The sequence below is a fragment of the Onthophagus taurus genome, chromosome 8 (assembly GCF_036711975.1).
Source record: "Onthophagus taurus isolate NC chromosome 8, IU_Otau_3.0, whole genome shotgun sequence".
Lineage (NCBI taxonomy): Eukaryota > Metazoa > Arthropoda > Insecta > Coleoptera > Scarabaeidae > Onthophagus > Onthophagus taurus.
The window spans coordinates 2,370,984-2,475,513 of record NC_091973.1 but is presented as its reverse complement, the minus strand read 5'-3'; the positions used below and the strand labels follow the sequence as shown (position 1 = coordinate 2,475,513).

The 104,530-nt window shown below is 34.6% G+C and overlaps 16 protein-coding genes and 1 pseudogene across 22 annotated transcripts; 6 read left to right on the top strand and 11 right to left on the bottom strand.

The window, feature by feature from the left end:
- The first annotated feature begins 1,406 nt into the window (after positions 1-1,406).
- Positions 1,407-2,848, top strand: LOC111425170 (RNA binding protein fox-1 homolog 2-like). The gene is made up of 4 exons (XM_023058976.2): positions 1,407-1,561; positions 1,613-1,735; positions 2,331-2,426; positions 2,479-2,848. Exons 1-4 carry the CDS (start codon positions 1,422-1,424, stop codon positions 2,825-2,827), a joined length of 708 nt encoding a protein of 235 aa, XP_022914744.2. The 5' UTR covers positions 1,407-1,421; the 3' UTR covers positions 2,828-2,848.
- A 242-nt stretch (positions 2,849-3,090) lies between these two features.
- On the bottom strand, positions 3,091-22,397 carry LOC111425169 (semaphorin-1A-like). Its single transcript, XM_023058975.2, has 5 exons — positions 22,121-22,397; positions 7,957-8,456; positions 5,191-5,383; positions 4,907-5,137; positions 3,091-4,847 (listed from the first exon to the last, which is right to left on the bottom strand). The coding sequence occupies exons 2-5, from the start codon at positions 8,404-8,406 to the stop codon at positions 3,586-3,588; spliced, it is 2,136 nt and encodes a 711-aa protein (XP_022914743.2). The 5' UTR covers positions 8,407-8,456; positions 22,121-22,397; the 3' UTR covers positions 3,091-3,585.
- Positions 22,398-25,869: 3,472 nt separating this feature from the next.
- Positions 25,870-30,937, top strand: LOC111425254 (major facilitator superfamily domain-containing protein 12-like). The gene is made up of 6 exons (XM_023059174.2): positions 25,870-26,266; positions 27,305-27,388; positions 27,471-27,781; positions 28,116-28,575; positions 28,623-28,773; positions 28,822-30,937. The coding sequence occupies exons 1-6, from the start codon at positions 26,080-26,082 to the stop codon at positions 28,937-28,939; spliced, it is 1,311 nt and encodes a 436-aa protein (XP_022914942.1). The 5' UTR covers positions 25,870-26,079; the 3' UTR covers positions 28,940-30,937.
- Positions 29,019-31,246, bottom strand: LOC111425252 (Inosine-5'-monophosphate dehydrogenase ras). Its single transcript, XM_023059173.2, has 6 exons — positions 31,108-31,246; positions 30,939-31,044; positions 30,832-30,880; positions 30,667-30,768; positions 29,495-30,555; positions 29,019-29,442 (listed from the first exon to the last, which is right to left on the bottom strand). The coding sequence occupies exons 2-6, from the start codon at positions 31,037-31,039 to the stop codon at positions 29,193-29,195; spliced, it is 1,563 nt and encodes a 520-aa protein (XP_022914941.1). The 5' UTR covers positions 31,040-31,044; positions 31,108-31,246; the 3' UTR covers positions 29,019-29,192.
- Positions 31,247-32,296: 1,050 nt separating this feature from the next.
- Positions 32,297-36,490, bottom strand: LOC111425634 (carboxylesterase 1C). The gene is made up of 2 exons (XM_023059781.2): positions 35,671-36,490; positions 32,297-33,872 (listed from the first exon to the last, which is right to left on the bottom strand). The coding sequence occupies exons 1-2, from the start codon at positions 36,044-36,046 to the stop codon at positions 32,443-32,445; spliced, it is 1,806 nt and encodes a 601-aa protein (XP_022915549.2). The 5' UTR covers positions 36,047-36,490; the 3' UTR covers positions 32,297-32,442.
- An 813-nt stretch (positions 36,491-37,303) lies between these two features.
- LOC111425551 (uncharacterized) lies at positions 37,304-43,014 on the bottom strand. The gene is made up of 3 exons (XM_023059650.2): positions 42,439-43,014; positions 42,065-42,379; positions 37,304-38,432 (listed from the first exon to the last, which is right to left on the bottom strand). Exons 1-3 carry the CDS (start codon positions 42,947-42,949, stop codon positions 38,365-38,367), a joined length of 894 nt encoding a protein of 297 aa, XP_022915418.1. The 5' UTR covers positions 42,950-43,014; the 3' UTR covers positions 37,304-38,364.
- A 2,455-nt stretch (positions 43,015-45,469) lies between these two features.
- Positions 45,470-46,537, top strand: LOC111425607 (PC-esterase domain-containing protein 1A-like). Its single transcript, XM_023059736.2, has 2 exons — positions 45,470-45,505; positions 45,568-46,537. Exon 2 carries the CDS (start codon positions 45,584-45,586, stop codon positions 46,460-46,462), a length of 879 nt encoding a protein of 292 aa, XP_022915504.2. The 5' UTR covers positions 45,470-45,505; positions 45,568-45,583; the 3' UTR covers positions 46,463-46,537.
- Positions 46,538-46,549: 12 nt separating this feature from the next.
- Positions 46,550-55,236, bottom strand: LOC111425668 (Cullin-associated and neddylation-dissociated 1). The gene is made up of 8 exons (XM_023059855.2): positions 54,661-55,236; positions 54,431-54,600; positions 51,520-51,733; positions 49,656-51,468; positions 47,979-48,279; positions 47,040-47,929; positions 46,844-46,990; positions 46,550-46,782 (listed from the first exon to the last, which is right to left on the bottom strand). The coding sequence occupies exons 1-8, from the start codon at positions 54,700-54,702 to the stop codon at positions 46,652-46,654; spliced, it is 3,708 nt and encodes a 1,235-aa protein (XP_022915623.1). The 5' UTR covers positions 54,703-55,236; the 3' UTR covers positions 46,550-46,651.
- A 5,482-nt stretch (positions 55,237-60,718) lies between these two features.
- Positions 60,719-65,358, bottom strand: LOC111425226 (pyruvate dehydrogenase phosphatase regulatory subunit, mitochondrial-like). 3 transcript variants are annotated; one of them, XM_023059130.2, is made up of 8 exons: positions 65,005-65,358; positions 64,140-64,943; positions 63,923-64,090; positions 63,697-63,869; positions 63,498-63,646; positions 63,285-63,439; positions 63,086-63,225; positions 60,719-61,856 (listed from the first exon to the last, which is right to left on the bottom strand). In XM_023059130.2, the coding sequence occupies exons 2-8, from the start codon at positions 64,924-64,926 to the stop codon at positions 60,810-60,812; spliced, it is 2,619 nt and encodes an 872-aa protein (XP_022914898.2). In that variant the 5' UTR covers positions 64,927-64,943; positions 65,005-65,358; the 3' UTR covers positions 60,719-60,809. The 3 variants fall into 3 exon arrangements, with proteins under 3 accessions (XP_022914898.2, XP_022914897.2, XP_071054655.1); XM_023059129.2 differs by having other exon boundaries at positions 64,140-64,978; positions 65,032-65,358; XM_071198554.1 differs by having other exon boundaries at positions 65,032-65,358.
- Positions 65,359-65,848: 490 nt separating this feature from the next.
- LOC111425227 (Heat shock factor) lies at positions 65,849-70,795 on the top strand. Of its 2 annotated transcripts, none has more exons than XM_023059132.2 (6): positions 65,849-66,083; positions 66,139-66,247; positions 69,018-69,142; positions 69,203-69,900; positions 70,134-70,236; positions 70,292-70,795. In XM_023059132.2, the coding sequence occupies exons 1-6, from the start codon at positions 65,961-65,963 to the stop codon at positions 70,499-70,501; spliced, it is 1,368 nt and encodes a 455-aa protein (XP_022914900.1). In that variant the 5' UTR covers positions 65,849-65,960; the 3' UTR covers positions 70,502-70,795. The 2 variants fall into 2 exon arrangements, with proteins under 2 accessions (XP_022914900.1, XP_022914899.1); XM_023059131.2 differs by having other exon boundaries at positions 70,107-70,236.
- Positions 70,796-72,387: 1,592 nt separating this feature from the next.
- On the bottom strand, positions 72,388-77,453 carry LOC111425196 (serine-arginine protein 55-like). 2 transcript variants are annotated; one of them, XM_023059048.2, is made up of 9 exons: positions 77,354-77,453; positions 77,143-77,276; positions 76,879-77,051; positions 74,750-74,819; positions 73,625-73,698; positions 73,379-73,567; positions 73,228-73,329; positions 72,975-73,043; positions 72,388-72,921 (listed from the first exon to the last, which is right to left on the bottom strand). In XM_023059048.2, exons 2-9 carry the CDS (start codon positions 77,263-77,265, stop codon positions 72,846-72,848), a joined length of 876 nt encoding a protein of 291 aa, XP_022914816.1. In that variant the 5' UTR covers positions 77,266-77,276; positions 77,354-77,453; the 3' UTR covers positions 72,388-72,845. The 2 variants fall into 2 exon arrangements, with proteins under 2 accessions (XP_022914816.1, XP_071055204.1); XM_071199103.1 differs by lacking the exons at positions 72,388-72,921; positions 72,975-73,043; positions 73,228-73,329; positions 73,379-73,567; positions 73,625-73,698 and adding an exon at positions 74,301-74,671.
- Positions 77,454-77,797: 344 nt separating this feature from the next.
- LOC111425198 (intraflagellar transport protein Oseg4) lies at positions 77,798-83,837 on the bottom strand. The gene is made up of 7 exons (XM_023059052.2): positions 83,696-83,837; positions 83,526-83,637; positions 80,974-81,410; positions 80,615-80,920; positions 80,343-80,561; positions 78,110-80,289; positions 77,798-78,052 (listed from the first exon to the last, which is right to left on the bottom strand). The coding sequence occupies exons 1-7, from the start codon at positions 83,717-83,719 to the stop codon at positions 77,866-77,868; spliced, it is 3,465 nt and encodes a 1,154-aa protein (XP_022914820.1). The 5' UTR covers positions 83,720-83,837; the 3' UTR covers positions 77,798-77,865.
- Positions 83,838-85,575: 1,738 nt separating this feature from the next.
- LOC111425199 (uncharacterized) lies at positions 85,576-90,115 on the top strand. Of its 2 annotated transcripts, none has more exons than XM_023059053.2 (7): positions 85,576-85,765; positions 86,694-86,944; positions 87,000-88,305; positions 88,365-88,537; positions 88,591-88,782; positions 88,840-89,103; positions 89,161-90,115. In XM_023059053.2, the coding sequence occupies exons 1-7, from the start codon at positions 85,693-85,695 to the stop codon at positions 89,542-89,544; spliced, it is 2,643 nt and encodes an 880-aa protein (XP_022914821.2). In that variant the 5' UTR covers positions 85,576-85,692; the 3' UTR covers positions 89,545-90,115. The 2 variants fall into 2 exon arrangements, with proteins under 2 accessions (XP_022914821.2, XP_071054477.1); XM_071198376.1 differs by having other exon boundaries at positions 87,000-88,311.
- A 3,037-nt stretch (positions 90,116-93,152) lies between these two features.
- LOC139430967 (COX assembly mitochondrial protein 2 homolog) lies at positions 93,153-94,262 on the bottom strand. The gene is made up of 2 exons (XM_071198508.1): positions 93,953-94,262; positions 93,153-93,902 (listed from the first exon to the last, which is right to left on the bottom strand). The coding sequence occupies exons 1-2, from the start codon at positions 94,031-94,033 to the stop codon at positions 93,744-93,746; spliced, it is 240 nt and encodes a 79-aa protein (XP_071054609.1). The 5' UTR covers positions 94,034-94,262; the 3' UTR covers positions 93,153-93,743.
- LOC139431014 (protein Abitram pseudogene) lies at positions 93,193-93,741 on the bottom strand (annotated as a pseudogene).
- Positions 94,263-94,310: 48 nt separating the features above from the next.
- On the top strand, positions 94,311-97,688 carry LOC111425377 (uncharacterized). Of its 2 annotated transcripts, none has more exons than XM_023059357.2 (4): positions 94,311-94,468; positions 94,535-94,629; positions 96,711-97,305; positions 97,363-97,688. In XM_023059357.2, exons 3-4 carry the CDS (start codon positions 96,814-96,816, stop codon positions 97,471-97,473), a joined length of 603 nt encoding a protein of 200 aa, XP_022915125.1. In that variant the 5' UTR covers positions 94,311-94,468; positions 94,535-94,629; positions 96,711-96,813; the 3' UTR covers positions 97,474-97,688. The 2 variants fall into 2 exon arrangements, with proteins under 2 accessions (XP_022915125.1, XP_022915124.1); XM_023059356.2 differs by having other exon boundaries at positions 96,711-97,311.
- Positions 97,689-97,728: 40 nt separating this feature from the next.
- On the bottom strand, positions 97,729-104,245 carry LOC111425374 (elongator complex protein 1). Its single transcript, XM_023059352.2, has 4 exons — positions 104,087-104,245; positions 103,425-103,996; positions 97,963-101,091; positions 97,729-97,909 (listed from the first exon to the last, which is right to left on the bottom strand). The coding sequence occupies exons 2-4, from the start codon at positions 103,960-103,962 to the stop codon at positions 97,851-97,853; spliced, it is 3,726 nt and encodes a 1,241-aa protein (XP_022915120.2). The 5' UTR covers positions 103,963-103,996; positions 104,087-104,245; the 3' UTR covers positions 97,729-97,850.
- Positions 104,246-104,530: the final 285 nt, after the last annotated feature.

The following is a 104,530-nucleotide window of genomic DNA, read 5'->3' as shown; positions in this document are numbered from 1 at the left end:
TTTCCTTCGAAATCCACCAATTTCTTACAGTAGTTAGTTGCCCAACCAAAAAACTTGTAACATTTCCCATTTTTATTATAATTTAAACAATATCAATCTCGGATCAACAAAATTTTAGTCAGAAATGACAGCTAACAACTTTCAAAATTTCCAACTACCGTTTTTAGGTTAGTTTTGTACCAACCTCACGCTTTACTTTTTAAAAACTTTAATTTTAATTAATTTTTAGTAAATTCGTAATTAATTAATCAATAATTGATTTAATACAATAATTAAATTCATAAATAAGTTTGAATTAAATTAATTAATCAAAACTAATAATTCAAAATTAGGTTGGTACCACTTCTATGTTTACACACAAGACGTTACAGCAGCCATCTTGGTTTGTTTGAAAATCGCGTGGTTTAAAATGGGTAAAATAAAACGGTTTTAAAAAGTGATTTAATTAAATTTATTGATTTCAGACGAATTTGAGAATAAATCTGCGGGGAATTATAGTCGCCAAGAACAGAAAGGTTTCACCTCACCGAATATGGGAGATAATTACGCCGGTGTCTTCATTACCAACGCCCGCTCAGTAAGCACTTTATGCATTCGAAACATGATGAGTTCTTACGGAACTGTTATGCGTATCATGGAGGCTCGTTTGGAATTCGACGTTTTTAATTATTTAGTGATATATGAGACTGCCGAGGAAGCTGAAAATGCTATGGTTGGTGTCACAATAAATCGACCTGCCTTTGCGTTGAACTTTGAATTCGAACTTATGCCACATTCGAAATTAATCGATCATCATAATATTTTTAATTATCCTAATATATGTGGCCTCAAAGTAACTGATTACTATTAAGAATTACTTGTAATAATTTTTTGTGTTATGCAACCCAAATGTCAAAATCATTAATCCATAATTCTTTTCTAATTGTAAGTTAATATACACAACAAAATCCATTTTTTTGAAATAGTTTTATAATAAAATTTGATGATTAATCTTTTTGTTAAAAAATTTATTCAACGGAATAATAAGAAATTCGAATCATCTGAAGTTATCTGTGGATGTCGAGTGACACATGCGCAGTTGATGCCGTAACGTACCAACTTAGCTAAGTCATTTTAAATTTGTTTAGGAAATTATTAAGATTCCGAAAAAGAATTGGTAATAATACATGTTTATAGTTTATCGTGGATCGATTTTCTTAAAAAATATCTTAATTCGATTGCTTTATCGAACTCGAGCGTCTTAATCGTCCTCGGAAGTTCTAGTGTTACCGGTTAAATATCATGTTTGTTTATCAAATTTCGCGTGTTCTTGCAGCAGTATCGATAGAACGGTTAGAATCATCAACACTTCCAAGAAAGTAAGCGAAACATTACTTGTTCTTAAAACCTTATTTCTTTCTTTTTCATCTTAGGGCATAAGTATGTCTCAACGACAAGGTGAGGGGCGAAATAACCCACAAAATTTTATGTTTAATGCTTCGAGGTTCGTTCCAAACCATGGAATACGTTATCAAGCACCAAGCGTTTTAATGAGAAATTTGGCCAACATACCTGCACCTACGTAATTATTAATCATTTATTTAGGTTTATTTCTGTAATTAATTTTTTTAAGGCATTCTGGGCAAGTTCAAAGAGCGACCCCACAACAGGGTCCTTCAAGATTGTCACCATTGAGAGAATTTGTTGAACCAGACTCAACTACTAACATTATTCCACAAAGACCAGGAGTTTCTAGGTAATTATTATAAAGTTGAATGACAAAAAGCTTTGGAAAAACTTTTTTATTAATTCTTTTGATGATGTTACCTTGATGGCTATGTTAACAAGCAAAACTTGTAAGTTTTGAAACAGTTTCAAGAAGAAAAATAAATCTTTTTTGGCATATAGTTGATGTTATGGACAGAGACATGCCACACAAGCCATGAAATACTTGAGAAATTTAAATGAGCAATTTTCCAGACTCTGCATTACCGTCATTGAGCAGGTCTTCATTAGCTTTTAAGTTTCTCACCACATTGCACTTTCTATTTGACAGTATATCACTCAGTGCTTTCTTCTGGAAGTAATAGAGATCTTCCAACATATCCGATTTCTCGACATAGTATGGAGTATTTGTTGCTGGTTTCATTTTTCATCTTGTTTTTTCTTAAAATTTAGTATTTGTGTCTTTTTGGGGTGTTAAGTTTATCTCCCATCATCACCTCTCCATCCTCCTTCTCCAAAACACATCATCACATCGTCTTTACATGTCAGGCACTATAGACAGAGCAGGTTTTCGCATGATGCATGATTCTAAAAGTTTTTCTATATCTAATTCTTCTAATTTTCAGTTACAATTATACTCGTCGTAATGATTCCTCTGATGAACAAGAAGTACATTCAACAACTTCGGAGTTGACTGAGAGAAACTCTTCGATATTAAACGGGTAAATAAATAAATTTAAAAAAAATTTTAATATATTTCCTTTTATTTGATAGTCCGTCAGGTTCATCGATTCCAGTAATCACCTCGAATGGAAATACTAGAGATAATTTTCGAAGGTCTTATAATAGAGCAAGCAAAATCAGGAGAAGGAATACTTATAATCGAAAAAATCGTGGGGTACTCTTCCTTAAAAATTTGTGTTTTAATATTGACGAAGGAGATCTTAGAAGAATTTTTGGTGGTTATGGAAGAATTTTGAACATTGCTGTTCATCGCAATACAAATGGTAACTCTTTGGGGTCGGGGGAAGTTGTCTTTATGGATATAAGAGATGCTTCTCGAGCTCAACATGCTCTTTCTGGGTACAGAGGCATGATGATTAATATTGTTCCTGGTTTGTAAGATTTGTTGTTTAAGTAATAAAAGGATTATTAAAAGAAAAGCATTTTTTGTGTGTATTTTATTTATTGCTAAAATAGTAATACGTAGAATCGTGTCAGTGGAATGTATCATTTATATCGCGATAAATATTTTTCATTCTCGCGTTGTACATATCTGTTTTGACTGTTATGCTTTAATTTTCATTTAAAAAATATAGGCGTTTATAAGGCATACGAAATTTCTGAATATCACAGTCATAAACAGATAGATAAGTTGTAGGAAAATATAATTCTATTACTTATATTTATTGCGTAAAGACAATTACATTGAATATATATTATTTATAATTAGCGTGGTTCTAGATATAAATTCCATTTTGTACTATACAATCGAAAGAGAGGAGGGTTCTCAGTTCGCAAACCTTACAGTACTTAATATAGATGCCTCTAGGATTATCACAATTATCTTTTAAAAGAGTCACGTAAATAAAACTTTACGCTTCCTCGTTGCCATGTTTTGGGTTTTGTTGAGCGACTTTTATACAAAAAAAAAGATTAAAATTACTAAGCTAGAATTTAGACTTAAAAATTATATTGGGAAAATTTTTGAAATTTTATTTACAGGATGAGTATTCTTTAAAGTTTCTTTTTTAGTTTTTAATTAAAATCGATTATATTTTTTTTCACATCACACACACCAACGTGGCTTTAATTAATTGTCACGCGATTTAATTCGTTTTTAGTTCATCAGCAGGTACACTTTTTATTTTATTCACAAATTTATATGTAAGTTTTTTTTATTTTCTGTAACGTCCCCGTATCATGATCCAAAATATTCAAATCTTTACTTATATCGAGATTGTCCTTTTTAGGCTGCGGATTATTTTGCGAAACATTTAAATTAACCGATTTCGTAGCTCTCGGTGTTGATCGATCCAAATGATTGTGTTGTTCTATGAAAGGAGTCGGATTTGGATATTGAGGACCATGTTGACACTTTTTTGACATGCAATAACCAGAAATAAAACCGATAATTAAACAAGCCAAACTTGCTATTATTCCAATATTTTGCCATTTTTTAGCACAATCCATTTGGGCTTGTTGTATGGCACAACCAGCTCTAATTTCGTTGCTTTCATCATCACCACAATCTTTGATGCTTTCGTCGTTATTTACATCGTTGTTTATATTGAGGTGATCTTCGTCGTTAATTGTGTTTTTATAAATTTCTTTGTTGGGGAAGAATGGTTTTCTATTTCCTGGCATATTACATTTTTGGGGATTTCCAAACTTAATGTCTTGGATTAAAGAAGTTCTTTTTGATATCGTTTCATCAAGGGTTTCACATGCGAAGTTGTAATCATCCCATGCGCAGTGTGGGTCTTGTAAAGATACGCATTCGTTGCAACTCTTCATGTTTTCGCAATGATTCAACGTAGCCAATCGGACTTCTTCGATACCAACAACAACAACTTTACCGTAACCAGGAACGATTTTTAATTGTTTAACAGGCGCTTTTTTGGCTAAAATCACGCTTTCGGATATCACCACGGTTTTTGTGGTGTTTCCTGAAGCTATGTTGACCACTTTTAATACTTTCCCATCGTCTGTACCGACATATAAAACGTCCAATTTTCCATCATTCACGGTTGGAACTTGGGGATCAACCGCTATCGATGTAAAACGATATTCTTGACTTACCCGGATTAAGAGAGGTTTGCCAAAAAACGCAGGAACGGCGGTTTCCATTAATGAATGTGATTTTACAAAGTTTACGATGCTTTCCGAAAGCAATCGGCTATCTTGAACGCATCGACCCGGTTTTCCTTCGGGGATTTTATCCTCGGGGATGGGTAACCAATTGGAATTCATCGTCTCTTGGTGTTTGAAACTCCCATCGAAAGCCGCAAGAATGTCGTTTACGCTGTATGCACATATCGCTGATCCTCCAATAGCGTTTGTTGGGGTTGTTAAGGTCCCGTAAATGATTTTGTTTGTCCCATTATACCCATAATTACCTTCGATAATATCACTTGTAGATTCTGCAAAAGAAAAATTAAAAAATTAGCTTTTTAAGAAGATTTTATTTTTGGGAACTTACGAATCTCATCAAAATAGAAGGGATATTCTCCAGGAACTGAACAATTTAATCTAGCCTTCAAAAACGACGTCCATTTCTCACGAAATTGCCGCGGCCCACCTTTATCATCCTTACAAACCCTCGCCACGCGCGAATATATTACTTTTCCACAATTTATGTACTCAACCGCCGTTTCTCGGTAAAAGAAGAATATGTAATCGCCGTAAGGTAATGAGCTGACAAAGTTTGGAGCTACAAAAAATTTAATTAAACACATTTACTTTTGATTTATTAATTTATCTTACCATTTAATTGTTTCAAATCTGATAATTCAGTTCGTTGAGGTTCGCGATAAATAAGAGGATCTCCTCCGGAAAAATCAGCCACGGTAGCCGAATATAATTGGCCGTTACTAAAAACGGCGGTGCTGTTATGTTCCGGATCGTAAGGACATTTTGCTGTTCCTTGAACTTCATTCTCCACGTTATATTGCCCATTCTTGAAATAAATAAGAAAGTAATTTAGAAATTTTGATCAAAAATGATACAATAATAAGGTTATAATATGCCAGAATTTCAAAGTACTAGCAGATATTTTGTAAATAAATGTGCAGAATCTGCTAAAATCAGCCACTTAATAACTCCTGAATTTTTTTGACATTAATGCTAATTAATAATAATTAAAGTACAGTAAAAGTAAAGTAGTGTATACTTATGGCGGCCGACATCTTCGAAGTCGGTCGAGATTATTTCTATTAATATAAGAAATACTCTCGGCCGACTTCGAAGACGTCGGCCGCATAAGTATTGTTCGTGATAAAGCATGATCCTCGCCTATATGCAAGCCAACCCAACCCAAGTATTACGAATAATACCTGGGGCGGCCGACGTCTTCGAAGTCGGCCGAGATTGTTTCTGCTGATATAAGAAATAATCTCGGCCGACTTCGAAGACGTCGTCCGCTATATGTATTGTTCGTGATACTTGGGTTGAGTTGCAGGCGAAGATCATGCTCCAGCACGAACAATACTTATGGCGGACATCTTCTAAGTCGGCCGAGATGGCCGAATAATATTTGTGCCATAAATAATTTCTTATTTCTATGATCTCGGCCGACTTCGAAGACGTCGGCCGCCATAAGTATTGTTCGTGATCCTCGCCTATATGCAACCCAACCCAACCCAAGTATCACGAATAATACCTGGGGCGGCCGACATCTTCGAAGTCGGTCGAGATTATTTCTATTAATATAAGAAATACTCTCGGCCGACTTCGAAGACGTCGGCCGCATAAGTATTGTTCGTGATAAAGCATGATCCTCGCCTATATGCAAGCCAACCCAACCCAACCCAAGTATTACGAATAATACCTGGGGCGGCCGACGTCTTCGAAGTTGGCCGAGATTGTTTCTGCTGATATAAGAAATAATCTCGGCCGACTTCGAAGACGTCGGCCGCTATATGTATTGTTCGTAATACTTGGGTTGGGTTGCAGGCGAAGATCATGCTCTAGCACGAACAATACTTATGGCGGACATCTTCTAAGTCGGCCGAGATGGCCGAATAATATTTGTGCCATAAATAATTTCTTATTTCTATGATCTCGGCCGACTTCGAAGACGTCGGCCGCCATAAGTATTGTTCGTGATCCTCGCCTATATGCAACCCAACCCAACCCAAGTATCACGAATAATACCTGGGGCGGCCGACATCTTCGAAGTCGGTCGAGATTATTTCTATTAATATAAGAAATACTCTCGGCCGACTTCGAAGACGTCGGCCGCATAAGTATTGTTCGTGATAAAGCATGATCCTCGCCTATATGCAAGCCAACCCAACCCAACCCAAGTATTACGAATAATACCTGGGGCGGCCGACGTCTTCGAAGTCGGCCGAGATTGTTTCTGCTGATATAAGAAATAATCTCGGCCGACTTCGAAGACGTCGGCCGCTATATGTATTGTTCGTGATACTTGGGTTGGGTTGCAGGCGAAGATCATGCTCCAGCACGAACAATACTTATGGCGGACATCTTCTAAGTCGGCCGAGATGGCCGAATAATATTTGTGCCAGAAATAATTTCTTATTTCAATGATCTCGGCCGACTTCGAAGACGTCGGCCACCATAAGTATTGTTCGTTATCCTCGCCTATATGCAACCCAACCCAAGTATCACGAATAATACCTGGGGTGGCCGACGTCTTCGAAGTCGGCCGAGATTATTTCTATTACTATATGAAATACTCTCGGCCGACTTCGAAGACGTCGGCCGCATAAGTATTGTTCGTGATAAAGCATGATCCTCGCCTATATGCAAGCCAACCCAACCCAAGTATTACGAATAATACCTGGGGCGGCCGACGTCTTCGAAGTCGGCCGAGATTGTTTCTGCTGATATAAGAAATAATCTCGGCCGACGATGTATTGTTCGTAATACTTGGGTTGGGTTGCAGGCGAAGATCATGCTCCAGCACGAACAATACTTTTGGCGGCCGACTTCGAAAATGTCGCCCCAGGTATTATTCGTGATACTTGGGTTGGGTTGCATATAGGCGGAGAGCATGCTCTAGGGCAGAATTTCGTAACCAGAGACCAAGATTATTTCTGATATCAAGAACAATATTTGGGGCGGCCATGGGATGCCATAAATAATGTCTTATTTCAATAATCTCGGCAGATTACGGTCGCCCTAAGTATTGTTCGTGATACTTGGGGCGGCCGACGTCTTCGAAGTCGGCCGAGATTATTTCTGTTAATATAAGAAATAATGAGCATGATCTTCTCCTATATACAACCCAACCCAAATATCCGGCGCAATATCCATTGGGTTGGGTTGGATTGCATATAGGTGAAGAGCATGCTCTAGGGCAGGATTTCGCAACCAAAGACTAAGATTATTTCTTATACCAAGAACAATATTTGGCGCGGCCATGGGGTGCCATAAAAAATGTCTTATTTCAATAATCTCGGCAGACTTCGGTCGCCCCAAATATTATTCGTGATACTTAGGACTTTTAGCGATTTTATTGTACATACATAATTTCCGAAAAATCTGTTAAAAAAATTTTCTTACTTGTACATTATAATATCGGCACATAGGTTTGTACGAATTAGTTCCACAAACGAAAATTTGATTTTGCGATGTAACTGCTAAAATGCGAATATAATTTTGGCAGTCTTCTACGCGTTTTCCTTTGAGGAGACATAACTCGACGTGTGGTTCTGTTGAGCTCCATTCCAGTTTGTTCTCTTTCCGTTCGGAAAAATCGGTGACGCTGAGATTGTAAACTGAGTTTCGGCCGCCGAGGAGGATGGACGTTTCGTCTTGGTGAAGAACGATGAAATGTTCTGGGATGTTGGACTTGGAGTCGAACTTAATTGTGGTGGTTTTGCTTATGGCGTTGATTATTTTCGTGGAACTGTCTGGTAACCAGGCGTGACATAGTACGGCTGTTAATGCCAGTAGGAGAAGGAAGTGACGGCATAGGTAGTCGTGGGTTTTTATGAGCCATGATGGCGACATGGCTACCGTTTATTGTTACTGATAAATTTTGTTGAGTTCCATCTTGTTATCTGCAAGAAAATAAAAAGAGATATTAGCGTTTTGAAAGAGATGGAGGTAGGCTTTGAAATTAAAATGATAAAGTGTGTAGTGAAAGTTTATAGTAATAAAATATCCAGTTATATAAATCGCGGCTATCATAAATGCATATCGGTGATTATTTTCAAGGCGATCCTCTATTCTTTTGTTCCCGGGTTAGCTCGGTTAGCTTGGAAGCAATTCGAGCCGCGGCCACTTCCCACACCGACCCTAATTGCGAAAATAATTGAATTACATGTGAGAAAAATCGCACAAAGACTGGCGACTTCTCCATCAAGGAAAGAAGTAGATAGGTTCAAGAAGGTTCTTGAACCTATCGCCATCAAAGACAACAAACTGGCCTCGAGCCTCCGGGGGCCCCCAACAATCATATGACATGCAAATAGCATCTATCTCGATACCATTATACCGCAGATTCGTTTACAGTTATCTCTTCTAATGCTAACGCTCTTTCGTCGCTCCTTTTACGCTTAACTTCTTCAGAGGATACGTTTTTGCCGCAGGAGGAAGTCGATCGTTTCCTTTAGAACCAAACCAATAATACCTTTTTTTATCGCGTCCTCTTGTAAATAACTATATTAAATAATGAGAGGATGTTGTCAGGCTTTTATATCAACGGATATTCATCAACAAAAAAACTAAAACCTTTTTTACTTCTTCTAACAGCACAAGCAAAAGAAAAATCTCTTATGTAACTATCTAATAAACGGATTATTTAATTATCTAGAGAGATTTTTATGGCGATAATTATTATCGTTGAATAAATGTGGGACAAATTTGGGTTGAGCGACCAATTATAAGAAAGTTTTAGCAAATAGATACTAAATTTAGAAATTGAAAACCGGCAGTAATGAAGTGGTCGTTAGAAAAGTGATGACGCAGATAATTATAAGCAATTATAAGCAGTAAGCTAATAGCCTTGGTGAATAATGTACCGGTAAACATCGATACTGTCATGTTTCTGGGAATAGCTAAAATGTTTTAAAAGTTGATTTCCAAATAGAAATTTAATGGGAAGCGTTAATATTTATTTTTCGTTTTACGAGCCGCGATAAATATCGCAAATTGAGTATCTAAATCGTTGACATTTTAAGATCGCCAAGTAAAAGTAATTAATATTATCCGGACCGGTGGTAGTAAGTACAGGGCAAACGGGCTGATTGCATCTTTCTTAGCCTCAACGGAGACAAAAGTGAACACCTACGAGGCGAAAGAAGCGAATAAAGCGACGAAACCCGTTCCAAGAAGTCAACAAGTAGAAGAGCCCGAGCAAAACCATCGGCCTCGGGTCATAGTAACCGTCCGTACGGCCGGTGCGTCGTCTTGCCTTCTTAAAATTACCGTCACATCATCATCGCGCTCGCTTCTTGGTACTCTCTTCACGGTCTCACCTGGACACGTGTTCGTACCGCCATCTTAGAACTAGTCAACGACACCGAATGACGACGCCAAACCGTAAATAATAGACAACCGTATAGACCAGTTATGGCCGACTATAGGTTCACTTTCGAACTGAACCTTGAGCCAACGAACCGTGGACACAACACATGTGATATATCGTTCCGAGGTCTCGTACCAATTCCTATGTACGTTCGCAATTGCAAAATCAATCAGAATTTCAAACTGCCAACGCTCTTGTTCACTTTTTTACTATTACACACAATCGCCACTAACTAACTCTCTTTGACTAACCGACACCATTATTTTACTATCCACATCAATATCAATACATAAAAAAGGAAGCAACCCAACCTAACTCCAATCAATTACTTCCAATTACTATACTGCGTAAGTTAATATCTTACTTTTTATTTCGATATTATTTAGATATTTTATTTAATTACTAACTCTAATGTCAAAATTTTTCTAAAAATCCAAGATATCTCAATTTTTATAAAATCAAAATAGCCGAAATCACTAACAACTAGAACTAACACTAAACCTACAACTAGAATCATTCGGGTTTAGCCGTCTTAAGAGACGTGCGGCTAAACCCGAATGATTCTAGTTCTAGGTCTAGTGTTGGTTCTAGTTTTAGATCAATAAAAATATTTTATAATCTAGCACTGAATAACAACTAAAACTAGAACTAACACTAGACCTAGAACTAGAAATATTCTGGTTTAGCCGTGCGTCTAAAGACGGGTTAACCTGGTTAACAACCTGGTTAAGTTAATATCTTACTTTTTTTTTCGTCGCATTACGAAGTATATTAAGAAATTGTATTGATATTTAGATATTTTATTTAATTACTAACTCTAAAGTCAAAATTCTTCTAAAAATCCAAGATATCTTAATTTTTATAAAATCAAAATGGCCGAAATCACTAACAACTAGAACTAACACTAAACCTAGAACTAGAAATATTCTGGTTTAGCCGTGCGTCTAAAGACGGGTTAACCTGGTTAACAACCTGGTTAAGTTAATATCTTACTTTTTATTTCGTCGCATTACGAAGTATATTAAGAAATTGTATTGACATTTAGATATTTTATTTAATTACTAACTCTAATGTCAAAATTTTTCTAAAAATCCAAGATATCTTAATTTTTATAAAATCAAAATGGCCGAAATCACTAACAACTAGAACTAACACTAAACCTAGAACTAGAATCATTCGGGTTTAGCCGTCTTAAGAGACGTGCGGCTAAACCCGAATGATTCTAGTTCTAGGTCTAGTGTTGGTTCTAGTTTTAGATCAATAAAAATATTTTATAATCTAGCACTGAATAACAACTAAAACTAGAACTAACACTAGACCTAGAACTAGAAATATTCTGGTTTAGCCGTGCGTCTAAAGACGGGTTAACCTGGTTAACAACCTGGTTAAGTTAATATCTTACTTTTTTTTTCGTCGCATTACGAAGTATATTAAGAAATTGTATTGATATTTAGATATTTTATTTAATTACTAACTCTAAAGTCAAAATTCTTCTAAAAATCCAAGATATCTTAATTTTTATAAAATCAAAATGGCCGAAATCACTAACAACTAGAACTAACACTAAACCTAGAACTAGAAATATTCTGGTTTAGCCGTGCGTCTAAAGACGGGTTAACCTGGTTAACAACCTGGTTAAGTTAATATCTTACTTTTTATTTCGTCGCATTACGAAGTATATTAAGAAATTGTATTGACATTTAGATATTTTATTTAATTACTAACTCTAATGTCAAAATTTTTCTAAAAATCCAAGATATCTTAATTTTTATAAAATCAAAATGGCCGAAATCACTAACAACTAGAACTAACACTAAACCTAGAACTAGAATCATTCGGGTTTAGCCGTCTTAAGAGACGTGCGGCTAAACCCGAATGATTCTAGTTCTAGGTCTAGTGTTGGTTCTAGTTTTAGATCAATAAAAATATTTTATAATCTAGCACTGAATAACAACTAAAACTAGAACTAACACTAGACCTAGAACTAGAAATATTCTGGTTTAGCCGTGCGTCTAAAGACGGGTTAACCTGGTTAACAACCTGGTTAAGTTAATATCTTACTTTTTTTTTCGTCGCATTACGAAGTATATTAAGAAATTGTATTGATATTTAGATATTTTATTTAATTACTAACTCTAAAGTCAAAATTCTTCTAAAAATCCAAGATATCTTAATTTTTATAAAATCAAAATGGCCGAAATCACTAACAACTAGAACTAACACTAAACCTAGAACTAGAAATATTCTGGTTTAGCCGTGCGTCTAAAGACGGGTTAACCTGGTTAACAACCTGGTTAAGTTAATATCTTACTTTTTATTTCGTCGCATTACGAAGTATATTAAGAAATTGTATTGACATTTAGATATTTTATTTAATTACTAACTCTAATGTCAAAATTTTTCTAAAAATCCAAGATATCTTAATTTTTATAAAATCAAAATGGCCGAAATCACTAACAACTAGAACTAACACTAAACCTAGAACTAGAATCATTCGGGTTTAGCCGTCTTAAGAGACGTGCGGCTAAACCCGAATGATTCTAGTTCTAGGTCTAGTGTTGGTTCTAGTTTTAGATCAATAAAAATATTTTATAATCTAGCACTGAATAACAACTAAAACTAGAACTAACACTAGACCTAGAACTAGAAATATTCTGGTTTAGCCGTGCGTCTAAAGACGGGTTAACCTGGTTAACAACCTGGTTAAGTTAATATCTTACTTTTTTTTTCGTCGCATTACGAAGTATATTAAGAAATTGTATTGATATTTAGATATTTTATTTAATTACTAACTCTAATGTCAAAATTTTTCAAAAAATCCAAGATATCTTAATTTTTATAAAATCAAAATGGCCGAAATCACTAACAACTAGAACTAACACTAAACCTAGAACTAGAATCATTCGGGTTTAGCCGTCTTAAGAGACGTGCGGCTAAACCCGAATGATTCTAGTTCTAGGTCTAGTGTTGGTTCTAGTTTTAGATTAATAAAAATATTTTATAATCTAGCACTGAATAACAACTAAAACTAGAACTAGAAATATTCTGGTTTAGCCGTGCGTCTAAAGACGGATTAACCTGGTTAACAACCTGGTTAAGTTAATATCTTACTTTTTATTTCCTCGCATTACGAAGTATATTAAGAAATTGTATTGATATTTAGATATTTTATTTAATTACTAACTCTAATGTCAAAATTTTTCAAAAAATCCAAGATATCTTAATTTTTATAAAATCAAAATGGCCGAAATCACTAACAACTAGAACTAACACTAAACCTAGAACTAGAATCATTCGGGTTTAGCCGTCTTAAGAGACGTGCGTCTAAAGACGCACGGCTAAACCAGAATATTTCTAGTTCTAGGTCTAGTGTTAGTTCTAGTTTTGCACTACCACTATCACTAGAATTAACACAAGACCTAGAAGTAGAATCATTCGGGTTTAGCCGTCTTTAGAGACGTGCGGCTAAACCCAAATGTTTCTAGTTCTAGGTCTAGTGTTAGTTCTACAACTAGAACTAACACTGGACCTAAAACTAGAATTTTGGTCAGAAATGAACTCTGATACATATAAAAGAAATAATACAATAATAAGGCTAGAATATGCCAAAATAGCAAAGTACAAGCAGATATTTCGTAAATAAAATGGGTGTGCAGAATCTGCTATGATGACCAGGTATAAAAAAGGAGTCTCTTTCATGATAATTAGTCACTTAATAACTCCTGAATTTTTTTGATATTAATGCTAGGAAAAAGATGAAGGCAATTTATTAAAAGTAGTGTGTAATTAAAGTACAGTAAAAGTAAAGTAGTGTAGGTTTAGTGTTGGTTCTAGTCCTAGTGTTAGTTGTTATTCAGCCAAAGTATTGTTCGTGAAACTTGGGGGATTATTAAAATAAAAAATTATTTATGGCACCCCAAATATTGTTCATGATATAAAAAATAATCTCCCCCAAGTATCACAAACAATACTAGACCTAGAACTAAAAACATTCGAGTTTTTCATTCGAGCTAAAAATCATGGTTATTTTAATTTAAAGTTAAATATAAAGATTAATAATTTTATGACGATATCCAATATATTTAGATATGAACTCGTATTTTTTAATGTAAAAATCTCCCTATAATTTGTATGCAGAGCCGTAAGTGTTTTGCATTATAAGCGTTGCATATGTTTCGTATTAGGATTCAAGAGGAGAGATACCGAAATCGCAAAAGCATGGTTAGAAAAGCAAATTTAATTACAATTACCAAGCAGAATGAGTAGTGAGGACGACGCCGTAACATCTGCACGTGCACGGAGTAAGGTTTCATTATGCTTCGATCATCAGACAGCTTGTACACGAGCCGCCATGACAATATCATTGTTATTAGCTTCGGATCTGGTTTTACTTCGTAAGCAGTAACTCGTCGGTTGTTAGTTTTTTGCAGCAATCAAAGCCAATCTCCATTTAGCTCGGATTTTCTTCATGGCTTTAATAAATTTAAGAGTTCAAAATATAAAAATATTAATAGATATTTCTATGAACTCATTTATTTTATTTTATCGCGCATGAAAAATACCCAACGGAAATCCCAAACCTACGCTTCGCCCAATTAAATTGCATCGCATTCATTTCCTTTCGAAAATTTGTTGATTACAAATAAAACAATTATTCATTATTATAAATAAGCAAGCACGTGCGTGGTTTTTGTAAAATTTGTTTAAAACAAATTGTTTAAAAAAGGATCGCGTTCTTATTTAAATAAATTTTTGTGCACTTCCTGTTTGGATAGTGACAATTGTGTGGTCGCAATACAAATTGGCAAAGCGGAGAGAAAAATAAAACAAGTTACGTAATCTGTTTCGCGTTAGAAAAGACGAAATGAGGATACAAACATAACCGGTGGAGGATGGAGAAGTGGGTCAATATTTGGCACAAGTAGGGGTCTTCATATTGAGCACTCCTAGCAGCTGTTGGTTTAAAACATAAGGGTGGTGTCCAAAAAAAAAGCCCTATGGTCATCGGTTGGGGTGTGTTGATGGGTTGTGGGAGTACTGTTACGTGCGCGTAACGCAAATTTTGTGCTTGGACGGCTACCTACAACTTAATATTCTCGACAAGTCGGGTTCGGTTAGCGCCAAAGCGGCAACATCGCATAACGGTAACCACTTACAAGACCTAAACGTACATGTAGGCATTACACACAATTGCTGAGAGAGTGTTGGTTTCACTCTACTGACTTAAAATCGAAATCTTTTATAGGAGTTTCTTTATAGTAAAGGTTTTCGTTCAACAGTAGATTCCTTTATATTTAAAAAGAGTGTTAAGGCCGACAGTTTTCGTTATAGTCGTTATAGTCGTTATAGTCCATCCCCTTCTCTACTATTTCTCCTTTAAAATAAAGCAGGTAGACGAAAACGGACCCAAAAACCACTAAAACCTCCAAACAACCAACTCAAAATGTATTGTATCTTTAAAAAAATAAATCCTGTATTTTTTTAATTAATCATTTCTTACCGGATGTATGTAAAAATACTTACAATGTTGTTGCACACACTTCTGGTATAGATAATTTGCAATCGTTTGCGATAACTTTCATTTTTAACGCGAATATTGACTAGATAACGTTAAAAGTCATGTTAGTTTAACCGTTATTTCCATGTACATATGTAAATGTTATTTATTCGAAATCGCTGAAGCAATATTTTTAATATCATAATTTCGTTGTTATAATTTCATAAAATCTTTGGATGCTATTTATAAAACTAATTTAAAATTAATTATATAATATTAATTTGTTAACAAAACTACTTTGAAATAATATACAATAACATATATTTTAAATATAAAAAAAGTGATTTCTTATTTCTTATATAGTCTCAGTATTGTTCGTGATACTTGGGTTGTTTTGCATATAGGTGAAAATCATACTCTATCACGAACAATATTTATAGCGGCCGAGATTATTTCCTATATCAATAAAAATAATCTCGGCCGACTTCGAAGACGTCGGCCGTTCTAAATATTATTCGCGATACTTGGGGTGGGTTGAGTTCGGTTAGTTTGGGTTGCATATAGGCGAAGATCATGCTCGTCGGCCGAGATTATTTCTGTTAATGTAGGAAATAATCTCGGCCGACTTCGAAGATGTCGGCCGCCATAAGTATTGTTCGTGCTAGAGCATGATCTTCGCCTGCAACCCAACGTACGTATCAAGAACAATACTTAGGGCGGCCGACGTCTTCGAAGTCGGCCGAGATTAAGTATTGCCGCCGTAAGTATTGTTCGTGCTAGAGTATAATCTTCGCCTGCAACCCAACCTAAGTATCTAGAACAATACTTAGGGCGGCCGACGTCTTCGAAGTCGGCCGAGATTATTTCTGTTAATGTAGGAAATAATCTCGGCCGACTTCGAAGACGTCGGCCGCCGTAAATATTGTTCGTGCTAGAGTATAATCTTCGCCTGCAACCCAACCTAAGTATCTAGAATAATACTTAGGGCGGCCGACGTCTTCGAAGTCGGCCGAGATTATTTCTATTAATAGAAGAAATAATCTCGGCCGATTTCGAAGACGTCGGCCGCCGTAAATATTGTTCGTGCTAGAGTATAATCTTCGCCTGCAACCCAACCTAAGTATTGTTCGTGCTAGAGCATGATCTTCGAATGCAAACCAACGTAAGTATCAAGAACAATACTTAGGGCGGCCGACGTCTTCGAAGTCGGCCGAGATTATTTCTATTAATAAAAGAAATAATCTCGGCCGACTTCGAAGACGTCGGCCGCCGTAAATATTGTTCGTGCTAGAGCATGATCTTCGCCTGCAACCCAACCTAAGTATCAAGAACAATACTTAGGGCGGCCGACATCTTCGAAATCGGCCGACATTATTTCTGGTGATATAGGAAATAATCTCGGCCGACTTCGAAGACGTCGGCCGCCGTAAGTATTGTTCGTGCTAGAGTATAATCTTCGCCAGCAACCCAACCTAAGTATCTAGAACAATACTTAGGGCGGCCGACGTCTTCGAAGTCGGCCGAGATTATTTCCTATATCACCAGAAATAATCTCGGCCGATTTCGAAGGTGTCGGCCGCCCTAAGTATTGTTCTTGATACTTAGGTTGGGTTGCAGGCGAAGATCATGCATAAGTATTGTTCGTGCTAGAGCATGATCTTCGCCTGCAACCCAACGTAAGTATCAAGAACAATACTTAGGGCGGCCGACGTCTTCGAAGTCGGCCGAGATTATTTCTATTAATAAAAGAAATAATCTCGGCCGACTTCGAAGACGTCGGCCGCCGTAAGTATTGTTCGTGCTAGAGTATAATCTTCGCCTGCAACCCAACCTAAGTATCTAGAACAATACTTAGGGCGGCCGACGTCTTCGAAGTCGGCCGAGATTATTTCTGTTAATGTAGGAAATAATCTCGGCCGACTTCGAAGACGTCGGCCGCCGTAAATATTGTTCGTGCTAGAGCATGATCTTCGCCTGCAACCCAACCTAAGTATCAAGAACAATACTTAGGGCGGCCGACATCTTCGAAATCGGCCGAGATTATTTTTGGTGATATAGGAAGTAATCTCGACCGACTTCGAAAACGTCGGTCGCCGTAAGTATTGTTCGTGCTAGAGTATAATCTTCGTCTGCAACCCAACCTAAGTATCTAGAACAATACTTATGGCGGCCGACGTCTTCGAAGTCGGCCGAGATTATTTCCTACATTAACAGAAATAATCTCGGCCGACTTCGAAGACGTCGGCCGCCCTAAGTATTATTCTTGATACTTACGTTGAGTTGCAGGCGAAGATAATGCATACGTATTGTTCGTGATAGAGCAGGATCTTCGCCTGCAACCCAACCCAAGTATCAAGAACAATACTTAGGGCGGCCGACTTCGAAGACGGCCGAGATTATTTCTGATATAAGAAATAATAGTACAAATAATATACTCATGTTCGTGATACTTGGGTGGAGTTGGGTTGAGTTGGGTTGGGTTGCAAATAGGCTATAAAATGGGAAGTTGTGGAGAAATATGTAAGAGGGGTGATTCAGGCGAAGCAGTCTAAGGAGATAATGCAGGAATGAAATAACATGAACTACAACGAAGGTAGAAAAGGTACATAGGTGATGCACTGCTATAATGAGGGAAGAAAAAGAGATTTCGACTTTCGACTAAATGCAAAGGTGCGACACTTTGAATATAGTATATAACGCATTTTTGAATAGATGTCGTTTTTAGCAATAAACTTAAAAGTTATTTTTTCAAAAACCAGAACTTCAACATCCTCAGACTTCTCTCTTGGGTACTTATTAGTCAACTGATTCAACTTCATATTAAGTTAAAATTTTTAAAATTAAAGATAAATAGTGATTATAATTGAACAAACATTTTGAAGTTGGTGTATTCTGTGTAAAATGTAAGTGTTGATTCGTTTTCTAGTTGTTAGAATTCTAACGGAAGTTGAGTTACGCGGAGATATTCCAGAAATGCGTTTTTCGAAGAAATTGTCTACTGATCGAGGTTAAAACTTCCAGAAACGCCAAACTAAGCGGTTATAGTTAGTTTACACAAGTTATTTTTATAACCCAGTAAATACCCCGAAGTTTGTTTATAAAATCGGGATCTCTCTGGACATTATCAAGTAAATCAATAAACATGAAATAACGTAAGAGTGCGGAAATTTGTTCTATTGTTGGTAAAAGTTATGATGTTATGATTAAACTGTTGTATTAGAAAGCAACACAAAGGAAATACCGAAGTAGATCTACTTTTGAGAAGTTAACTACTGTAACAATTAAGATTGCGTTTAGATAACGTTACAACTCACCGAGCATGACACAACTTTTAAAGAAATTTACTCGAACGATAATCTTTTGCGATTCTCAACTTACTTTTCTGCAAATAATAATTGTTTAATATTTTTGGTTATTCCAATCGCTTCAACGTTACGAAAGCAAAACGGTATGTTGAAAATGTATTTCTCTAAGTAAGCGACTTGGTTGGCCAATTTTTTTTTCACTCGAACCAAGGACAACGCTGTCGCAAAGTTGTCTGCCTTTCTGTGCAATAATAAAAGGCGTATAAACCGAGTGGTGACTAAAAAGGTCTTATTTGTTTTAAATAATAATAAACCAACTTTCAGATAAACCAACCGTAATGATGAAAATACATCGCGAAGTCAAAATAAAACATTTAACGGACCTCGAGAGCATCTGGAAGACGATAACATGAAATGGACGCTAAAATAGCATCTGTGTGCATTCGAGGGGCATAGAATTATATCTATGAACAATTGACTCAGGATTTAATAAGCCAAATATTTTGAAATCGTTCATTTCCTGTGCGCCTATAACGAATTTTAAAAGCCTTCAAGAGGTTTCAAGAGAACCTCTCTTTTAAAAACTTATAAATACGTTTATTCCTTTCTTAATGTTAGTTGTCGGTAAATTGTAAATCGTATACAAGTAGGTAAGAGACCCGAAGGTATTTTTTTCGTTGTTGTCGGGGCATGTTATGAAACCCAAGAGAAAATGACTGGTCTCCCAGAACCTCTACCGCAAAGAGAAAGTATGTAATCGGTAAAACTTACGGATACATATTCCAAGCATATTTTTTAAATCAAAATTTTTATTTTAAAAAGAAGAAATGAGATAAAATATTAACAAATACACAATTTCAAATAGACCTTATTGTCTATGTGTACAAGGTTCATTTTGTTACCCAAGCTCGTTAACATTGTCTGGGAACAAACACTTTTTCCCAGTTCTCATGGACAACTCCTTCACATGAGCTAATTCGAGTCGTATAGAATCCCCTCTCCTCTTTCATGAAGCGTGATTCCCTGTAGGAAATCTGCGGTTTTATAACAGTTAAGAACCCTTCATGCTTAACCCAAGCTCATCGTGAAGAAAAGAAAAATAATTTATATTATATAATAATAAAATAATCTTATTTAGGCAAAATTTTTAAAACACTCAAATTAAATTGTATGAATTAAGAAGTTTCCGTTCTGGTTGAGAGGATCAGCTGACGTCACACCTGACACACGAACCATTGTCATGACGATTCATGCCTTCCTGCTCCACTTCGCTGTTGAGAACGCGAAGTACTGCTTGACCGGAGAGAGACGTTTGCGTTATATTTAACAGGAAGCCGACACTCTGGCTATATTTAAAATTTATTGTAAAAACAAACCGTCCGGCTTTTCGATATTTTACCCTTGGAAACAGCTCAACGCCAAAACACTTTTCTCGAATAAAAAATTACTCCTTCCATTAATATCGTGCTGATGTTTATCTTTCCTAACAAAAAATCAAATATACTATTTAAATAATAAGTATATAATAATATATATAATAATATTATACTATATGGAACACACAGGACATCTCCTATAATCAGATTAAGGCTATTAATCTGTAATACATTTATTTAATAGAACAATAGGTACTGGAAGAACACATAATGAGAGACTAAAGCATCCTTATGGAACAATTAGGGACTGTTATTACTGCTTACAGAATATTGCTTACTCCTAGATAAAGCCTAAGAATAGATACTAGTTACTGCTTGCAGAAAACTACTTACTGCTTGTAGGACACTATATACCGCCATTGCAAGACTAGATCTGCTTATAGCACATTGCCCACTGCTTGCAGAAGACTAAAACTGCTTCCAAAAGACTATTTATTGCTTGTAAGAAGCTATATACTGCTAATGCAAGGCTAGATCTAGTTATAGAATGCTTGCAGAAAACAAAATACTGCTTGCAGAAAAGTACTTAATGCTTCCAAAAGATCCCAATATTAATAATTTCCATATAATATCAATAAAGTTGTAAATATTTGAGTAATTAAAATGAACTTAATGTGTGATTGAAAAAAAAAAAAGAAAGTGATTTGAATTGTTATCTGGATTTTAAAAGGCAACAACGTACACGCCCATGATCGAGTTTTGAAAAGGCAAACAACACTTGTTCCAAAGTATTGGTGCGGCTACGATCATTTTTAGTTGCCCACGCAAGGCTCTCCCACGTCTTTAAGTTTTGCGACATTTACCGTACGAAGCGGCTTCATTCAATAACGAATCGTGATGAAGATTCACCGAGCCTCCGGGACGTTACGAAAGAGCTCGATGGCTTATTTATTTTTTTCCCTGATAGAGCCAACGGCGGCGACGACGACGTCGGGTAAAGCTACATTCACCTCAAACAAGGACGCAATAAACATTTATGCACTCACAAGATTTTAATGTTAATGTTCAAATCAACTCCGTAGTAAGAAATACGAGAATTATAAGTTTTTTTTAAAGTTTATTTGCGCCTGTGCTCAAAAATAAATCTATACAGTCGCTCGAGAATCCCGTGGTATTTTAGACGTTGTCACCATGAAGGGAAAATAGAATCAAAACGTCTCATGCGGAGATTGTGATTTTAAACTTTATAAATAACCCCCAACACAAGAGGTCTTTGTGAATATCAAAATATACACGTCAAGCAAAAAATCGGCAATTATGATTGTTTGGGTTAAACAAACTAAAAAGTTTTTAAACAAACGATGCGCACCCAAAATATCTCTCCTAGACAGAACGGCCTAATTTTTCGAAATCTTGGCTTTGTGCCCCATTCGGGTCTACAACCATGAATTAACACTATTTATATCTTTATACATTTACTAGACGAACTGTATCCGCATCTTTCCAACACGTTAAACACCCCATCCTTTTACCAAGGGGAAATGAAACACCACGTAAACAATTAAACACCCGTTAGGATGTTATCCAATATCTATTATATAAAAACCTCGTTGAATCCTTATAATATATCCACATGACCCTTTATTTTAATTACTAATTAAGGGTGTGTTCAATTAATCTTAGATTAAATTACATTTCTATAATATAATCTTATATATATATATATATATACATGCTCCGTTAGAAACGCTTGGAGGGAAAAGATTAGAAAAGAAGTTTTCTTGGAAGTTCTAAATTAGTTTCAACTTTTATATTAGAAATTAGAAACATAAAAAAACCAAATAATATATATTATATAATGCTTAACTTAGTAATTAGTAACTTAAAAAAAATGATTTAGTAAAATGAAGTTATAAATTTAAACGTTTATTTAGTTAGTAAATAAAAGTGAATGAAATTATAAATAATCTAATAATATATAGCGTAGGGGAAGCATACAATTGAATTTTTTACTTACCGCCGGTTTCTTTTATGGCCTCACATGTACAGTTCAACAAGTAGACTCGTTTGACTGTGGGCTCTTAGATTGAAAGTGTTGAAAAAGTTTGGTTTTGTGAAAGGATCCGTTCTCGTAACGCTTCCGGGGAATCACCACTAAATCTATATCGTCAATAAACAGTTTGCGAAAGTCGCGAAAATCGATCCCGATGTTAAATCGAAAACAGAATAAAAAGAAGCTTAATAAAAACATACGTTCCGCACTCACGAGACGCTATTTCTGTTCGAACTGTTTACACTTTACGAAAACTAGTGGCTAGCGACGCGTTCGGGTACGTTCGAATGTATTCGACTAAATTCGTTGTACGGACGTGGTTGCCTCGTCAAGTCTCTGGAGGTGCACAGAACCGAGACAAAAGTCCCCGCTCTATAAATAAATCCAAAAAAAAATAAAACTTTTTCTTTTCAATCATCTAACTTTACTTTCTTCTTTCATAATTCATAATTACTAACTTTTTAGCATACACACTTTCATTTGTATGATGTCTCATATAAAACAAAAAAAGTCTGAAATTAAACATTACAATACAAATTCGAATCGCATCCAATTAATTTAAAATTAAAGATTATCCAAGTTGTTTGAAGGTTTTCAATTTTTTTCATGAATCTTAAAATGTATTTACCTCCGCTCGGGAAAGACATTGACATATGTACGTCCTGCGTTATATATTCTTTTTAGACGAGAGAGAACGTACGCGACGGAACCGGTTCCACAACTAGTCCACTTTCTTGTACTTTAATCTCCTGCCGTATAATGCTTCGGTGTATTTCATTGATCCGGAGTACGAACTACACCTCAAAACTGCTACTAAACTGCTAAAAGCAAATCTATTTTCAAACCTCAATTCCTCAATTTTTTTAATACGCACATGTTTTATTGTATTCCTTTTAATGCCATCACGTAAGGTAAACGAGTCTGAAAAGTGCGAAATTATGAATATTTACTGTAAAAGCTGATGGCCTTTTCGGAACCAGTTTTATTTTGCGAAAACCGAAAACGTCGTAACTTAAATCGAAACGTCCTCCTCTCTATCGATCGTACAAATCTTTTAAAAGTGACCGTCAAGTGGTTGTAGCCTTGATCTATGGGCAATATACGCATACGTATTAGACTTATTATGACGTCTACGGATATAATAGTTGAAATATTGGATCGAGTTTATGACCGTCGTAATCGGTAGCGATTTCAACCCTACGACGCAATAAAATTGTTTTAAAACGTTCAATAGGTAATAACTACAAGTCAATAAATTTGGAATTGTTAAATATTAACTATCATTTTATGTCCATTTGTTTCAGTCAACATATTTTGAAACAGTTTTACGTTTTAATGAAATTACAAACACTTATTTTTGATTGCTAATTGACCTTTGTTCTACCAACGGTAAAAAAATATACTTCAATAAAACGTACAAATTTTATTTTTTATATCAGCAATTTTTTTTTCTACTGAAACAACCCCAAAACTATGCAAGTAGCATAATATATAATAATATATATAATATTAAAACTGGTCAAATGTGGTCCACACTGTAATAAAGCATAATATATAATCAAAACGCCGAGGTCGCTTGCGGCCGAGGCCCTGGAGTTGATATTATATCGACATAAAGCTGATTAACATTGTATTAAAGTATTAGTCAACCTCAAAACGCCGAGGTCGCTTGCGGCCGAGGCGCTAGAGTTGATATGTCATCGACAGAAAACTGATTAACATTGTATTAAACTATTAGTCAATCTCAAAACGCCGAGGTCGCTTGCGGCCGAGGCCCTGGAGTTGATATTATATCGACATAAAGCTGATTAACATTGTATTAAAGTATTAGTCAACCTCAAAACGCCGAGGTCGCTTGCGGCCGAGGCGCTAGAGTTGATATGTCATCGACAGAAAACTGATTAACATTGTATTAAACTATTAGTCAATCTCAAAACGCCGAGGTCGCTTGCGGCCGAGGCGCTAGAGTTGATATGTCATCGACAGAAAACTGATTAACATTGTATTAAACTATTAGTCAATCTCAAAACGCCGAGGTCGCTTGCGGTCGAGGCCCTGGAGTTGATATTATATCGACACAAAGCTGATTAACATTGTATTAAACTATTAGTCAATCTCAAAACGCCGAGGTCGCTTGCGGCCGAGGCGCTAGAGTTGATATGTCATCGACAGAAAACTGATTAACATTGTATTAAACAATTAGTCAATCTCAAAACGCCGAGGTCGCTTGCGGCCGAGGCGCTGGAGTTGATATGTCATCGACACAAAACTGATCAACATTGTAATAAAGTATCATATATATTCAAAACGCCGAGGTCGCTTGCGGTCGAGGCCCTGGAGTTGATATTATATCGACACAAAGCTGATTAACATTGTATTAAACTATTAGTCAACCTCAAAACGCCGAGGTCGCTTGCGGCCGAGGCGCTAGAGTTGATATGTCATTGACAGAAAACTGATTAACATTGTATTAAACAATTAGTCAATCTCAAAACGCCGAGGTCGCTTGCGGGCGAGGCGCTGGAGTTGATATGTCATCGACACAAAACTGATCAACATTGTAATAAAGTATCATATATATTCAAAACGCCGAGGTCGCTTGCGGTCGAGGCCCTGGAGTTGATATGATATCGACATAAAGCTGATTCACATTGTATTAAACTATTAGTCAATATCAAAACGCCGAAGTCGCTTGCGGCCGAGGCGTTGGAGTTAATATAACATCGATACAAAACTGGTCAACACTGTAATAAAGCATCATATACGCTCAAAATGCTGACGTTTTAGTTCTGGATCAGTTCTTGATTTATTAATTATTCAATATATATCTGGGTTATCATACAATAAGGGTGAATTCCTCGAGAAATCCATCCTAGACCAAAGATTAATCTTCTCGTCCCACCTTCAAAAATCCATATACAAGGCATCCTTCACCATTGAAGCCAACTATCCCCTCATTTGACGGAAAATAATAAACTCCTTTAGCCCACCATCATCGTCCCATTGTTAACCTGCGTCGAAAAACTTCAACCCTCCTAAAACAGAACTCTCAGAATCAAACACAAGTTCCCAGACGAACTTAATAATCTCCATAGCATGCCCAAAATCTAGACGATTCCAAGTCTAAAAAGTCCCATGTCCTCATTCCCATAACATGCTCAACTAACCTTAGAATCAGCTATCCCAATATTTCGGTACATTTTCTTCGACTTCTTTTTTGTAGTAATTCCAGCAGAATTCTTATTATAATAGAACAGGTTGTAAGAATTTTAGCATCCTAAAAGCATTTAACTTCATGACTTGCAATCTTTTTTGGGAGGCATCTTCTGTGCCTAGCTTGGTATATCGGTTATAATCTCTTTTACGGCAAACAATCCATGTGGATTTGTCGTCGGGTATAATTAAGTGCGGTGTTCTTGATTTCCTAGATTTCCAAATTGACTTGAATACCATCTTGGGTTCTGGTACAAAAATATTTAATTATTTAAATAAAAATATCTATAAATATATCGATATATTTATTCTGTATCGATAGATATATTAAAATGATATTTGATATGATTGTGTCGAAGATAAACCTAAAAGAAAGTCGTTGGAACGTTTGAAGATATAAAGTTTCATGTAAAAGCGTTAGAAGAAACCTTTTGAAAACATATCTAAAGACAGTACGAAGTGAGACATCGTCGCATGCCGTACTATAATAAAATAGAAGGGTGGGATTTCCCAGTAAACATTAAAAAAAGGGGTGAGTCAGGAAGGTGTTTTAATATTCATAGGGCACATGACTAATCTTTCCGAGTTAATGAGAATGGATGAGTAGTGGAATATTGAGGTAACGTGATAAAATGTGAAAAGTAAAATATTTTCGTTTACCTGAAGAGTAAAACGTGACGTTTTGTAAGGATTTTAAAAAAGCATCGATAATGGACGGAGAAAATGCACCTTTGTTAAATCAAATTTCTCCTTTAAATGATGCGAAATTATTCTTTTACGGTCTTGGACACGTTTACAACGATTTATGTGCTGCCGTTTGGTTCTCTTATACATTATTCTATTTTCAAATTATTTTGGAGATAGAACCAACAACGGCTGGTTCTCTGATGATGTTGGGTAAGTTTAAAAAAATCCTTGTAAAATAAGATCGCTCGTTCGAGAGATTAAAGTGTGAACTTTTAAAGTCTGGTTTACCTCAACATTGCAAGTCGTTTAAGCGTCAACACTTTGGGGCTATTGAGTCTCGAAGGTGATAAAATATCAAACTTTTTCCCAATATTTTTCACATAAATTATGTATTATTATAATTAAATAAATTAACTTTTTTTTTGTAAACAATTACTTAACAAAATTGTATAAGAAAATCGAACGGAGAGAAGTGAAAGGGTTGCATGAAAGCCATGTTGTAAGAGTGGGCGATACAAAAAACGTAAAATCTGTCTCTCTGAATGACTTCACGCCTCGTTTTTGTTTGTTTTATCGTTTTAGAAGAGTGAATCCACTTACTCTATACTTCTAAAAGTAAACATACGTGTTGAAAAGGCGTCATTAACAACTATTATATTATATATACAACTATTGCATTCACTTGTTAATATGCAACAAAAAAAAATAATACTTTAGTATTAAAAAAAATTCTTTTGAGATGAACTTTTCATGATTAATTTTTGCACACCTGTGTCTTGGCGTATTATATTCAAGGATATCATCTCGGCATGCAAATCAACGTTTGATCTAGACTCTTAGGCGACCGCACACGCTCATTTTTAACAACATCTGCATTCGCTTTTGGTGATGTCACCTGTAATTGGCCGCGATGAATCTAGCAAGACAAAGAGCAGTGTATTTTTAGATAATCCCACACCTTCTTTTAACAGTTTAATGGAACTGTTCCTCTGTCGAGCGAACGATTAATTAAAGAGCAACCTCGACTGTTAACTGAAAAAATGAATGATGATTGTGTATCTTGAAATATGTTTGATTTAATTTGTTAGTTCGAAGTGTTTAAGCGGGTAATTTGTAGTTTCTAGAAGAAGAAGAACGTAAAAGGCGAACGTAAACGAGAAACGAGCGGTCTTAAGTTTATATTTACGATTCCGGTTATACCGGAAGCTGCCCGAGGCAATCCACCTAACGCCCGGTTGTATATTTTAGGCCAAGTCGCCGACTCGCTGGCCACACCAGTTTGTGGCTGGGCAATAGATCGACTAAATAAGCCGAAGGCGTGGCACAAAGCAGGTGCGTAACAAGTACGAAGCCCACGTGGACCATTTTCCATGATCAACGCCAAGCAAAACGAGTCCTGTTTGGTTCCTTTTAGGTACGGCAGCGGTCGCCGTGGGGTTTTGCATGATATTCTCTTTAAAACCAACGTTGGATAGTTGGAAATTATTAATTTATCACACCGTTTTCGTCATAATCTTCCAAATTGGTTGGGCAATTGTGCAAATATCTCATTTATCGTTAATACCAGCAATTGCAATAGACCAACGTCAAAGCTCTAATTTAACTACCGTTAGATACACAGCTTCTGTTTGCTGCAATATCTTTGTTTACTTATTAACATGGATCGTTTTACAAAACGGAGAAAACCCCAACAACATAGGCCCGAAAGATATCTTCAAATTTCAGGTAACTATATTAAACTGTCGAGAGAAAAAAATCGTTTCGTAATCGAACTATGATTTAATCGACGTGTTTCGCGCGAAAAACAGAACACAATACAACGCACACCTGTGTTTTTGCGGCGTGTATTTCGCATAAAAGACTCGTGGTTACGATGGTTACGCAAAACTGATTAATATTCTTAAAGTAGGTACTCTATATTTTACGCAACGCTTTTACGATATAATGCATAATGTGACGCGGATCAAATCGAATAGAAAACGATTTATAGAACACGTCAATATTATTAAAATCAACTTTATAAAATTTAATTATTGACCTACATTTTTTTATAACACAGGAATTAATTTTTATAATAACCGCCTTGGGAGTATGCACCTCATCGATATTTTACTGTGGAATACCGCAACCAAATTTCACATCGCAAAGAGAAACACCACAGAAAGTGAATAAAAATGTATTAAAAAAGTTCAGCATTTATACGGTATCTTTGATGTACATGTCTTCGAGGCTTTGCACCATTTTGAATTTAATCTACGTCCCGTTGTATTTAGAGGAACGATACAGTAACGGTAGCGATAAAGATCATGGTATTAGAAGTGCCGTGGCCGTAGTTCCGTTGGTCAGTTTCTGTGCATCGTTATTCGCTTCAATTCTCTTAAGATATAAACCGAAACAATTTGGTCACCGTTTAACTTATCTGGTGGGGTCAATTTTTTGCCTTGGAGGATCTGGATGGATTGCTTATGGGATACCATTAGGTTCTTACAATCAATTGTATGCTGCTGTTAGTTTTACAGGTAATTTTATTTTATTTTAATGAGATGATATAATTATGTTTCTTCAGGAATTGGAGGATCTGCAACGATGGTTAGCAGCTTATGTTTGACGGCGGATTTTATAAAAATAAATGGCTATGGTGGGGGTTTTGTATACAGCGCGGTTACGTTTGCGGATAAAATACTTTCTGGGGGAGTTGTATTGCTTATACAGTATTTGTAAGGATTTATTAATTTAATTTTTTTTTATTTATTTATTTTTTCTAGGCAATGCTCGCCAAAAAATTTATGCCCCTTGTATTACGAAGCTGTTTTAGCATACGCTTGCAGCTCTTCTGGGATTTTAGGGTTATTTTCTTTAATGTTATTGAGTTTTGAATATTAACTCCCGCCATCTATTATCACGTCCGCAAAGATTCCTATTCTAAATGGCGGATTTTTAGGTTTTAATAATAATATACAAATTAAATTAAAAAATATTTAGTTTTGGTCCATAGATAGTCAGTTTACATTTATAGACAAAAAAGGAACGCGTCCTTAACAGGGGTCATCAGCCTAAATATTACAGATTATAACATGTAAATACGAACACCAATAGTTTATCTTTTAAATTTTTTTATAAATACCGAAAATTGCTTTTAAAATAATCGTTTTTCGTATGAGAAAAGTCCATGAACGTTACCCTCCAATTGAGCGGAATGCGATCGCATCTCAAACCGTAATTCTCCGGTGTACATCATCGAGCGCAGAAGGAAAAGGGATTTTGCCCCTATATCTTGGCAACCGTGCCGTAAGCCACACTGTAAGTATGGAACAAACCTTAAAGCTGATCCTTTATCCACTATTGATCCACTGACACCTTGAGCAACTTTTAATTTATCAACCTCGCTGAAAATTAATTTTTTATTTAAAAAAATTAAATTAATCATAAAAATATTACCTATGAAAATATCGATTCATAGCAGATCCCATAGCGTCTTTTCTATCCATAGCTTCTAAGCTACCCATACCCCTATACTTTTTCAATCTAACCCCATCAGAAAAGAAATATTCCCCAGGAGCTTCTGAAGTGCCTGCTAAAAGAGATCCCATCATAACTGTAGACGCCCCCAATGACAAAGCCTTAATAATATATCCAATGGATTGGATGCCACCATCCGCGATAATTGGAACATCAAAATGTCTCGCATATTCAGCTACTTTATATACTGCTGTTGCTTGAGGTCTTCCCACAGCCATCACTTCTTGAGTTATACAAATGCTACCACTTCCCATACCAACTCGTAACGCGTCAACTCCAGCATCTATTAAGTTTTTAGCTTGCTTTATAGTCACAACATTCCCTCCAATTATTTGTAAATTAGGATATGTTTTCTTAATATATTTAATCATTTCGATTTGATAAATGGAATTTCCTTGAGATGAATCCAAAACGACAACGTCCACTCCGGCCTGTGCAAGAAGTTGCAACCGATGTTTATCCTCATCGCGAGTTCCAATAGCAGCCCCAACAATAAGTTGTTTGTTATCATCTTTTGAAGCAATAGGATAACTTTTTGATTTTTTTAAATCAGTTCGAGCCATAAGTGATAATAAATTTCCTTGGGGACTAACTATTGGTAATTTTCCTTTCTTACTTTTTTCAAGAATACTATTTGCTTCTGCCAAAGTTACCCCAGCTTTTGCAGTTATTAAATCCTCAAATTTTGTCATCACTGTATCCAGCTTTGTATCTTGTTTATCTTTCGAATCCAAGAAATCTATATCGCGTGATGTCACAATTCCCAATAATCTTCCACCAAGTTTTCCATTTTCTGTAACTGGTACGCCGGAAAAACCATGCTCTTTCTTCACTTTTACAACATCTGCAATTGTATTGTTAGGCGACAATACAACTGGATCGCGTATAAAACCATGTTTATACTTTTTTACTTTAAGAACTTCATTTGCTTGGTACTCCGGGAGACAATTATGATGAATTATTCCAATACCTCCACAGAGCTAAACATATAAACACTATATTATACATTTTATTAAGTATAGTAAAGCCTTGATACAACAAGATTAGGCCCAGGATGCTATATCAAGATATTACTGTATATTAACACTTACTGCCATAGCTATAGCCATATCAGACTCTGTGACTGTATCCATAGGAGACGAAACCAATGGAGCTTTCAAAGTAATACGCTTAGTGAGTCTAGAGCTCAAATCCTTTCAAATAGAAATATGTATAAATAATTTTAAATTATAGTATTTAGTAATTAAGATACCAACCACATTATCAGCAGCAAAGTCTATAAATCCAGGCAATATAATGAAATCACTACACCAAAAAAAAAATTGTTAACATTAATACTGAAATACACAATTCAAAATTTTACTTGTAAGTCAAACCATTTCCCTTTTCGATCATTTCCTTGGCAGTCATTCCATCCTCAAGGGATAACATGTCGATATGGTTTAATTGTAAAGGATCGCCCATGTTTGCTGCGGGAAAAAATGTTGATTATAACCTCTTCGCCGGTAAGCGTGTTTTTAAATTGTACTCACATTGTATTTACGGTTAAATTGAAATAACGTTGCACTCGTGTGGAAAGTCCACGTGCCGTGCAGGTTAAAACTACTGACAATGTTGTGAGCGTAACTGCGTAGTAAAAGACGACAAAATTGCACGTTTTCACTTTATATTGAAGAGAAAAGACACACTAGCGACCTCTTTCGGGAATTTTGGAATAAATCTTTATTTTAACTTATTTGAGTTTTGAATAAACATCAATTTATACGCTAATTTTTAAAATAATAATTGTTTAAATAAATAGATTTTTGAAATAAGAAAAAAACTTTTTAAATTTAGCGTGCTGGAGTCGGTAAAACAGAGTTTCGCAAATTATACCCAATTGCCATACGATAAAAAATTAATTTGCGAAATTTGATGTGGAAATATATCATTTAATCCTTCATATGACGACATGTTTATTGCTAAAATTGATTAATTAATTATTGCGAAATCACTATAAAAAGACATGAAAAGTGTTAGCTTAAATAAAGACCATTAATAAATGATTTTCAAAGGAAATTTAATTGTAATTAATTTAATTTAATTAATTAACAAATTAAATTACGAACCCCAACTAACTTCACGCAGTTACATAGTTCAAGAAAAAAAATTTAGATGGCGTTTTCACTTACAGTTGCTTTGGTTGCCTATATTATTAAAAAAATTAATTGAATTGATTAATTATATCTTTATTTTTGCATAAATATCAAAATTTGCAACCAATAATAAGCAACCTAAGTTAAAGTTAAAGCAAAGAAGCCTCATTAAGCGATTTTGGATACTCTGATTGAGACACTGCAATTAATATCACTCAAGGCAGCATCTCGGCTATAGGAGAATTCAGAACATATAATGTAGGATCTTGGATACCACACCAATACTAAGTATATATTGCTGTATATATTGCACCAATATTGCTGCTTGATACTACATTGTTACAAATCAAGATGGTTACCATGATGACTGACATTTCTTCTGACAGTGTTTGGGACGATGTATATGTTATTGTAAGCACTCTAATATGAGACAACCCCAATATACATTATCTCATATTAGAGTGCTTACATCGTATTCTAAGATAAGGCCTAATTTAGCCGAGGTAATAATAATAGCAGTTTTAATGATATTCTTGAAAAAAGTTATTTATGTTATTTAAAATGTTATAAATAAAATTTCAATAAATGTGTGTGATACGTTTATTTCATTTATAAAGTTTTATTTACATTCAACAATAGGCATGTAGTGTTAAAAATACTGCAAATTTGTATCGTTTCTTTATTTAACAATTTGTTGATCTACTTTCCAAAAATAACAACAAACTGCAAATTTTAATTTAATATTAAAGTGAAACTAATTCCTAGTGTTACGACTAACACGTCTGATCGAAAAACTGTTTGTCCGTCTTCCTTGGGGTTGCAACAAGTCGTTGCCACGCTTAAAACTTTTGGGAAATAATCATTCCAAAATTGAAATGATTTATAATTAATTTTGTCGGCTGTACTCATGACGTACGTTCTATCCATCAATAAAATTCCGGGATTATCCTCAACAAAAGCGTCCCATTTGATGGGGTAAGGTGAAGAATGCATGGGGTTTGAGTGTTTCGCAAAATTTGTCCAAAAAGTCATTATCACATCAGCAGTTAGTCGATCTCTGTTGTCCCAGTTTCCCGATAACCGCACCCAATATGGAGCTCCCCAAACATATAATAAATCGAAAAGATGCGGAACTGATATCCAATCTGGCAAATCGACTAAAACAGCTTCGGTACTTGGTTTCATGTCAAATCTATAAACGTAAGTAGGTCGATGTGTGCTCATATAAGTAGCTAGAAGAAACGTAGATGAAGCTACATTTTTATCTGTCAAAAAATCGATGACTAATTTTCTGGCATCATCTTGATTTTTAACGGGAGTTGTTGGACTGTAAAAAAACATGACAGAATCCATAAGATGATTAGAATTATACGAGCACGAATCAGAATCATTAGAAATTGAAAAATCCGAACTAATATAATCATTTAAAGCTGCGGATAAATGAGCAGACGTTCCATTCGAAGGCAACATTTCTTCTAAAATATCTTTAACCATCAAAGCATCCTCCATGTTTGTATAACCCGTTAATAATGGTACTTTAATAAATTCTCCGCGTTCAAAAAGAGTTCGAACATTTTCAGGAATAATAGGATTTGTACTGTTACTCAAATCCTTATCGTAAGTTGGTTTCCAATCGTGATTTTGATTCTCTTCAACAATCAATTTACTATCGATGTTTCTCAAACATTGCATTAGCAAAGATGTCGGCTTTCTTATACAACCATGATTAACACCAACTTTATCCAAAACGTCATCAACCTTTGGACTACCCACACTGTTAGATTTAAACAAACTTCCTCCCATAATTATTGCCGAAGAAAATAAACCTTCAAGTTCCAAATTAATCAAATGCAAACCGATACTTGTAGCTCCAGCACCATAACCCATCAAGCAAATATTTTCCGGGTCACCACCAAAATGATTTATATTCTCTTTCACCCATGTTATAGCGGCACGCTGATCCATTAATCCAAAATTTCCCGGTGCTTCACCATCCCCGGTCGTAAAGAAACCCATTATATTCAACCGGTAAGCTATGGTGACAACGATCACGTTATACCGCAATACCAATCTGAACGGGTTCCATATATTTGGACTTCCAGACACGAAGCTTCCTGGATGAATCCAGACGATCGTTGGGTATCCTTGTGTTGGAACACGACCTGCATTCGTAAAATTTCAAATTTGAGAGTCAAATATACCCATAATATTTATTAAGTATAATACAGTATAATCTTGATATAATGGACTAATATGATATAATTTGTACTTTAAATGTGCCGAAAATCCGAAACTTTCTAAGTCTATATCTAGTTTTTTTTTTCAATGAAAGATATATACAGAATAACAACTAAAACTAACACTAGCATTAGAACTAACACTATACCTAGAACTAGAAACATTCGGATTTAGCCATCTTAAGAGACGTACGGCTAAACCCGAATGATTCTAGTTCTTAGTCTAGCGCTGCTTAACAATTAAAACTAGAACTAACACTGTTACTATCTAGAACTAACACTATACCTAGAACTAGAATCATTTGGGTTTAGCCGCACGTCTATAAAGACGGCTAAACCCATATGATTCTAGTTCTAGGTATAGTGTTAGTTCTAGTTTTACACTAGCACTGTTACTAGAACTAACACTACACCTAGAACTACACCCAGAATGTTTCTTTCTGGTTTAGCCGAACGTCTCTTAAGACGGCTAATCCCGAATGATTCTAGTTCTTGGTCTAGCGCTGCTTAAAAATTAACACTAAAACTAACACTAGCACTGTTACTATGTATGTCTGAAGACGCACGGCTAAACCCGAAACTTTCTAGTTCTAGGTCTAGTGTTAGTACTAATTTTAGATCAATAAATATATTTTACAATCTAGCGCTGAATAACAATTAAAACTAGAACTACCATCCTTGATTTATACATCGTATAGACAAGTCGGGGAAAACCCCTAATTGGAATATAAAAATCATTTATGATGTCTGTTATATCGAGATTTTACTGTATTAAAAAAAAATTAATTAAAAATTATCCTAAGTAAATTATGCTAAGAATTAAAAATAACTTTGTATAATTGTTTTATTTTACTAAAAATGTTTATGGTTAAGCAGATGAAGTTAACGATTTCTTGGTCAAGTGTGTTTCCGGGTCTAGGTGAAAAAGCGCAGTTAAGCGATGAAGACGGCCGATAATTTGTAATATTTATTTAGCGCATTCTGCGGAAGCCCGACGGCGGGCAGCACCTGAAGGCAGATTGCGAGGTTTGGTTTGGCGCCCCCCGGGTTTGTTCGCGAAATAGTCGCCCCTTAATGGTTTCGAGTCACGAGAACGGTCGGAGTTTAGCGCTTGCTGCTTCCGGCGACGGCGGTCTTCGTAGAAAATATGTTTTCACGACAAGTCTCGAAAATGCAAAATAATCATATATCACGCCGTTCTTTCTTATTATACAGAAACGTATAATTTCCTACGTTGTGATTTAAAGAAAATCGATTTCATTCTTTTTGTTTACGACTTTTATCTAATTTTGAATCGATTTTAGAAAATTGTTTTCTTACTTTCGACGTGTATTAGAATTCGAATGCATACGATGTTATCTTTATTATCAGGAACAAACTGCGGATTTCTTTTTACGCATGCGACCTTTACGACGAGGGGGCATAAATAGGAGATAAGGCTCGGATTGCGTGACCGAAATGTTGAGAAACCATACTTTTCCAACAACTACCACGCGAACTTTCCCTTAGGACCCACCGAATACGGTTTACAACGTCCAACGTAGACCAATTAAAGACACCGCATACAACGGTAGGTCGCCGTTATTACGAAAATGGGCCATTATTAAACAACCATTAAAATAAGCAAGCAAAATAAACCTTAAGAAACATCTACACAAGAACTAGATCAATTATTATGCTTCATTTTTATTATCACGAATATTTACTTGTTTAGTAAACTTACTTGAAGGAACATAAACGTTTAAATATAAACAATCTTCATCAGTTTTCAACTTTCCATCCATGATAATTTTAAAAAACGGTTCATCTGATTCCTTCATCTTTTCAACTTGTAGACAACTTGGTGCGAAATCGGTTGCGTTTCTAACATCATCCCAGGATGGAAGATCATCAGTTTGCGGTGGAGCAAATTTGAATTCACCTAAAGGTGGTTTAGCGTAAGGAATTCCCAAAAATCCGTGAATCTTCTCCGTCCGGAAGCGCGAAATTTCTTTTCCTTGTAAAACACCTTGTTTTGGGAGATCAACCGTAAGCGGTTTTTGCGATAAGTAACCGCGAAACGAGATTAATAAAGGTAAGACCAAAAGGGTCTTCAACATGGTAGGACCTTAACCGAAACCCGACGCGAATTGACTGAGGGTGCAAACTCTGAAGTGAATTGCGTGCTAAGCTACCCCCGAGTTCATGCAACTCCGGATCAATTTGGAATGATATTCAAATGAGAGTGTTTTTGCGTTCGGGCATTGCGTACAAAATCAAAGACTTATAAATAAAGTCACATTCAATAAAGTTTGTTTCAAAAAAAATTTGATTTTATTTTTTTAAGAATGTCTTTTTTTATTGTTTGGACATGTTCCAAAAATAAAACTGAACCGAACCAATCGTCTTGTTCAAATTGATCAAACCCAAATGCTATTGTTAGGTTATTATCTCACGATCGGGTTGTTTCTGGAACGATAATCGATTAAAATTAAAATACTAAATATGAAATTTAATATTAATTTAAATCAAATATGAATTAAATTAAAGATGGGGATTATTTATTTATAATAATTTTAAGGTATTATTTTTTTTTATATTTTATGAGAATTTAATTTATTTCAGAAATTATTTTATATATTTTTTTTTTTTTTGGAAAAAACTTAAATATAAAAAAATGTTTAATTCGAACCCCTTAATTTCGTAAAAATAATTTTAAAAATCAATTTAGTTCAGCGTTTGATTAAGAGATGTCGCTATTAAGTAAAATTGATAATTGAATAATTTATTAAGAATTGCAAAAAATAGTAATAATTGTGAATGTGGTTCTCACGATAATCTACCAGACGAGTAAACTTACTGCAGAGTAGACAAGACTACCAAGGCTCCCTATGCCCTGAATATAAATAATCTCGGCCGACTTCGAAGACGTTAGGTGATACTTCCTGCTTTGGTCATGTAAGACGAATAGGCAAATACTAAGACAGCCGACCCATAGGGTGACCGAGAATGCCATGGGAAGAGACAATGACGCAGATTGAAGCCAGCCGAGGAAAGATTGCAGCAGCTCAACGGTCTTGCTGGTGAGAGGAAAAACTTCAAAAGATGGATCATCCTAGGTCATCTCCTATGATAGGGGCACGCTGGGGAAGAAAAAAAAAGAGAATAAGTTTCCAGCATATTTTCTAACGAAATTAGACTTACATGAGACTATGGGGACGAGAAAGACTCTCAAAGCAGAGTTATTTATACAGAAAAATACACATTTTGATACAACTTTGATTGATTATCTCGGTTTGTGTCAATTCTATTTACCATAATTACTAATTAATTTTTATTGGAAAAGGGAATTTTGAAGGAAAATAAACAAACATTAATTGCCTTCAAAAGTATTTTTTATTACAACATTTGAGAAAATAGAAAAACTCTAAGAACGGCGCTATTATTATTATTATCATATAAACTTTCAATAGGTAAACGGTTTGATTTTAATACTAACGGTAAACATCACAGATCTGCTCTGCATGTCATTATAATGCATACAAATGACGTAGAAAAAATCACAGTTGCAGATTCATTATTACGCGGAACTTGTCTTAAGAACTAAATCCTCAGTCTTATGATTAAAGCTACTCCGTTCGGATACTGGCCAAATGAACAAATTATACTGTTATTTATAGTAAATAAAAAATGCAAATGTTTCATTATATTTTAGGAGTCGGAGAAGCCACAGAGTATTTTTATCGGTATTAAACGATTGCATAAGACCTAAGTAGTTACTACAATGATAATAATAAACAACTTCGAAACGCAAACACAAATAAACACGAAACTAAAAAAAGAAAAACATTCCAATAAAATATTGCATCCTAATATTTAGGAAAACTGAATAATAATATTCTTAACAACTTAACTTAAATAATCTTTACTTTAGTACTTTTTTTTTATATAAAGGAGTTTTTTGTATTGCGGTAAAAATAAAACGGGAAAGCGAAATGATGTGTATGAAAAGTAGCTAACTGTATTACTAATACTAAATATCGAACACATTTTATCATTTATATTTATCTACTATTTAATGTCTTATATCTTAAATTGTTTTAGTTTATAAGATTCGTTTTTTAATGATTATGAATGAAAAAAATTTTGATTAATAAACTTTATCTCTATTTTTCTAAAATTTTCTTAATGTATTCCTAATTGAACGAAAAAATAAAACTTGTAGAGCATATTGAACAAATTCATTGCACTCTACAAAATTTATTTTATTGAAGTGATAACTATTTATTGATCATTAAACGTATTTTAATACGTTTAATAGAAACAAGCCATTTTTAAACAATAAACAAACAAAACAATATTCTAATTTTTCCATAAATTGAATCGAATCAACATGGAAAACAGAAAAAATATATTCTAAAAAATAGTGAATACCTCATCACAGGGCGGTTGAGACGTCTTCGTTGTTTTCTTTAGGTTCTGGTGAATTAGAGGTGCTCTCATTTCCTATTAAAAAAAATAAATAAATAAATTATTAAAACAAAAATAAATAAATTATTAAAACAAAAATAACTAATTTTTGGATTTGGCCCTAAATCAGAAATATATTCAAATTCTTAACTGAACAATGTCTCAAACAAAAATGACCACTTGAAGTTGAATGTCTTTTATGGCACAACAAATACTACTGGGGTACTCAAAGTTGTGATTAAGTTAAAAAAATTGGTACAATGATGATCTAGCTTAGTGCTTTAAGTATCAATGGAGAGATTGTAAATAAGCCTTTACATAGCTAAGAACCAAGTCGCTATTGGCACATATATGTAGCATGAATATACAGGGTCTGTCAAACTACTAGCACTATTTTTTTAAAAATTTGCATACAGGGTTTATCTAAGGCGTTCGTTTCAGCTAAAATATTTTCAGTTTTCTGCAACTTCCGATTATACCGGAAATGGACCCCAACTTCGTTATTTTAAATGGAATGTTCAAATTTTTATTGAATTTTTGAGATTCCCGCTAAATTTTAATATAATTTGATATGATTTTTGAGTTATTTAAGTTTTTTGACCTTTTGTCAACATACACTATTAATTAATTCATTTATGTATAATACATATACAGTAAAACTCCGCTAATTCGAACACCCCCAAATCCGAATTCCCTTGTAATCCGAACAAAATTAGAAAACGTGAAATTTGCATTATGTCCCTTGCAATCCGAATTGCTAGAAGATTCGCTAATCGGAATTAACGGTCTTTTTGTGTGGCCGTTTAAACAAGTTGGAACACGTTTAGTTTTATAGTTTATAGTTACTTGTTTACGTTATACGCTCAGTTTTGCGTAAAAATGCCACCGAAACGGTCGCACAAGACGTTAACAATCGCGGAAAAAGAACAAATATTAATAAAACTGAGTAGTGGTACCAGTGGAAAAGCCTTAGCAGAAAAATATGGTGTCGGTGTGTCAACCATTTCTGACATTAAAAAAAATAAAGAAAAAATAAATAGGTATGTATAACATTCTACTATTTTTCTCAAATCGGTAATATATTAACATGGACTTTTTCATGGATTTAAAGTTACATTGCAAGTTGTGTTGCAACTCCAGCGCGTAGAAAAGCTTTGCGAAAACCAGAATATCCAGAAATGGAAGATAAGTTGTATAAATGGTTTCAGTTACAGCGAGAAAAACATGCTACAGTCACAACTAACTTTTTAAGAGAAAAAGCTCTGAAAATTTTTACTAAATGTTGTAAAGGCAAAACGTTTATTGCAAGCAGAGGATGGATCAGTCGATTTAAAAATAGACGTGGTATTCGTCAATTAAAAGTGGTTGGAGAGAAACTCTCTAGCGACTCATCTGCAGTGCAACCGTTTTTACGAAAATTCACTAAAAAAATGTGTTACCCAGCCAAATATACAACGCAGATGAATCTGCATTATTCTGGAAACTACTTCCCGATCGTACGTTAGTACATGCCGGAGAAAGAACTGCTCCAGGGAGAAAAACATCAAAGGAAAGAGTAACTTTTCTTGCTTGTACAAACGGAGATGGCACACATAAACTTAAAATGTTGGTTATCGGAAAAGCAAAAAATCCGAGAGCTTTTAAAAACTGTCTCCTGCCTTCCAGTTGAATATTTCTCGACAAAAAATGCTTGGATGACTTCAGCTCTTTTTGTAAAATGGTTTCACGAGTCTTTTGTTAAACAAATTAGAAAATTTCAAGCAGAAAACAATCTGAGTGGTAAAGCAATTTTGTTAATCGACAATGCGCCAAGTCACGCATCGGAAACCAAATTAATAAGCGATGATGGTGAAATTATAACAATGTTTCTGCCACCCAATTGTACTCCACTTATCCAACCTATGGATCAAAATGCAATTCGTTTAACGAAAGTGTATTACCGGAAAAGTCTCTTAGAACATGTTCTATCTATAGAGGAAGACGATTTCCAAAGCACTGAAGAATATTTCTATTAAGGATGCTGTGTTCATGCTTGCCAATGCTTGGGACAAACTATCGGCTAATTTAATAGCAAAATGTTGGAGAAATGTATTTGGACAATCAGATGAGGAAACAAGAATTAAAAGAAATCGGTGCTATGCTCCAGCAAATAAACAATGATCATCATCCTTCGCAATCAGAAGTTAACGATTGGATTGTTGGTGATAAAGATAATGTTTCGCTGGATAGTGACGGCAGGGACGGCAGTTCTCTCCATGAAGACGCTGGTACAAACGAAAACGAATTAAAAGTAAAACATGAGAATGCTATTAAAAGCTTCAGTACATGTATTCAATGGGCGGAGGAGAATGCAGTCGATTTAAACACCGTAACAACCCTTAGAATTCTACGGCAACGCGCCATGAAATTTAAACAAGACTGCATGCGACAAACAAAGTTGTTTGATTTTTTTAAATAAACTGTATAAAACATGTATTGCATATATTATCTAGTACAATAAATCTATAAATAAGTATTTATAAGACTTTTTTTGATAATATTTAAATATGACTTCAATAATCCACATGCTTCCATAATCTGAATTGAGCTGGTTTTAATTGATTCGGATTAGCGAAGCTTTACTGTATATTATTTTTCTCCTGTATAAGCTATGTGGCAATAAACTTATTATTATTATTTCAGTTTTTTCAAAAATTTTGGCTTCACAATAAAAATAATTACATTCGAGTCAGGCCAAATATTCTCAGGGCTTGGACAGAGAGGAGCCATAACTTACATAATCTTTAAAAATTTGATTTAAAAGTTATCTCGAAATGTCGAAGTCAATTTTTTTAAATGGCAACAACACTTTTTTCTTTCACCCGCCTATTGTGTGCCGAATACATATTCAAATAAATAATATGTATTCAGCACACAATAGGTGATAATAAATAAATATTGTTCTTGATACTTAGGTTGGGTTGCAGGCGAAAATCATGCTCCATCACGAACTATAGTTATGGCGGCCGACGTATTCCAAGTCGGCCGAGATTATTTCTGTTGATATAGGTATAAACTCGGCCGACTTCGGCCGCCATAACTATAGTTCGTGATGGAGCATGATTTTCGCCTGCAACCCAACCTAAGTATCAAGAACAATATTTAGTGCGGCCGACGTCTTCGAAGTCGGCCGCCCCGAGTATCATGAACAGTACATAGTGCGGCCGACATCTTCGAAGTTGACCGAGATTATTTTTGTTGATATAGGTAATAATCTCGGCCGACTTCGAAGACGTCGGCCGCCATAAATATTGTTCGTGATGGAGCATGACTTTCGCCTGCACCCCAACCTAAGTATCAAGAACAATATTTAGTGCGGCCGACGTCTTCGAAGTCGGCCGAGGTTACTTCTTCCATAAATTGCAAGCAGGATAAGATAAATAATCTCGGCCGACTTCGAAGACGTCTGGGTATTGTTCTTGATAGTTGAGACTGCCGACTTCTATGAGGCAAATAAAGATAAAACTTAAAACGATCAAAATTACGGATTTGGAGCACACTACAAAAAAACTTTTAGAACAAAACTTGTAGCAAATTTAATTCTTAACAATATTGCTCTCCTTTACTTTTGCTCTCAGATGCATAAATATCAAGAAAAATATGAAAAAGTTTATGAAAGAAATAATTACCATCTGCAGAATCAATATTATCTTCATCATGTGAACTGCTAGGTCCAGCACCATCATTACTCCTTTCACCATCAAGCCTTGGTCTTTTGGCTGCAACTTGATCTTCATCTTCATCATCATCATCGTCTTGGTTTGTATTGGACCGATTGGTGCTTGTTGGAAAAACTTCCCTTAAAACATCAACTCGAACTTCTCGTTGAGTAGCATGTTCAACAATATCCTCCAAACTATCATCTTCATCATCATTTTCAGAGAGCTCATCTTCATCGGCGTATTGTTGATAACCTGGTGTGTCTTCTCCACCTTCCACAATTTCTGAAAAAATTCAATTAATTAATTATTAAGAATTTATTAATTTTGTTTGAATTATTTACCTTCAGCTTGTGGCTCCCCAGAAGTCTGTCCGGGTGGAAAAGTGTAATAATTTCCTAAGATTCCACAGCGACATAAGGGACAAGTTAGATATCTCAACAACCAACGATCTATGCATAAGCGATGAAATAGGTGGCCACACTTCAAAAGTCGAATCTGTTTGGTGTGATCGTACTCCATAAGGCATATCGAACAAGGCTCCTCAATCTTATCCTGTATTTCAGGATCGGATGCTCCATAAACTTTCGTGTACTTACATAAAAATAAACTGAAAGTATACTTCGAACGGCGTATTCTTTGTTTATCACTATAAGAAACTATATTACGACTGAGAGCTTCCACCATCCTCTCCACTGTCAATACATTTGAGTCGCTCATAGTGGAACTACGTCGTCTTCGTTCAGCTTCGCGCAATTGACTTATATACTCCCTGGCGTGTTGGAAATATGTATTAGGTCTTCGGACTATATCACCCATTTCTTCAATAATGAAAAAAATAAAAACCGCCGGCATTCGGGTCGGAGTTTCGGAACGAAATGACCACCAACTATCGTACCTAACTTCTTATAGTTGTTACCAACACTAAGCAAAAAACTGCAAGGATGTGCAGTAAGAAGCTCCACCAATCACGTGGCCATTTCCACACGGTACCTTGAAATCGACGAGCTCTCATTGGTCGAGGAGTCATCGCCGACTTCGATGATTCAAATTGAAATATTTTGTTTTTCTTGTAACCGACAATTTTTATCGAGAATTTACAATTTTTAGTTACTTTAATCTAATCAAAATTCGTTAGATATTAAAGTATTTTAATAAAATACATAAAATGAATTTTTATTTTAAATACATTTTATGTATATTATAATATGTATTAGGTTGCCTACATAAAAATTATTTAATTGTATTATTTCGAAAATAATACAATTAAATAAATCGAGTATCTTAATTGATTTTCGAAAAAGCAGCTTGAAAAGTTCTTGGGATTCATTGTTTCCAAGCGTTTTCAAAAATATCAAAAGATTATTTATTTAAATCTTTTGAGGAAACACATGTTGAGCTCAAGAACTAAAAAATAAGTCGGGTATTTCCTAGAAAAGCACTATCTGATTTCTAAGAATTTAGTCGCTGCAGATTTCGTATCGATTATTCTTGGTGCCCCTAAATAATACGCACTTATATTTGCAAAATCTTTTCAAATAATTCATATATTATTTTGTTTATTTTAATAACACTCAATCTAAAGCATGAATTTGGTATATCTGAACGTTTAACTCGAAGATTTTGCAATTAATTTTATTATTTTAACTGCGTAGATTTAACATGTGGCCCTTTTATTTGTATTTGGGATTACGTCATCTGCAGGTGGTTGGTCTTACTCAGTTCGTGGAAAAGAATTGTGTTTTGACCCAAACTGAAATTAAAATAGGAGTTTTATGAAGTACGATTCAAAAATTTTGTTATAATTTAATGATGTTAATTTACAACTTTCTATTTATTATTAAATATATCCCATAATTTTTTTCTCTTTTAGTATTACCAGTGACCATACAGGTTTTATTGGAAAATTTCCGCTCTGTGCAGTGGTTTATAATTTATAACTTTAGAAGTATGTAAATGTTTATAGTGTTGTAACTTTTTTATATGATATGAATAAAACTTTGGGACCATATAGAATGCATAGGAAATTTTCTGCTCTATACGGTGGTATATAATTTTAATAGATCGTATTGTTGCACAAGGATTTCTTCCCCAAAATCTGCAAAAACCACGTATTTTTGGTATATGTAAATGTTTACGGTGTCATAACTTTCTTATATGATATGGACAAAACTCCGTGGTCATATAGAATCCATAGGAAATTTTGTGCTCTATGCCATGATATATAACTTACGGAAATTACAAGGTTGCACAAGCATTTTCCTTCCAAAAACTACAAAAACCGCGTAGAATTGTCGTATGTACATGTTTATAGCGTCATAGCTTTGTTATATGATATGAACAAAACGCTGCAACCATATAGAATCCATAGGAAATTTTCTGCTCTATGTAATGGTATATAACTTTAGTAGATTACAAGGTTGCACAAACATTTTCCTTCCAAAAACTGCAAAAACCACGTATTTTTGGAGTATGTAAATGTTTACGGCGTCATAACTTTCTTATATGATACGGACCAAATTCTGTGACCATATGGAATCTATAGAAAACTTTCCGCTCTATGCAATGGTATATATCCTTAGTAGATTACAAGGTTGCACAAGCTTTTTCCTTCCAAAAACTGCAAAAACCACGTATAATTGGCGTAAATAAATGTTACTTTCTTATATAATACGGACAAAACGCCGAAATCATATAGAATCTATAGGAAATTTTCTGCTCCATGCAATGATATACAACTTTAATAGATAGCATGGGTGCACAAGCATTTTCCCCCCAAAAACTGCAAAATCCGCGTAAAATTACCGTATGTAAATGTTTAAGCTTGTGCAATTTAGCGATTTACTAAAATTATATACCTCTTTGAAAGATCAATCTACCGTTTCTATGTGTAGGGTTCTTTTGAACCCTTGAAGAATTTGATATTGAAAAAACCCGGATTTAGATAGCTCAAAGTGTGTTCTTTTCAAATTGATGTAACTTTTTTTAAAATTTTGTTCCAAAACGGCTGCACACCAGTTTAAAGTTTGATAATTTTGAGGTGATAGCTAGTGGTGTATTTAATATTTCGCTACCTCTAAAGTCAAGCAAGATTAGTTTGTAAAATAGGTGGAAAATTTATTACTTTAATTAGTTAGATATCCTGAAATAAACGTGTGTTTAATTGGTTGCATAATTTTAAATCAACCCCCAACTTTCAAACTTAAAATATTTTTTAATTCATTCCTAAATTACAATTAATCAATTATAATTAAACGGCGAAAATGTATTAAACATCAAATAAATATGAAACAAATTTAAATTTTCAGTTCAAAACAAGTTTTTTTTTTCTAATTAAAAAAAACTGTTTTCTTCTTCTTACAAATGATTCGACGGTTTTAAGAAGAAACAACGTTTTCGCATAAAATATCTGTAAGGAAATATAAATTTGTGTGTTGTAATTAAGTTTTAATTTAATTTTCTTTTTGTTTCAGCGCAAATTGTCGAACAATGTCTGTTGAGCTATTTGCGAAAGATGATGCTATAAATTTGTTTAAATCGCAAAGAATCCTCATGTTTGGCGATTCTAATATGCGAGCTTTGTATAAGGATTTAATATGGTTAACGAGATATGGCACATTAATACCTAACGAAAAATTAAGAGCAAAAAATGAAGATTCTTTCTCTGGAGATAAACGATTATCAGAAGGTGTGTTAACAGCAAGTCGAAATTATGTTGAAATAAGAGAATATAAGCGTGAATTTCATTTGCATTACGAATTTATCACGAGAATTTACACCAAAAAGTTTGAGGATTTCATAGAATCTTTGAAAGTTCCCCCAAATTTCATTATAATGAATAGTTGTGTGTGGGATTTATCTCGCTGGGGTCCAAACGGGATTCAAGATTACAAAGCAAATGTAGATAAAACATTACATTTGCTAAGAAATAAGTTCCCCAAAACCTGCATTGTATTTACAACAACTTTACCCATTAGTTTAAAAGCACGTGGTGGCTTCTTAACAGAAAATGTGCAATTTCTCAACGCTGTGTTACCTTTCAGTATTGTAGAAGCGAATAATTACGTTGCTAAATGTTGCCGAAAATACGACATCGATCTAATTGATTTACATTATTACATGCAATATCAAATAGATAGTTTAGTAATGGATGGTATTCATTGGGACCCAGCTGCCATAAGATTTATTAATAACATTATCTTCACAAATTTATGCCAAAAAGTTGGTAAACAACTACCAAATAATATAGCAATACATCGAAAGTGCAATACCAAAGAAAACGAACGCAAAGAAATCGCCAAAAACGAAATAAAACCGAAAATTGAACAAAATTACTACAACAGATACGACTTCACTACTTGTAATTAATTTTGAATTAATTTGTTATCATTAAAATTAATTTTGTTATTTATAAAGTATTTTTTGAGTTTAATAAATGTTTTATACACTAAACAATTTTTCGTAAATGATTTATTTTTAAACTGAAACTGACTTATTACAATAATAAAACCAAAAAATAAAATAAACGAAATATCTTAGGAACGAATCGAAATGAAATTAACTTTGATCCATCAAGAAGCAATCGTGTCTCCCTCCGACGCTATCCTCTTGAATCGAGTCGAAAATCGGTTTCAAATCGACCGAATTCCGAATTTGCGTTATGAACTCGCTCAAATGAGGATTTTTATCTACAACAAACCAAAAAAAATCACAAAAACAATAAAAAAAGTAATAAAAAATAATCTTCACCTGCATCGGGAATTCCTAATAACGACGACGCCGCCCTCATCGCCGACCTCTTCAGCTCATCTTGCTTCTCGTATTCTTGCTTCACCGAATTTGCTTTTACCTTCATCGTGCACGTCATACGAAGCGGCTCTACTAATCTATCCAATCCTTAAATCAAAACGAATTAATATTTCCCATAATTAATTTTAAAACTTACTTTGTAGAACGGCTCCCGGACAAATTTGAGATAAACGGGCAGCCATTAAATACGTTAACATTTTAATATCGTAATGATCTTTAAGTCCGCCTTCGACGTGGTTTAAAAATTCAAAAATATCGATGCGATCGAGACACGAATCGAGTAAGGTGTACATACATTCAAAGGCCGCTTTACGGATGTCGAGGCCGTCGTCGACTGTGTGTTTAAACGGCCCCATTTCGACTTCCCTGATCAACTCTTTCTTAACTTTCGTTTCGCTATACAAATGTGGTAAAATCGAGTCGAGTAAATCGCGAATCAAAGACGGCTTATTGTGCGCTGCCGAATTGAACGCGACCAGTGCGACTCTTCGAACGTTCAAATCCGGATCTTGTAATGTATTTAAAAATTGACCAATACATTGTCTTAGCAATGTATCGATTTTCTGCGGTTGATCTGAAATGGTGAATTTAACCGCAGTTACGATTGTGGTACGCATTAATGGCGATGGCGACGATAAAGATTCTTGTAGTTTTGGAAGAAGGTTTGCCGGGTCGATTAGAGTTAATTTACCAAGACATTCAGCCACTACGTTACGGCTACCTTCTTCGTTACATTCGCAATGAAGGAATAACTGTTGCCAGATCGCCGGAACGAAAGGCAAAAGAATACGGACTCCTTCCGGTGTTGATGAAAGACAAGTTATAATTTCTTTCAGCGAATGAAGAAGTAAATATTGTCGTTTCGGCTGATTCTGAATCTCATTCAAGATAAATGGTAAATAATGGGGAAGGTTTCCAATGCAAACGCTTCCCAAAGCATAACTTGCAGCCGATTTAATTTCTTCTGATGATGCACTGAATGACATCAAAATGTTTAGCTCTAATTGACCCACCGAAGTCAAATCACTAAAAAGAATTAATAAATAAAAATGAATAATAAAAATTATTTCCTTACATTTTCCTGCCAATCTCGCCAATAATCAACAACCCAAAGATATGGTGGGAATCGCTCGTCGTCGTTTTAATGTCGTGAATAAACTGGTTGACTACAGGTAAAGCCCTTTCAGAACACTTAACAGTGATGGCAGCGACACATTTGGCCAAGGAATAATAGGCTTGTTTATGCAAAGTTTGCGTGGTCGTTGGATTCACTATTGGCGATAATAACATTTGTAACAGCTCGTTGTAACCCAAATCGGGTATACGACACGAAACTAAAGCTTGGAAAAATTCCAACATAGAATTCAATGCAGCACCTATCAAAATATAATAATTAGTTAGATTATACAAGAAGGCTCATTAAGTATAGAACCGGCTTAATATCACTCTAAAACGTACTTGTCGGATTTTTTAATTTCCTTGTGAACATATAGAAATCGAATTCAAGATTATTTTAGTAATTATTGTTTGTATCAAAATATTTTTCAAATAAAACTTGTTAAGAATCAAAAAAGGAACAACTTTTCTTGGCACCATTTTTTAAAATTATCAATTTTTTAATTTCGCTGCGAACAGTATAGAAATTTAATTCAAGATTATCTTCCTAATTATTGTTTGTATCAAAATATTTTTCAAATAAAACTTCTTAAGAATTAAATAAGGAACAACTTTTCTTGGCACCATTTTTTAAAATTATCAATTTTTTAATTTCCCTGAGAACAGTATAGAAATTTAAATCAAGATTATCTTCCTAATTATTATTTGTATCAAAATATTTTTCTAATAAAACTTGTTAAGAATGAAAACAGGAACAGCTTTTATTGGGACCATTTTTTAAAATTATCAATTTTTTAATTTCCCATAGAACAGTATAGAAATTTAATTCAAGATTATCTTCCTAATTATTGTTTGTATCAAAATATTTTTCAAATAAAACTTCTTAAGAATTAAATAAGGAACAACTTTTCTTGGCACCATTTTTTAAAATTATCAATTTTTTAATTTCGCTGCGAACAGTATAGAAATTTAATTCAAGATTATCTTCCTAATTCTTGTTTGTATCAAAATATTTTTCAAATAAAACTTCTTAAGAATTAAATAAGGAACAACTTTTCTTGGCACCATTTTTTAAAATTATCAATTTTTTAATTTCGCTGCTAACAGTATAGAAATTTAATTCAAGATTATCTTCCTAATTATAGTTTCTATCAAAATATTTTTCAAATAAAACTTGTTAAGAATCAAAAAAGGAACAACTTTTCTTGGCACCATTTTTTAAAATTATCAATTTTTTAATTTCGCTGCGAACAGTATAAAAATTTAATTCAAGATTATCTTCCTAATTATTGTTTGTATCAAAATATTTTTCAAATAAAACTTCTTAAGAATTAAATAAGAAACAACTTTTCTTGGCACAATTTTTTAAAATTATCAATTTTTTAATTTCGCTGCGAACAGTATAGAAATTTAATTCAAGATTATCTTCCTAATTCTTGTTTGTATCAAAATATTTTTCAAATAAAACTTCTTAAGAATTAAATAAGGAACAACTTTTCTTGGCACCATTTTTTAAAATTATCAATTTTTTAATTTCCTTGTGAACAGCATAGAAGCGGAATTCAAGATGTAGCAAAATATTTCATGTTAATCTGACAAGTAGCCGGTTCCATATTTAATAATCATATTTTTTTACCTTGTAAAAGTGGCGAACGAACTAAATTCATAATCTCAGGTAAAATATTTTTCGCAATGTTTTTCCGGACTAAAGTTTTTGGATGAACCTCAGCGATTGATTTTAAAATAACCAAAGTCCATTGGGCAATATGTAAATCGGATTCATCGAGAAGTGGTGGAATTTCGACGATAACAAATTGAAGTAATTCGGCGTTTAACGACGCGCTATAATTCTTAATTAACGAATCCAAAAGTAATAAAGTGCTCAATTTAAGGGATCTTTGGTTTTTACGTAAAAACGACCCCAAAATCGGGATGGCGTCTTTAATAATCGGCAAATTAATGCCAAGAGGTGATCCAGCTATTTTCGTTAACGCTTTTACGGTAGTGAGGCGTGTTATTTCATTTCGAAGTCGATCCAAAAATAGTGGTAAACAAACTGATAGATCGTTACCGAGATAATCTCCCAGGTTACATATGATTTGTCCCATTGTTGAGATTGCCCTTTCTTTAACTTCTTGATCAATGTCGGAAGCTCTTAATCTCAATAAAGTACACATAAAAATTTCATTAGTAAAAGGTGTAAAATCAAACGTTGACGGTGAATTTAACGGGCGGATAACTTTGACAAGTTCTTGTAAAACAATTAGAGCTTCCGCTGTAATCTTATAAAACGCATCCCCGACTGCATTAATAACCGGAGGTAATAACACCGGAATGTAAGGATGAAAGACTTCCGGTTGATGTGATGTAAGTAAACAATGTATAAAGGATAAAGCATCAATTTTCATGTTACTCGTAGAATTTTTCTCTCCCAAGGAGTACTGAATACCAGGAATTAATTCCCCAATGTGATTGCCTAAAGCTCCGGGTAAAACACCACATAATTCTTTTAAAATTTGAAAACAATCTTGTCGCGTTTTCGAACTTTTCTCTCTCATTTGCGAATGAACTCCTTTAACAATAAAGGGAACTTGTTGCTGAAGTAAATAAAGTGGAGTTTCTTGTTCCATAGAATCCGGGTCAAGGGTAGTACTTTTAGGTGCGTTGGTTTGTTTTAATAAAGCTGTATAAGCATGGAAAATATCTGATTTAACATTTTCTTCGCGTTCTTTAAAACGTCCAATCAAAGCAGGGGACAAAGTTTTATAAAATTCTGATAAAAGCTCGATACGACTCGAAATGATCGCTTCTAAACATTTCGCAGCCGCTCTTCTTACCTTCCAACTCATGTCATCATCATCACTGTACTCGTCGTTATCTTCGTCCTCATCCTCATCTTCAATAATATCCATCGCGCCATCTTCGCCATCCTCATCATCTTCATAATTATAATTCGGATCGTAAGTCATGTATTTCAAGCAAAGATTTATAATGCTATGTATATGTTCGCTAATTTCTTTTGGACACCGATTAACAAACGACTCAAAAGCTTGTAAACAATATTCTCGTAATTCATCGTCTTCTTTATGACTATACTGAAGTATTAACGGTACAAATTTTTCAATGTGCTCCCCAAAACGATGACCGGATTGGCGACAAACAGCCGCCAAACACTGAATGTAAGTGCGAATTTGCATTTGGTTCTTTTCGTTAAGAAGACCGTTATGTAAATACTCAATCAATTTCGAATAGAGAGCGTTATTGCATGAAAGTACCAAATTACTACACGCGGCAATTGTACGTTTACGAACCGCTTGACGTTGAGAACTAAGCTGCGGTAATAATGCGCTAAGAATTTGACTGTGATAAGAGGTTAATCCATTTCCGAAACGGGCGAGGAGATCGCCCACTATATCCAATGATTCTAATTGAACCGATACATCTTCTTGCTATAAAAATATCTTATTAACAAATATTTTCATTTAAAAATTTATACTTACTCGTTCAATAGCCGTAGTTAATCTGCTAGTTATTGTCTTGCAAATATTTCCAGAAAGGCCACCTGGAGCCTGCGGTAATTCCGCTATAACAGTCTTCAGTCCAATGCTGGATATGTCACGTAATTGTTCTTTTTCAGAAACCATATTAGCGCATAGAGATTCAACAATTGTTTCAACTTGGTACTCTTTTACTTTATTCACAAGAGGTCCCAAACTGGAAGAGAAAATATGATATTAATAAATTTATAATATAGTCGATTCTGCTTAATTGGAAGAAATTTCAAAGAACGAAATCGAAACTTTAATGTATCGGTCCCGACGTGTGCAAATTAAGCGGAATCAAATAAGTTCTTTCAAGTTTTAATTGTTTCAAAAATTGGACAAGATGGGATAATAGGTTTCTTTTTTTTAAATAAATCTCCACTGTTCTCTGTCGTTTCTTCTGTTTCTATGACTATGCAATTTAAAGTTTAGGATCCCTTTGGGAACTCGATTCTCATTGTACAGGTTACGAATTTTTAACATTTTCTTCTATAATTCGAGAATGGATGGAGATATCGAGATGCGGTTTTCACTAGTATTTAGCAAATTTTATGGTAATTAAGAGTCTGTGAAGTAAATAGTTACGTTTTTCAAAAATTATAAAAATATGTAATCGCTGCAGATAAGACCCTCTAGCTTATTTGTATTAAATTAAACGGTTTTACTGAAAATATCTTTTAAAAGAGCATAAAATACTCTTTCAAACAAGACCAAAAATATTCAAATCGGTTGAATGATCCAGGAGATATTAAAATGTAAAGTAGGGGAGGCTACTCCCTTATTATGACAGATATGACAAATACTTCAAAATAAAAGCGATGCGGTATTATCTAGCTATTAAATGATGTTGTTAAAGTTATAGCTCATCATCTAACTTTCTGAGATAGCGGGAATTTTATGTTTCTCTATGGAAGTTACGCCCCCTAGCGGTATATAGATATGAATTCATATCTTCATTAATAACATTTTTGAGATATTTTGAATTTAAGTAACAGAATTAATAATAAACAATTTGTTGCAACACCTATTACTAACTTTCCTCACTCAAATATTTAACCATAAATAATAATTTATTGCTTGCTTATTTCGCAAATTTTTTTTATGCAACCTAACATAATATTTATTCTGAAATACTCAAAAAAATGTATGTTTAATCAAATAATTGTTATTAACCCTTTCAGGATTGCACCGAATTTGGTAGCCATACCTCAATATACCTCCTCATCTTGTAGCAATGATATGTTTAACTCTCAGGAAGGTTTCCTGTAAAGTTAGAACACAAAAAGATCGATCAGCAAATTCACTTTTGCTCTCAGAAAGAGAAAAATACGAAAATATGCTGAATTAAGTAGAATATATATTGAATAAATAGAATATTAAATGTGGCGCAATTTTCCTTCTATAACATTTTGTCATATCTCCTACAATAATCAAGATATCTGCTATGACAGCTAAAATCAAACACCATATACTTTAACTTTAATATAGTCGCTCTGTACCCTTAACAGGACAGCCTGTATATGGATATGAATTCATATCTTTATCAATAACATTTTTGACTTTTTGAATTTAAGTAACAGAATTAATAATAAACAATTTGTTGCAACACCTACTACTAACTTTCCTCACTCAAATATTTAACCATAAATAATAATTTATTGCTTGCTTATTTCGCAAATTTTTTTTAAGCAACCTAACATAATATTTATTCTGAAATACTCAAAAAAATGTGTGTTTAATCAAATAATTGTTATTAACTATTTCAGGATTGCACCGAATTTGGTAGCCATACCTCAATATACCTCCTCATCTTGTAGCAATGATATGTTTAACTCACAGGAAGGTTTCCTGTAAAGTCAGAACACAAAGAGATCGATCAGCAAATTCACTTTTGCTCTCAGAAAGAGAAAAATACGAAAATATGCTGAATTAAATAGAATATATATTGAATAAATAGAATATTAAATGTGGCGCAATTTTCCTTCTATAACATTTTGTCATATCTCCTACAATAATCAAGATATCTGGTATGACAGCTAAAATCAAACACCATATACTTTAACTTTAATATAGCCGCTCTGTACCCTTAACAGGACAGCCTGTATATGGATATGAATTCATATCTTTATCAATAACATTTTTGACTTTTTGAATTTAAGTAACAGAATTAATAATAAACAATTTGTTGCAACACCTACTACTAACTTTCCTCACTCAAATATTTAACCATAAATAATAATTTATTGCTTGCTTATTTCGCAAATTTTTTTTAAGCAACCTAACATAATATTTATTCTGAAATACTCAAAAAAATGTGTGTTTAATCAAATAATTGTTATTAACCCTTTCAGGATTGCACCGAATTTAGTAACCATACCTCAATATACCTCCTCATCTTGTAGCAATGATATGTTTAACTCTCAGGAAGGTTTCCTGTAAAGTCAGAACACAAAGAGATCGATCAGCAAATTCAATTTTGCTCTCAGAGAGAGAAAAATATGAAAATATGCTGAATTAAATAGAATATATATTGAATAAATAGAATATTAAATTTTCCTTCTATGACATTTTATCATATCTCCTACAATAATCAAGATATCTGGTATGACAGCTAAAATCAAACACCATATACTTTAACTTTAATCACAAATCTTGAGTAAAAAGTGTAATACTAGTAAATCATATCTATTGACTCTTGTTGCATGAAAACATCTCCCTTTACTTACAATATTCTTTCATTTCTGCATTGATCTTGTTCTGAAAAATTCTGCCTTTACAGAAAAGTCACTTCTATACTTTATAAATAATACTATTTATGTATGTATATGTCTTAATAAAGTTAAATTTCTTAAGATATTAAAGTAATTACCATTTAACAGCTAAATTTTGAACTTCTCCATTTTTATCCTCAAGTAATTTTAAGAGCATTTTCACAACTTTGCGTTCAGAATCATCGTCAAGTTTGATACTATCCTTTTGGAGCTCGGTCATCAAATCATTGGTGGCCATGAAGCGGAAATCCTTGTCATTGGATTGCATCTAAAGGAAAAGAAGCAAATTGAATTAAAAAAACTTTTTTTTAAAGTTTTTAGAACAAACCTTTTCTAGCAAGTTTGCTATTTGGTAGGATACATTAGCCATGGTGTATAAATGTTTGTAGTTTTACTTGGTTGTCCCCACAAAAGTAATAAATCCAATTGTTATCAACGAGATATTCGTTCAGTTTATTTTTGTGTTTAGCATAATACGTTTTAATATAAGAAAATACAAGACTCATCAGCCATTATTAGAAATACTACTTAGGTTATAGATACATTTATAACTCGAATGAAATGATACCCGGTTTCTTCTGTCGCTTTTATATTTTAAGAAACAAATCGTTTTTACTACGAATAGAATTCAACTAAACGAATGAACCTATAAACCTCACTGCTCCAAAGAATGAATGTTTCTTCTTACCAAGAAGTGACTAGTCACATTGTTTAATCAGATGTTCTTTTTAGGTTAGAATTAAAATGCAAAAAACGTTTACGATGTTTTAATATTAAGATTACTAAACGCGTTTTACGTTTTTTAGCATAAATAAGACTTAGTTTTAGAATAAAAAGATTTAATTCTAGAACTCTTTTACAAGAAAAAAAAAGTTTACTGTTAATGAATCGATAAACGCGCTTTACACTCACCTTCGCAACACAACTGACAAAACTGACCTTTTAGATATGCATTCTTTAAAAAATAGATGGCGGTGTTCTTTAATATTTTCAAATTCAAACAAAATACTGAAGATGCACTAAACCCAAAACTTTCTAGTTCTAATTTTAAAACTAGAAAATATCCAAGCACTAGATCTAAAACTAGAATCATTCGGGTTTAGCCGTCTTAAGAGACGAACGGCTAAACCCGATTGATTCTAGTTCTAGATGTTCTAGATCTAGTGTTAGTTGTAATACTTGGATCCTTTCTTGAAATACATACAAAGCATTACTATCATTTCTGAGCAACTAAAACCAGCAACAACGACACCACACTTTCTGCTAAGCTAGGAAGCTCACCAAATTAGTTAGTTTAAGCAATCAGAATAGTAGTTCATTTTTGAAGACTTCATCAAAAATCCATCTATCCCAATTGTCAGGGAAAGCTATAAAAACAATAACTTTTATTACAAAATAAAAATTTATTCAAAAAGTAACAAAATCTTCATTCTTACAGAGTATTAACTAAAAGTATTAAGTAAATAAGAAAAATATTTTTTATGATTACTAATGAAAGTATTTATATGGATCTGATTTAATATAGGAATTGGTTTCAGAAACTTTCGGGGAAATAGACATGCTTGCCAAAATCGAAGCTGCTATGTCCGCTTGTTCACGAAAACTCGGATCATCTTCAAATATAACAAAATCTTCATTATTACAGAGTATTAACTAAAAGTATTAAGTAAATAAGAAAAATATTTTTTATGATTATTAATGAAAGTATTTATATGGATCTGATTTAATATAGGAATTGGTTTCAGAAACTTTCGGGGAAATAGACATGCTTGCCAAAATGGAAGCTGCTATGTCCGCTTGTTCACGAAAACTCGGATCATCTTCAAATATAACAAAATCTTCATTATTACAGAGTATTAACTAAAAGTATTAAGTAAATAAGAAAAATATTTTTTGTGATTATTAATGAAAGTATTTATATGGATCTGATTTAATATAGGAATTGGTTTCAGAAACTTTCGGGGAAATAGACATGCTTGCCAAAATGGAAGCTGCTATGTCCGCTTGTTCACGAAAACTCGGATCATCTTCAAATAACGGAACTGAAATTAATCCAGGCACTGATATCGGATCGAGTAAAGGAACCATCATTTCGGGTTCATTGCGTTGGAACGATTGTTGTTCTTTCCGAACAAAACCCATCTGTTCATGGTGTAAACCATAATCTAGTTCGTTCATTGCACAACGTGGTCTTTCAATTTCTTCGGAGTTTTGATTTTCCTGTGGGCGTTCATTCGGTTGTCCATTAAAACCAGCAACATTTTGCATTGCAACATTATTTGCCGCAGAAGATCCTTGATTCCCAGATTTAAATTGGGAGAAAAAAGCTTCAGGACTCATCCAAGTTTCATTTGGAGGATTAGGAAAACCGAATTGTCCACGATATTGTATTTCTGGTCTCAAAAAATTATTATCTGGGTGTGGTTGTAAATTAGGTGTTGTCATCAGTGGCTGATAACCAGAAAAACTTGGCTGCGCGAATACCTGTTGAGATTGTTGATAAAACCCATAATTTGGTCCAGGAAATATCGTCTGATATTGCATGTTCAGGTTTGCAAAATTTGGATTAAAAGAATTTTGGAATTGTGGATTATATATTGGGATATTTTGGAAAGATATTTGAGGTTGTACTGGTCGATTGTAATTCCAATAATTTAAGTTTTGAAGTTGTTGGTTATAATGCGAGAAAATAATTTCTTGAAAAGATGGATTACCATTTATGAAAGGAATCATTTGTTGCGGGTTATAAATTGTGTTAGTTATGGTTGGAGTTCGTTGGTTGTAAACCGGATTCATTGGTTGGTTATAAGCGGGATTATACGGATGTTGCTGACTTATGTAACCTCTACGATGCTGATGTGGGGACCAATTTGAAGTACTTGGCCGAGGATTAAATGGGCGCATATTATTTACATTACCATTAGATTGTAGAGGCACATTTTGTGGTTGAGCTGGAGTATTAGTTCGAGCAACATTAGTTTGTTGAGATTGATTGGGTTGACTAACAACTGGCGTAGTTTGAGTTTGAGGACTTTTTGGTTTGTTTTCGTTTAATTTAGGCGAATTTCGCTTACTCGTAGATGCGACGACCGCTGAATACAACCTTTTCACAATTGGTAAAACTTGTTGAACATTACTGGCATTCGATTGATGTGGTGATTCAACTGATTGTTGTTCTTTGGTTTCTGGCACCGATTTCAGCTGATGGACCACTTGTTTTAACTTTGACTCCAAGTCAGTAAAATTCACATGAGAATTTGTTTTCTTTGAAATATTTTTCGCCCAGTTGGGGTCGTGATGAGCCACATTAGGTGAAGGTTTTTTTGGTTTAGCCTTAACAGGTATGCTTTTAGGAGGAGACGGCGTAGATGTCTCAAATCTTACTTTTTTATGAGCTTTAGGTTTAACAAGTATAGGGGATATATCAAAATCATCGCCTACGTTTTGGGTTTTTTTATTCCAAACAAAAAGTTTTGGTGGGGCAGTGTAATATTCGGATGGTGGAGTCCAATTTAAGTTGGATTTATCTTGGGGAATTTCCTCAGTGCTGATATTATTTGCATGTTCTTGTTGCAACACTGTTGATGGGGCATCTTCTATTTCCAACACTGTTGTTGGAGCATCTTTTGTGTTCAAGACTGGTGATGCATCATCTTCTATTTTCAACACCGTTGATGGAGCATCTTCTATGTTCAACATTGTTGATGGAGCATCTTCTATGTTCAACATTGTTGATGCAGCATCTTTTATTTTCTCAGGTTGTTGAATCTTGTCTGTGTTCACAGTTGAATCGTTTAATTCAGCAGGTTCGGTCTTTGGTAATAAGAATGGATCTATTACATTGGATGGTGAAATATCACGTAAGGTATTAGGCTTATCCTGGTTAGATTGTGGCGATTCACATTTAACTGTGTGGTGACCGGTGACCTCTAAGGAATTGAAGGATTTATTCAACTGATCATCTAGATCTGATGTGTTAGAAGGTTCCTCGACTGGAATTGTGCTGGTGTCAGAAAAATCACTTTCGCAAACATCATCAGAGTCTTCTTCACTCTTTATTTCGGATTTACCCGGCGGAGTATTTGAATCTGACAAAACAATATAGTCTGCAATAGAAACTTTTTCTGGTGCGCTCGAACAGCCTGCTTCATGCTGATATGGGGAATCTCGGCACGTGCTCCTATCAGGTACAGAACCGACTGTTTCCACGTCTAAGGAGGACTTGCCGATTCCATTAGAATGTTGATGTTCCTCTTCTGATGTCAAGTCAACTACTACATAAACAGCTGGTAGAGCCTCATTAGAATCTGATGAAGATTCAGCGGGTCTTTTCACTCCTTTGTATTTACAACTCATTTTTTATGAATCTAAAATTTAAAAAAAATTGTTAAAATTTAACACGTTGATTCTTTTTGTAGGGGTGAGTTCAAATATTTTCATCTAAATCATGAATAAAATTAGAAAAATCAAATTTGGAGCATCTATTTAGAATTATTCAGTCATAACAATAATTGAGATGCGAAATGTCAAAAGAAATAAACTCGGCCGCTCTAAGTATTGTTCATGATACTTGGGGGCGGCCGACGTCTTCGAAGTCGGCCGAGATTATTTCTGATATCACAAACAATACTTGGGGTGTCATAAATAATTCTTTATTTTAATATTCTCGGCCGACTTCGAAGACGTCGGCCGCTCTAAGTATTGTTCATGATACTTGAGGGCTCTAAGTATTGTTCATGATACTTGGGGGCGGCCGATACTCCCGCCCTAAGTATTGTTGGGAAGGTTTTATTGGGAAAAAGATTATGGGAAGATATGGAAATAATAATTGATTTCGAACTGCTTGGGTATTTTAATTAGGTTCTTTTAATTATAAACATAAATATTTATTATATATATTTTATTATACACTTTTCATTTTTGAGTTATGATTTTTATAATATTTATTGATAAGCTTATATTTATTTATATAATGAAGTAAAAATTAGGACTTCAACAGAGTGAACGAGACCCAGCAGTGTTCATGGACAACTGATTTCCCACAACCTGCGCGCACATCCAAGGAGCAACAAATTTTAAAGGAGGGAGAAAGATAGGGCTGAAAATGGTGGATTATTGGATGAGAAACTGTATTGGAGTAGAAATACTACAGGAAGAAATGGGGGAGGGACTAAATTGGATTGGGGTGGATTTTGAGTGGAGCTTTTATTAATTTTTGTTTCTCAGGAATATATATATTTTGAAATAAACATCAAAATAATGAGAAAAAAGATTTTAAATAACACAAATTAAAAAAATAACCTACATTACAAATTCTAGAAGATATTATGGATGTTAATTAATTTCATTTTAAGTTTGTTTTTTCATAATATAATTTTTATAAATCATCTTAAAATTTCCTCATCATGGATATTAATTATTTATCATCAAAATAATGAGAGAAATGATTTTAAGTAACCCAAACTAAAAAAATAACATCTACATTACAAATTCTAGAAGATATTAAGATATTATAGATGTTAATTAATTTTATTTTAAGTTTATTTTTTCATTATGTTAAAATAAAAGTTATTTCAGCTTTTATAAACCATCTTAAAACTTATTAGAAGCTTCTAAAACACGTTCAACTCTACAAAATCGCATTTTATTTAAATTTTATTAAACGTGAGTTTAATTAAAATGATTAAAACAAAAAAGAATTTATTGGAAGGTTCTATCATAACAACCCGACATGTTGGAATGATTTTGAACACGTGAGCACGTACTTTTCCATCATGGAAGATCATGGCGAAGAAATTACTTTTTAAACTAAATTAATTTTAAATCATCCAAATGGATGATTATTTAAAGTTATCAAAATTGAATCAAGATTGGATCAAAAAATTAACGATTTTTCACCAAACCCGTATTTCTTAATTAATTATTTCTCGTAATTAGCGCTTTATTTAAATATTTACCACGAGGGTTGATTATTTCATAAAGTTGGTAATTTGATCGATTATTAATTGAAAAGTTACCTTATTAATTCGCTTGAAGATGAGGCGATGCTCTTCAGGAAACGTTCGGACAATGAGTAACTTAGAAGCACAAATCCCTCTAAAAATTAGATCGTATTACAACCACCTAATTTTTAAATTTAAGGAAATTTAGAACTTTTAATTTGAACGAATTAAAAAAAAATTTAATTAAGTTGGTACCTCTAAACTACCAATAAGTAATCAAAAAAGAACTTACTTTTTATTAATTGCATTTATTTCATTTGCCTAATTTTGTAGGATTCGAGTATGCGCACTGGCGTATTTCTGGGAAAACCGTTCTTACAACCATCAATATTAAATTGATATAAAAAGTAGGTAATAATAGCTTTTAAGTAATTGAAACAACTCTTTATTACAATAAATATTTATTTAATATATATTTATATTACAGATTGCGCATTATATCACAGGAATTTTGAAAATCTAAGAAAAATCACCTTTACAAAGCGTTATGGGGTATATTGTTATTAAGTTCAACTACGGTAGGTTTATACTTTCTATATTGGGATACATTATTAATAAGAATAGGGGCATGAATATGTGGAGATACTGAAAATCGTTTCCCAGCTATGTCCACTTCATATTTAGCGTCTTTTGACATCACAAAGTCATTAGTGACCACTTTGTTATTCGACGATTTTGGTCGTCGAATAAATCCTAAACAAATTAATTTGTTTGTTGAGAACCCATAACCGGCTGAAGTAACCGATCCAACGAATTCATCGTTTCTATAAATTGGTTCACCTCCCCACGGCCAAACATCGGTGTCCGGGTTAATGTTATTTAATTGAAAGAAAATTAATTGTTTTTTAATTCCTTTCTCTTTTTGATATTGTAAAGCTGGTTTTCCAATAAAATTGTCTCTTTTATCTAGTCGTACGTTGTACGAATTTCCTGCTTCGAAAGGTGTTGTAGAACTGCTTAGTTCTTCTGCCCAAAATGGAATAAATCTTTCGATTCTCATAAAACGTTGAGTTAATGTTCCTACATCTTTTATACCAAAATCTCTCCCCACAGTCATTAATCGATTATAAACATGTAAAGCATACTCAGATGGTACATGTAAACAATACCCAGGCTCTCCGGTGTGAGTAAAAGACATCACCATAACATCAGAAGCATACCCAACATTTACTTTCCTATATAAAAATGGTCCAAATTTCATATTTGTATTGCAAAGTTCATTAAGAAGTTCTGGGGATTTCGGGCCTACTAAATTTATCACAGTATACATTGAAGTCACATCATTTAATTTTATTAATGATTTTAATGGAAGATGTTTATTAATCCACTCGTAAACTCGAGTTTGTTGACTCGTCGGGGAAACCATAAAATAAGACTTTTCTGTTTGCCTTACTAACATACAATCGTTTTCATAGCCACCCCTTTCATTTTGCATTCCCGTATGAACAATATGTCCAATTGGTACATCGATATCGTTTGAACATAGTCGTTGTAAGTAACTTACTACATCCATATTTTCAGACTAAAAAGAAAATAATAATTAAGCTAAAATTAGAACTACATAGAAATTTTCAAGTTCAGCTTTTTGTGTGTCTTCTTCAGAAACAAGTTTGAGTGATTAAATCGAAATTTGTCAAATCTGAGGGGAGAAGGCTTAGTTGAGTTAACTAGCATCTTGCATGTGTGGCTGAGTTCCCAACCACCTTCTCTATTCTTGTTGTTCCTATCTCTATTGCCTTTCTTGTCATCCTTTCAGTGCTGGATTATCATATAGGCAATTACCTAAGGCTCTGGGTTCTCGGGAGTGGGGATTCTTAAAGCATCAAGTCTTTCTTAGTCGTGATTTATGGATGTTTGAATAAGGCCCACTTATTGTTAGAAGAATCTTATCAAAAGAAATAATTTCGGCCGACTTCGAAGACGTCGGCCGCCATAAGTATTGTTTGTGATACTTGGGGCGGCCGACGTCTTCGAAGTCGGCCGAGATTATATCTTATATTACGAATAATACTTGGGGCGCCATAGATAATTCCTTATTTTAATAATCTCGGTCGACTTCGAAGACGTCGGCCGCCCTAAGTATTGTTCATGATACTTGGGTTGGGTTGGGTTTTTGATTTCTTATATCACGAACAATACTTGGGCCAGTCGTGGGGCACCATAAATAATTCTTTATTTTAATACTCTCGGCCGACTTCGAAGACGTCGGCCGCCCGAAGTATTGTTCATGATCCTTGGGGGCGGCCGACGTCTTCGAAGTCGGCCGAGATTATTTCTTATATCACGAATAATACTTAGGGTGCCATAAATAATTCTTTATTTTAATACTCTCGGCCGACTTCGAAGACGTCGGCCGCCCTAAGTATTGTTCATGATACTTGGGTTGGGTTGGGTTTTTGATTTCTTATATCACGAACAATACTTGGGCCAGTCGTGGGGCACCATAAATAATTCTTTATTTTAATACTCTCGGCCGACTTCGAAGACGTCGGCCGCCCTAAGTATTGTTCATGATCCTTGGGGGCGGCCGACTTCGAAGACGTCGGCCGCAATAAATTTTGCTTGTGGTAATTGGAGCGACCGACGTCTTTCGCTATGGGAAGAAAGTTCTGTATTTTGCTGCCCACACCACGATATTATTCTTCTTCATTTCTCATTCTTCAGGCACACAGCTGAACCCGAAAGTTTCTAATTCTAGGTCTAGTATTAGTAGTCTAGTGTAATTAATTTCAAGATAATAAATTTAATTACTTCTACTTCAATTTTTGAGAATGATGACATATCAATAATTCCAACACCTTCTCGGCAAGCCAAATATTCTTCTCGCATGAAATCAAAAAATTTCGGTTTAAAAAATGTTCCTGGTGGCATTTCAGGTTTTGGTCCTCCTTCTAAAAAATAATAAAATTAATAAATGTACTTCAAAAAAAAAAATCGTAATCTAGCATACTTTTATAGTTTACATTGAAATAAAGTGCACGTTCGTAAGCCATTTTAATCCCAAATACAGCCCCGTGAGTTTCTAATATTCCATAAAGAGGGGAAGCTCTTAAATTCCTGGCGTATTGGTACTCGCTTTGGTGTGGGTATAAAATAGCGTATTGTCTGTAATGTTTTGTTAATTCAATTTTAGACTCTCCAGAGTGTTGTTAATAAGTTTTACCTCCCCACGACTTCCTTTATGCGCTGCTCTAAGTATCTTGTGCTATTGTGTACGGCGAGAAAACGTTGTATATGAAACGGGAGGAGATCTTGTTTTGGTTCACCTTCTATTATCCATTCGGCTACTGCTTTTCCAATTCCACCAGCACCCTAAAAACGTTTAATTAAATTTTTGATTATAATTAAATCTAATAAAGTACTTGTAAGGAATTTCCATTCATCCCACAAGCAACAAAATAATTCCTAATTAATGGAGTTTCACCAACAATCCATCTCCCATCCGGAGTAAAATTATCTGGAGAGTTCACTATATTCGGTTCTTTGCACGTCTCTAAAATCGGAAGTCTTTGTATTGCTCGTTTCCAATAAGGCACTAAAAATGATTATTATTACCCCACAATCTATTATTACTAAATTATGTCTTACTTAAATGGTTCCAATCGCATTTAACGTGCTCCTTAAAATTCTTAGGAACTTGTTGTCCTGAGAACGCAGGTTTCGCTTCTTTTTCAAACCAACCAATCATAAAACCACCGTTGTATTCTCTTGCATAAGTGTAACCATCGTAATCTCTTACACACGGAAGATTCTCATCTAAAAAATTATTTTTAAATCATCAAAACCAACTTTAAATCGTAATTACCTATATTTAAAAACGGTGTGGTAGCATAATAATGTTCAGCGGGATAAGCAGGTATTTTAACAGGTGGGTTACAGTGTAATCCAAGTTCTCGAGCCCACATTCCAGCACAATTAACGAAATATTCACATCTAATCTCGCCTTTATCGGTTTCTATGCCATAAACGCGACGATTTTTCGTTAAAATTTTTTGAACGGTAACTCCTTCGTAATATTTAGCCCCATTTTCAATCGCTAATTTTGCTAGGACGGTGCATATTGCTGTAGGATTCGCAACCCCATCGTGAGGGAGCCAAACAGCTCCTACGATGTCTTCGGTGTTGAGATGGGGATGTAAATTGTGTATATCTGAAGGCGGAATTAATTCAGAAGGTAATCCTGCGGGCTTTGTGTAAGCAATTCTGCGTTTTAACGCGATTAATCTGTCTTTAGTTTGTGCTAAACTAATACTTCCAGTTTGTTTCAAACCCAAATCGTACCCATTTTCTTGTAATGTTTTATATAATTTAATACTGTACCATATTATATTGCAATGAGATATTGGTTTAAATAGACCTAAAGTTCCTGACCCAAAGTGAGAGGTTCCACTTCCTATTTTATTTTGTTCGAGAACCACAACATCCTTCCAACCACTTTGTGTTAAGTGATAAGCTACAGAATTAGCTACAATACCTGCACCTGCTATTACAACTTGAGCTCGATCTTGGGATGAATTTGTTGTGTAGTTGAAATTATTTGTTGTGAGGCTTTGATTAAGAGCCTGTAACGCTCTTTTATTGTATCGAAACATTTTTAATCCATCACTTTCTATAATTAACATCAGTCAATTCAAACATTTAATTCTAAAAATACAAACGACATTTAACACCTTATTAAAATATTAAGGAATAATTACATTTTTTTTATATTCCTCCCAGTTCTCATAAAATCAATATATTCATGTTTTGATTGGATTATGCAGTGACACTGAAACAATGCAACGAAAGCTTCGATTGAACGAATTTATTTTTAGATTTGGATTGAGGAGGCGCAATTCAAACTCAGAGCTTAATCTCGATACAGTACGTTTTTTGAAACAGTTCTTGCAACCAAAATAGTCGACAAAACAACCAATGGTAATGACTTTTACAACCGCTACCAATCATATTCCTCTCTGTTAAATGACGTCAATAACTATTGTATTCCATATCAATGGAATCTAAAAATTTAAAGCGAGTCGTTAAAATTTACTACAAAATACCTTGGTACAAAATATCTCTAGATGATTTTGTACCTTAGTTTTGGATCTTACAGGATGTTTAAAAAAATATTATATTCTGTATGAAGCATTAAAATGAAACATAAAATTACTACATAATAAGTTCATATTAGTGATATTTATATAATACATTATTAAAACATTTATTTAATTAACTCAAAATTCATCCTGTATAATTTTTTAAGGGATATTGAGATATTTATAATTTTATACATTTTTGGTTGGCAACAATGTCGATAAAATAGTTACGCTGATATAACAAATAATTAAATAGTAATATAATTATAATATAAATTTATTAATATTTTTAAAAAATAATTATTAAAATTTATTATATTCTAGTAAATTCGAGAAAATTATTAAAGAAAATCTAGGGTGTTTCGATTCAAAGGTTACTGTTCTGAATTACGTGGGTTGGCTCACTTCACCTTGTTTATCATTCGCGGCTAAATTCATTCGTTGTAGAGCACGGACAGTGAGCTCATATGTTTTGAAACCATTTTGTGTCGCAAACCGCTTTAAATCACGTTGTGGATATCGAACAATTCCTCTCACACCTAGTACAGATGAAAACAGAACCAGACGAGATGTCGCAGAACGACAACACGATCAACGTTCCGGCGTTCTTAAGCAAACTATGGCGAATGGTAAACGATCCAACTACCGACAAGCTAATAGCATGGAGCACTGTAAGTTAACACTTATTGCGTTTTAACCTCGTTCATTCAATTTCTCTTTTCGCAGGGTGGAAAAAGTTTTGTTATTCAGCATCGGGCTCAGTTTTGGTACGAACTACTTCCTCTCTACTATAAGCACAACAACATGAGCAGTTTTGTTCGACAATTAAATATGTGTAAGTAGCACATTTATGTAGTAATTAGTTTTTTTCATCGTGTTAATTATTATCGGTACATATCGAATCAAATTGATCAAACGAATCCAAGGTATACCGAAGCATTTTGTACATTTATCAAAATTACATGTCAAGGAATTACTTTTTTAAAGTTTTGAATTAGACTCCAACTATAATAAGTGTCTAATATTGACATATATGACCTAACATAATCTGTTAATTATTATCTATACACAATTGGAGATAACCAGTCAAAAGTTCGGAATTGATTAATTTTTTATCCATTTTTGTTAGTTTTGAGTAAAAATCATGAATCATAGAACTTTAAGATCAAGGAAATCAATGAAAAAAGAATTTATGAATCAATACATTCAGTACATAGACAAGCTTATGTAGCTGTGGGGTATATTTAGAGTCAGACATCAACAATATACTGAGTTTTGGGCTATTGTAGGGTTAAGATGTTTTCTGATTTGATCATAAAACTAATTAATACTTATTATTTTTAATTTCGAAATTTTTATTATGTATTAAAACGCATTTGTTATTTGCATATATGTATTTGAATAACAACAAAATATTTTCAAAGATTAGAATGAAATGAGTAATGTAAAAAATAACAATTTTGTGCTTGCTTAAAGATTTTTAGTTCAATATTTTAAAAGATTTCTGCAAAAAGATGATGCCATATTGCATATAGAGATTAACCAATTTACAATGATATCAAGAATAATAAAACTGAGGTCGCTTGCGGCCGAGGCAGTTCATTACTACAATATCACATAGAGAAATTAACTATTTCTCAGCGATATTCAGAGTGATAAGGCCGAGGTCGCTTGCGGCCGAGGCAGTTCATTGATATTATATCACATACAGAATTTAAGTACTTCTCAGCGATATCAAGAGTAATAAAGCCGAGGTCGCTTGCGGCCGAGGCGTTACATTGGTGCCGTATCACATACAGAAGTTAATCATTTCTCAATGATATGAAAAGTAATAGAGCCGAGGTCGCTTGCGATCGAGGCAGTTCATTGATGCGATATCACATGCAGAAATTAACCACTTCTCAACGATATGAAAAGTAATAAAGCCGAGGCCGCTTGCGGCCGAGGCAGTTCGTTGTTACCATATCACATACAGAAATTAACTATTTCTCAACGATATCAAAAGTAATAAAGCCGAGGTCGCTTGCGGCCGAGGCAGTTCGTTGGTACCATATCACATAGAGAAATTAACTATTTCTTAACGATATCAAATGGATATCGTTGAAAAGTGATTAGTTTTTGTATACGATATTGTATCTATGAATCTATGAAAGTGGTTAATTTTTGTATGCGATATGATATCGATATACTGTCTCAGCCTCAAGCGACTTCGGTTTAATTAGTCTAGATATTGTTGAAAAGTGGTTGGTTTTTGTATGTGATATGGTATCAATGAAATGCCTCGGCCGCAAGCGACCTCGGCTTTATAACTCTTGATATCGTTGAGAAATGGTTAATTTCTGTATGCAATATGCTATCAATGTAACGCCTCGGCTTTATTACTTTTGATATCGTTGAAAAATGGCTAATTTCTGTATGCGATATGGTATCAAGGAACTGCCTCGGCCGCAAGCGACCTCGGCTTTATTACTTTTGATATCGTTAAGAAATAGTTAATTTCTGTATGTGATATTGGTACCAACGAACTGCCTCGGCCGCAAGCGACTTCGGCTTTATTACTTTTGATATCGTTGAGAAATAGTTAATTTCTGTATGTGATATGGTAAGAACGAACTGCCTCGGCCGCAAGCGGCCTCGGCTTTATTACTTTTGATATCGTTGAAAAATGGTTAATTTCTGTATGTGATATGGTAACAACGAACTGCCTCGGCCGCAAGCGACCTCGGCTTTATTACTCATGACATTTCGCTTTACAAGATGAAATTATTTCATAAGCAATTTTTGTTAAGTAATCGCTTGTATGGGGGTTACCAGATGTATTTACATATTGTTTCAATGTATTCATTATTTTAAAAAAATATTTTTATAACATTACTATAACAATTAAAATACATCTTCCCAATTTTTTTAGACCGATTAAAAAAATAGATTAAACCACGTCACACGATTTATGATGGCTTTCGTTAGTCCCTCCCACGCATAGATAAGATGATGGAAGAGCTTCGTGGGCAAGACGCACTTTATTTATAAAACTATTATTATCGCAAAAATAAAATAATAACAAAACTGAATCTTAGAGGAAAATGTGTCATTGATAATATTGAAGGTGTTATTGTTTCTTTACGCTCTATTTTTAACGTAGGCTCAAATGAATTCAATTGCTTTAAATTCGCAGCGATAATTATTTGGCTCCTCAGCGTTCAATGCAAAACTTTGCATTTTAAGGAGTTCAAAATATCTTTAATGATAATGAGTGCTTTGATAAATATTCATTGTTTTCGCAAAAAAATCAAATATTTAGATACAACATACATATTAATATAATGCTTCTATAACTATAACTGTCAAAACTTACACAATAACTTTTACTACACAAAATTTTTATGAAAATTAAGCTCGGCAACACTTTATATAGAATTCGTTGCGTACAATTTATTAATTACATAAATTTTGGAAATAATATAAAAAAACGTCACTTATTTTTTTATTACAAAATAAAATTCCAATACAATTTTATTTTTATTATAATAAAGTTTTTGGTCAAATAAATAAAACCGAGATACGATTACTTCCTGTTGTCAACTAAAACATTTGGTTGTTTTCAGATGGTTTCCATAAATTATCACCTGTAGATAACGGTTCCGTGGAATTAGAAAAAGATGAGATTCAATTTTATCACCCAATGTTCCAAAAGGGTCAACCACATTTATTGTCGAATATCAAAAGAAAGGTATAAAAAAAATAAAATAAAAATAAATGTGTTATTATTGTTATTTTGGAATTTTGTTAGGTGACCAGCTCTAAAGTAACATCGCCCGCCGCACCAATGAATCAGCGCCCAGATGATTTGACAAAAGTTTTGCAAGACGTAAAGAATCTGCGTGGTCGTCAAGCAAACGTCGATACGCAATTGGAAGCTATGAAACAAGAAAATTCGGTTTTGTGGCGCGAATTAGTGAAACTACGTCAAAAACATATAAAGCAGCAACAAATTGTAAACAAGTTAATTCAATTTTTGGTGACTATCTACCAACCAGCTGGAACCGGGCGAATGAGTGGGTTAGGTGTAAAACGGCGTTACCCGCTGATGTTAAGTGAAGGACCCGAAAAGAAAGCGAGATCGGTGGAAGGTCCGACAATTCACGAAATTGATCAAAGTGATCAACTGCCAGATGGGCTTGTTGAAGAATTGGAAGATACGGCCGCTGCGAATTCTGAAGCGGAAGTTGATGGATTGTTATCAGACACGGAAATAGTAAATAATACACTTCAACAGATTCCAACGTTATCAGATGTAGGATTGGAAAGTATCGCCACGCAAACGGATGATTTGATTGATGATGCCGGTCATGACGAAAGAATCTTCATGAGTCCTTCCGCTCAACATACATTGCTCACTAAAGTTGAAAAAGATGCTGATGAAGAAGCAGTTGGTGATAATCCAGATTTGAGAGTTGCTAAAGTTGATTATCAACGGTTAAATTCAGCGTAAGATAATTTATACTTTATCCTTTATATATTTCCAATTTTCTAAAATCCTTTCAAAATTAAACTTTGTGTAGTGTAATTTTTTTCACATCAAACTCGGTTTTCATTAATCAGATATAGTAGTTTTGTTTATGTATTGTATTTATTGCATAAAGTTTAAATATCCCAAAACTATTTTAATAAAATATTTCTCCAAATTACTTTAGTAAAGACCCTATTAATGGAAATTACAGAGAAGATTTACACCAGGAATTGGAAAGTACGGAGTCGGAATTGGAGCAGCTAAAAGAAGCTTTGAATGGGTGCAGTGCATTTGATGCAAATGCTTTATTAGGGGTAATTATTTGCTTAAATTAATAACAATTAAAACTGTTTTCTTTGTTTTTATTAGGTTTTTAATTATGAAGCTCCAGATTACATAGATATATTATCAAAGGGAAATAGCGAAGGAATGGGAAACGCTGATCCCTTAGTTTCTGGTTCTGAATTAGCACCATATGACGCGAATACTTTAGATTTTAGCCAATTATTTGATGACACATCCGACCCTCAGGATTCTCAGGACGTCCAAGCCACTTTGGATTCAACTTATTTTAGTTAGTTTTAATAACAAGTTTTTTTTAATATTTCAGAGTTTAATATGTTCGAAACAAAAAAAGTAACGGAAGGTCATGTATTTTTCTACGACTAAGAAATGCGCGGAGCGTATATATTAGTTATATTGAGCCGTTAGTCAATCTATTACATAGATCATATATACTGTATATCCGTTCAATTACAGTTTTAAGTTTAGGTATTCTCGTTTATTTCTATTGATTCAGGGTATGGTAATGATGTAAATTTTAAAAACTAATTAGTTAATCGCATAACATGTCATACCCACTCCATTAAGTTAAAAAAACAATCAAAAAAATTGTACTGTTGCATTTTTTCGACAAAAAAAAAAGTATTTACAGTATTTTTCTATTTAAAGATGTTCAGATTAAAGTTTTTCTTCAAACGTCAATAAAATGTTAATTATCCCAATTCACAATACTTATATAATAGGTTTGTAGTAAGCCATTGATTAAAAAGATTAAGCGCAAGAACAAGCCGGGAAATTATCACTGCAAACCCGACTTTCATTTTTTTATATATATTTTTTATAAATTTTATAAAGCTGCGACGTTTGATGAAAAAAAAAAAAAAAAAAAAAATGTCACATAAATATTCACTTATTCAGAGCATCATCTGAACATCACTATTTCGTTTCTCAGCGTCAAGGAGTTTCGTTTCTTCACATTTCTTGAGGTTGTTATTAATGTATACAGTCCGAAATGTAAATAATTTACAAACCCACACTACGGTTTGTAGCGCTCTAAAATAATTCAAAAATAAAACGTAAATATCCGTAAATTAAATCTAATTAGTCTTTACATTGGTTGCTGAATAAATGCTCTTGACACTTCAATTATTTGTTTTATTTTAATTGTAAGCGATAACATCATCTCATTATGCATCTGAGAGCAAAAGTGAATCAATCTAGAGCTTTTATCATGAAAAATTGATTAATTTTGGTAGTTTTAAATGAGTTATATTAGAATCTTAGTTTCTTACCTTTGTTTGTTTCGAAGACGTCCGCCTCCAAATATTTTTCGTGATATAAGAAATAATCTCGGCCGACTTCGAAGACGTCGGCCGCCTTAAGTATTGTTCTTGATACTTAGGTTGGGTTGCAGGCGAAGATCATCATGAACAATACATCGAGATTATTTCTGGCGACATAAAAAATAATCTCTGCCGACTTCGAAGACGTCGGCAGAGATCTTCGCCTGCAACCCAACCCAAGTATCGCGAACAATACTTAGGACGGCCGACGTCTTCGAAGTCGGCCGAGTTTGTTTCCCTTAATCCGTTTGTAATTTATGGAAGAAGTAACCTCGGTCGACTTCGAAGATGTCGGTCGTCTTAAGTATTGTTCATGATATCAGAAATATTCTCGGCCGACTTCGAAGACGTCGGCTGCACTAAGTATTGTTCTTGATACTTAGGTTGGGTTGCAGGCGAAGATCATGCTCTATCACGAAAAATACTTATGGCGGCCGACATCTTCGAAGTCGGCCGAGAGTACTAAAATAATTATTTATGGAGCCCCAAGTATAAGTAAGTTTGTGATACTAATTTTTGTTATATCACGAATATTTTGTCATATCTCTAACAAAAAACAAACACACTGTATAAGAAGTAGGAAATAGGTATAAAAAATGATAAAAATGGAAATGAAATGATTTTTTTATTTAAACTTTTCTTCATTCTTACACAATATACGTTTTACATTAAAAAATATACAAGTCGACAACTTTTTTAGGACTACATTCACAAAATCAATACAAAAAAAGGTAAACTCAAGATGTTCTAATGTGTAGAATAAAGAGGTAATTAATAATAGTGACGATAAAGCTGTTGCGTTTTCGCAAATGAAATCAGCTATTTATTTCTTTTTTAATATTTATTAATAGCTAGTACTTAAAATTATGTTTATAGTTTGCGGCTCGTTCATGTAACGTTCCCAATATACGGCATACATAAATGTCTCGGTTTCTCAACTATCTAGAAATACGCTTTTCTAAATGGACCCAAAAACCAGCAAACTACGAGCGTAACCTCGGTCCAAACAGAAACCCTTAAACGCTACATAGTCAATTGAAATCAAATTGTAAAAAACTTTGAAAAAAGAAAATAAAACGAAAGCTGTAAAGGATTGCTTCGTAACGGGTACAGTTTTAATATGTATATAAAATATATGTTAGCCATTTTGTCTTTAAAACATATTGTAGTGGAAAACAAACTTAAATTAATTAATTTTTCACCACATTACGTTATAAAAGTCTGAGTAAGGAATTAATTCTTTTATTTACAAAATACTAACGGGCCAAACGATATTTTGAAGTAATATGTGGTAATTTTTAAGTTGTCGCTTTGGTTGGGGTTGTGCTGGTCGATTTACTACGCCTATCTTTGCTTACTGATCGCGAACGAGAACTTGAAATTAAAATAAATTTTTAATCGTCCTTTTTATGTTAAATAAAACTTACTTCATTCCATCCTTCTCCTTTGACGTAGACCTAGATTTAGATCTTTTCGGATTAGATCTGGCTCTTGAGCTATTAAAAATACAACATCATAAATAAAAAAGAATTATTTAATATAAAATGTGTAATAATAAAGAAATTGCATCAGCGAGAGTCTTGTTAACATCATTTCAGTCAGCCCCGAAAGATGGTTAAAAATCTGAATCATCAAGTAACTTCCAAGAAAAATTTTGGGATAAAACACATAATTACGTACTTTGACCGCGATTTTGACTGTGCGGGAGATTTGCTTTTTGATAAACCACGCGATTTTGATCGGCTGGAACGTTGAGAACGGCTTCTTGATCGACTGCGGGACCTGCAATTAATTGTGATAAAAATTAAATAATAAAAAAAATTAAACCTACCTTGATCGAGATCGAGAACGGCGTCTTGACCTTGAACGCGATCTGCTTCGGCTTGACGAAGATCGAGATCTGCGAGCTCCTCCCCTCCTACGATCTTCAATTAATCGAATTCGGCGACCGTTTAATTCACAATCATCCAACTTCTCAATCGCGTTTTTCATATCCGAATATGACGCAAATTCAACCACTCTAAATAAGTAAGTCAATTAAATAAAAAAAATAATAAAAAAATTGGTGGTGATTTACCCTTCATTCCTTTTTTGCTTATGTGCGTCCGCATAAGTGACTTCACCAGCTTGTCGCATGTAATCTTTCAAGTCCTAGGTAAAAGGAACAAAATAAACGAAAATTGTCAATTATAGTTTGCAATAAAATTATTGCCGCCTAATCAAGAAAATGTTTTTTATATATATAGAGAGAGAAAAAACTGCCTGGTATACCTGTTTTCTGAACGTCGTGTCAAAAAAATTTCTCAAAACTGGTGATACAAACTGACTTATACAAAACAAAAAATTTTTTTAACTTTTACAGTCTGTGAAACGCTCGCCGTTCGGTTGCGTCTTGCTTTAGAGGTAAAATTTTGAATTTCTGATTTTAACCATTTTAACAGAATAATCATTTCTATGTTTTTTTGTAGGATAGGGAAAGAGAAAGGAGGAAGGAAGATTTTTTAAAAATGTTCTTTAATATTGGCCACTCCCTGAATAAAAATAAAATAATAAATTCATGTGCAAGACGTAACCGGATACGGAATAATAATAATTTACTGTAAAAAAATACGGTAATAAACAAGTAATGCCGCGACATGCTAGGGTATTACCTGGTGCGCAATGTACGAACATGGCCACTTGACGTTGCCGCAACCCGACAATTGTCATAGAATGGACTGAACAAAACTTCACACTCCATGTACTGGGAGCACTTTACAAAGAATTTAACTTTTGAAAAACTCGTCTCTAGCTTTATAACATTGTCGTTACATTGGTGTAAACTGCCTCGGATCGGATCGGTACAATTTCGGCATCGTTTACATCCCTCATCTTTTAATCTTCCGTAGCGATCGATCTTCCTTCCGGAGTTGGCAGAGGACAGAAAAATGTGTTGAAAATGCTCCCAAACTGGCGTGTGGCCCCCTCGTAATACGTATTAATGCACCGGAACAGAACGGACAAGACAGTGTTGAACGGAACCCCGCTCATATCGGTATGCTCATCGATATCGAACCTTGGAACGCATCGTTCGGTCGGAATATGAAGGAATAAGGACACTTTAGGACCCAACAACCCAATCGGTCTTTTTGTTAACACAAAAAAATTTACAATCAGCATTTTTTTTTTCAAATATCAAACGACGCTCCGCTTTTATACTCACTTGCCAGCTAACTCTGCTACTTAAATTTTCCACTATTAGTCTATATTCCGTCCTTGTCGGTGGTCCATACCTTTATAAAACAAAAATACACTATGTAATACTTCGTTTTATATCCACTAATTAATGATTTTATAAAATTCTTTTTCAGTACGCTGGGAATCTCAATCATAAAGATAAATCAGTCCCGAAAGATGTAAAAATCATCAGTTAAAAATTTATTAATAATTAAGGAGGGAAATATATTTATGCCTTTCAAGATAACATTAAATCAATTGCATTAACAAAATTGCATGTTGCATCGCAACTCCAGCGCGTAGAAAAGCTTTGCGAGAATCAGAATATCCAGAAATGGAAGATAAGTTGTATAAATGGTTTCAGTTACAGTCACAACTAACTTTTTAAGTGAAAAACTTTGTAGTTTTCGCAAATTTTTCAGTTTTTGCAGGAAGGGTGAAAACAAAACATAGCTCTCAAAAAACGAAATCATGACATGTAAGCTATTTTTTGTCTATCTCTTTTAGTTTCTGAGATAACCTATACAGACAACAAATTTGGGACACCTGTATACTTAGGGCGGCCAAGACTATTTCTTTCATAAACTTCAAGCAGCATTGACTTGGTTTCATGCTCTGAATCTCAAATGATACCATTAACAAGATTATGGAAGAAATTAATGTTATTTGGGGCGGCCGACGTCTTCGAAGTCGGCCGAGATTATTTCTGATATCACGAACAATACTTGGGGCGCCATAAATAATTCCTTATTTTAGTGCTCTCGGCCGACTTCGAAGACGTCGGCCGCCCTAAGTATTGTTCATATTTGGGGGCGGCCGACGTCTTCGAAGTCGGCCGAGATTACTTCTTATATCACAAACAATACTTGGGGAGCTATGAGACGCCATAAATAATTTCTTATTTTAATATTCTCGGCCGACTTCGAAGACGTCGGCCGCCCTAAGTATTGTTCATGATACTTGGGGACTAGTATTGTTCATGATAGAGCATGATCTTCGCCTGCTACCCAACCCAAGTATCTTTGGTCGCAGTAAATGTTATTAATGCTATTTGAGGCGGCCGACATCTTCGAAGACGTTGGCCGCCCTAAGTATTGTTCATGATACTTGGGGACTAGTATTGTTCATGATAGAGCCTGATCTTCGCCTGCTACCCAACCCAAGTATCTTTGGTCGCAGTAAATGTTAATGTTATTTGGGGCGGCCGACGTCTTCGTAGTCGGCCGAGATTACTTCTTATATCACAAACAATACTTGGGGCGCCATAAATAATTCCTTATTTTAATACTCTCGGCCGACTTCGAAGACGTCGGCCGCCCTAAGTATTGTTCATGATATTTGGGGGCGGCCGACGTCTTCGAAGTCGGCCGAGATTACTTCTTATATCACATACAATACTTGGGGAGCTATGAGACGCCATAAATAATTTCTTATTTTAATATTCTCGGCCGACTTCGAAGACGTCGGCCGCCCTAAGTATTGTTCATGATACTTGGGGACTAGTATTGTTCGTGATAGAGCCTGATCTTCACCTGCTACCCAACCCAAGTATCTTTGGTCGCAGTAAATGTTATTAATGCTATTTGAGGCGGCCGACGTCTTCGAAGTCGGCCGAGATTATTTCTTATATCATGAACAATACTTGGGGCGCCATAAATAATTTCTTATTTTAATACTCTCGGCCGACTTCGAAGACGTCGGCCGCCCAAAGTATTGTTCATGATAATTGGGGACTAGTATTGTTCATGATAGACCATGATCTTCGCCTACAACCCAACCCAAGTATCATAAAGATGTCAGATACTTGTGTTTTATTGGGTTGCATATGAAGAGAGCATGCGCTAGGGCGGGATTTCGCAACCAGAGGGGCTATCCTCTGGGGGGCTATAAGTGTTGTTCATGATACTTGTGGGAGAGATTATTTCTTATATCATGAACAATGGGATTCATAGCAATTAACACTCAGGATTCTGAGCATGTCACAAAAATCATTGTAACTTTATAACTCCAAAAATTGAAGTTATCCATTGCAACAACTAAATAGTATCTTAATAAAAAAAATCTAAGTATATCTCCCCCTTAATAAAAATAAAAAAAACAAGAATTAAATCTTACTTATCACGGCTTCTCCCTCTTGGTGGTCCATAACCTCTTCCTCCACTTCCTCTCCATTGATCTGAACCACGCGGCGTTCCTCGAGCTCTTTCCACAGAAACGCGTTCACCCAATAATTCTTTTCCATTTAATTCATAAACTGCGTCGTCAGCATCCCTGTAGTCATCAAATTCCTAACAGGAAAATTTATTTCATTCATTAAATAATTCATTTTTATTAAAAATTTGCTTAAGTTTATAAATTTAGTGTAGAAATGAAACTTACGACAAATGCAAATCCATTTTTCATGGCAACTTCCTTAATTCTTCCATATTTCCGAAAGAATTTTTCAATATCCCGCTCACGGACGCGGTAGGTCAAGCCGCCGACGAAGACACGTGTACCCATGTTACAAAAAACTATATGAAACAATAAAAGAAAATTCGCCGGATTTAGTTAAAACGCGCTTATTTAAAAAATGATTTAAAAAACATACCTATTTATCAATGCTGGACAATTCAACCTGATCTCCACCGGACGCGTTCAGGAGAAAACAGAAAATGGCGTTGGATAATCGAACAGCGTCAGCTGCCCTCTTTCAATTTCCGGTTGAAGATTTAGGCGCATGCGTACTTCATTAATATTCTTAATAAGTTACTTTCTGGTGGATTTTATTTAAAAATATAAACCGAATTTATATTCAATAATTAAACAGAAATGCTTTAAAAATCACAACTTTTCATAATAACACAAAATCGTTCGATTTTAAATTATACTTTCGATAAAAATAGGATTTGTTTTCTTATAAGGGGACGAGGCTATAAACGAGGCTTTTTATCTACGAAATTATGCAACCCAAATTACATTGTTTATCTGTAAAAAATCTAAAAAGGAAACAAATAAAAATGATTTAAAAATATTTGCAATAAAAATCCCAAGATATCGTTAAATATATATTTATTTATCTGAATTGTAATAAATTAAACGATAACAATAACACAACATAACTTAATGATCGTATTTATCAATTTTTGAATGACATAATGGACATCTTCGGTAATAAGAAACAAATGATTGAATGGCGTAGTGATGACAATCGTTGCATACCCAAACAGAAACGGATTCGTCAATTAATGATTGCCCCGTCACTATGCAAATTGGGAATCGCATCAAACAACTTGGGCAATTTGTGCACCTAAAAAAAAAAGAAATAGAATAAATAAATTCATATCCCAAATTTTTTTTTCCATACCAATCAGGAACTGAACTTTGACAATTCGAGCATGTTACTCGAACGGTCTTATTATCCACAGGTTTCTGTTTTTCAAATATATCTAAAGCTAATTGGTCATACTCCTCAAGTTCCTCTTCACTTATATCTTCAATAGTTCTAAATTGTGTAAGAGCTTTAGAACATATTCCAAGCGAGTCGTCTAAAAACGCTGTTAATGCCAATAACGAAAAGACATTAATTGGTTTTATAAACTCGGTGTAATCAATTAATTGATACGCCGTAAGCATGGCGTTGTGTATTTTTCCTGAATACAAATGTTCATGGGCTAAAATATAAAAGTGGTAAGCTTCGGCACCACTCCAAGCGTTATTGTCTTCGAGTTCACGAACACCTTTTTTCTTCATGTGTTCCTCCACGAGTTTTCCCGCCAAAACGTACAATTGTTTCATTCGCATCGGGTCTTTACCAGATTTTTTTCCTTCCTCCTCCGCAATTTTAAACGCGATTTTCGAAGCTTCCAAAAAATTTTTTGTTTGCAAGTTAACCTCAATTGCGCTTGCCAATAATTTTTGATCGAGCAAATTAACGGTGTGATTAGTAAATTTGGCGTAAACTTCGGGGACGTCGTGTTTTTTAGCCAATTCTTTAGCTTGGTCCCATTTGTTATGTGTAACACACAAATCGATCGCACATTTTACATCGCCGTATTGAGTGTAAGCATCTATCGCTATGTTGTAACCCCCTTCGGCAGCAAACATATCACCAATTTGCTTTAATAGGGGATCGCCCTCTGGGGATTGTTTAATCATGTCGATAATTGATTCGTAATCGTCTAAATGATAATAACACTCTACTAATTTGGCTCGATTTTTAGCTAATTCGTAATATTCAACGGCCGCTGACCAGTTGTTGAATTGCGCGAAATATTCGGCGGCGGAATTATAAGCCATTTCAAGTACTAAATCGGGGGCGGAAACTCCATTCTTCATTATTTGAATTACTCGAAACCAATCACCGAGCGTTTGACGCATAACCAGCGCCATATCACGCCGATCAGCTTCAAGATATAATTTTTCGGCTTCATCAAATCGCTTAAAATATGTCGCAACGTAAGCTTTTTTCACCGCTTCGTTACTGATTTGTTGTATTTTTTTAACAAATAAAATTCCGGCGTAATTATTTGACCGGATAAATGCAGATTCGGCCATGGTAAAATTCATTTGTTTTAGTGCCGCTTCAGCTAAAAGCCTCCATAATCTCGGGTGAGGATTATCCTCAATGAATTGCGCGGCTTCTTGTATCCCAACTTTTTCTAATAATTGCCGAGTGTCTCTTAAACTCTTAACTTCGAGTTTTATGAAACGATCACCATTCGGTTTGTCTGGTGTGTCCATAACGTCATCTAAGAGAACCGCTTGAACTTCAAGATCTTGGAAACTACATAAATACCCAGAAGAAGCAATCGGTTCTTCCGGATTGTGGCCTTTAAAAATGTACATTCTCGTTTTTTCCATTATCGCGAGAAGTTGGGGATTATCCGATGCCCAACACATTGCCCAAACGTCTTTTCGTTCTAATTTTTCGTTATCATTCGAATTGATGCGACCAACGCCTTCCGATATGTCTAAAACGGTTAATACACCCGATGTGTCTATAATTGATAATTTCGTCGAATTGCAATTAATCGCCATTTTATGAGGACGCGATGCCGTTTTGATACGATTAAAAAGAGCTGTGTGAGGTAACGCGTAATGTTGAAGAGTTCCCGATTCTCTACCGATAATTAACGTTTTATTCGTACAAGTTATTGCGCAAATTGGGTCGGTTGTGGTGTACGTATTTACAGGAACATGAACGGTTTGATCTAAGTCTTGGATGACTTCAACAGCCCCCGATGGGGTATCATCGATATGATACATTTTACACCGCGATTTATTCGCTAAAATATTTAAAAACTTTGGTGTTTTATATTGCCAAACAACAAAATTCGATTTTGAAGCGGCAATTACGTGGGTTGAATTCATCGTAACCCATTGTATTTCAATGTCGACGTATTTCCCATCAACTGGGGTCCCTAATGTATTACACAACAATAATCCATAAGATGCTGGATCATCACCATCCGATCCAACAACTAAAACGCAATGATCTCCAAAACCTGCTATTGCTAACAACACCGGGACGAATTTTGTGTGACACTAAAAAAGTAATATTAATTTATACATTTTTTTTTAGAATAAATAAGATGTACTTGATTATTTGTGGTATCCCAAAATGAAACGCAAACTCCAGCTTTAAGAGGTCGACAAGAAGTGAAAACCACGGTCTTTTTAAAATAGCACCATTTATAATCTGGGCGGATATTTGCGAAATACACGTATGAATCGACGGCCAAAGCGACGCGTAATGATGTTCCCTCCCAAACGCAGGATGAAATCGAATTTCCAGGAACTTTCAATGTTCTTAAATGCTAAAAATGATTTAATTAAATAAATGAATTATTTACTTAATAAATTAATATACATGTCCTAGTGGATTATAAAATTGCACAACATTCGATTGACGGTCTTCTTCGACAGTTCGGCCAGAAACCGCGATTAATGATCCATTGTGGTTCCAATTAGCGCTTACGGCAATGACTCCCGTGTGTAAAGTAACCGGATCACTATCGTTTTCGTTGCACATAAGTTGCATTCTACCGTTTTCGTAACAAATCGCTAATGAGGGGCATAAAGCATGTACGTAGCCGTTTTTTCCGTCGTACCAGTCGATCCCAACGATGCTTGCTTCTGGGTTGAGAGGATCCATACAAAAAATTTCAATTTTCATCTAAATAAAATAATATTTTAATTAATTGAGATTGTTATTATATTTTTTTTTACCGCAAAATTTCCTAGATTATCATACAAATGAACTTGTCCATTTTGTAACCCAAACACCAGTAATTTCCCATCAGGCGACCATCTCACAGCAGCTAATTGCACATTTTTTAATTCTTTCCCCCAAATCCTATTTCCATCGACAGATCCAACAATAACAGCTCCATCTTCATAAACAATACATATTTTTAACCCATCGCTACTCCACGCCATATCCACCACCGTCGATTTTTTTCTGTTATTAATCATTTCTTCATACCAAGCACCTTTGTATAACATCCATACGATAATAACACCATTTTGATCGCTAGACGTCAGCTTCTTGTGAGATTCATTCCAAGTTATTACTTTAATACTATCTGTATGACCTTCTAAGGTTTGATTCATCGATAAATTACTCCCAGCGGTCAAACCACGCGATTTTGATTCTTGATCACCACCTAAATAAGATTTTATTATTAAATATTAAGAAATATTGTAACTATGATAATCAATTAAACTCTGTCTATCAAACTTGAAAAAATCGTTTTTTGGGAAGCAAATCACATCCACAAGAACAAAGATTTGCCAATCGAAATATCACTAACTAAGTATGTAGTTGCTACAAAGAAGGTTCCGAAAGAAAAAAGTATCTGTGAAGTGGAAGCCACCAAATCAAACATAACAATCAAACAATACTTGGAGCTTCATAAATAACTCTTTATTTTAATACTCTCGGCCGACTTCGAAGACGTCGGCCGCCTCCAAGTATCATGAACAATACTTAGGGCGGCCGACGTCTTCGAAGTCGGCCGAGAGTATTAAAATAAAAAATTATTTATGGCGCCCCAAGTATTGTTCGTGATATAAGAAATAATCTCGGCCGACTTCGAAGACGTCGGCCGCCCCAAATAGCATTAACAACATTTACTGCGACCAACGATACTTGGGTTGGGTTGTAGGCGAAGATCATGCTTTATCACGAACAATACTAGTCCCCAAGTATAATGAAGAATACTGAGGGCGGCCGACGTCTTCGAAGTCGGCCGAGAATATTAAAATAAGAAATTATTTATGGCGTCTCATAGCTCCCCAAGTATTGTTTGTGATATAAGAAGTAATCTCGGCCGACTTCGAAGACGTCGGCCGCCCCCACATATCATGAACAATACTTAGGGCGGCCGACGTCTTCGAAGTCGGCCGAGAGTATTAAACTAAGGAATTATTTATGGCGCCCCAAGTATTGTTCGTGATATAAGAAATAATCTCGGCCGACTTCGAAGACGTCGGCCGCCCTAAGTATTGTTCATGATATGTGGGGGCGGCCGACGTCTTCGAAGTCGGCCGAGAGTATTAAACTAAGGAATTATTTATGGCGCCCCAAGTATTGTTCGTGATATAAGAAGTAATCTCGGCCGACTTCGAAGACGTCGGCCGCCCCAAATAACATTAATTTCTTCCATAATGTTGTTAATGGTATCATTTGAGATTCAGAGCATGAAACCAAGTCAATGCTGCTTGAAGTTTATGAAAGAAATAGTCTTGGCCGCCCTAAGTATACAGGTGTCCCAAATTTGTTGTCTGTATAGGTTATCTCAGAAACTAAAAGAGATAGACAAAAAATAGCTTACATGTCATGATTTCGTTTTTTGAGAGCTATCTTTTGTTTTTACCCTTCCTGCAAAAACTGAAAAATTTGCGAAAACTACAAAGTTTTTCACTTAAAAAGTTAGTTGTGACTGTAACTGAAACCATTTATACAACTTATCTTCCATTTCTGGATATTCTGATTCTCGCAAAGCTTTTCTACGCGCTGGAGTTGCGAGATAATATCTTTATCATGAACAATACTCGGTAATTGGAGAATGTTATAAAAAAACTTTTAGAACAAAAGTTGTACCAAATTTTGTTCTTAACAATATTGCCCTCTTCCACTTGTGCTTTCAGATGCATAAATATCGAGAAAAATGCTGAATTCGTAGTTTTACAAATTGTTAATGTTATTACTCAGGATTTTCAGCATGTAAGTTAGGAGTTGAACTATCAAGTTTCGATGACATTGAAAATGAAGTATCCCAACAAGTCAGGAAGTCAATAAAACGACATCTCAAAACTCTCTATGATAGAGAAGTTGCAAAAACATAAGATTATATGAGGAGGAAAATATCAATAATGGAACACACAACAAGAAAGGCACATATAGAAAGAGTAGAATGGTAAACAAGTCCAAGGAAAAGATGGAGTGATAATTTACACACAGAATAGAGGCATTATCAATGAAGAACAGGCTCCAAGCTTACCTGGAAGAAAGAAGAAAAAGGTAATCAATTATATTAAGTTCATATTTGTCAATATTTTTAAAGCTTATCATCAATAATATGTCAAAAATTATGTTGCCTCAACTTCAAGCAATCTCTTCACTTTAATTATTCTCTAAATACATTAACATAGAAATAAATGTTTTAGTCTTTCATCTCGGTGGAACATCTCCATGCAACAAAATTATATTGAAGTTAACTCGATAACATCCCCAAACACCTCCATACACATAAATGAAAATAGCATCAAATAATTACCTCCATCCAATTTCAAAACTTTTAAAAGTCCATTTTCACCTCCAACCGCAATATAACCATTATCTTTGTTCCAAGCAACCGTATTTAATTTGGTATTATTTGGTATTGCAATCTAAATAAAGAAATAAAAAGGAATATAATAATACTCGTTAATTTAAAAACACATTTACCTTTTTGCTTAAATAAATAAACATTTTGTGTGAATAAATTTAACTCTATAATTGACATTTAAAGAAACGTGAGTTTGTTGACATCTAACAACAGGTTGCCATGGACACAGAATATATTCGGCGAGTGCCGCGCACGCGCATTAAACTCGATGCGCAATAATTATTTTGTTGATAACATTCAAATATTATTTAACAATCCTTTTTTAAATTTTTAAAATAAAAGTAACATCGTTGTGTTTGAAATTTTGGAACGAATTCGATTAAAAAAAATTGATTTTTGCTTTGTTTTAAGTGGTTTAGACCTTTTCGGGACTACCAAGCCCTTTTTTACCTGTAAAAGAATTATGGCGAGTTGTGTTGTGAAAATCGAGTAGAGTTAGAGGATTAAAACAGTTTAAGATGACGAAAATTATTAAAATCTTTCATTTTCTTTTAAGTAAGTTGTAAAGGAGAAGATTTCGATATTTTTTTGATTTGTTTATTTTGTTTAGTTTTATCAACTCTACTTATCACTTCAGCTGAATGCAAAACTAAGGCTTTAGAAAATAATGTACAATCATTCGCTCAAGGTATGATTTATTTTATACTCTAAATTAAGATTAAATTAATAATTATTTGTAGGGAGGGGAATCGGGATATCAGCATGGGGATTAGTTTTTCTTATTGTATCACTTGTATTATTAGGGGTTGCTGTTTATTACATAGCGTTTTTTTATCCAATTTTGTGTAAAAAGGAGAGGAAGTACAATCGAATTGAACTTACCACCGTATAGTGTTCAAACTTTTTTAATTCATTCCTTTCTCACAGAGAGAAAAGACTATTATTTTTATACCAGAAAATCATGTAAAAACCTCATTTGTATTCATAAAAAACCGAGTATTTATAACAAATATATTTTATTATGAAATAAATCCCATTTTTTTCTGCGCGTGCGCACAACGGTTTTTAGACCACAAAACGCGATTGCGCATGTCCCAATTTTTTTTACAACCCAACCCCTCTCCGCCATTTTGATTAGTACACAATTCAATTTGTTAGTGAAGTGCGCTTTTTTAAAGGATACCAGGTAAAAATGCATTTTTTACCCATATTCTTATTATTAATGTATTTTAAATCATTTTTAGAGGTAAATCAAGCTTCGAGATGAAGAAATTTGTTATCAAGTTGGAAACGATCGTCGAAGTCCCAGAGGAAGATTTGGAAAGCAACGACGAAGCGAAGGAATCATCTTCGTCTAGCACACCAACGATTTCTGGAAGTACTTCAACTCTTAAATCGCGATCCACTTGCAATCTAACTTCATACAGCAACGACGAATCTGTCTCACTCTCCTCCGTATCAAGCTCCGAGTGGAATGCTTTTTACCCTCCGTGGACTAGATACCAACCCAAGTTAGTATTTTAATTACCTTTATTTTAGCTCCTATAAATAAAATTAAAAATTAGGTATCCAAAACGCCTTCGCAATAAGTTAAACCCGAAGATTACAAATCCAGGCCCAACAATTCTTCGTGTCAAAAATCTACGAGATGATATCTCCGACCAAGAAGTTTACAAGCTTTTCAAAGTATTTGGGGACGTTGAAAGTGTCAACATCTATTACGATGTGTTCGGTCGCTCCACCGGCACAGCCGATGTCATCTTTTTGTTGCGAAAATCTGCAAGTGATGCTGTGGATGTCATCCGAAAAACCGAAACTGTTGGGGGAGAAAAGTATCTAAGGGCGAGGATTATTCGTCGCAAAAGGCGCGCTGCATGCGGAAAGAATTGATGTGTTATTTATTGAAGCATGTTTGAATTATTTGGCTATTACTCTAAATAAATTCTAGTAAAAACAATTTTTTTTATTTCTTAAAAATGTAGTACAAGAAACGGAAAGTGTTTGCAAGGTCAATTTGATGATGTTTCGACGCTGCGGCGTCGCGACGTTTTGGGCTACTGCCTATTCTAGCTCTCAGTGCGATACCTTCATGTGTGTGGTGAAGTTAAGTTGAGCCATGGAGACCAGAAGCAGGTTCCATTGGCCCCTTCTGCTCTTTGGATTACTTTATCTCACATCATCTTTGCAGGGTACGTTAACAAATAGATTTAATTAAATTTAATTAGCAAAAAAAAATTTTTTTTTTAACTCCGAATTTTTAAATTATCTAAATCTATTTGGAGATTAGTGATTAATAGGTTAGAAAGTACCTTGGGGAGAAAAAAAACTAAACGATAATGAAATCACCATTGTATTACATAATTTTGAGAAATTTTTTGAGTTATTTTTGGATTTCGACCAAGTCTAATTTTAAAGCGAAACTCGTGCGGTTTCGGGGTTCGGTGAAATTTTAGGCGTTAATGCATCGATCGGTGAAGATTAAGATTTCGTTAACAATTTTGGTCAAAAAATAGCTTTCTCGTTTCTATTTTCGGCGTCAAAGCTCGTGACCGCCAGCGAAAATAGATCCTAGGCATCGTAATCTACATAAAGTTAAAAACCTAATTCTTTTTGAAATCGTTCTCAAAAAACGCTTTTTTTTAATTTAATCCCGAAGTATATATATAAAGTTGCTGCATCTGACGACATTTTCGGCAATGGTCCAGATTTTAGCAATCCTAGACTGTACGATACTAAATTTAGACCAACTTTATCCCACGAAAAATTCCTCAAAAAATCCTTAAAACTTTTTTCTCGGAAAAAAAATTTTGCTTTCAATCTTTATTCGCTGTCTTAAATTACTCTATACTTAGCTGGAGCAAAAGTTATTTCTTGGACCCAGTTTAAGTGAGATAATTTTTCAACTCCATTCTTACATAATAACGCAACAGCTGAGAAAAAACAATCAAATTCTTAAATCTCCCTTCCCTTTGACAACATAAACAAATGTATCTGCCAACAAGTCCAACCTCACCAGGTCAAATAACTACACCCAGCTGTAATCCTCGGAACGCAATCATTGTTCCAACCGTACGTCAGCTTGATTTATCTCATTTAAAAAAATCCGCTTGTATGTAGTCGTGCAAGGAGTTGTCGAGTCAGGTCCATCAGAGTCAGAATGCAGGCCCTTCATCGAGAAGGCCTTGAAAGAGTTGGAGATCGGCGCGGAGTCTTCTTCGGCGGTCGTCGACGACGACGATAGCAGCAAAGAAGACATCGCAACGGTCGAAATAACCACTGAAGACGACGACTCGCTTCAGCATGAAGGAGAATCCGAACCAACAGTCGAACTCGAAGACGACGCGGACGCCAAAAGCGCAGAAGACCAGGTAACCGCCTTTCCCTTCACAACTTCCGCCCGTAAACCACTGCGTTTTGTCATAGAAAGAAGAGGAACAGGATGGGAGTGAGGAAACCGACGGCTCTCTCGAGGAGGCCACTCCCAGATCGGGCGAAGATCAACAATCTGATGAAGATGCACACTCTCATGAAATCCATGCAGGAGATGCTCCTGAGGCTACAGACGACGGTTCTGAGGAGGATCAGGGTGAGGACCGAGAAACAGATCACGATGGAGATCAAGAAGACGCCACTTCCGCTTCCGTTGAGGAACCAACCGAGGGATCCGACGAGAAAGAAACCGAAGATGAAGATAAATCAACAGAAACTGCCAGCGCTGAAGAAGCCGAGACTTCCAAGGAAGATGAAACTGGAACTGTAAAAGAAAGCGAAGAAGACCAAGAAACACAAGAATCAATAGAAGAAGAGAAAAAAGAATCACAAGAATCAGTTGAAGAAGTGGAAGAGGAGCAGAAAATGGGAGAAGCTGAATCTGCCGAGAAAGAGGAAAAAGATGAATCAACCGAAGTTCAAGATAAAGAGGAATCTGTTGAAGATGCTAAAGAATCTGCCGAAGATACAAAAGACTCAGTCGAAGATACTAAAGAATCCGCGGAAGATGTCAAAGAATCTGTAGAGGATATTAAAGAATCTGTTGAAGATGCTAAAGAATCTGCCGAAGATACTAAAGAATCTGTAGAAGATACTAAAGAATCTGTTGAAGATACTAAAGAATCAGCTGAAGATGTTAAAGAATCTGTTGACGATACTAAAGATTCAGTTGAAGATACTAAAGACTCTGTCGAAGATACGAAAGATTCTGTTGAAGATACCAAAGAATCTATCGAAGAAATGCAAGGTGATCAACCACAAGAAGCTCAAATTGAAGAAAAAACAGAAACACCCATCACTGAAGAGAAAGAAGAACCTAAAAAATTAGATATTCAAGAATCTGAAATTAAAGATCTAGGTGAAAAAGATGAAGAAAGTGAAGAAAAAGAAGAAGCTCCTGAGGAAGAATTAATAATTGAGGATGAAAAACCTGATGAACTTCGACCAACGGAACATTTAGCGCAATTATTAAAACTAGACGATGAATACGAAGAGAAAGAAAGGATTATAGATAATATAGCAGAAATAACGTTAAGAGATTTGAAGAGGTTATACGAGAACGCAATAAAACCTTTGGAAACTTTGTATAAATACCGAGATTTAAGTAACCGTCATTTTGGGGATGCTGAAATTTTTGCAAAGCCTTTAGTTCTTTTTATGGGACCATGGAGTGGTGGGAAATCGTCTATTATCAACTATTTGGTTGATAATGAATATAATGAAACATCTTTGAGAACGGGTAAATGTAAATTTATTTTGGGTTGATTGGAAAATTTTGTTTTATTTTTTTTTATTTAGGTGCGGAACCTTCACCTGCTTATTTTAATATTATGATGCACGGTCAGGAGCCGGAAGTTCTCGACGGGACCCAATTGGCTGCTGATTTTACGTTCTCTGGTCTTCAAAAATTCGGACAAGGATTAGAAGAAAGACTTAGAGGGATGAAACTTCCAAAAAAATTGCTCGAAAAGGTGAATATTTTAAATATTTATTAATCCCTTTTTTCTGATTTAGATAAATTTAGGTAAATATCGTTGAAATTCCTGGAATATTGGAAGTTCGCAAACAAATATCGCGCGTCTTTCCGTTCAATGACGCCTGCCAATGGTTTATAGACAGGGCCGATATCATCTTTTTGGTCTACGATCCTTCGAAGCTGGACGTAGGCCCAGAGACTGAGGCTATTTTGGATCAATTGAAAGGAAGGGAGCATCAGGTATGCGTTCGTTCTTAGCAACCACGCGATTTTCTATAAATAAACCACGCATTACAGACGCGCATAATTTTAAACAAAGCCGATCAGGTGAAGCCCGAAGAATTGATGCGAGTTCAAGGAGCTTTAATATGGAATATTTCCCCACTTATGTCTTCTGCTCAACCACCCGCTATGTACACCACTTCGTTATGGTCGAGACCTTATGAACCGTGGGCGCCCGTTAGGCTTCTTCAAGCTCAGGAACGAGCGTTCTTAAGAGATTTAAGAACAGCTATTGATAAGAGAATTGAAAATAGGATAGCTAGTGCACGAAGATTTGCGGTAAAAATATTATTATTTAGTATATTGGATTAAAAAATTGAATTTATTTGCTTTTAGGTACGTGTAAGAAACCATGCAAAAATGGTTGATTGTTATTTAACGACTTATTATAATCACAAGTCGGTGTTTGGTAATAGAAAACAGGTTTCGGATGCAATTATCGAACATCCTCAGGATTACCACATTTACGAAGGGCTTTCAACGTTAACAAATATTTCACGTTATGATTTACCAGATCCGGATGTTTATAGAGACTTTTTCAGACTGAATCCTCTGTATGATTTCCAACAGCTTTCGGCGACTTGTACGTATTTCAGAGGTTGCCCAATTAACCGGCTGGACGTGGCGATTGCGTATGATTTACCAGAGTTAGTTGGAAAACATAAGAAGATGGTTGAAGAGGCTGTGGCCAGAGCGAATTCAAAAACTCCGGCCAGTTGAAAGAATCAGAAATAGACGAATAAAGAAAACTAATACATCATGTGACTGATATTCTTCGGGGAAAGAAGTAAATTATATTAAATTATACCGATGTGATTACTGAATAGCCGATGAACTGTCAAAAGCTTTCTTTAGTTTCTACCTGCCAAATTGTGTGTGTTAATAGCATTTAAAATTTCTTTTCTTTGCAAAACGGAGTGTTGAAAAAGCGATTTGCTTTCGAAGGGAGTGGGTTATAACGCCGAATAACGTGAAATATCGGGTGTACAATTCCTTAATTTAGTTTTTCTCTCTCTCTCTCTCAGAATAGTAGTACGTGTAAGGTTAAAATAATACAAAACTGCTCCTCCCTCCCTCACCGAAAGTGTTTCAGTATGAATCTATTCATATTTAACGGCTGGGGGGCTCTACTTCGGTGAGGGACGATTAATTCCCGTATAATTTAATCACGTCATTCAATTATTTAGAGTAATTAAAAAAAAATAAAAAAAAACAAACATGTTGAGTATGTACATTATTACAAGACATAGGTTAAGTTAAAAAAAAAACGGAAATAAAATGTTTACTTTTATTCTTTTTGGTTTTATTTAATTTTCATTATAAATTCCATAAATTTGATGCCATCCATAATTTGTAAAACCACGAATTCGGCAAATTTTCACATTTTTCTCGATATCCATGCATCTGAGAGTAAAAGTGAAAGAGAGCGATATTGTTAAGAATAAAATTTGCCACAACTTTTGTTTTAAAAGTTTTTTTGTAGTATGTTCCGAATCCAGAGTTTTTTATCATGAAAATTTGATATAATCTCGGCCGACGTCTTCGAAGTCGGCCTAAGTATTGCTCATGATACTTATGTTGGGTTGGGTTGGGTTTCATGATACTTGGGGCGGCCGACGTCTTCGAAGTCGGCCGAGATTATTTCTTCCATAAAGTTATTAATGGGATCACCCAGTATTTAAAGTGTGAAACCAAGTCTACCCTGCTTGAAGTTTATGGAAGAAACAACTCGGCCGACTTCGGAGACGTCGGCCGTCCTAACTATTGCTCATGATACTTGGGTTGGTTGGGTTTCATGGTACTTGGGGCGGCCGACGTCTTCGAAGTCGGCCGAGATTATTTCTTCCATAAAGTTATTAATGGGATCACCCGGTATTCAAAGTGTGATACCAAGCCTACTCTGCTTGAAGTTTATGGAAGAAACAACTCGGCCGACTTCGAAGACGTCGGTCGCCCTAAGTATTGCTCATGATACTTGGGTTGGGTTTCATGATAGTTGGGGCGGCCGACTTCGAAGACGTCGGTCGCCCTAAGTATTGCTCATAATACTTGGGTTGGGTTGGGTTTCATGATAGTTGGGGCGGCCGACGTCTTCGAAGTCGGCCGAGTTTATTTCTTCCATAAAGTTATTAATGGGATCATCCGGTATACAAAGTGTGAAACCAAGCCTACTCTGCTTGATGTTTATGGAAGAAACAACTCGGCCGACTTCGAAGACGTCGGCCGCCCTAAGTATTGCTCATGATATCCTGACTGTTGGAAGTTGTCAATTGTGGTTCCTATCCCGAAAAAACGTGACCCATCTGAGCCTAAAGATCTGCGGCCGATTAGCATATTGCCAATTTTATCTAAAGTTCTGGAAAGAATTATGTTTAATCAGTTGCATCAATTTGTTCAAATTAATAATATTTTACCGAAGCATCAATCTGGTTTTCGTAGAAACCATAGCTGCAGTACTGCTCTTCTCAAGGTAACTAATGATATTTTACAGGCTCGAGATAAAGGATTATGTACGTTGGTAGTCTTGTTGGATTTTAGTAGAGCTTTTGATAGTGTTTGTCATGATTTGCTTGTGGAATTGTTAAAGTATATTGGCTTCAGTGAATCCGCTTTAAACTTAATTGAAAATTATTTAAGTAATAGGCATCAGTCGGTTAGAATCGGTGATGCTTTGTCTGAATTTCGCTGTTTGAGCAAGGGTGTACCACAAGGTACTATTTTAGGGCCTATTCTATTTTCTTTATATACATCTCAATCGTTAGGGGGTTAAATCATTGTGAGTACCATATGTATGCGGATGACTTGCAGATGTATGTTTCCTTTGATCCACGCGACTTCGCGTTGGGTATTACGAATATGCAAAAAGACCTCGATTACATTCATAAAGTGGCTCGGGAATACGGTCTACATCTTAATCCGAGTAAATCCAATGCTATACTTTTTGGAAATTCCGCTATATGTAATGGTTTTCGGGAAAGTATTGATTTGCAAATTGATGGTTGTAACATTCCTTTGGTTAGTGAGGTAAAGAATTTGGGTATGATTATGGACAACAGTTTTCGTTATAAGAAGCATGTCTCCAACTGTATATCCAGGGCTTATTATCATCTGAGGATGTTGTTTCCTCATTGATACTACCTTGGTATTCATCTGAAAAAGGTGTTGTGCGAAGCCTCTGTGTTGTCTCAATTCACTTATTGTGCTGAGGTCTACCATCCGTGCATTGACGTTAGCGATGTAACACGTATTCAACGAGTGCAAAATTCGTGTCTTCGGTATATTTATGGAATTAGAAAATATAACAGAATATCTTATAAACTGAAGGATGCGGGATGGCTAAATATGTATCATCGTAGGAAAGTGCAGTGTTTGTGCCTATACCATAAAATTATAAACTACAAGGAACCACAGTATCTCTACCAACTGATAACTTTCCGAAATGATGTCCACCGAATAAATACGCGATTTCGCGGAAGACTGTCGCCACCCTTCTATCGTTTGTCTTTGTTTCAGAGATCATACTTATTTCAAATAACTTCGAAATATAATGAGGTGGACGATAATTGCAAGGGGTTCTCACTACGAAGGTTTAAATTTACACAGAAATATTCTTGTTTTCTTGAACAATGTCTACATGGGGGCAAACGCTGATCTGACATGTTTTGCAATCTTGTTGTTGTATCTAGCTGTTGCTTTGTAATTTTTGGCCGAGTCATGTTTTTCTTTTTTTGTTTCTTAGGTTAGTTAGAGCAGCTGTACTAACTAGTACAAGCTGGAACTCGCCTATTTTCTTTTGTATGTTTTTTTTTGTACAATTAAGCTTATTTTCTAATAAAGGCATTTATTATTATTATTATTATTATTATATTTAGGTTGGGTTGGGTTTGATGATACTTGGGGCGGCCGACGTCTTCGAAGTCGGCCGAGATTATTTCTTCCATAAAGTTATTAATGGTACCACCCAGTATTCAAAGTGTGAAACCAAATCTACCCTGCTTGAAGTTTATAGAAGAAAGAACTCGGCCGACTTCGAAGACGTCGGCCGCCCTAAGTATTGCTCATGGTACTTGGGTTGGGTTGAGTTTCATCGTACTTGGGGCGGCCGACGTCTTCGAAGTCGGCCGAGTTTATTTCTTCCATAAAGTTATTAACGGGATCAGCGTGAAACCAAGTCTACCCAGCTTGAAATTTCCGACTTCGAAGATACTTGGCTTTTAATGTTTAGAAATCGTCCAAGTGGCGCTCATGGCGAGCAAAGCACATGTTGTTGATGTTTCCAACCCATAAGTAAGTACTGGTCGTGTTAAGGTCTTGAAATTAAAAAAAGATTAGTAATAAAATCTTTACTTTTATTCTTTTTGTTTTTATTTAATCTTCATAATATTGATTTGAAGTTAACATAAGTTCTTTAAAACTATCCGATTTACAGAGCATTGGTAAAATTAACGCGATGTAACCTTTACTAATAGGGTAAGATTTAATAAATTCAGGATTATCAATTAATTGCTTATTCACTTCGATAAGTTTACCCTCAATGCAGCTATAAATAGTGTATATTTCACCTCCTTTACATTCAATATAACAAAGAGGCTGGTGAGGTCGCAATTTTTGCCCCCCTTTTTTACCTTTACCAAGAACTACATTATCTAAGCGGTTTACATTTGAAACCTCGAAATTAATTTTTAGAATTTCTTTATTATCTTTTAAAATTGGATGGTCATCCGCCAATGATAATAAGCAAATCCTGTTTGTGTGAAAACTAACTCTTTGATATATTCTTTCATCGATTGATAAAATTTTTTTACAATATTTATGCTCGTAATATTTAAGAGATGGACTTGTAAAAGTGTGATTAATTAATAAAGATTGATCGATTGAATTTACAATGTTAGGTACAATACTATTATTTACATCCATTTTTAATTACTTTCTTCTTGGGAGAGTCCTCGTAACCTGGCTTTTCTCTCGTTCGATTTTATTATGTTTAAACGTCTACGTTCTAAACGTTCTTCTTTCAAACACTTTACCATTTGCGAATCCAATGAGTTGCAATATCCAACAAATTTTGCTACGGGGTGCTAAAATTAATAAGATTAATTTTGTTTTTGTTAATTGTTGCATCATTTACCTCTTGGTGGCAATTTTTTAATAATTGAATTAGTTCGTTACACCTTTCTGAGTGTAAATGAGGGGATAAATCTGTGTGCATTATAAAAAAATATGTATTTGCCTAAAATGTGATGATTTTTTGGTTAGGTTTTATCGCTTTATCAACGACATCTTTGATTACAACTTGGGTTATGTAATACTTTTATGAGTTATGTTCCCTATTAATAATTAATGTTTTTTTGAATATTTAAAGTTATTAATTAAGAAATTTATAAATTAATGAATGATTAAGTTGAAATTAATAAAGTTCGTTTTGAATTATGAAACTAGATGGCGCTCAAAATCAAATTGTGAGGTTAGAAAATGTTTAGAAACGTCAAATGTCATCGAGATACAATAAAAAGTGTTTTGACAACCACTTTATTTATATTGTACCGTCGTTTTGTGTTGATGTTTGCAGCCACTGAATGTTTTCCTTCATCCTTCTCTCCTCCGTACACAAACAATTCGAAGGACGAATCGGATACATTAAACAGTAATTTGCAACAAACAAAAGTAGGTGATGTTATACAAACTATTAAAAATCGTTTACCTTCAACAGGAAAATTTATTAAAACACTCGAATCAGTCCACTACGAACCGCAGGCACGTTTAGAATACTTCAGCCAATTTAATATAATGTTCTAATTGTTTTAGGTGAGTTAATTAAGATTTATTTATTCGCTTCTTTTTAATATAACCTCACTTTAATAAAATTCTTTAAAATCAACACTAATTGCTTCATTAAGATCAGAAAATTATTTATTAATAAGATTGATTCAACCATTTGTAGGAGGAAAATATGATAATGAACAGGTAATTACTTATCCAAGCTTCATTAACAATATTGTGGTTATAAAATAACTTGAAATTATTTTATAATTAACACTTTAAGGACCAATATACAGTGTTTCATTTTAGCCTTCACAGCAGATATCTTAATTATTGTTGGAGATATGACAAAATATTGCTTCACACTTAATATTCTGTTATTTGCCATATTCTAAAAAACCAACATTTTAGATACAGCCAAGTATATGCGCGAAGTATTGTTTTTAATATAAGAAATAATCTAGATAATAAGATTGTTTCTCTGAATTTGCTTAGCAGTTTTCTTGATACTTAGGTTGGGTTGCAGGCGAAGATCATGCTCCATCACGAACAATACTTGTGGCGGCCGACGTCTTCGAAGTCGGCCGAGATTATTACCTATATCAACAAAAATAATCTCGGCCGACTTCGAAGACGTCGGCCGCACTAAATATTGTTCGTAATGGAGCATGATCTTCGCCTGCAACCCAACCTAAGTATCAAGAACAATACTTAGCGCGGCCGACGTCTTCGAAGTCGGCCGAGATTATTTCTTGTATCATGCACTAAGTCTTGTTCTTGATACTTAGGTTGGGTTGCAGGCGAAGATCATGCTCCATCACGAACAATACTTATGGCGGCCGACGTCTTCGAAGTCGGCCGAGATTATTACCTATATCAACAGAAATAATCTCGGCCGACTTCGAAGACGTCGGCCGCACTAAATATTGTTCGTGATGGAGCATGATCTTCGCCTGCAACCCAACCTAAGTATCAAGAACAATACTTAGCGCGGCCGACGTCTTCGAAGTCGGCCGAGATTATTTCTTATATCATGAACAATACTTAGGGCGGCCGACGCCTTCGAAGTCGGCCGAGGTTACTTCTTCCATAAATTTCAAGCAGGTTAAGAGAAACAATCTCGGCCGACTTCGAAGACGTCGGCCGCACTAAGTCTTGTTCTTGATACTTAGGTTGGGTTGCAGGCGAAGATCATGCTCCATCACGAACAATACTTATGGCGGCCGACGTCTTCGAAGTCGGCCGAGATTATTATTTATATCAACAGAAATAATCTCGGCCGACTTCGAAGACGTCGGCCGCCCTAAGTATTATTCGCGATACTTGGGTTGGGCTGAGCTAGGTTGGATTGGATTACGTATAGACGAAGATCATGCTCTATCACGAAAAATACTTATTGTAAGCAACTTAAGTATCAGGAACAATACTTAGTGAGGCCAATGCAAAGTAGTAGCAATGGATATAACTTCCTTGCAGAAAATGGTTCCATATTCGCCTCTAGCTTATGTATTAGTGGTAATAATCAAGTATCTCCCGTAATATTCAGGATCTTGTATTCTATATGTAATATTTAAGCTTCTGTTCGCTATAACTTTTATAAAAAGATGTATTGGCAATATCTGTAGCAGAATCTCGACTTCTCGCATTAGTATCAAATCTTGTCCAAACACTTTTATTCAAGGATTTAGAGTTCCATTGACAGCATTCACTTTTCTATCGACAATATGTTATTTTCTAGCATCCCTTCTTTGTTCCCATATCTCTAAGAAACACTCTTGCCTCCATCCTTATTTCATCCCTTCATTTCGACCCTTTAATAAAAATACTTCTCCAGATGCATCATCACTTCCTTCATCTCCAACTACTTATATCAACATCCTCTTTTCAAATACCTCATTTATGAACATTTTTTACAAATCATGATGATTCAGAATACATAATTTGTGTTTTATTCATAAAATATTTTATCGCAGCAATGAGTAATTCGCAAAAATATTTCAGTAAAGTTATTTCAGTTTACTCACAATTTATTTTATCAATCTTGAGTAATCCTTCAATTACGTTAATAATCTTGAATTGTAGTAATCGAAAAAATGTTTCCTTACGATGAATTTTTTTGATTATAGATTTAAAAACTGAGCAAAACAGTCCTTCCAAGAAAAGAAACAGTAATGATTAATAATAGTAATATGACAATTTTGTTTATAAGAAAATTTACATGGGGTTGAGATGATTTTATACTGGTACATGCATTGGTTTTGGATAACTTATGTAACGATAATCTTAAACGTCCAAACATCTTCATCATTACCATCAGATATGGATAGTTTAATGATGACAAAACGTCCCCCTGGGAACGTTTCGGAATCAGTCAACGAGTCTGTGATAGTTGCGGAGAATAGTACTTTAGAAGAACTATTTAATGTGACGTTGAATCGTACCGAGGCGGCCGAAAATTTGACCGGTTTCTACGAAGAAATATGTCGAAATCAATCGGAATTAGTGGTTGAACCAAGAAATGTTAGCGAAGGTATTGTAAAACCATTCGGAAATTTATCCGCAGCTGGAATAGCTGGGATTACGTTAAGTTGTGCACTTGTTGCGGCGGCAATTTCAATATTATCCTGCGTTATGTACAAGAATAGAAGTTTGAATCGTCCGCAAGTATTAAATGATCATTGTAGTAATTTGGATTCAAGCGGATATATTGATGATACATCTGTAAGGGTATGTTTTAACGATTCTCAGATTCTTTTTTAATTATTATTTTTTATTTAGGATAATTCGGAAGAAATGTACAGTTTGGATAACGACTCGTTTCTTAATAGTTTAGAAGCGATGACCATACAAAATTATTGGACGGATACCGTTAAACATACTAAATTATAATTATCTTCAATATCTCAAAGATAAAAATCATATCAAGAGATCCACCCCAAGATGGTGTCCACTTACAAATTTGTATATACTAGAATGTTAGTTAATTAAATTCAATTCTATCCGTAACTCGTCCCTCTTGAAATAATAGAAACGTGTTAGGATATAGTTACTGTGAAGTTATTTTAATATTTATAAAAAAATATAGTATAGTTTTTAAAATTTAATTTCTTTTTTGTTTTAATTACCCCAAACAAAACGCAAATATTATTGAAAAAATATTTTATTAACGTCAAAATAAACAAAAACTAAACATAAACTCTCACAGCCGCTAGAATAACATTAAAACATAAAACTCGAAAACACTAGTAAAAAAAAACTATTAAAATCTATTCTTCGTCGCCTCTTACAAATCGAGTAATCTCTGGAGCCAACCGATATTGATACTCTGCAAAATAAAATTTGTTAAAATCCATCAATTTTAATAAAAAAAAAATTTACCAAGGAAAATAATGTTGGTTCTAGCCGCTAATAACTCTTCGTTGACTACATCCATATTGTTCAAGTTGTTAATCCAAACTTTGGGAATAATTTCTTGAATAAAATTAAACAACTTGTTATAATTTCTAAGTAAAATGTTGCTTACACCTTCGTCTGATGTGCCGCCAATTACAGCAACAATATTGTTTAAATCATTATCCATATTATCAATTTGTTTTATTTTCAAATGAATGGTTCGCATGATCGCGATATCTTCGTAGAGCCCACCATGACGCATATCGATATACTTCTTTGTTTCTTTTTTGCTTTTTCTGCTGGAAGTGGAACTACGACTTACAACCGAAGAGAAAGTAGTGCGAACACTTTCGGCGCCATCACGAGATTCATTATCATCGCCACCGTTTGATTTTAAAGATTGTGGAAGTGAGTTTCCCACATTCGAATAAGTGCCAATACGGCGACGATTACGAATCTCGACGATTCTGTAGAGGTAACATTCCAAGTCATCTGTAGTATTTTCTAACAAATCTTCCAATTTTGAAATGTAGTTGAGAGCTTCCGTTCTTAAAACCCATATCATCTCGGGATCATATTCTTCGATCAAATCTTGAGCTTCTATGTACGCGTGTTCGGCAATCGCTGCTACAATCGCCTCGTGGTAATTCTTTTGCATTAAATGTATATATTTAGCACCGCTATAATATCCTGCGGCGCTTAAATGATCAGCGAAATTCGATAAACGATTTTTATGCGTTTTTTCATCAAGATTCATCGCGTCGAGAACTTTAATCGCTTCGATCCAATTAAACATACAAGTGTAAGCTGTGTATGCAGCTTCTAAATCACCGGCTTCAAAGTAAAGTTCGGCCGCGCGTTGTTTTCGATTAAGCTCTTCGTTAACTAAAGCTAACTCGAAGCATAACCGTGGAATACTAACCGCATGTTTCTTCAAAAAATCATAAAGAACTTCTAATTCATTGTATTTCAATGCATAATCGATAACATCATCGTAAGAGATTTGGTGCGGATTTTCTTTGACGGTATCTAATAAATGTAACACTAAATATTTAACCGCTTCTTTGTAGTCTCCAACTTGGTGGTTAACTTTGTATCTTAATTCGCTGTCATTTTGGGAATCGTAAAAAGCATCGATTAAAGTCGTTGTGGCGGCAGGATCGCGATTATGTATGAAATGAGAGAATAAAGCAAAATCTAAATCGTACGTTTTGAGACATTGAATTAAAACGTCGTCTGCATTAAACAATGAACAAATTAATTTTAACCCCCCTTCAACTATTTTATTTAACTCCGAACTACCTAGCGAATAAACTCGTTGCGCGTAAGCAACACCCCCGGAAAGTCCTTTCCATTTTATCATAGCTAACAAAGTTGTCCCAAAATATGTTTCTAAATCCTTTTCTTTCAAAGAATTAACGATAAGCGAGCATATATCGCTTATTTTATTTACGTTAGAGGTGATGTTAACGAATTGATGTTTGCAATTCATCGTTTCAAGTACATTACCGCTGCTGAGTTTTAATACAAAATCTTGCAAATATTGCTTTTGGGTGGAATGGATGAATGCCTCAATATTTGTGGTAAACCTTGTCATGTTTGTATCAGCCAATACATTTAGGTTTAAATGGCGTAACTTAATTTCAGTGTGTACTTTGTTCCATAATCCTCTGTCTAATAAGGTGTTGACGTAGTCAACGTCTAATAATCCGGTTGAAATTATTTCTAAAACTCCAACAGTGTCTTGAATTAAAATACTTAATTTGTAGGGAATTGGCGCTACTAAGACTCCTCCAACGGGAATACTTCTGAAATCGAATATTTCCCAAGGTTTATTCTTACGAATACAATCCAAAAAAATGTTGTGACGGCAACTGTATAACATATTATTACTCCTTGTAAGCAAAATATATGCATAAAACGTAAGAAATGATGTTACATTATCCGCTACTAAGATATCATCGCAGAACAATCGATTCGCGTTATCAAGGACGAGCAAATAATCTTTATTTTGATAACAAAAGCTCTCCATTTTGATTATTAAATGTGTGTAGTTTCGCACCAAATCAAGATCTAAATATAAATCCCCATTACTATAAAAAGTATATTTTTTAATTTCCCTATTAAACGTTTTAATCAATTTTACTCCTGTAATATCAGCTCTCCACGGAGTCGATTTAGTGCACATCTTATTCGACAGATCAAAAATAAGCTCTTTAGGTCTATCATTATCAACTATGTACATAATAAAATACTGATCACAAAATGCGACGTGATGAATTTGCAAAGGATATGCGTTTAAAATTGGTAACATAAATCCAATGTGATCGGAAATAACGGAGATATTGTTACTTCTGTAAGTGTAAATTCGGACCTTATTGCTGCTATCAATACATAAAAACATAGGCAGGGTTGTGTTAAACACTACTTGTGACATGGTGTCGGGGAACGCGAATTTTATGGCGTCGATATTCTCGCCTTCCGGTTTCATTGTAATATTTTTTAAAGTATCCACAAGCAGTAATTCCCTCCCATTTATGACTGCAGTCATAGTACCTTCATCGACAGTTACCGAACTAAAAGTTGGCCCCAAACGCAAATAATAATGAATAATTCCCTCTTTTAAAACAACAACTAAATGTTGGACACTACCCGTCGATTCCAACCAGTCGATATAACGTACTTCCGTTGCAAATTGCAAACTTTGTTTCAACTCGAAACAATAACCCGTAATCGTGAACAAAAGAACATTCGACGAAGCCCCATTTTCTTCCAAAACCGCCAAAATCTTACCATCTTTACTCCATTTTAATTGGGCGATTTTCAGGTTATTAACCATCAAATGTACTAGTTTTGCGCAGCCGTTTGGCTCATAAATCATTATCTTCCAGTTATTATCGCTACAGCAAGCGGTCGCAATCATATAATCTACAGGTTGCCACGAAATCGGCGATAATAAACCGGGGATGTATTCGCTGTTTGCTATAACCCCACGAGCTACGCAAAAAATTTTGAAACAACGAATCGTATCTGATTTATAACTTATTAAAAAACATTTTCCATCTGGTCGCCATAATATTTGAGGTATCTCATCTGTGCAGGGTGTTCCAATAGCTAGAAATATCATATTTTATTAATTTCAATATTAATTAAGAGTATTCAAGTTAAAAATTAGTTGTTGCTGGATCGGTAATTAACAATGTATACATTTGGCAGATAGGGAGTTGAACAAGAAGGCAAGAATAGAGATAGAGGGAAGTGTGGGAGGAAATGGACTATCTCAGAAACTATAAGAGATATGAAAAAAGTAGGTGCCATGTCCCGGTCTCTTTTTCGAGACTAATCCAATCCTGCAAACACCAAACCTCTATCTTCTTTTGTTTTTAAGTTATAGCCAAAAAGTCAAATTTTCGTGATTTCAAAAAATTTCGTTTAGTTTTCAAATTAGAGAAATGAGGTTGATACGTTTTTAAGACACTTTTTTAAGTAGAATATACTGCCATTGAAAAATTTTAAACATACTCAATGATTTTTGAGATACAATACAAAGATATAAGATAAAGCACATGTTATATCTCAAAAATTATCAGCTATGTTTAAAATTTTTCAACGCCAGTATATTCTACTCAAAAAGTGTCTTAAGAATGTATTAACCCCATTTCTCTAATTTCAAAAATAATACGAATAACTAAAAATAAATAATTTTGGAACTTAAAAATGAAAAAAAGAAGATAGAGGTTGGGTCTTTGCGGGATTGGATTAGTCTCGAAAAAAGAGGCCAGGAGATGGCACCTACTTTTTTGTATCTCTTATAGTATTTGAGATAGCCCAAATTTTCACCCACTCTGTACAAACAAGGTATTGGAGATGGGTACTAGAGATGGTGAGGGAGAGTCTAAGGTATGTAGTGAGGGAGGAGGTTAAGCAATATGCAGTAAGGGTAAAGCCTGGGAGAAGAGCAAAGAGTACAAGGAAATGATAGAAGGAAGAGAGCATTGCAGGATCCTGGGAGTGTGCTGGAAGGAAATTAAGGAAAGGATTCTGATATATGGGCAGAGAGATAGGGAAGGATATTATATAAGAGTTATTATGGGATATTTACTAACTGGGATCAACAACAGATACTTTGTAACTATTCCTAAACACCGTGTGGAAACATTTAAAAAATCATTTTCCTATAATTGCGCGAAAATACTAAACAATATGCCATCGGATTGTGCTGCCTGTTCTTTCTTTTCTTTCAAAAAGAAATATAAAAAGTACTTAATGACTCATCAATAATGCACAATCCATTATTTCTGGGCTTATTATTTTTTTTTTATTTTAATTGTTCTCTTTTTCTCTCATTTATCTTCTATGATTTGTTTTTTTTTTATTTATTTCAAAATGGAAGCAAATGTAATGCTTATTTTGTTAGTTGTTTAATTTAGTATTTAATATTATTACTATTTTTTTTACTTCTCTATTATTATTATTATTTTTTTTTTTTTTTTTCGAAAAAGAGATTCTTAAATCAGAATTTTCTGCAGGACCCCTCTATTAATATTGTAATAGCAAAGCTTATATATATATATTTTTTTATTGTGTTCTTGTGCAGTATCAATAAAATGATTATTATTATTATAATAGTGACAGAGTGTGGCAACCACCACAATTATGACAATGTCAATTACGTTGATACATCAGAATAACTAATTAACCAAAATTCATCACATTGTCAATTTAAAATAACCAAATTAATTTTATAAACATCAGTTGACAGTACTATACGTCAACAGATGCGTTTCTTTTTATATGCATTTCAAATGGTCTGTTGCTGAACCAATATTTATTTTCCTTTGTTGGAAATCGAAATATTGGTAATAAAAACAGCGTTTTTCAATTCAAGACTGAATGTTTCGTTACTCCTTTTCTTTTTATAGCCATTATCATTTCCTGTTGTGGGAGGGAATATATGTGGCAACCACCACAATTATAAATTAAATCATAAATGAATTCATCAAAATATAAATCATAGTAATAAGTTCTTTTTTAACAAAAATTGTAAATCCATAGAGATACAAAAAGTGTTGTTTATTATTATTAAAAAAAAAAAAAGTCAAGTCACGTTGTAACGCAAATTGGTTTTACTCTCTTTTTAAATTGTCCCACACAGAGGAACTGCCAAAGTATCTGTTGATGGAAGGGAAGAGATTGGTGGCTAGATTCTGCTGTGGCAATGAGGAGAGAGTAGTGTAGACTATGTGGAGAGGATTGGGAGACGCTGATATACATGCTGAGAGGATGTAGTGAGCTAATGGGGGAGGCGATGGTCAGGAAGCAGATTTTTGGAGATAAGTTGAGAGCAAAAGATGGATGAGGGAGGTAATTGGGGTGTAGTATTGTACAGGAAAAACATTGCAAATTGTAAATAAAAAACGCTTATTAATTAAAATTAAAAAAGATACCTTTTCGAACAAGATCAACATGTGTAGTATTATCAAATCCAGCGAATTGAGTCGACCTTGCTCCCCAATGAACATTAATTTGTGCTGGAGGAACATCAGAAAGTGACCATTTAGCTTCTTCAACCACAGTTCCCAACTCGGGGTAGATATCGCAAAGACTAACACCATTCTCGTCGTCTAAATATACCAATTTATCGAGCAGCGGAGAGTAGGCACATGCAACGATTCGTTTCGGGCATTGAATACGAAGACACTCTTTTTGGCCGATCTTCTCGAAATAAAAATTGTAGCCATCAGAAACAAATATCTTCTTATCCAGGACGTTAGGATAGTACGCAATTGTATCTAAGAGGGGATGTGGGCTTAATGGAACATTAATCGGGCATTTATTCCCAAATATGTGCAAAGCTTTGCCTACGATGATGTAGTAGAGCTTTCCGGAGTGAACTAATCCGGTTACTTCGCCCGGAATCGCGGGAATATGATCCACTTTCGTCTGGATAACATGGATGTTATTCATGTTATGCAAATTATTCATTTTGAAGCGGGTCAAAAAAATGTGGCAACCTAACCTACAAAAACAAAAAGCACGAGTTGAGCGGTTTATCGAAAATAAAAAGTGATTTGATCTGTAACATTACTAAATCGATTAATAAGCTTACCGAAAATCCTTTTATCAAAGAAGAACCATTGAAAATTACAAACTAAATTGCACGAACACCGAAACTACACCGCAGCTGTTAACAGTTCGAAACTGTATAAAACAAAATGGGCAATCGTAACGGTTTTTGTTTAACGACTTTAGCGCCACCACGCGGAATAAACTGTAACTAAATGTGTAGTTGAATGTTTTCATTAATTATTAACAAAATTAATAAAAATTAAGTTAAAAAGGATAAAAAGAACGAGATATTACGAAATAATAAATATGATTATGGTAGAAAATTTGAATTAAATTAAGCCAAAGCGATTAATATTTAAAAATATTTCGCCACCATGTCAAAACTTCCGGTAACCTCCAAATACCGGAAATGCGTATCATGAAATCATGATTTTTCGTTCTTTTGCAATGTTATTCAATTTTTGTATTTATAATTACTTAAGTA

Coding starts and splice junctions, on each gene's coding strand:
- LOC111425374 (XM_023059352.2), bottom strand. CDS start 103,962: ATGAATAATTTGCATAACATGAATAACATCCATGTTATCCAGACGAAA. Junction 101,092..103,424: donor TGTTGATCTTGTTCGAAAAG/GTATCTTTTTTA, acceptor TGATATTTCTAG/CTATTGGAACACCCTGCACA. Junction 97,910..97,962: donor AACCAACATTATTTTCCTTG/GTAAATTTTTTT, acceptor TTTATTTTGCAG/AGTATCAATATCGGTTGGCT.
- LOC111425227 (XM_023059131.2), top strand. CDS start 65,961: ATGAAAACAGAACCAGACGAGATGTCGCAGAACGACAACACGATCAAC. Junction 66,084..66,138: donor AGCTAATAGCATGGAGCACT/GTAAGTTAACAC, acceptor CTCTTTTCGCAG/GGTGGAAAAAGTTTTGTTAT. Junction 66,248..69,017: donor TGTTCGACAATTAAATATGT/GTAAGTAGCACA, acceptor GGTTGTTTTCAG/ATGGTTTCCATAAATTATCA.
- LOC111425607 (XM_023059736.2), top strand. CDS start 45,584: ATGTCTGTTGAGCTATTTGCGAAAGATGATGCTATAAATTTGTTTAAA.
- LOC111425196 (XM_023059048.2), bottom strand. CDS start 77,265: ATGGGTACACGTGTCTTCGTCGGCGGCTTGACCTACCGCGTCCGTGAG. Junction 73,699..74,749: donor GTAGCAGAGTTAGCTGGCAA/GTGAGTATAAAA, acceptor CCTTTTACCTAG/GACTTGAAAGATTACATGCG. Junction 73,044..73,227: donor CAGTCAAAATCGCGGTCAAA/GTACGTAATTAT, acceptor TATTTTTAATAG/CTCAAGAGCCAGATCTAATC.
- LOC111425252 (XM_023059173.2), bottom strand. CDS start 31,039: ATGGGCGATCCTTTACAATTAAACCATATCGACATGTTATCCCTTGAG. Junction 30,881..30,938: donor GGAAATGGTTTGACTTACAA/GTAAAATTTTGA, acceptor TTTTTGGTGTAG/TGATTTCATTATATTGCCTG. Junction 29,443..29,494: donor ATGAATCGATATTTTCATAG/GTAATATTTTTA, acceptor ATTAATTTTCAG/CGAGGTTGATAAATTAAAAG.
- LOC111425377 (XM_023059356.2), top strand. CDS start 96,814: ATGATTTTATACTGGTACATGCATTGGTTTTGGATAACTTATGTAACG. Junction 97,312..97,362: donor TTGATGATACATCTGTAAGG/GTATGTTTTAAC, acceptor TTTTTTATTTAG/GATAATTCGGAAGAAATGTA.
- LOC111425668 (XM_023059855.2), bottom strand. CDS start 54,702: ATGGCTAATGTATCCTACCAAATAGCAAACTTGCTAGAAAAG. Junction 51,734..54,430: donor CAAAATTTAGCTGTTAAATG/GTAATTACTTTA, acceptor TTTCTCTTCCAG/TTTGGGACCTCTTGTGAATA. Junction 46,783..46,843: donor ATTAGGAATTCCCGATGCAG/GTGAAGATTATT, acceptor GGTTTGTTGTAG/ATAAAAATCCTCATTTGAGC.
- LOC139430967 (XM_071198508.1), bottom strand. CDS start 94,033: ATGCACACAGATTTATCCCCTCATTTACACTCAGAAAGGTGTAACGAA. Junction 93,903..93,952: donor TAAAAAATTGCCACCAAGAG/GTAAATGATGCA, acceptor TATTAATTTTAG/CACCCCGTAGCAAAATTTGT.
- LOC111425226 (XM_023059129.2), bottom strand. CDS start 64,956: ATGTTAATTATAGAAAGTGATGGATTAAAAATGTTTCGATACAATAAA. Junction 63,226..63,284: donor TTTCAATGTAAACTATAAAA/GTATGCTAGATT, acceptor ATTATTTTTTAG/AAGGAGGACCAAAACCTGAA. Junction 61,857..63,085: donor TCTCAAAAATTGAAGTAGAA/GTAATTAAATTT, acceptor TTTTCTTTTTAG/TCTGAAAATATGGATGTAGT.
- LOC111425254 (XM_023059174.2), top strand. CDS start 26,080: ATGGACGGAGAAAATGCACCTTTGTTAAATCAAATTTCTCCTTTAAAT. Junction 26,267..27,304: donor TGGTTCTCTGATGATGTTGG/GTAAGTTTAAAA, acceptor TGTATATTTTAG/GCCAAGTCGCCGACTCGCTG. Junction 27,782..28,115: donor AAGATATCTTCAAATTTCAG/GTAACTATATTA, acceptor TTTATAACACAG/GAATTAATTTTTATAATAAC.
- LOC111425169 (XM_023058975.2), bottom strand. CDS start 8,406: ATGTCGCCATCATGGCTCATAAAAACCCACGACTACCTATGCCGTCAC. Junction 5,384..7,956: donor GCCGATATTATAATGTACAA/GTAAGAAAATTT, acceptor ATTTATTTCAAG/AATGGGCAATATAACGTGGA. Junction 4,848..4,906: donor CTTCTATTTTGATGAGATTC/GTAAGTTCCCAA, acceptor TTTCTTTTGCAG/AATCTACAAGTGATATTATC.
- LOC111425199 (XM_071198376.1), top strand. CDS start 85,693: ATGGAGACCAGAAGCAGGTTCCATTGGCCCCTTCTGCTCTTTGGATTA. Junction 88,538..88,590: donor CAAAAAAATTGCTCGAAAAG/GTGAATATTTTA, acceptor AGATAAATTTAG/GTAAATATCGTTGAAATTCC. Junction 88,783..88,839: donor TGAAAGGAAGGGAGCATCAG/GTATGCGTTCGT, acceptor CACGCATTACAG/ACGCGCATAATTTTAAACAA.
- LOC111425170 (XM_023058976.2), top strand. CDS start 1,422: ATGTCTCAACGACAAGGTGAGGGGCGAAATAACCCACAAAATTTTATG. Junction 1,562..1,612: donor GCCAACATACCTGCACCTAC/GTAATTATTAAT, acceptor AATTTTTTTAAG/GCATTCTGGGCAAGTTCAAA. Junction 2,427..2,478: donor AACTCTTCGATATTAAACGG/GTAAATAAATAA, acceptor TTTATTTGATAG/TCCGTCAGGTTCATCGATTC.
- LOC111425634 (XM_023059781.2), bottom strand. CDS start 36,046: ATGTTGAAGACCCTTTTGGTCTTACCTTTATTAATCTCGTTTCGCGGT. Junction 33,873..35,670: donor AAACGTTTATGTTCCTTCAA/GTAAGTTTACTA, acceptor TTACGAATGCAG/GTCGTGTTCCAACACAAGGA.
- LOC111425551 (XM_023059650.2), bottom strand. CDS start 42,949: ATGCCGGCGGTTTTTATTTTTTTCATTATTGAAGAAATGGGTGATATA. Junction 42,380..42,438: donor TGGGGAGCCACAAGCTGAAG/GTAAATAATTCA, acceptor GAATTTTTTCAG/AAATTGTGGAAGGTGGAGAA. Junction 38,433..42,064: donor TAATATTGATTCTGCAGATG/GTAATTATTTCT, acceptor TTTTTTTAATAG/GAAATGAGAGCACCTCTAAT.
- LOC111425198 (XM_023059052.2), bottom strand. CDS start 83,719: ATGTTTATTTATTTAAGCAAAAAG. Junction 81,411..83,525: donor AGTTTTGAAATTGGATGGAG/GTAATTATTTGA, acceptor AATCTTATTTAG/GTGGTGATCAAGAATCAAAA. Junction 78,053..78,109: donor CAAAGTTCAGTTCCTGATTG/GTATGGAAAAAA, acceptor TTTTTTTTTTAG/GTGCACAAATTGCCCAAGTT.